Consider the following 109,373-nt stretch of genomic DNA (forward strand, 5'->3'; position numbering starts at 1 on the left):
GTGTCCTCTTTTATTTCACTGAGCAGTGGTTTGTAGTTCTCCTTGAAGAGGTCCTTTACATCCCTTGTCAGTTGGATTCCTAAGTATTTGATTCTCTTTGAAGCAATTGTGAATGGAAGTTCATTCATGATTTGGCTCTCTGTTTGTCTGTTACTGGTGTATAAGAATGCTTGTGATTTTTGCACATTTATTTTTGTATCCTGAGACTTTGCTGAAGTTGCTTATCAGCTTAAGGAGATTTTGGGCTGAGACTATGGGTTTTTCTAAATATACAATCATGTCATCTGCAAACAGGGACAATTTGACTTCCTGTTTTCCTAATTGAATACCCTTGATTTCTTTCTATTGTCTGATTGCCCTTGCCAGAACTTCCAACACTATGTTGAATAGGAGTGGTGAGGGAGGGCATCCTTGTCTTGTGCCAGTTTTAAAAGGGAATGCTTCCAGTTTTTGCCCATTTAGTATGATGTTGGCTATGGGTTTGTCATAAATAGCTCTTATTACTTTCAGATACATTCCATCAATACCTAGTTTATTGAGAGTTTTTAGCATGAAAGGCTGTTGGATTTTATCGAAGGCCTTTTCTGCATCTATTGAGATAATCATGTGGTTTGTGTCGTTGGTTCTGTTTATGTGATGTTTTATGTTTATTAATTTGTGTACATTGAACCAGTCTTGCATCCCAGGGATGAAGCCAACTTGATTGTGTTGGATAAGCTTTTTGATGTGCTGCTGTATTCAGTTTGCCAGTATTTTATCAAAGATTTTCGTATCAATGGTTCATCACGAATATTGGTCTAAAATTCTCTTTTTTTGTTCTGTCTCTGCCAGGCTTTGGTATCAGGATGATGCTGGCCTCATAAATGAGTTAGGAAGGATTCCCTCTTTATCTGTTAATTGGAATAGTTTCAGAAGGAATGGTACCAGCTCCTCTTTGCTCTTTGTACCTCTGGTAGAATTCAGCTGTGAATCCATCTGGTCCTGTACTTTTTTGGTTGGTAGGCTATTAATTATTGCCTCAGTTTCAGAACCTATTATTGGTCTGTTCAGAGATTCAACTTCTTCCTGGTTTATTCTAGGGAGGGTGTAGGTGTTCAGGAATTTATCCATTTCTTCTAGATTTTCTAGTTTATTTGCATAGAGGTGTTTATAGTATTCCCTGATGGTAGTTTGTATTTCTGTGGGATTGGTTGAGATATCCCCTTTATCTTTTTTTTAATTGCATCTATTTGATTCTTCTCTCTTCTTTATTAGTCTTGCTAGCAGTATATCTGTTTTGTTGATCTTTTCAAAAAAACAGCTCTTGGATTCATTGAATTTTTTTGAGGGGATTTTTATGTCTCTATCTCCTTCAGTTCTGCTCTCATCTTAGTTATTTCTTGCCTTCTGCTAGCTTTTGAATTTGTTTGCTCTTGCTTCTCTAGTTTTTTAATTGCAACATTAGGGTGTTGAGTTTTGATCTTTCCTGCTTTTTCTTGTGGACATTTAGTGCTATAAATTTCCCTCTACACTCTGCTTTAAATGTGTCCCAGAGATTCTGGTACGTTGTGTCTTTGTTCTCATTGGTTTCAAAGAACATCTTTACTTCTGCCTTCATTTCGTTATTTACCCAGTTGTCACTCAGGAGCAGGTTGTTCAGTTTCCATGTAGTTGTGCTGTTTTGAGTGAGTTTCTTAATCCTGAGTTCTAATTTGATTCCTATTTGGCCATCTTGGAAGTATACCAATAGGAGCGGGATGTTGATTGTATCAAATGCTTTTTCTGCATCTGTTGAGATGATTATGTGGTTTTGGTCCTTCATTCTGTTGATTTTCAGTGTATCATGTTTGCTAATTTGTGTATGTTGAACCATCCTTGCATTACTGGTAAAAATCCTGCTTGATCATAGTGTTTTATCTTTTCAATATGCTGTTGATTTAGGTTTGCTAGTATTTTGTTGAAGATTTTTGTGTCTATTTCATCAGGGATATTGGCTTGTAGTTTTCTTATTTTGTTGTTGTTGTATCATTGTCTGATTTTGGTATTAGGGTGACGCTTGCCTTATAGAATGATTTAGAGAGAATTCCCTTGATATGGTTTGGATGTATGTCCCCTCCAAATCTCATGTTGCAATGTGATCCCCATTGTTGGAGGTGGAGCCTGGTGGGAGGTGTTTGTGTCATGGGACGGGATCTGTCAGGAGTGGCTTGGTGCACTCTCTGAGGTAATGAATGAGTTCTTGCTCTGTTAGTTCACGTGAGCGCTGGCTGTTTAAAGAAGCCTGGCATTTCCTCTTTTCTCTCTTGCTCCCTCTGTCACCATGTAACACCCCTTCTTCCCCTTTATGTTCTTCCACGATTGTAAGCTTCCTGAGGCCTCACTAAGAGCAGATGCTGGTACCCTACTTCTCATATGGCCTGCAGAATCATAAGCCAAGATAAATTCTTTTAAAATTACGTATCCTCAGGTATTCCTTTACAGCAACACAAAACAGACTAACATATTCCTCCTCTTTGATTTTTTTGAATACTTTCAGGAGGATTGATGTTAGTTGTTATGTATGTTTGGTAGAATTTGCCTGGATTCTTATCTTGGGCTTTTCTTTATTGAGAACCTTATTATTACTGATTCAATCTTGCTTCTTGTTATTGAGCTATTCAGGTTTTCTATTTCTTCCTGATTCAATCTTGGTAGCTTATATGTTTCCAGGAATTTATCCATTTCCCCTAGGTTTTCCAGTTTGTCAGTGTATAGTTCTTCAGAGATTACTGTGGTAACCATTGTAATGGCTCCATTTTCAATTCTGATTTTGTTTATTTGATTCTTACGCCCTTTTACGTTGGTCTAGCTAGTGGTTTATCAATTTTGTTGATCTCTTCAAAGAACCAACTTTTTGCTTTGTTGATCATTTTGTATTTTTAGTCTCTGTTTCATGTAGTTATGTCTGATCTTTTTATTTTCTTCTGCTAATTTGAGGTTTGGTTTCTTCCTGCTTTTCTAGTTTCTTGAGGTACATTGATAAGATTATTTAATTTATAATCTTTCTACTTTTATAGATGTAGACATTAATTGCTATAAAATTTCCTCTTAGCACTGCTTTTCCTATTCCCAAGAGTTTTGGTATGTTGTTTCTCTTTTCATTTGTTTCAAGAAGTTTTTAAATTTCTATTTTTATTTGTTGACACAATGGTCATTCAGGAGCATGTTGTTTAATTTCTATGTGTTTGTATAGTTTCCAGAGTTGTTCTTGGTATTGATTTCTAGTTTTATTCCATTGTTGTCTGAGGAGATAGTTGATAAGATTTTTAAAAAATTGCTGAGATTTATTTTGTGATCCAACATATGGTCTGTCCTGTAGAATATTACATGTGCTGATGAAGAGGATGTATAGTCTGCAGTAGTTGGATAGAATGTTAGGTCTGTTTGTTGTAAAGTCTAGTTTAAATCCAGTGCTTTTGGTTGATTTTCTGCTAGATGACCTGTTTAGTGCTGACAATGGGGGTGTTGAAGTCCCCCACTATTGTTGTAGTCTATCTTTTTAGATCTAGTAATATTTGCTTTATGAATCTGGGTGCTCCAGTGTTTGATACATATATATTTAGATTTTATATTGTCTTGTTGAATTGATTCCCTAATATTATATAATGACCTTCTTTGACTTTTTTTTTTTTTTTAAACTGGTCTTGGCTTAAAATCTGTTTTTATCTGATATAAATACAGCTACATCTGCTCACATTTGGTTTCCATGTGAATGGAATATGTTTTTTTCATTTTTTTTTCATCCCTCAACTTTCAGTCTACATGTGTCTTTACTGGTAAAGTGAGTTTCTTCTAGGCAGTATAAAATTGGATCATTTTTTAAAAAGTCATTCAGCCATTATATGTCTTTTCTGGTTTTTCATATATTCTTGGCGTTTTTTCCTTTTTCTTATTGTTTATCACTGTAGTTTGATGGAGTCCTATAGTGGTACCATTTAAGTCTTTTCCTCCTTTGTGTGATTGCTTTACAAATGAGTTTTATACTTTCGTATTTCAAAGTTAATATTTTGAGCATTTTTGTTTTTGAGATGGAGTTTCAATCTTGTTGCCCAGGCTGGAGTGCAGTGGTGCAATCTCAGGTCACTGCAACCTCCGCCTCCCAGGTTCAAGTGATTCTTCTGCCTCAGCCTTCCCAGTAGCTGGGATTACAGACATGAGCCACCATGCCCAGCCAATTTTGTATTTTTAGTAGAGACGGGGTTTCTCCACGATTTGGTCAGGTTCATCTTGAGCACCCAACCTCAGGTGATTCGCCTGCCTCAGCCTCCAAAAGTGCTGGGATTACAAGCATGCGCCACCCCGCCCAGCCCTATTTTGAGCATTTCTTGTAGGGTCAGTCTAGTGGTAATGAATTCCTTCAGACTTTGCTTATCTGGGAATCAGTCTATTTTGCCTTCATTTGTGAAGGATAATTTTGCTAGAGATAGTATTCTGGGTTGCCAGTTCCTTTTTTTTTTTTTTTTTTTACCCCCCAGCACTTTGAATATACCATCTCATTCTCTTCTGACCTGTGAGGTTTCTTCTGAGAAATCTGCTGTTAGTTTGATGAGGTTTCCTTTGTAGGTGACTAGATGCTTTTCTGTTGCTGTTTTTAGGATTTCCTCTTTATCATTGACTTTAGACAGTCTGATTACAATATGCCATGCAGAAAACCTTTTCATATTGTATCTGCCTGAGAATCATTAAGCATCCTATATCTGAGTGTGTTAATCTGTTGCTAGACTTGGCAAGTTTTCCTCTTTGTTTCTTCTTTTTTGATAATACTGATAATTTGTAAATTTGGTTACTTTAAAATTGTCCCAAATGTCACAAAGGCTTTGATTATATTTTTTAAATTCTCTGTTCTTTATTTTGTTTTACTGGATTATTTCAAAAGACCCGTCTTGAGGATTTGAAATTCTTCATTTTGCCTGATTCCAAGATTTTAAATGCATTTTGTTCCCTTCAATGAATTATTCTGTTCCAGATTTCTATTTGGTTCTTTAAAAAAATTTATCTCTTCAGTAAATTTCTCATTTATTTCCTGAATTATTTTTCTGATTTTTTTATATTCAGAATTCACTTGTATCTCACTAAGATTCTTGAAAGTCAATATTTTGAATTCTTTATCTGGGATTTTGAAATGTTCTTAAGATATATTGATGGAGTATTGTGTTCCTTTGGAGATGTCATATTTCTTTGCTTTTTCAAAATGTTTTCTCTCTCCTTATGTTGGTATCTGCACATCTGGTATAACAGTTGGTTCTTCCTATTTTTGAATTTACTTTCATAAGGGAGGACTTTTTCCTAAAGGTGTATCTATGGTGTTGGTTGGATGGGGTACTTTGGCTTTGATTCTGGGTGGATGCAATGGTGTAGTCTCTATATGATTTTTTTTGGCAGTAAACAACATCAGTGATATCTGTGATTTCCTTGGTAAGTTAAGTTAGAGTGTTGTTATTAGCAGAGGCTGTGGTGAAGTGCTGAGGACTGGGATGCCAGGTAGGCCAGTCTTTAGACCCCAGTAGTTGCAGTGGTGAGTTGAGGGTGCCTGTCTTTGTGCCCCAGTGTGGAATACCCTGGCACCTGTGTTGGAGCAGGCTGATTCTTGGCTTCCAGGTAGCTTTCTCACCTGGAGGTAGTGGCAGCAGTGGACCACGTGGTTGGATGTTCTCGGGCTCCTAGGCAGCTTGTGTGGCGTGGCAAGAGCAGTAGCAGTGGTAGGATGATCCTCTGCATCCTGAGTAGTGTGCATGGATACTGTGAGTGGCTGTGATGGGCTGGACAGGCAAGTCTCCAGGCCTGAGGTAGCACTTGTAGGTAGATTTCAGCTTATGTGGTAGTGGCTAGTAAGTTAGGCCCAACCTCAGTACCCTGTGAGGAATGTTCAGGTACCCAAGGTGGTAGATTGGATTGGACAATCTCCAGGACTTCGATCTATGTGCTCTGTCTCAGGAATGGAGAACAAAGCGAGGCTGGGTAGGCTTTTGTTCAGCCTCCACAGTGGTGAGAGGAGGCACCAGCTGTGATGGGCAGGGGTAGGGCAATTGTTAGGCCCTAGGCAGAGTGCTTGAGTGAGGGGCAATAGCAGCTGCATTGAGGCCCTGCCACTGGAGAGGATGTGGCCATCATCAGTGGCCACAGCCTGGACTGGCAGGTGGGGAATGTGTGTCTCTTTCATGCCCCAGTTTTAGTGAGGCTTGATGCGCTGCCCTCGTGGTGGTAGCCTGCACCTAACTCTTCATCCTGCATCAGCTGCAGCAACCCCTGCCCAGCTCATCACCAATTCCAGCAGCAACTTGTGTCTCCATCTTAGATCTCAGCAACATATGCCTACCAGCACTGGGTGCTTCAGCTCGTGTCTCACTGACTTCTTAGCGTTGGCTTCAGGAGCACTCCCAGCTTGCCCCACTGTCCCAGCAGTAATAGCCTGAGTTTCCTTAATGCCTCAGTCCTGGCACTGCTGGGTCCCAGGACAGCAAGCAGTTTGTCAAAGGCTAGGTTTGGAAATAACGCCTTGCTGTAGCTGCTTAGGTCTCAGAAAGGATGTGGGGCCCAGTGTTGAGTTCTCTCTTAGGAGCAGTTCCATCTCATGGGCTCCTGGTAGCTCCCTGTGTTAGTTTCAGGGTCTGGGAGGGTTGAGGGCTTTTCAAGTGGCCAGGATTACACAATTCCATGGTGGGGATGTTGGCTGCTGGAAGTCTCACATCCATTTCCTACTTTGGGAAATCACTCCTGGCTCTCAGCTGATCCCAGTCAGGGAGGATGCAAGAGGCAACCTCTTTCCCTGTTTTTGGTGCTTCCTGTCCCTTCTTTGTTGAATTCCATTGTTCTCTTGGATAATATATTTGAAATGTGACTGTCTATATACTGTTCTGGTTTTCCTAAGTGGAGGAGTCAGGCATATAAAATGCTTCTAGTGAACCCTCCCCTACTCAAAAAGTTAATACAAATGTATTAAACTTGCTAGTTAAAATACACATTTTTGTATTAAATAAAATCTAACCATGTATCACAGAGACACATCAAAATAATAAAGACGTAGTTGAGAGCAAAAAGGAAAAGATAAATGAGAAATACTGGAGAAAGGCTTAGGTAGCTGTACTAATATTAAACAAAATAGGCTCTAAAATACAAAGCTTTATTAGTAATAAAGAGCTTCACTTCATATTGATAAATGGTTTACCAGAGAGATCTAATGGTTACAAACTTATATTCACTAATAAAATACCCTGAAAATTATAAAGGTAGAAATTTGGAGTTAAGGAGTATGTTGATAAATCCACCACCAAGGTGGGAAATTTCAGCATGGCTTTCTCAGTGATCACAGTACAAACATAAAATGTTAATAACAATCAAGATGACCTTAATGCATTTCACAAAATTGATACAATAGACACATACAGAAACGTGCCCCAAATAAATACTGCATTTGGGCAAGAAAAAGAAAGAAAATACCTAAGAATAAATAAATTAAAAATATAGGTTAGTGGTTACCTTTAGCGGCAGGGTGGGTCAAGCTGGAGGATGGGATTAGGAAGAAACACACAAGTAGCTTCAGTAATATTAATAATGGTCCAGTGCTTGAATGATGTGTTCATGGTATATTTTAATATGGTAGATCTTAACTTGCATTTATATTACATGTATTTTTACTGCATCTATTAAATATAACATAACAAAATTTTGTTCCTCAAATATTCTCCTCATTCTTCAGTGTGTTTCAGATTTGTTCTTGGTGTGGGAGGTACTGTATTCTGACCATATCAGGAAAGATGTCAGAAAGTGATTCATGTCGATACCATTTGACCTGGCAATGCCATTACTGGGTATACACCCAAAGGGATATAAATCATTCTATTATAAAGATACATGCACACATATGTTCATTGCAGCACTGTTCACAATAGCAAAGATGTGGAATCAACCCAAATACCCATCAATGATAGACTGGATAAAGAAAATGTGGTACATATACACCGTGGAATACTAGGCAGCCATACAAAGGAATGAGATCATATCCTTTGCAGGTACGTGGATGGAACTGGAAGCCATTATCCTCAGCAAACTAACACAGGAACAGAAAACCAAACACCACGTGTTCTCACTTATAAGTGGGAGCTGCACAATGAGAACACATGGATTAAAGGAAGGGAATAACACATGGTGGGGCCTGTCAGAGTGGGAAGGCGGAGGGAGAGCATCAGCATAAAAGAGCTAATGCATGTGGGGCCTAAACCTAGGTGATGTGATGAAGGTGCAGCGAACCACCATGGCACATGTTTACCTGTGTAACCTGCATGTCCTGCACATGTATCTCAGAACTTAAATAATATTTAAAAAATAATAAGAGGAAAGAAAGTGATTTATGTCCTCTCTCAGCAGACTTTCCATTCTAATTAATGTTAACTAAGTGCCCACCATTCTGTCTTTTTAATACCAACAACCTATAATATGTCAGTGGACAGTTAGTTCTTCACAATGACAATGGAAAGAAAGTTAGGTATATGAACTAATTAATCCCTCCAATCTCTGAGAAACCTGGAGTAGATAGGTGCCTTCTTTTATGGACCATCTATTCCTTTTACCTTCAGTTACAGCATCACAGAAGTACATGATTTTGGTAAGTCAGTATTTGTATAGTTTCCAAATGAAGAAACTGAGCAACAGTCAAGTAACTTAGGGTCAGATATATTTTCTACTTTCAAAGACCTCTATAGTAAAGCCCACATTTTTCCTGATACTAATTCCAAAATTCAGTAAACTACAAAGCAAAATTTTCTGGTTTCTTATACTGATATTAACGTGGCTTTGAGTTAAACTGATTTGGCATAATTGGGCCATGTTAAGGCAGCTTGAATGGCTTATTTTATTTTCCACAAAGTCACATTTAAAGAAACTTTTGTGAAGATAATGAATCCTCATTTAACAAATTTGTTTGGGGCATTTAAAATATGAAAGGTAGGCACCAAAAGATGACACTGACATTTAAACTTTTTTTTTTTAACTTTCCATTTTGAAATAATTTCAGAGTTACAAAAATAAAGTTCAAAAATAGTGCAAAAAATTTCTGTATACACTTCATGCAGATTCCCCAAATGATCTTACAATTATAAAAATGATAAAAATCAGGAAATTAACGTTGATATAATATTATCATCTAACCTAAAAATCTTATTCAGATTTCACCAGTTGTCCCAATAATATGTATTTTTTTCCTGGCTCAGCAGGGAATCCATGGTTACATGATGCATTTAATTTTTATGTCTTATTAGTGACCTTTTTTGAAACAGTTTTTTAGTTTTACTAGTCTCTTATGACCTTGGCACTTTAATAAAACATGGGACAATGATTTTGTAGGATATACTTTAGTTTGGATTTGCCTGTGTTGTATCCTCGTGATTGAATGTAGATTATGCCTTTTGAGACTACCACAGAACTGATCATGTGTCTTTCTCAGCATATCATATCAGCTGCACATGGTATCAATTTGTCCCATTGCTGGTGATGTCAGCCTTAATCATTTGATTAAGGTGGTGTCTGCCAAGTTTCTCCAACATAAAGTTACTATTTTTTTCTTTGTAATTAATAAGTATCTTGAGGGGAGATACTTTGAAACTACATGAACATCCATCATACATTTTTCATTGTATATTTGCCCACTAATTTTACTATCTAGTGATGATTTTTACCTGAAGCAGTTATTACTATGGTATTTTACAAATAATAATCATCTAACCCCATCATTTCTTTACATCTAGTAGTTGGAATTCTACTGTGAAGAAGAGCTCCTCCTTATCCCACATTTACTTATTTATTCATTAAAAAATGTTTATCATTATGAACTTTTGGATGTCTTTTTCATTCTATGGGTAATAATCTATTACCAGCATTATTTATTTTTTGTTTCAAGTATTCCAGTATTGTCCATTGGTAGCCTCTTCATGTTGACTTCTGTATCTTTTTATTATGTTCGTATCGATTTTTAAGTATTTACTTGATTTCAGGCACCACAACGTTTCAGGCTCATCTTGTACTTTTCCTGCTGCAGTTCTGAAATAAATCATTTCTCCAAGGAGCCCTGGTCAGGGAATAATGCTGAGGAACAGGATTCAAAGCTTTTGAAATTGCCCAGAGAGCTGCAAACGTTCAAGTATTGACCGTGGAGATATTTGTTATTCAATGTACCAACAAAGTTGTCTGTCTGATTTTTTAAGTGTCATTTTATAAGACTAGGTCTGCAAAAGCAATGATGTAGTAAAATTAAAATTTTAATTTTGGCACGCCAGGAAAAATAGCCATCACATTTACCATCTGGTTTCAATGTATTCATTTTATTTTTATTTTATGAACAATTTACAGGAGTAAGAATAAAGAGATAGTGAAAAAAACAGCAAAATAAGAATTTAAACATAGCAAACCAAATTTTTATTTCATGTTTTCCTGATTTTGGAGGTAACATAACTTGAAATTGGCAATGCCTTTGAATGCAAATAACTGCTCTTGAGCTGTCATATATGAACCTGGAACATAATCATCTCGTAAATACTGGCTCCAGATTTTAAACAGATCTCTAGAAGGTTATAGCTCATCATTACCTCGGGTTCTTCTTGCATATGTGTTATTATCACAGTGTAATGCTATGGAAAAATTTGAGGGTTCATGATTTTGTAGAAAAGGTGGTCATGTTTTTGTTTCACAATTACAAAAATATTTTCATTTTTACTTTTATAAATGTCAATCAGATTGATCAACCCAATGAACTTTTAAAATTTCTACATAATGTGTTTTTCCAGTCAACTTTACACATATACCTACCTTCAGCATTTGTCCGTTTATGAATATAAAGTAAATTTTTACCAACAAACATTATAAAAGGTAAAATAATTGTCATGTGTCCTTTTACCAAAGCAGGATGGTCCAGGTTCTTGTTGCACAATATTAATGATGAAGTCCTTCCCATTAAATAATTAGTGGGTTAGAATATCATGTTTCCTTTTTGTCTTTGTAAATATATTGTTTACTCTGATTCTCAAGTCTGACAGAACTGATCTGAAAGACTCATAGGCCGAGATTTTGCTTCTATGGTCAGTTTTACCTCATCATTATAATCTCAAGTGCTCTGTCTCTGCCTTCATTTTCTCACTCATCTAATTATTGTGAAATATCTTTCTCTTAATTTTATTCTTTATTCCATTTTGGGCAGAAAATTAAGAATTCTGAATTCTTAACTGTGTTCAATGGAAGCTGAAAAGAATATGGCAAAGATGGCATCTCTAGACTTCTTTTATAACTTTTTGAAAGATGATGTATTAGACAACACAATTAGAAAACTGAAGGATGATAGAGTGGTGACATTCATTTCTAGGCAATTTTGTAATTTCTTTTGTTTCCTTATTATTTTAGTTGTTTAGCATAGTTAAAAATAATTGATGAATGATGATGAAGTAATTCCTAGCATGATGAAATAGCAAAAGGTTTTAAAATACAGGAAATATGAGATCACTAAAATCTCATAATGTATCTTAGATCCTATAATGCATCTTAGGTTTATAAAATGATCGATAGAATAAGTGATTAAGAAAATGAGTTTAACTTACTAAGTATTTTTTCCTTTTGATTTTTGGAAAACCTGTGAGAAACAAAAATCATGAAATATCAGTCTTTACAAATAATTAAAACTGCTGCACAGAGAAACTTAAAAACTGAACTTAGGGCTGGGTGTGGTGGCTTACGCCTATAATCCCAGCACTTTGGGAGGCCAAGGCAGGCGGATCACTTGAGGTCAGGAGTTCATGACCAGCCTAGCCAACAAGGTGAAATGCCATCTCTCCTAAAAATACAAAAATTAGCTGGGCATAGTGGCGGGTGCCTGTAATCCCTGCTACTGGGGAAGCTGAGGCAGCAGAATCACCTGAATCCAGGCGGCGGCAGTTGCAGTGAGCCGAGATTGCGCGCCACTGCACTCTAGCCTGGGTGACAGAGCAAGTCTCCATCTTCAAAAAAAAAAAACAAAGCAACAACAACAAAAAACTCAAACAAACAAAGAACTAGGATCAGTGGACTCTGGTGGTATTGCAAAGGTTAAAAAGTTTGATTCAGTCACATGGTGAATAAAAGGATAGGGACATTGGTAAGACCACTTTTTCCCTAAACCCAGTAATACTCCAGAAGTGGATCCTTAATGAAACTAACTTTTAATTTTCTGCTTTTGTTACCTGGACATTATACTGTGTTCAAAGGAGCATGCAAATGTAATGAGCTATCAGCTGTGAGCAAGTTTATTAAATAGAGTGAATGAAAAGAGAACCAGACCAATAATTCCAGAATTCTAACTAGCTCAGGCTTGAACATTAACTAGTTCTGTTTCTTTGGGCTAATCCTGGAAATTACGTATATTGGAAAGAACAGTAGTAGCCTTTGAGTCAGCCACAAGAAGAACCTGCTTCTTTGGACTCAAGCTCCCTGCCTCTCAATTTTCTCATGTTTAATAGAGATAATAAAACCCTGCTTCACAGGGTTATTGTAAGTACTAAATAAACTACTAGAGACTGTCAGACTCTGGAGGGCTAGAACTCTCTTAGCCATCTTTGTCTTTCCTGTGACTAAAAGTTATATGAGTATTTATTGGGTAAATTATGTTACACATGTTTATGAACTGTATATTATAAACTGTAAAATGTACAATTACAAGGTCATTTTGTTTGTATCAGTACAGCTATATTAAGTGCTCTACAAATTTAAGGTCTTTTCCTTTATCTTAAAAATCCTTTGGGAAAAGAGAGTTCTAGTTTAATCAGTGCCTCCTTCTACATGGGCTCATTGTTTTTATCAAACCAAGGAAAAATGAAAAAGAAAACTTTGGGACATTTTCTAGAATTTGATATTTACCAAGTGTAGATTTATATTTATTAGGCCTCATCTCTTGATTATTTTTTAAATGGCAGGCAATAAATCAATCAGTTTATTATTGTGTTTGTCCTAAATTGGATGACTGACTGGTTCATAAGTTCAGAAATTTCACTGTGGTGCTGTAAATTTTGTAGAGTAAAACATCTTTGTATGTCCTCTAAGATTACATGGTCTAAAAATACTAGTTTAGGTTTGTCAATAACAATTTAAAATTTTTCTTGCCTTATCTTTTCCCTTGTCATTTAATTCATTTATTACAAATCTTAAGAGAAACTGACTTGAATAATTTCTCAAATCTTTGGTCTCTTTGCCATTTTAATATAATCTCAATTTCATATATAGGGAGATCAAGCCTTTTAAGAAATCCTGGGGTGATCATTTGAAAGTTATACCCCACCTGCCAACTCCCCATCCCCATCTTCTGTGGCTCTGCAATATAGCCTATTCAGCAAAGGGAAATAAACCTAACTTGGATTTACACATATAACTTTCTTAACTCACTAGTTAGTTTGGTTAGAGTCATTTTTCAGGAACTGACTATAAATTAGGTGAATGTTTATTGCAGCACCATTCAAGTTTCCTTGAGAAGTCACTTAGGCCTCTGGCAGAGAAAGTAGAATCTAAGGCTTGATGACTGTAAGTTTGATCTACTGTTTAACCCTCCTGGATCCTGGCCAGAGCTTGGGCTATCAATAACTGTTGCCTTAACATCAGTGTATGATTGTATGTATGTGAAACACTCTATCCTTATTTGTATCTTTTGTTAGTTGACAGGTTCACAAAAGGTAAGAACTATAGTTAGCCTTCGGATGATACTAAAGCAAAAAAAAATAGAGGAAATTCCTAAATTGGGGTTGAGTCTAGAAGGGTCTCCTACAACACTTCAAATTCTATACTTTTATTATGTAACAAGTGTTATTACCATAGTAGTTCCATAACACTTGGCCATTGACTGGCTGCTTATCACCTGTGTCACAGATCCCATTCTGTTATCTACTCCCTTAGATCTTTATAAACAACGAGTGGCAGAACTCAGAGAGTGGGAGAGTGTTCCCTGTCTATAATCCAGCCACAGGAGAACAGGTGTGCGAAGTTCAAGAAGCAGACAAGGTATGTCTTTTTCAGAAAAAGATTCCCTATGAAATAACTGCCTTCAAACAGCAGAGCAGTAAACATATGCTCTCAATACACAACTACATGCTCATGCTTCACTTTTTTCATGACAGCAGATAGTTCTTCCTTTATTTGGAGTGTTTTTCTTCAGTTGTGCCTCTTCCTCTCTAACAGGCAGATATAGACAAAGCAGTGCAGGCAGCCCGCCTGGCTTTCTCTCTTGGTTCAGTGTGGAGAAGGATGGATGCTTCAGAAAGAGGACGTCTGTTGGATAAGCTTGCAGACTTGGTGGAACGGGACAGGGCAGTTCTTGCAGTAAGTAACCTAAGAAAACGTTAAGTCTTTACCCTACATTTACCATTCTGCTGAAATTTACGTTCCTTGGTTTTATTTTTATTTTTATTTTATTTTATTTATTTATTTAGAGATGGAGTCTAGCTCTGTTGCCCAGGCTAGAGTGCAGTGGCACGATTTCAGCTCACTGCAACCTCTGCCTCCCAGGTTCAAGCGATTCTCCTGCCTCAGCCTGCTGAGTAGCTGGGATTACAAGTGTGTGCCACCATGCCCGGCTAATTTTTGTATTTTTAGTAGAGACGGGGTTTCACTATGTTGGTCAGGCTGGTCTCGAACTCCTAAAAGGATGCTTTGAAGCAGACCTGGGGAAAAAGCAAAGGAATACGTAATACATATAAAAAATTAGACATGTTTGGATTTGGGGATCAGATGGAGAAGTGGAGGATCAGCTGAATATCTTAATTTTGAAGAGAAAACTAGAGCTTTCCATGACTGATAAGGACCTTCCTTTCTACAACTCCCCCTTCCCATGACAAATTAAAAACAGTCAAGCAACAAGAGAGTCACCATGCTACTTGGAGAAAACCAATATCAAATGATTCTTTTGAGAATGAAATAGAACAAGTGTTTACCTCCCCAGAGTTAACCTCTCTTGACTAAAGAGAATCCTTCAGAAGCAGAGGGGATGGTACGGACCTCCCATACACTTCTGCTCCGTTTGCCCTGTCATTCTGTGAGCCAATAGAAAGGAGAGACAGCAGGAGACAGCAACTTACTTTCACTAAAACAATGATTTTCCTCACATAAGGAACTTCTCCTGCCCTAATGGGTTTTGTTGTTGTGGCTGTTTTTAAAATAAAATTCAATTTCTTAGAGAATATAAACTTTTTGGAAACCGGAACTATTTAGGAATGTATGCACTATATACTTGGGATCTCCACCTAGGATCAATGAGTATTTAGGGTTTCCTTGTTCAGTCAGGGCATTCAAGCCATTAGTACTATATCCTTCCCCCTACTTGGGAAAATAGGTCATTATTGGGCTTGCTTTCGGGGAAGAAAGCATTTTTTCCCTTTGTCAGTGTCCCTCCTACCATAGTTCTTCCCTTCTACCATCCCCCTCAGGAATCTGTTGATAGTATAGGAACAAAATGATTCTTTTATGGAAATGGTTTGGGATTCTAGCTATATATACCATTTATTTGTATATAAAAACATTTTCTAATCTGGCACTCTAGGGAATACTGTTCCAATGAGGTGTTTATACATACTGTGAAAAAGGTGTTTCATGATGATGAAACTCTTTGCAGATTCGCAAGACACTGGGCATATTAAAGGCTCAGGAAAAGCCTACTAAATGCTTCTCAAGCTTATTTGAGCCTCATCACCATTTTTCTGGCTAACATACCAATATCATGCAAAACCAAGTGTTTTGGGACACATTAGAGAATGCTATTTTTATACTTGTCTCTTCACTGGATTATCATTTTCTTGAGAATTGAACTTGTATTTTATCTTTTTTTTTGGTAATCCTAGCATGGTTCTTAGCACATAAATGGCAAATGAGGGCACATAGGTGGTCAATAAATGACTGTTTAATTGAGCTAAAGATATATGGTATCTATAGTATTGGATTAACACCATACTAGAAGATGATTAATTTCTGCAGTTACATTTTCATATAATAAAACTCAAATGCCTTTCTTTTTCTTCTCTGTGTCCCACTGATCAAGTCTTTTTTCCTACCACACCTAAATGAGATTCCTGCTTTTAAACACTCTCAAGCTATGAGAAAAGTGAGTTTTAGTAAAAGGTAGCCTGTGGAAGAAAGGGGAGCTCCTGACTGGAAAACTGAAGTTAATACTGCATCCAAAGTAAACACAGTTGAAAATAGACCTAGAGCTGGCAATTCTCAGTGGATTTGACTGTTGTCAGCCGCTCACAGGGACCATTTAGGCAACCCAAATTCTGGTTATTGACATTATTCACTCTATGCTCTGTAGATTTTGGTGCTGTGCTAGCTGTACAGAGAATGTAATGCCGATCTTGTAAACATATACATGTTCTAAAAAGTACTAGGAAATAGTTTGATTCTGTTTTTTTAAGGGTGAGCCAATATACAGTGATAAGTAACATGATATTTTTAAATAAGTTTCATTTTATACACATACTAAGTACATAAATTGTACTGGAAGTCATAGTATTTTCATCTCATTGATTGGATAATATTTTAATTTTAGCTTTGTCAGAGATGAAATAATTTTCACACCAGTATGTCCTACAAAATATACTTGTAGGAAAAAAAGAAAATTACAAACATGTTTTTGTTTATTTCATTTGTTGAACTTGTAACACCTTTAATATTTCTCAGGTCAAAATACTCTTCTCATTTCAGCGTATTCATTTTTCATTGTTTTTGTTACAGACTTAGCCAGTTCAGGAACATGTCGTTAAAATAATAATGTTTATAATGTAAAGCAGTTCAATATTGCTATTTTTATTAAATGGAGCAGATATTTCACTCTTAATAGGTAATGGTTGTTAACGTAAATGTTTACAAAAAACCAGCCTTTAAGTTGTTAACATCTGGGCTTCCCTAGAGGAGTTCTTGTTTATTTGGTAGTAATAAATAAACTTGCTGTGCACTGTGGATATTCCATTTCTCAGCAGGGGTCTTGGCAGCTGTGGAGAACACTTTCTATTCTCATCGGTTGCATAAAGAGCCCATGTTTCTGCTCCTCTTTATGGATTCATATTACTGGTATAGACGCCAAAAAATCCCCAATGAGCTCTGATCATTAATATAACGGAAGCTGTTTTGACAAGCAGAACATTTCTTTATCATTAAATAAATATTGTGTTAATATATTTGGATAGTGGTTACTGGAAGCACACAGGCACAGGAACATGCACATACATACTCATTGTGATTTGTACTAGGAACTAAACCAAACTGACAGTACTAGAAATTTTTTTATTTGAGAATAAATAAAAAGATTTATTTGACCAGGTATGCATCTCCATATTCATTTGTATTCTGTCTCTTCCTTTTTTCTTCTGCTCTAGAAATTAGTGTATCACTGGAAAGTTCTGGGGACTTAATATCTCTCCATTTCTTTTCCAACAGACCATGGAATCCCTAAATGGTGGCAAACCATTCCTGCAAGCTTTTTATGTGGATTTGCAGGGCGTCATCAAAACCCTTCGATATTACGCAGGCTGGGCTGATAAAATTCATGGGATGACCATTCCTGTAGGTATGTGAAATCAGAGTATGTTGAAAAGGAAAATGAGACCACCAGAAATGCACTTTGGCTATCAAACACAAACAGTAGTCACATAGAATACAGATATGAGCACTCTTACAGCATTTAGAACTGAGTGAAGAACCAACCAAATTATGTCACTGACTCTGACAGTGTCCCTTTTTCTATAGATAGTCCACATATAAGTATAGGGGCATGTCACTTCATTCATCTAAGGAACAGGTATGTATTTGTCAGCTGGTAAGTGGTCAGCATTGTGCTAGATGAGGTGCTGGTGTAGGTATGAAGGGGGCATTATTGGATGGAGGGAAGTCAAGGAAAATTCCAACAAGGTTAAGGCTTGCTCCTTGCCCTCCTGAAACTTAAGATCTACTCATTGGAAGGAAATACTCTTAAATGTTAACAGTTGTCTCTGGTGAGATTATGCCTGATTTTTGGTTTCTTTTTTATATTTTTCTCTACTTTCTATATTTCTCAAATGGCCATGAATTACTTTCATAATCTAAAAACAACAGTAATCCTAACCATTTTTATTATTAAGATTCACGTTAGATGACAGAACCAACAAAACAAAAAACTTAAAGGCCCCTTTAGGAATGTTACAATTGGGTGCTAAGTTGTGTGCTTCACCTGTCAGTGCTGTAGCCGTTTAAATGAGAGGAAAAGTATCCAAGACTAAAGCAACTAAAGCGGTCAGTGAAGAGATGTTGATCTGTGCTTGAATACTAGTGATAGCTAATACCATTTGAGTGCTTTCACAGCAACCCCAAGAGAAAGGCACTGTTATAAACATCTTCAGTTTACAAAAGTGTAAAGAGGTCTGGTAAAGTAAAATTAGTCTCCCTAATTCACAGAGTAAATAAGTTTTAGAGCTAAAACTTTGACGTTAGAACCTAGGCTTGTAACCGCTTCACTAGAGAATTCAAAATAGAGCCTAGGAGGAAGAGATATCCTTATAGGAAAGGGATGGACTGAAAGAGATAGGGCATGGTGAATAGACATAAGGAAAGGAAATACACATTTACTGAGTGGATACTAGATGCTACTTAGCACTGTGCCGGGTGCTCTACCTGTGTTCTCCAGAAGGCAGTCTGCTTTCCATGGAGAGTGCATAGTAACAGGAGTGGAAAGTAATGCTGAGGACTTTGAAGTGTCTTTTTTGGGCCTTCCTAGCCAGACTGAGCAGTATTGATTTACTAAAAAAGGGAGTGGTTTGGCCGATAGTGTGGATGGCTGGGAACAGTGCTTCCCAAATTTAATGTATGCATAAATCATCGAGGGTCTTCTTCAAGTGCAGTTTTTGACTGAATAGGTCTGGGATGGGGCCTGAGACTCTGCATGTCTAACCAGCTGCTTGTCTTCTGCATTGAGTAGCAAGGAGAGGACACAGCAGAACCAAGTTAGGTGGCTGTTGTGATGCCTCGTGTAGGTGTGGTATGACAAGGGAATAATAATATACAGTGAGAATGGAGGTTTAGAGACAAGACTTCCAAGGATTATTTTTTACATCGCCCCCACAAATGATGATGACATGTGGAATGTTAGTTTTAGAAAACGGGTTTCTGATCATAGGGGCTTTTCCTTTCCATCCAGAGGTTTTTCCCTTGTTCAGCTGACTGAAAAGGATGGAGAAGATTGCTCTTGGGGAAAGTCCAAATCTTAGTTCAGTTCTGACTCTAAGGATATTATAGAACAGTTGTTCTCCAGCACCACTTGCAGAATGTGGGGATGGCCTAAGTAAGGTAAAAAGTCACTATTCATTATGAGCATACCTAGTACAGGGCCTAAGAATTAAAACCTTTGTTAACAATGGGACACATGTCACTCTTTTTAGGTCGGCCTGTCCTATATCAGTACAGAAGGTAAATTAACAAGCTCAAAGTCCCTAGTTGTGTTTTTTTTCTTGGCCCCACCCCACCTGCCATTTCATTATTAAAACAACAGATATGTTTTATGCATTTAAATACCTTTTCAAACTATTTACAAAGCTCTGAAGAAGACTGTGAAGCAGAAGGCAATGCACATAGATCTCTATTTGGCCTAACAGTATCTTGGTTTTCTTTTACTTCCTCAGAAGGGAAGATCCTGATGAGATAAAGCTAAATATTGATTGGCATTCCTGATTATGTTTGAAGCTTTAATGTAACTTGATCTGGCAGTAGAGGTGGTTGGCCCATAAGCCTTACTGTTTTCATCTGATGCTTTTTGGAGATCCTGTGGATGCTCATCTACAAGTTAGAAATACAGGGCATAGGAAAGGCTCTCACAGTAGTCTTTCCCAGCTTTACTCATTAACTGTTGTTCAGCCAATGAAGGAAAAAAAATGTGGAATTCTCTTAAACTCTTAGTAACTTTTTGTTTCCCAAAACCAAAAAGTTTTTCTGAAAGTGCATTTAGAGGCATACTGGAATGAGGGACTCTACCTGTCATCAGGCCTGTAGGCAGAATTCCCAGGAGGCTGAAGTTTGGGTCATAAGAGCTCTCTCCATTTTATGTCAAATAGATGAGGGAAGGATGGAGGTAGAGGTTAACTTCGCAGCTTTCCTCTCTGTTCCAGTTTTAGATACATTTGGGTTTGCCTGGAGGTCACTTAGAATTCAGACAACAATATCTTTGGCTAGTCTAGTACTTAGTGAATGTAGCTGGACTAAGTCAGGGGAGTCACAGGAGAAGATCACAGAAAGGGGTATCATAATCATAATTATTCACTTATTCTCAGATTTGTTCAGTAAATTAATCCATTTGTATTTGTCTTTTGTAACTCCATAATTTAACATCAGCTTCATTTTCATTTTGTCCTGCATACTTGGCCTTTTTTTTTTTCTTCACAGTGAAGTCTGGAATATAGAAAGTCCATTAGTTTTTAACCATGAGATCTTTATTGTGCTACATACATTTTCCTGCAAACAACCTAATTTTATGTTTAGAATTATAAAGAAATAATGTACTTTATATTTACATAGAATTTAAAAGTATAAAACATTCTTGCATGTACAATATGTGTGTGATTCTGTGCGTGATCTGATGAGACAGTCTGGATTTTAAATGGTATTTTACCCATTTTACATCTGAGAAAATAAGACTCTAAGGGTTTAATGTCTTGAAGGTCACGTGGTTATTAAGTGGGAGACCTGAGATTCAAACCTAAGCGTTTTTCTGTCTAAGCCATGATAAGTTGTCTTCTTATGGAGATTGGTTCAGCAAGGCAGGAAGGTGGCCCTGGTGATATCTTTACCTCTGTGCAGATTTTTATAATAATATACAGTTTATTCTCATCATTCATGGTAGTTATGTTTTATAAAGTCGTGAACACTGAATTAGCAAATACTGAACTATTGCTCCTAGGGGAAATACAAGGTTAGGTTCCTGCAAGCTTCTTATCACAACATTCTTGTCCACTGATCAGAGCATGGCCTTGTTTTATGGTTTTCTGTTGAAAGATCCTTTGTTTAATATATATTGTTGATTTATGAATGCTTAACTCATGACCAGCCAGACAAAAGTACTATAACTGATGCCTGAATGAAGCTTGTGTGACACATGTATTTTGTCTGTAAGGCACATCACAGCCTTCTTGCACTTAGGAACACTAGACAGCACTCAACACTATGCTTAGGGGCCATTTTAAACAGCAAAATCATGAACAAAAGGCACAAAAATATGAAAAATGTGGCACTAAACAGACCACAAAAAGGACACTTTTTTTTTTAACAATAAAAGAGCTGAAGCAAGAAGGCAAAGTGTCACCTTGTTCAACCTCAGCTGAGAATATGTGCATCAGGTGACTCAAAATGTTCCCTGCTTTGGGGAAATGCAAATTAGAACCACAATTGAACCACCTCACTACTGCATTATATGAAAAAGACACATGCACATGCATGTCTGTAGCAGTACAAATTGAAACTGCAAAAATAATGGCTAACTGCACATCAGCCAACAAGTGGATAAAGAAGATGTGGTATGAATGCACCATGGACTACTACTCTGACATAAAACAGAATGAATTAATGGCCTTTGCAGCATCTGGAATGGAGCTGGAGGCCATTATTCTAAGTGAAGTAACTTAGGAATGGAAAACCAAGTATCATGTATTCTCACTTCTAAGTAAGTGGGTAAGCTATGAGGATGCAAAGGCATAAGAATGATACAGTGGACTTTAGGGAAGGATGGGAGTGGGGTGAGTGATAAAAGACTTCATATTGGGTACACTGGACACTACTCAGGTGACAGATGCACCAAAATCTTGGAAATCACCACTAAAGAACTTATCCATGTAACCAAACACCACCTGTACTCCCAAAACTATTGAAATTTAAAAAAAAAAAAAAAACCCTGCTTTGGATATACATGCCCATAAATGACTGAGAACACTCCATACTTATTGTTGGGTTACAAATAAATTTTAGAAAGTAGGCAAGTTCTTAAATATGGAATCCACAAATAATGAACATCAACTGTATCTAGAGCCTACTTTTTTCAAGATAGCATTTATGAGGCTTAAGTGTTCTGGAACACTTAAGGTGTGGATCTGCCTGCCTAGATCCTATTCATATGGGTAAAGGGGGCTTTCGTAGTGAGTGTCAGAGATAATCACACAGTTGTTTGGTCACCCATAAAAAAGAACCTGAAATGTGTTTTTTTGTTGTTACATTTTTAAATGTAAGACTGCTTTGCAACATTGAATTATACTCCATGGTTCATCCAGCATAACATCTCTAACACTAAACAACCAAAAAGAATGGGAAGAAATACACCATTATCTCTTTCACTCATTCCCATTTGGGAAGACTAGGGAAAGGTATCTTGTAACTGGAAGGGATTTTCCTTTACCTCCTTTCTGTGGCATCAACTTCGATCTCTTACTCATTCACCCATTTCTCCATTCAACAGATTTTTTTTTACCACCTGCTATATTTCAGCTCTTGTATCAGGCATTGGGGTTACAAAGGCAAATAACTAAGATGTTTATAGGACAGTAAGAAAAACAAGTAGACAAGCAACTGCAATATAGTGTGATATATTTAGATAAGAAAGCATGAAATTTGGTGGGACACCATAGGAGAGACATCTCCTAGTGTTAAAGCCTTCTGGAGAAGGTGGTGGGATGTCTAAGTGATAACCTTGAAGGACAAGTTAAGATGGAGACAGGGACATCACAGGCAGTGGGAATAGCTGGAACAAAGCATGAAGGGAGGAGAGTATCATGTGTTAGTGCATCTGAAAGTATAGGCAGATAAAAAAGACAGTGGGGCTCTGAGTCTGGGTCAGCCATACTACAAGTTTTATTCTGTGGGCAATAGTGAGTCACCAGATTATTTTAAATATGTGAGTGCCTTGATGAAAATTACATTTTAGGAATTGCATCAAATCTGTATATTGCTTTGGACAGTATGGTCTTTTTAACGATATTGAGTCTTCTAATCCTTGAACATGGGGTATTTTTTCCATTTGTGTCAACTGTGATTTTTTTCATCAGTGTTTTGTAGTTCTCCTTGTAGAGATCTTTCACCTCCTTAATTAAATATTCTTAGGTATTTTGGGGGGCTGTTGTAAATAAAATGAACCTAAGTGCATTCAATGGATGATTGGATAAAAAAGATACATACACATCATGGGATATTAAACAGCCATAAAAATTATGAAATCATGTCTTTTCAGCAACAGGAGTGGGGTTGGAGGCCATTATACTAAGTGAAATAACCCAGAAACAGAAAGCAAATACCACATACTCTCACCTATAAGGGAGAGCTAAGCAGTGGGTAAACATGGACATACAGAGAGACAGACATTGGGGCCTTCGAAAGGAGGGAGAGTGAGAGGGGACTGAGGGTTGAAGACTACCCGTTTGGTACCACATTGACTGTTCTGGTGACGGGCCCACTAGAGCCCAAACCTCATAGTTGTGCAATATATCCATGTAGCAAATCTACACATACACCCCTTGAATCTATTTGAGAAATTGCATTTTAGAGCACTTTTACTACAAATGGATAATCAGTTGGAGAGAGCAAGTACTTGCTTAATTTCTTCCCATAAAGGATAGCCTTCACTTTGACTACAAATGAATAATAGAGAGGGCAAATGCCTGCTTAATTTCTCCCCATAAAGGGTAGCCTTCAACTAGAATATTTGGGAAGGAGAGAAAAGGGTTATCTGATGACCACTTTTCAGCAATGAACTGGGTGGCTGCTTCTCTCTCTGAATTGGAAATTTCTTCCACCACTCTTCATTCTGTTCCACTCAAGGCCCACAGCTGGATGTTACTGCACAATGATGCCATACTAGTTTGATTCACAAGAGTCTTGATGTTGTTTCCTTTAGAACACTATCCATTATTTCCTGCCATGGTACCCAATGGAGCCATTGTCTGTGACCATAAATCCTATGCCTTGACCCTTTTACGATGGCAGTGCCTAATTATGATGATAAATAATAATCATTACTATGACTTATGGAACACTTTTTACCTGTTACATTATCGCTAATGTTATAGCAGCCCTAAAGAAAAGTACTGTTTTCCCCATTTTGAGTATTTTAACCAGTATTCAAATCCTCTTCTCCTCTCACATCTACAACCTCTTAGTGATGAGGGAAGGATCAAAGCTTGTTTTTCGTTTACTTAGGGAGAAATAGAAGTTAATTTGTATTGCCTTAGATTTTTCTCTGTAGCAAGTGTTGATTTTGATTTTATGTAAGCAGAAAAAAATGTCCATGTTTTAAGCTGAATTCTGACATTAAAATGGACTTATGATATATTAGCATATAGAAAAGGTTAAACACTACCCAGGTCATATATAATTATCCATTTCACTCTCTTCCAGTTTCACCTGTTAAACTAAAGAGTAGGATACAAATACACAAAGATATTGATTCAGATCCTAAGATTTTGCCTTGAATCAGCTTGATCTGGTTTATTGTCATTAACAACAAATGCATAGGGTGAAAGCTGAAATCTTCTTGTCCTATCAGAATAAGAGTGAGGGGCAATTTGCTCTGCCCACCTAAGAACAACCAGGGCTTGCTTGTTAATGGGACCTGAATTTGTTGTGACAGGAGGCCATGAACCTCTCTAAGAGGTTGAAGCTGAAAAGGACCTCAGGGATCCCTAAGGCTGGTCTCCTCATTTTACAGAGAAGGTCCAGAGAAGTAAACTAACTTTTGTTAAGATCATGTAGTAGAATAGTCATAGAGCTAAGCTATCTTCATAACAGACTCAGGAACATAATCTAACTTCTTAGAAACCACCAGCAGACTTCTGGGAAGAAAAGCATCAGTACACTTCATACTAACATACGGTTTCAGCGTTTGTTTAGGCATTTATAGAGTTTATCATCGTAGTTATAGAATGTTCGGTGAGGTCTGTTCAATGTCAACATGATGGGAATCTGCTACATTACATACATAATGGAATAGTTCAATGTAATCTCATTTTTTAATACTGTGCTCATCAAAGATTGTCAGCTCCTTGAAAGGTAATTCTGTACACAAATTAGAGATTGGAAGATGACCTTCATTCACTGAATTGTGTTACAGATTTTTATGCTATTGAATAAAATCATTTTCATTGTTACTAGGTATATAAAATTTGCTATGGTTCTTGTAGTGTTCTTAGTGTTATAATTGAAAGCTATTTCTTGAGGTCCATATTTGACAAATTTCTCAATTTCTGGCACATTTCAGATTCTTCTGATTTTATCACTATTTACAGATTGCTTAATCATACTCACTCTAGTTTATATTAATATATAGAATGTGCCAATGCTAGATATTTTTATGAGACTAAAAATTCTGTCAATTTTTTTTGGCAACTATAAAATCTGATTCAAGAAGTAATGTTTGCCTTGAATGAGTTATCCAAATAATTAAATTTTTCCAATTAACTAAATATTGCTGTCTCTTCTGTGTAGTTTGATAAACCCCCATCAAAAAACATAGAACAGTGGCTCAGTAGTTCACAAATATGGAAGAGGCTTATTGTACTGTTCATCTCTAGGGACAAAGGCTTTTCTTAATATAATTACAAAAATGGCTCAATGCACACATACTCAGTAAAATTTAATTCACTGCTCTGCCAAATTCATAGCATAATGAAGTATTTAATTGTGATATTTTTATATTTTTCATAAGTTGTAAACTACTCTTGGGCCATTAAAAGCACCCAGGTATCAAAACTCGTCAGAAAAGTTATCTCTGACTGGGTCTTAAAATAACCCCCCTTTAAGAGCAATATGTATTATTCTCTGTTTTACCTTCTGAGTGAAAGGGAAAAGAGACAGAGATCAAAAGTCCTACATATGTGATTTAATATTTGTTTTGATCTCTCATCTCCTCTTTAGCTTTCTGCATCATAGTTATGTTGTAACTTGTTGACCTAGAATGTGGTATCCAGAACATTTTCTGATGTCCTCATCAAATGCAATCCTTTTTATGCTGAGTCTGAGCGCTCTCTGTAATCTCTCAGGTTTGGTAAGAAGACCCAAAACCATTCATAGCCTACAATGGAGTATCTCAATTTGGGTGGAGACTGTTTTTATATCAGGCTGTTGAGCTTACAGCACAAAGCTAGTGAAATGAAAGAACCTTTTAAGTCATCCTGCTGTATTGAGAGAGCGTTGTTAGCATAAAAGATGGAAAAGTCGCTTTAATTTTTTTCTTTTTTAAATTATACTTCAAGTTCTAGGGTACATGTGCACAACATGCAGGTTTGTTACATATGTATACGTGTGCCATGTTGGTGTGCTGCACCCTTAACTCGTCATTTACATTAGGTATATCTCCTAATGCTATCCCTCCCCCCTCCCCCTACCCCACGACAGGCCCTGGTGTGTGATGTTCCCCTTCCTGTGTCCAAGTGTTCTCATTGTTCACTTCCCACCTATAAGTGAGAACATGTGGTGTTTGGTTTTCTGTCCTTGTGATAGTTTGCTCAGAATGATGGTTTCCAGCTGCATCCATATCCTACAAAGGACATGAACTCATCGTTTTTTATGGCTGCATAGTATTCCATGGTGTATATGTGCCACATTTTCTTAATCCAGTCTATCATTGATGGACATTTGGGTTGGTTCCAAGTCTTTGCTATTGTGAATAGTGCCGCAATAAACATACGTGTGCATGTGTCTTTATAGCAGCATGATTTATACTCCTTTGGGTATATACTCAGTAATGGGATGGCTGGGTCAAATGGTATTTCTAGTTCTAGATCCTTGAGGAATTGCCACACTGTCTTCCACAATGGTTGAACTAGTTGACACTCCCATGAACAGTATAAAAGTGTTCCTATGTCTCCACATCCTCTCCAGCACCTATTGTTTCCTGACTTTTTAATGATTACCATTCTAACTAGTGTGAGATGGTATCTCATTGTGGTTTTAATTTGTGTTTTTCTCATGGCCAGTTATACTGAGCAGTGATACTGAGCATTTTTTCATGTGTCTGTTGGCTGCATAAATGTCTTCTTTTGAGAAGTGTCTGTTCATATGCTTTGCCCACTTTTTGAAGAGGTTGTTTTTTTCTTGTAAATTTGTTTGAGTTCTTTGTAGATTCTGGATATTAGCCCTTTGTCAGAGGAGTAGATTGCAAAAATTTTCTCCCATTCTGTAGGTTGCCTGTTCACTCTGATGGTAGTTTCTTTTGCCGTGCAGAAGTTCTTTAGTAGATCCCATTTGTCAATTTTGGCTTTTGTTGCCATTGCTTTTGTTGTTTTAGACATGAAGTCCTTGCCCATGCCTTTGTCTTGAATGGTACTGCCTAGGTTTTCTTCTAGGGTTTTTATGGTTTTAGGTCTAACATTTAAGTCTTCAATCCATCTTGAATTAATTTTTGTATAAGGTGTAAGGAAGGGATCCAGTTTAAGCTTTCTCCATATGGCTAGCCAGTTTTCCCAGCACCATTTATTAAATAGGGAATCCTTTCCCCATTTCTTGTTTCTCTCAGGTTTGTCAAAGATCAGATGGTTGTAGATATGTGGTATTATTTCTAAGGGCTCTGTTCTGTTCCATTGGTCTATATCACTGTTTTTGCACCAGTACCATGCTGTTTTGGTTACTGTAGCCTTGTAGTATAGTTTGAAGTCAGGTAGCAAGATGCCTCTAGCTTTGCTCTTTTTGGTTAGGATTGTCTTGGCTATATGGGCTCTTTCAGTTCCATATGAAATTTAAAGTCATTTTTTAAAATTCTGTTAAGAATATCAGTGGTAGTTTAATGAGAATAGCATTGAATTTATAAATTACTTTGGGCATTATGGCAATTTTCATGATGTTGATTCTTCCTATCCATGAGCATGGAATGCTTTTCCATTTTGTATCCTCTCTGATTTCTCTGATTAGTGGTTTGTAGTTGTCCTTGAAGAAGTCCTCCACTTCCTTTATTAGCTGTATTCTTAGGTACTTTATTCTCTTTGTAGCAATTGTGAATGGGAGTTTGTTCATAATTTAGCTTTCTGCTTGTCTATTGTTGGTGTATAGGAATGGTTGTCATTTTTGCACATTGATTTTGTATCCTGAGACTTAGTTGAAGTTGCTTATCAGCTTGAGAAGATTTTGTGCTGAGACAATGGGGTTTTCTAGATATAGCACCATGTCATCTACAAACAGAGACAGTTTTATGTCCTCTCTTCCTATTTGAATACGCTTTCTTTCTTTCTCTTGCCTGAGAAAGAACTGGCCAGAACTTCCAATACTGTGTTTAATAGGAGTGGTTAGAGAGGGCATCCTTGTCTTGTGCTAGTTTTCAAGGGGAATGCTTCCAGCTTTTGCCTGTTCAGTATGATATTGGCTGTGAGTTTGTCATAAATGACTCATTATTTTGAGGTATGTTCCATCGATATCTGTAGTTTATTGAGAGTTTTTAACGTGAAGGAATGTTGGATTTTATTGAAAGCAGGCTCCTTTTTTTGTCCCTTCAACTCTTCCCAAAAGAGTTTTGGGAAGAGTTCAAGCACAAAAATAGCCTTTATTTTTAAATTTACTACTTAGACTAACTGTAGGGGCTAGAAGATTCTGTCTCTTTCCCTGTGGTAGCCTATAGCTGAATGTTTATAAAATATGTGAACAGTTTATCCAAGAGACTTTTAATTCCTCATAACTCAGTTTCTCTTGAGACACAGTTATGGAGTCAATTCCTCATGAGGTCAGATTTTTAAGATTTTTGTCTGCATTAACTTGTGACATTATATAAGTAAAACAACTAAATTTTAAAGCATCTAGAATGTGTAGGGGGAAATGGTTTATGAATTGCCATGCCGTGCTTGTGTAGTTGCCTTGTGAGTTTTTTTCTGAACCATTCCAGGTTCCTACACGTGCTGCTAAAGTAAACACCTGTGCTTTTCTGTTCATCTTCCCATTTTTTTCCTCAGTCCCATTTGCACTCTACCTTGACATTACTCTGATTCTGTGGTTTGTGACTATCCACCAGAACCCATCACCTTAACCAACTTAGAAAGTTCAGTTGCAGAAGATTTTCTTGCAAATGAAACTCTAGCTGATTGATCAGTGGTGTGGCTCCTCATGAAAAACCTTTTCAGAGACTTTACAAATTGAAAAAGCATGCAAACTTGTACTCTTGTAAAGAATGATATCCAGAAGATTCTTCAGTTGTCTACATACAAAGGTAAATAGTTAATTTGATGTTTAAAGTATTACTCAGACTTCATATTGTCATCCTATGGACAGTTGCAACATCTTCGCTATTTTTTGTTGTAATAGATATTTTAAAATAATTTCATACAGTTGCAGAATCCAGCCTACTTCTGAATTTCTTCCATTTAAAATAATATACATAAAACAAAGTCAAGAGATAAGTAGTAGATTGGGGAAAAATCTTCACAATATTATGACAGAGGCCTAATTTCCTTAATATCCATAGAGCTCTTCAAATGGCTAAGAATAACCCAATAGAAAAATAGCAAAGAATATAAGCATGAAAGGATGTTCACTTTCATATATCTTTAAACATAAATCAAAACAAGTTGCGGTTTTCCAGCTGTCAGATTAGGTGAAATGAAAATGTTGGAAAAACCTCAGTGTTAAAGAGTAGGAAGAATAGCATGTTGTTGCAATTATGAATTATTAAAATTTTCTGAAGGGTGATTTGGCAATATTTATGAAAATGTGAAATGTACTTACACTTTGATCAAGAAATTCCACAGATATGAAAAGATATATATGTAATGATAGTCTTTGCAGCATTATTTATAATATCCTAAACTGAAAGTGACTTCTGTGTCCCTTAGGAGGATTTACAGTAGTAATATCGTTTATTGAGCCCATGGAATAACATGCAGCCACTAAAAGATGTCCTAGCTTTACAGGAAAAAAAAGGGGGGAAAAACAAAATATAAAAGACTGACTAATATGATCCCATTTGTATATAAAAAACAGGAGGATAAGAGGATCCTATAAATACTTGTACGTGAATAAAAGTTCTTGAAAAGAGGAAACAGATAGTTAATTATGGAAAGAGGGGGTAGAGAGATCAGAGATCCAGAGGATAGAGAGTGACAGTGGGAGAGTGAGAGAGAGAGAGAGACCAAGACTTTAATTATTTAAAAAATAAATAATTTTGAATTTGTCAGAATAATTTTGTATGATAAATGTGATTTAGATGTGTTGAGAGACTGATAAACAATCTGATTCATATCAATTCTCTTTTCCCAACCCACACAGTCCTCCTGTCCCCACCTTCATTTCCACCCCTAGTAGTTATGCTTTCATGAATATTAGCTGAGTGTTTTTACTTCCCTTGGGGGACTGCTTTTGAGAGAGAAAACAAGTATCGGTGAAGTGGCCAAAGGGCTGGCAATGGAGGGAAAAATACTTTGCCCAGTACTGAAAATGAAAAGCTATCTACTAAAAATGAGCCATTCTTTGGTAATTTTAATTAACCATTTAAAATAATTCAGATAAAAGCAGTGACATTTTCCTAAAGAAGAATTTGGTTTGGACTTCCTATCTAATTATTTCAGTTGCCTATTACTCCTGTAAGGAAAATAAGGTTATTAAGCTTTTCTCAAGCTTTTTTTCTTTTAGCCCCTAGGACATTCTCATTTCTGTGTCTAGTTTGGGGGCAGATGCTTTGGATTATTGATGGAGGTCTTGTTAGAAATGGACTTTTACCTTCTTTAAATAGCCCTGGACATGCGTATATCTCACCACTACCCAGGAAGTACATTTTGACACCTGGATTGAGTTATGAAATTTATCTTTTACTCCTCACTTTTTCCAGTTGCCCTGCATTTTTAATTTGCCCAATAGCATTTTACTTAGTTATTTAAAGGTTTGTTGACTCAGTTTTTAAATCAAACAACTGTTCTACATGTTATTTTAATACTTAACATAAAATTCATGTTTTACATATTTTTCAGCTCTCCCCTCTGCCACCCTGAGGACTTCTAGTATCATAAATTTGTCTTTCATTTTGCCTTAGAGATCCTTTCCTTGGTACTGCGTTTGGGTGCCTGAGAGAGATATTCAGAGATACCCTGTGCCCAGTGTTAGGCTTCTACAAGCTTTCATGCACAGCTGAGTAGGACGTTTTTCAACTTCATTTCTGTTTTTGTTTTGTTTTGTTTTGTTTTTGCAGACACCGAACTTCTCCCTCTGCAATTTTTTTTTCCTGATCTAAACTTTCTGGGAGTGATCAAGCATTTTTCTTTCAGATGGAGACTATTTTACCTTTACAAGACATGAACCCATTGGAGTGTGTGGACAGATCATCCCAGTGAGTGTATCTCCTCGCACCTTGTATTTATTTTCATTTGACCCAGTTCTCTTAAAGACACATAAAACGTGGTCCTCAGCGATGTGTGTTTTCCATTACTGGGGGAAAAAAAAACTGAGCTCATGTTGTTGACATATCTTTAACAGCCTCCCTGCAAATGCTTATTTGAACAGGTTAATAGGGTTTCAGCTCTGTTACCAGGAGTTGAATTCTCAAGTCATGGAATTCTCATGATTAAAATAAGCAAAGCACAGTGTATTAATAACCTGCCCTTCATTATTATGTCCATTCTGCTTATGGAAAATTAATGCTTTGTTATATTTATTTTTTAGAACTGTGACTCACCATCCTTCCAAGCATATTATTTTATATGATCTTTTAATCCCATTCTTTCCCACTGTTTCTTTTCACAAGAATCTAGATAGAAGATGCTACGGAAGACACAGCAGTACAGTTAACGTCACAGACATAATTGAAACCATGCCGAGCTGCTGTGTGTCTTGTAAAGAGAAATAGATGTAGTGCTTAGTGTTTGGGTTGGAACATTAAACATTGTGCTTTTGTTCCTCTCTCTCATACACAACCTTTGTATAATACAAAACATGACCAAAGCTTCTAACAGTACTAGCTAATAGTTCTGGCAGGGATTTCAAGGGGATGCTCAGAGTTTAACTCTTATAGTATAGACAGGAAGTTTTCCGTTTCCAAAATATAGTAGTATAACTCAAGATAATCTTTGGCATTGGGAACCAAAGATGTGGGGAAGGTATAATATTTGTTTGAATAATTGATAAATCCCAGGTTACTGTGAAATTTATTAGAGAATGCAAAGGTAAAATGAGAGGTTTGGGTTAAATTCTTTCGCTCCTAAAGGCCCTAGGGAAATCCCACTTGGATCAGCTCTGGGACGAGGTCTGTCACCTTCCTTGTAGGATTCAAACTTCCCTTTCTTGCCCTTGCCCACACTCTCAACGCTGCAGCTTCACTGACAGGACAAGAGTTGCTTGTCAGCCAGCTCTGGCTCAATTACTGCACTTCAAGATTTATACACTGTAGATGGAATTAAAACATTACTGTGGACTCCCAAGTTTATAAACAACTAAGAGGAAAAGAAATTGGGTGTTTGGTGAAGGCAAGACACTTGTATATTTTTGCAAGCTTGCCAGAGCCAGTGAGAAGCCTTCAAGGATGGCAGCTGAGATGCTTCAGGCAGAAACACATTGTGGTCAAGGGCTGAAGCCAGGGGATGTGGATTTCTGTTTTCTTTCTTAATGAAATTATCAATGACACCTGATAGTACTGAGGTTCATGCCTGATCTTGTGACAATACAAGCTTAATATCCTTTTAAAATCAGTTTAAAACATTTTAGACCCCAGCCTCATCTACTCATGTAAATGTACTGTAGTCTCCAATAGCTTCTTTTACAGTGGAAAACAGACAAATGAAAATTTTTGCATACTCATAAGTATATGCACTTTATTTTTTGTAATCATGTATGTTCGTGACAATGTGTGTATCTAAAGAAAAAGTGCTACCTTGAAATACACAGTGACTTAACTATAACTCATAGTTAGAATTTTCTTTTCTAGTTCTTCCATGTTGAAGAACTTTTCATACCAGTGTGAAAATTCTGATGTAAAAATCTGAGATGCAGGAAAAAGTTTTCATACACGAGAACTTATTGGAACCAAAGCCTAATTTAAAAATACAACAGTGACTCCCTTTTCACCGTGGGATTTCTTTTGGTGGGTAGTTGAAATACACTAATTGGTTGGTCAGAGAGAGAAGGAGAGATTTCCAAGGTCAGTGCTATTCTATTCTTAATGAAGTAATTGAAAATCCAAACATCTATACTTTGTAGTGGTCAAGATTTATGTTGAGGACTAGTTTGAGAAGTATGAGAAGTCACAGCTTGAAAACAAAGTAGTGGAGGAATATTTTTCCATCTATCAACTTTGAGTTTTTTCCTTTTCAGTGGAACTTCCCCCTGCTGATGTTTGCCTGGAAAATTGCTCCAGCCTTGTGCTGTGGCAATACAGTAGTTATTAAGCCAGCAGAGCAAACACCACTCAGTGCACTCTACATGGGAGCCCTCATCAAGGAGGTAAGAGAAACGGACTTCAGGAGTGCTTCTGACTCCCCTTACAGCTGGAGCCTACTAGAGCATATCTCATTTAACATGAATGCATCAGCTTTCATCAGCCACATTTCCTCCTGTTCTGTTTCCTTAGGCTGGCTTTCCTCCTGGGGTCGTCAATATTTTGCCAGGATACGGGCCAACAGCTGGGGCAGCAATAGCTTCTCACATTGGCATAGACAAGATTGCGTTCACAGGGTCTACTGAGGTAGGTATCTGAAAAACCAGGGATTAAAGAACAGTCTTGCGCATGAGTTGAGGGGTTACAAAAACAATAAAATTAGTACCCATAGGCTAGACACCAAAAGGGCAGTGAGTACCGAAGCCCACAGAGGATAACATCGGTGTCATAGAACACTGGTGGAAGTGAAAGCAAAGGCACACAGGGACCATTTGACCCCACAGATCTCTTGAGCATTTTTGTGATATCGTCTGTTTAAGAACTATCCCAGAATCTGGGGTTCCAGCCACTTTGTTGAGTCAAGAACAGCAGTGGCAGAAGCAAGTTAAGAAGCTGGAAGTCTAAACTAGGCTCTGGTAAGGATAAGAATGGAGACACAAGCTTTCCCTTCTCATTGTTTGGACAGATCCTGTAAGTACAATTGGAATCTCTATGCCCCATGAACCATAAGAGATGATATAGAGCAGGGTTCAGCACATTTTTTCCTGTATAGGGCCAGAAAGTAAATGTAGATTTTGTAGGCAATGTGGTCTCTGCTACAACTACTCAGCTATACCATAGTATCACCAAATAGTCATAGATAATACTGAGTGTGGCTATGTGCCAATTAAAGTGTATTTATAGACATGGAAATTGGAATTTTTACATATTTTTTATGGATTACAAAATAGTAATCTTTTTATTAAACGTGCAAAAACTGCTTTTAGCTTGTAGGCCATACCAAAACAGCAGGATTAAATTTGACCCATGGACCATAGTTTACAGATCCCTGTTACAGAGTCACAAGTCAGCTTAGGAAGATTTATAAATGTTACTCAAATGTCTTTGGTTCAGGTAACATATGATAAAGTCTTATTCATTGTTTCAAGTAGAACCTCACAGATGACATCATCATTGAACAAAGGATGTCTGCAGGTCTAGAGCGGTGCTGTCTAGTAGAATGAGAGCAACATTTGTCATTTAAAATAGGCTAGTAGCCACATTAAAAAATAAGTGAAATTAATTGGAATAACTTTAATCCAGTACTTTCAAAATATTTCAACATATAATCACTATAAGCTATTAACACAATATTTTTCATTCTCTTTTTCATGTTCTTTCTTGGAAATGTATGTGTTTTACACGTACAGCATATCTCTTCAGACTAGCCACATTTCAAGTTCTCCATTGCCATGTGTGCTACCATATTGGGCAGCACAGATCTAGAAACGTTATATCAGTTGATACAGAGTTAATTATACTTGGTTAAACTGACTCACAGTAGTAAATTTAATAAAAGATTTATTAATAAAGTTGAATATCAATTCACAGATTACTGAGTTTTGTGTTTGTCAAGAGTTAACCTTGTTTGTTTCTAAACATTTTATTCTAGTTGTACTTGTTACTGTAATTTTGCAGTTTAATGAAATATTTGAATCAAACAGTTTAAGGCTTTGAAAATATTTACTAAAGGCTAGATACTAAGAAAAACTAAAGACGCAATCAGTTAGGAGTAAGCAAGACAACTGTAAAATACTTGGGAAAAATAGAATGGGCACCTGGAATTGCTTTGCAAATGTTTTTAAGTCCCTATTTCACTTTAAAGAAATTGAAACCAGAAATCATAAATAATAATTTAGGGGTGTGATTTAATCAGAAGAGACAGTTGGACCCATAATTAAAGAAAAGTTATTGGTTCTATATCAAAAGACTGGAGAATGAATATATGTATTTTTGAAACCAAAATGAAATATTTAAAGTATCTTTTACTGCTTTAACCTTTTTCTGCTGGCCAACCAATGGTCCTGATTGAGTCAGTCAAGAGGCTTCTATTGTGTAATTTTTTTTTTTTTTTTGAGACGGAGTTTCACTCTTTTGCCCAGTCTGGAGTGAAGTGGCACAATCTCGGCTCACTGCAACCTCCGCCCACCATGTTCAAGCGATTCTACTGCCTCAGCCTCCCAAGTAGCTGGGATTATAGGCACCCACCGCCATGCCTGGCTAATTTTTGTATTTTTAGTAGAGACGGGGTTTTGTCATGTTGGCCAAGCTGGTCTCGAACTCCTGACCTCAGGTGATGGTCTCCGAAAGTGCTAGGATTACAGGCATGAGCCACGGTGCCTGGCCTATTGTGTAATTTTTGTAAATAAAAATGACAGCATAATATATCAAACAAGAGATAACACCTTGCCGTGTCAGTACCTACATCTCTGCCATTTACTTTTAATAGCTGCATAGAATACTCTTACATCAGTGTATCATAATTTAATCCTGTATTTTTAATCCTGTATTAATGTACTCTTGAGGGTGTTTTTTCCACTTATTTTTCCTATTAAACAGACTACTGAAATAAAAACCATTGGAGACCCAAGAAAAATCTTACTTGTGTGTGTGTATATGTATTTATAAATCTTTAACTGTATACACGTATGTATGTATGTATACACACACGTGTATAAATGTACATATTAGACACTCAGTTGGATATGGTTCTAGAAGTGGAATTGCAAAATAAAAACATATTTATAACTTGCTTACCAAGAAGGCCTTAGAGTAATGGTTTCATTTATAAGAGGTCTTTTTATGTTAGGTATGTTAATCTTTTGTTTATTGTAGAATTTGAAAATATTCTTTATTCTTTGCTTTTTAATTTTTTATAAACAGTTGTTTGCCATGTGTAGATTTTAAATTTACATGTAGTCCTCTCCTTTAGTCTTTCTCTGACAGCTTCTGGATTTCCTGTCATTTTTGAATGACAGGAAATGTAGGTACTGACATGACAAGGTGTTATCTCGTTTGATATATTATGCTGTCATTTTTATTTACAAATCTTTAAGATTATACAAATGGCCCTAAATATTTTCTCTCAGTACTTTTATGGTTTTGTTCTTGTTTAAATCTTTAATCTGGTTGGATTTATTTTCATGTATAATGAAATGTGAGGGTTGTTTATAAATGAATGTTCAGTTACTTCAAAACAATTTATTAAACAGTCTACCCCTTTGTAACACATCTGAATATAACGTAACATTACATGATACATTTCTATATGTGATATATTTCCATATATACATGTTGGCGTAAACGTAATTTGATTAAAAGTAATGGCAAAAACAGGCCGGGCGCGGTGGCTCAAGCCTGTAATCCCAGCACTTTGGGAGGCCGAGGCGGGTGGATCACAAGGTCAGGAGATCGAGACTATCCTGGCTAACATGGTGAAACCCCGTCTCTACTAAAAAATACAAAAAACTAGCCGGGCGCGGTAGCGGGCGCCTTTAGTCCCAGCTACTTGGGAGGCTGAGGCGGGAGAATGGCGTGAACCCGGGGGGCGGAGCTTGCAGTGAGCCGAGATCGCGCCACTGCACTCTAGCCTGGGAGACACAGTGAGACTCCGTCTCAAAAAACAAACAAACAAACAAAAAAAAAGTAATGGCAAAAACTGCAATGACTTTTGCACCAAACTATACAGGAAATTTCTGTTTTAGAGCTCATAATTTTGTCTGTTCTTTCACTACTACTAGACTGCCTGAATTACTAGGTTTTATAAGATGGTTGTTACCATAATGTAGGCAAGATACCTTCTTATTTGGTTTTTCAAAGCCCATTTATTCTTTTAGAAGACATTTCAAATTAATTTTCTAAGCACCTTATGTTACTCTGAAAAAACTTTCATTGGAATTTTGATTGGCATGACATTACATGTCTATATTAAAATGAGGAGAAGTGTTGTCTTTAGCATATCTTGTAGTGCAGGTCTACTAGTGATGATTTCTCTCAGCTTTTGTCTAAAATTTTGTCTTCACTTTTTAATAACTTTTTTCTGGATATAAAATTCTAATGTGACAGTTTGTGTTTTGTTTTATTTTACTTTCAAGACTTTAAAGATAACATTCTAGCATGTTTCTGACTTTACTGTTTCTGATGAGATACAGCAATCATTCTTATCTTTATTTTACTGTAAGTAATGTTTCTTTTCCCCCAGACTGGTTTTGAGTTTCTTTTTGTCAGTTTTCAGCAATTTGATTGTGATGTGCTTTTGTGTATTTTGTTGGTTCGTTAAAATTTCTGCATCTGTGCGTTTATAGTTCTCGTCAAATTGGGAAACATTTTGACTATTATTTCTTCAAATCTTTTTTTTGCTTTCTACTTTCCCCTTCCATTTACAGATACGTTAGATCATTTGTCATTATCTCAAAGGTCACTGGGACTCTTTTATTCCTTTGTGCTTCCGGCTAGGTAACTTTCATTGTCATCTTTGGAGTTGATATATTCTTCTGTAATGCTTAATCTGCTTCAGAGATTTCATTTTTAAGTTCTAGAAATTCCATGATTTTTAAAATAGAAGATACTTTCTTCCTCACTACACCCCCTCATTCCTTTTTAAATTTATGTAGACATATCTGTTTTATAATCCTTGTCTGTGGCCGGGCTTGGTGGCCCACACCTGTAATCCTAGTACTCTGGGAGGCCGAGGCAGGTGGATCACCTTAGGTCAGGAGTCCGAGACCAGCCCGGCCAACATACTGAAACCTCAGCTCTAGCCAGGCATGGTGGTGCACACCTGTAGTCTCAGTTACTCGGGAGGCTGAGGCAGGATAGGAGGCAGGTTGCAGTGAGCCGAGATCACACCACTGCACTCCAGCCTGGGCGACTGGAGTGAGACTCCATCTAATAATAATGAAATCCTTGTCTATTTTAACTTCTCTGTCATTTCTGGATTTATTTCTTTTGACTGGCGTTTTTCCTGTTTTTGTTGTTTTTCTTTAAAGAATGCCAAGCTTTTTGAACATACAGATTTTGTTGTTTTTCTTTAAAGAATGCCAAGCTTTTTTTTTTCTAACAGGTAGTTAAGTTACTTGAGGTTCAGCTTGTCTCTTTTGGAACTTAATTTTAAGCTTTGTTAAGACTAGTTTATTCTTATTAATAAGTGGAAGTCCTGCTGAGGTTTCCATTGAATGTTCCCAGTGTTCCACAAGATCTTTCTTATCTGTCTGGTCAGAACTCAGTGAGACCATCATATTCTGCATTGGTCTCCTTATCTCCTATTGCAATCTAGAAAGTTTTGGCAAAAAAGGATTTCCTTTGTTTTCCTTTTCTCTAGATTCGTAGTCCCATACTGCCTGATGTCCAGTGGTTGAATAAAACAAGTTCATATACTTTTCCAGTTGTTTATAATGGTAAGACAAGTCCAGTGTTGGCTGCTCCATTACAATTAGAAGCAGAAGTCTCTCTGGCACCTTTTGATTAATTTTGATACTGTTCTTTGGTTTTCTTTAGGTTTTCTGCAGATCGCCTTTACAGTTAATGAGGTTACTATTTTATTTACTTCAGTTGGTCAAACCAAAGTGTTAGGAGTACAACCATAAGGACATACTGGATTTGAAAAAGCCCTAGATTTAATTAATAATTGAATATTTAAGAATCACTTTCATAAGTAACTCCTTTTTCATCTTTGAGTAAGCTGATTTGCTTATCAGTTTAGTCTTGATTTCATAAGTCTTACTTTCAGAAGATGGCAGTTTCTGGTCATATATGAAGATTTGTGGGGAGCACATTCTCTTTGGAGTCTATCCCTTAGGCCTTCTCAGTACCTCCAATAGTATCTTATGTATGGTAAACATACATTGTAAATATTGGTTGCTACATGAATGAGGAAAGACTGAATTTGGTAAATAAAAACTTTATCTCAGAGCTAGAAGGTGAGGTATCAGTAGAACCCTTCCCTTCTTTAAAATGCCACTGTAAGCATAGGGTTTACTGTTTTTCACTTCATAGCTATACAGTTATGGACCAGCCACTTGGTTTTGTACAAAATCGGTTTAATAATAGCATACATACCTGTTTCTCAGGGTCGTGAGAATGAAATGCAGTATGAGTTTGGGAATTTTTAAGCAGTAAGCAATTGTTAGTTTGTAATATGACATCAGCATCTCAAGAAGGGAGAGATCTCTAGGGGTTGGATGGTCTCTCAAGGTTTCAAGACAGAGGGATTTGGTGGGTCTGTAGGATATGGATAAGTAGAGTGAATTGGGAAGAAGGGGCAGTGTTAGTCAACAACTAGAAGAGGGGAACACAAAGTCTTAGTGGGACAGCATGGGGATTGGGAAGGGACTGAGGAGAAATGTTGGGAGTCAGATGAACTGGAAAATAATACGGTACAAATCAAGGCATTGGAAAGAATTCTGGGTCAAAAAATTGTAGCCAATATGTAGAAGATATCACAAGAAAACTATATACCAACATGTTATGAGTATAGATGCAAAAATCCTAAGCAAAATACTAGCAAACGAAATCCAGCAATATATAAAAATGATTATATACCACGACCAAGTGGGATTTATTCCAGGAATGCAAGGTTGGTTTTATATATGTAAAAAAATCAAAGTAAATATGCCATAGTAATGGAATAAAGGACAAAAAACAAGTGATCATCACAGAAGAAATATGTAGAAAAATGTTCACAGCAGCATCATTCCTAATTGCCAAAAAGTGGAAACAACTCAAATGTCCATCAAATAAGCTGATTAACAAAAAGTGGTCTATCCATACAGTGGAATATTATTCGCCCATAAAAAGGAATGAGGTATTTATACATGCTACAGCCTGAATGAACCTTGAAAGCACTATACTAAATGAAAGAATCCAGTTACCAAAGGCTATGTCATGTGACTATGTGAAATGTCCTGCATAGGCAAATCTATAAACAGACAGTTGATTAGTAGTTGCAAAGGACTGGGAGAATGGAAAGTGACTGCTAATGGAATATGAAGTATCTTTTGGGGTATTTATGTCCTCAGATAGAAGTAATGGTTGTGATGGATACATAACTCTTAATATACTAAAATCCACTGACCTGTACACATCAAAAAAGTGGATTTTATGGTATACAAGTTACATCTCAAGCTGTGAAAAATCAATTTTACAAAGTATTAAAGGCTTTGCATTTTGGATATTAATAGCCAACATTGATTTAGCACTTACTTTGTGTTAAGTACCTGCTAAATACTTTGAATCCATTATTACAACAACCCTACACCAAAGTGCAAAGTGTGGCTAAGAGGGGTTAAATTACCTGCCCAGGGTTACATGCTAGTAAGTTGTAGGGCTGAGAGTCACACATTCCATATTACAGTGGTACACTGCCTCTCAGGCTAAGGGACTGTACACCCTCCCATAGGAGGAGGGAGCCATTAAAATTCAGAGTGACATATTAATGGGGGTACTTAAGAAGGATAATTCCTCAGTGCAACATGCTTTGTTGAATGAATGGTCAAAAAAGAAAGGTCACAGACACACTGCAACTCCATTTTTCTTTTTTTTCTTTTTTTTTTTTTTCCTAAAATTCACTTCAAAATTGCATGGTTAGCTTCTTTAAATATCATTTGTTACAATATAAGGTTTCCGTTTCACACTGTCTGATATAGGACTTGAAAGTTTTAAACTTAGGTTGTTTCAAGTCAATTCCACAAACATTTATTGAGCACTTATGTGTCTAGCACTGTGCTAGATCTTGGAGAGGCAAAGGTGTTGTTTTGTGTGACTCAGTCTAGCCCAGGCAATAATCTGTGAATATGTAACTATTATAGTGTGGTGTGTTATGGGAGCATGGAAGAAGATGAGAATTCTCTGCATCATTACCTAAAAATGTTACGATTTTCAAGATGCTAAGATCAAGGATAGAACTGAAGTTCTGTCATTTAATATAATTTTCAAAAGTATCTGTATCTAGGAGAAAGGCATTAGTTGAAGATATTTACATTTGAATGAAAAGCTACTTTATTCAAAGATAAAAGTTATTTTAAGATAAAAGATAATTCTCCATCTTAATTCCACAGTTGTTAATATTCACAACCGGGAAGAAGAACTTAAGACTGTCTTCCTTTTCTCTTACCACTAATCTCTTTGGAAAAAAGGGAATTGTAGTTGTATGGGAACCAAAATACAAAAAGAACTTCGAGAAAAGGAATGCTAGCTGTGAGGACCCTTGTGAGTAATGTGTTGTTTGATATTGGCAGATAATCAACAAATACTGGTATCATTTATTCTCAAAATCATTTCCTATGCCAGATATTAAAGAACCAGTACTTTGTAAAAGCTCAATACATATTTTGCTGGAAGGTAGGATGGGATATTAGGTTTCACTGCTTCCTTTCAATAGCAAATGCAGTTTGGTTTTTTTTTTTTTGTGTGTGTGTGTGTGTGTGTGTCTTTCCTGCAGTTGTAGTTTTAACAGGCATTTAAACACCAGAGCTGCAGATTTTATGTGAATTCAGTGTCTATCCTTAGAAGTCTCTTTAATAATAGGATGTGAAAAACCTTATAGAGATGGGGAAATAAAAACAACACAGCCCTAAGAACCTAAATCATACCAGATGGGACATGTTGAGAAGGGTAGTTAGGGTCCTTAACTCTTGGTAGTTGAGCCAACACTGAACACCACATGCTCAGTGACTGCTAAACATGGAGCTTCAGTGCTCTGGTGGGAGTAGGTAGTAGTCAGGTGGTGCAAAAGTCTGTAAAAGCTGGAGAAAATAATAGGTTTTCTTCAACAGTGATTTCCCATGAATCGTCTTTGTACACTTCAGATTATATTCTTAACCACATTCAGGGCAAGTTAATGTCCATATACAAAACTATGCAGATTGCTTGTCATAAGCAAAGATAATCCCAAGCTGAACAGTAAATGATCAATCTGATTAAGCTAATGATCAACAAAGACCAACCCATACAATTTAACATTACTTTAGGATTTTTACAGCTTTAATGAAGTTCAGCCTGAGTTAATTTCTCTTCATCCTTTACTCTCTTAAAAGAAAATAAAGTACTCCTCAGTGCTTTCCTAAAATGAAAGTTTGACAGAATAGTATATCACAACTCTATACTTTCCCTCTCTGTAAACCAACTAAAGGAAATCATCACTTTTTCAATAAGAAGTTCTGAACACAGTCTTCAAATCATGCTAAAGGAATCAAGATGAAATATGTAAGAGTCATATCAGAAAACTAGACAATTTAAACATCTATTATACTTGAATGGATTCATTCACAGTACATGTTGTTATTCTCTCCAGACCTCAGATATCCCAGCTGTAGATTAGAGATGATTGTACCTACCTCATGGATTGTGAGGATGAAAGATGATTTGAACGTGTTCCCTGGAAAGTGTGTGTAGGTTATTTAATCTACAATACAATAGTGTTGAGAGAGGGTCACTAGTGAGAGGTGTTTAGATGGATACTAATCTGTTAACCCACATTAATAGATTGATGCCATTATAAAAGGGCTTGCGGTTACACATTCAGTCTTGTGCCCTCTTGCTCTTCCATCTTTCACCATGGGATGACACCACAAGAAGTCCTTCACCTCATGTGTGTATCTCAAACGTGGACTTCCCAGCCTCTGGAACTATAATTTCCTTTCTCTATTACGTATCCAGTCTGGGACATTATAGGTAAACTGAATGGACTAAGAAAAGCTAATATATCTAGTGTGTTTAGCACAGGATCTAATTCTTAGTAAAGTGTCAGCAAATATTAACTGTCATTGTTTTATATTTATTTTTAAAATGAAGTTTACGGGACAATTAATGCTTGGGGAAGTGTGGTATAATAGATGAGGCACTGGATTTGATCCACCAATCGTGGATCAAATCCCAGCTTTCCTGTGGTGTGAGTTTTGGTGAATTATTTAGTCTTTTCTTTCATGTCTTCTTCCATTAATAAGGCCTATGAATCACTCCCTACAGGCTCATTTGAAGATTAAAATAATGTATTTGAAAGTTTCAAGCATACTGCTTGGCATATTGTAAGAACTCAGTAAATATTAGTTGAATCTGAAACTTCCATTTGCATATAATATTTATATTATTATATGCAAACTTCCATTTGCATATATTTATTATTATATGTAGCAGTAACTACATTCTGCTGTCCTCTGGCAACTTTACTCTCCTTTTGTTTATTTTGTAGCTTTTGTAAATATTTTACAAATAATTTTGGCTACCAATAAGTGTTTTTTTGTGTATGTTTGCTCTTCTATTTCACTTCTTGGAAGACTGCCTGGGTGCTTGCTTGGATAAACTGACGATGAATCCTTTTTCTTTTTTGGTAACATAATGTACTGGATTTAGAATACAGTACAGGAACAGAGGAGCTGATTTTTTGAAAAGATTAACAAGATAGACCACTAGCCAGACTAATAAAGAAGAAAAAAGAAGAATCAAAAAGACACAATAAGAAATGATAAAGGGGATATTACCACAGATCCCACAGAAATACAAACTACTATCAGAGAATACTGTAAGACTAAACCAGGAAGAAGTTGACTTCACAAATAGACCAATAACAAGTTCTGAAATTGAGGCAGTAATTAATAGCCTGCCAACCAAAAAAGCCCAGGACCAGATGGATTCACAGCCGAATTCTACCAGAGGTACAAAGAGGAGCTGGTACCATTCCTTCTGGAACTATTCCAAACAACAGAAAAAGAGGGACTCCTCCCTAACTCATTTTATGAGGCCAGCATCATCCTGATACCAAAACCTGGCAGAGACACAACAAAAAGAAAATTTCAGGCCAATATCCCTGATGAACCATCCAGCAGCACATCAAAAAGCTTATCCACCCCTGTCCCGTGCAACCCCATCCCACAGCCCCCCAGCCATGAGTTACACACAGTTCAACAAGGGCCTCTTGTATGGGCTGTCAGCCAAGGTAAAGAACTGGCTCCTGTCCAAATATGACCCTCAGAAGGAGGCAGAGCTCTGAAGCTGGATCAAGGGACTCACCGGACCTCTCCATCGACCCCGACTCCCAGAAGAGCCTGAAGGATGGGATTATCTTATACACACATGAACAAGCTGCAGGCAGACTCAGTCCCCAAGGTAAATCACTCCATGCAGAATTGGCACCATCTAGAAAACCTCTCCAACTTCATCAAGGCCATGGTCAACTATGGCATGAACCCCGTGGACCTGTTCAAGGCCAACAGCCTGTTTGAGAGTGGGAACATGAGGCACGTGCAGGTGTCTCTTTTTGCTCTAGCAGGGAAGGCCAAGACTAAGGGGCCGCGGAGCGGGGTGGACATTGGCGTCAAGTACTCAGAGAAGCAGAAGCAGAACTTCAATGACGCCACCATGAAGGCCGGTCAGTGCATCATCAGGCTGCAGCTGGGCACCAACAAATGGGCCAACCAGTCAGCCTGACCGTGTATGGCATAAGGAGGCATCTCTATGACCCCAAGAACCACATTCTGCCCCCCCACGGACCCCTCGACCATTAGCCTCCAGATGGATACAAATAAGTGTGCCAGCCAGGTGAGCATGACGGCTCATGGGATGCTATGGCACATCTATGATACCAAGCTGGGAACTGCCAAGTGATAATTCCACCAAGTCCCTGCAGATGGGCTACACCCAGGGTGCCAACCAGAGTAGCCAGGTCTTTGGCCTGGGCCAGCATATATATGACCCCAAGTACTGCCGGCAAGGCACAGTGGCCAACAGGGCTCCCTTGGGTGCTGGCGACTGCCCTTACTACCAGGAGGAGTCCAGCTACACTACTGAGGTTGCCAGCACTCTCTCCCCCCATTGTCCCCCTGTCTGGGTTTTTTGGGTTTTTCTATGTTTTCATCTTTTTTTCTTTCTTAACCTGTTCAGTGCTGCCAGTCAACCAAGGGTCTCTGAGTGGCAAGATGGAATCAGGCAGCAGGGCTTTTTCCCCCCTTGCCTTGGTCCTTCACAGGACTGAGCCACCAGGCTGTGGGGGAAGGGGTCAAGGCCATATCCCAATATGTGTAGGGTGAGGGTCCCTGCTGGCACGTCCAGGCTGTCAGCAGAGCTGTGCTGGGGAGAAGAGCCATGGGCTTGGAGGGAACTAGTCCCCGAAGGTTTCCGGTTGCCTCGCCTCTTCCCACTTTTGTCAGCTGATCAGTTTATGGTTTCTCTACCCACAAAAGTTTCAGGAAGTATTAACAAAAGAAAAATACATTTTTTCCCCCAAGGAATGGGGTGAGGACAGTGGGGAGGGTGCTGGGAAATGAGTCCCCTGGGAAAGGGGGCCTGGCTATGATGCTGAGTTTCCCTAGGACCCTCAGACCAACAGACCTCAGACCTGCCTCAGGGCCCAGTGGGGAAACTGAGTTCCGTACAAGGAAGTGGAATGCTGAGTTGTTGTGGCTAATCCCAAATCCCCGCCCCACTGTGGCCTCAGTAGGTTTTATTTTTAGTTGTTGTGGCCCAGGCTGGAGTGCAGTGGCGTCATCTTGGCTCACTGCACCTCCACCTCCTGAGCTCAAGGGATTCTCCCGCCTCAGCCTCCCAAGTAGCTGGGATTACAGGCATACGCCACCATGCTCAGCTACTTTCGTATTTTTAGTAGAGATGAGGTTTCACCATGTTGGCCAGGCTGGTCTCGAATTCCTGGCCTCAGGTAATCCACCCGCCTTGGCTTCCCTAAGTGCTGAGACTACAGGCGTGAGCCATTGTGCCCGGCCCCTTAGTTCGCCCCAGCCCTTCTCCCCTTCTGGGCCTTGCCAGCTATATTGCTCCATCTCCCTTGGCCACGTGCCCCACCAAGTACTGCACAGGGACCCCCACCCAGGGGCCCTGCTCCATGAGATAATGTAAAATACGACTGTGGACCAAACACAATAAAACCTCTGTCTGTAAGGAAAAAAAAAAAAATCTTACCCACCACAATCAAGTCGGCTTCATACCTGGGATGCAAACAAAGCCAAACAGAACCAGTGACAAAAACCACATGATTATCTCAGCAGATACAGAAAAAGCCTTCAATAAAATTGTATACCTCTTCATGCTGAAAACTCTCAATAAACTAGGTATCGATGGAATATATCTCAAAATAATAAGAGCTATTTATGACACACCCACAGCCAATATACTGAATGGGCAGAAACTGGAAGCATTCCCTTTGAAAACCAGCACAAGGATGTGCTCCCTCACCACTCCTATTCAGCGTAGTATTGGAAGTTCTAGCCAGGGCAGTCAGGCGAGAGAAGGAAATAAAGGGTGTTCAGATAGAGAGGAAGTCAAATTGTCTCTGTTTGCAGATGACATGATTGTGTATTTAGAAAACCCCATCATCTCATCCCAAAATCTCCTTAAGCTGATAAACAACTTCAGCAAAGTCGTAGGAAACAAAATCAATCTGCAAAAATCACAAGCATTCCTATACACCAACACTAGACAGCCAACTCATGAGTGAACTCCCATTCACAATGGCTACAAAGAGAATAAAATAGGAGTAAAACTTACAAGGGATGCGAAGGACCTCTTCAAGAACTACAAACCACTGTTCAATGAAATAAGAGAGGACACAATAAATGGAAAAACATTCCATGCTCATGGTTAGGAAGAATCAATATCACAAAAATGGCCATACTGCCCAAAGTAGTTTATAAATTCAGTGCTATCCCTATCAAGCTACCATTGACTTTCTTCACAGAATTAGCACAAACTACTTTAAATTTCATAAGGAACCAAAAAAGACCCCATATAACCAAGACAATCCTAAGAAAAAAGAACAAAGCTGGAGGCATCATGCTACCTGACTTCAAACTTCAAACTTTTCTGCAAGGTTACAGTAACAAAAACGGCATGGTACTGGTACCAACAGAGAGACATGGACCAATAGAACAGAATAGAGACCTCAGAAATACCATCACACATCTACAACCATCTGTTCTTTGACAAACCTGACAAAAACAAGAAATGGGGAAAGGATTCCCTATTTAATAAATGGTGTTAGGAAAACTGGCTAGCCATATCCAGAAAACAGTAACTGGACCCGTTCATTACACCTTATACAGAAATTGACTCAAGATGGATTAAAGTCTTAAACGTAAGATCTAAAACCATAAAAATCCTAGAAGAAAACCTAGGCAATACGATTCAGGACACAAGCATGGGCAAACACTGAATGACTAAAAGACCAAAAGCAATGGCAACAAAAGCCAAAATTGACAAATGGGATCTAATTAAACTAAAGAGCTTGTGCACAGCAAAAGAAACTATCATCAGAGTGAACAGGCAACCTACAGAATGTGAGAACATTTTGTGCAATCTATCCATCTGACAAAGGCCTGATATCCAGAATCTACAAGCAATTTAAACAAGTTTACAAGAAAAAAAAACCCATCACAAAGTGGGCAGAGGATATGAACAGACACTTCTCAAAAGAAGACATTTATGTAGCCAACAAACATATGAAAAATGCTCACCATCACTAGTCACTAGAGAAATGCAAATTAAAACCACAATGAGATACCATCTCATGCCAGTTAGAATGGCAGTCATTAAAAAGTCAGGAAACAACAGATGCTGGAGAGGATTTGGAGAAATAAGAATGCTTTTACACTGTTGATGGGAGTGTAAATTAGTTCAACCACTGTGGAAGACAGTGTGGCGATTTCTCAAGGATCTAGAACTAGAAATACCATTTGACCCAGCAATCGCATTACTGGGTATATACCCAAAGGATTATAAGGCATTAAACTGTAAAGATACATGGACTCGTATGTTTATTACAGCACTATTCACAATAGCAAAGACTTGGAACCAACCCAGATGCCCATCAGTGATAGATTGGATAAAGAAATGTGGCACATATACACCAAGGAATGCCATGCAGCCATAAAAAAGGATGAGTTCCTGTCCTTTGCAGGGACCTGGATGAAGCTGAAGCTGGAAACGATCGTTCTCAGCAAACTGACACAGGAACAGAAAACCAAACACCATACGTTTTCACTCATAAGTGGGAGTTGAACAATGAGAACACATGGACACAGGAAGGGGAACATCAGACACTGGGGCCTGTCTGAGGTTGAGGGGCTAGGGGAGGGATAACATTAGGAGAAATACCTAATGTAGATGTGACAGGTTCATGGGTACAGCAAACTACCATGGCACATGTATACCTATGTAAAAAACCTGCACGTTCTGCACATGTATCCTAGAATTTAAAGTATAATTTTAAAAAAGAATACAGTGCTGGAAGAAGATGCCTGGTACCTATTAAGGAACTCACGTATGATTTCTTGTTGTGTCCTAGAGTGGTGGCTACTCCTTCAAACTGAGTTTGCCAGAATGGAATTCTGGTGTAGGGAGAAATTTCTTTGCAGAAAAATGTTACGTAGTTTCCTTTGTTTTTCAGTAGTTGTGTAAAGACCACCTCACCTGCAGTGGTGAGGTTGGAGGTGCTTATTAAAACAGACTTCTGGACTCCACTCAAGATTTTCTTAAGTTAGAATTTTGGAAATAGGTATTCCCATTATTACTAAGTTTACCCAGTGATTCTTACATTCATTGACATTTAAGAATCACTAGTTTACACATAATTTGAATAGTTGGGTCATACTCCAGAAGATGTTTCCAGGCCCATTTGAGAAAAAAACCACAGTTCTGAGTTTGTTAACCTGTGCTAGAATAAAGCAGTTGTGTAAACTGAAAGATACCACTCATATTGTTTACTATGTCTATAGTTGATCAGGAGAGAGATAATTGATGGAATCCACCTTAAGCAAAAAAAAATGAATTCACAGTCAGCTTAGCAAAGCAAGGACATGGTCCAGTGTATTCCCTGTAACCATAAATTAACCAAGAAACAAAAAACTGCCAGTATTAGAAGTTTGCAGACATTTCTAAAAGCTCACACATACTATAAAACAATACAGAACTGGCAATATAGTAAACATCTGACTGAAGACGTGTACATATGGGCATTTGAAGAAAATTCTACTTTGATTCTATTTCTCAGAAAGAAGCTCTGGCTCATACAGTGCAGCTGTAAAGTAAAAAGACATATCTATAAGCCACACTGCTTAAACAAGTAATACCATTGCTACTCCGCTGCCACTTTAATCTATTTGTAGTTACAGTTTCCCCTCACTCCTGTGTTCTTCTTATAGTGGAGCAGCCCTTGAACCCACAGAGCCACTAACAAACTGTCTAGCTGTAAAAGAGAGATGACTTTGAGAATCTTAGAACTGAGATTTCTCTTTCATTCCATAAGCATTTTTATTTTCCCATTGTGTACCAAGCATTGTGTGTATAAAGATGCCCTTAAGTCACTCCATGTTTTACCAATGAAGCCATCGAGGCTCACCTAGCATACAGCAAATAGGGCTGATTGTCGGTAAAATCACCTGAGTTTTTCTCTATTCCTTCTCCTCTTCTGTGCTCCAGTCCTAGTCCCTGATTTTGTAGGTTTAGCACAGCTAAACACCTCCAGTGCCCCCAGGACCATTATGTTCCCCTGCATAAGTTGTTCAGGGGAGCCTGGGGAATTAGCTGAGGAATTCATAGGAAATTTTGTCTTCCATACTTGGCTGATGAGATTTTCTTCTTAAGCAATTTTTGGTGATTTGGCTCTTACCTGCTTAAAGTGATATTCCTTAGGGAAGGCCCATGGTAATTTCAGTTATAACTATTATAAGTGTTGGTTTCTAAACATGGAAAGTAACCACCATTTCCAAGCTAATTGATTCAGTTATTTGTTTACCAGTATGGAAGTAATGAAATGGGTGAATCAACACTCTACGTCAAGAGATTTCCCTAAAATAGCTTGCTTTAAATTAACAACCTCTCTTTTGAGCACTACACTTCTAACTGTAGTGTGGACATCTCTACCTGCGTATCCATCATATACCCAAATCCAAACTTCTTAGGGTAACAGATTGATTCATGACCTGACCCCTGCCTTTCTCATCACCTTCATTTCCTACACCTGCCCATTGTATACTTGCCTTACTAAACTTTTTGCGAAACCCCAAATGAGACATGCCTTTCACAGTTCTGTGACTTGACACATGCCATTTCTTCTGCCTGAAATGAACTTTTTTCCCTTATCTAGCCAGGGAGGCCTTAGCTCAATATTTTTTTTTCTAACTTCTATGCATATAAATAAGAACTGATCAACTTTATAGTGACTATGATGCTTTATTCCTTGGATTTGTAATCTCAAATATTGCCTCCTTTTCACTCCAGGCCATTTTATTGGCCACTGATCTATTTTTCACCACCTTTTCCTTGGGAGTTTTTTTAATTCACTTTTTTCGCCTGTTGGACTCTAATTATTTCAAAATATAATAAATTTATTTCTAATGAATTTTACTTTGATTATAACCATTGTATCATGTGTTAAGTCATCAGGTAGATTGAATGTAATTTTCCTGCCAGTAGTCCGCAAAGGACAACAAAGAGATATATGGCATAATTTCTGTAATGAATTACCATTTTTGCTTAATGTACCTTTATTAACAGCTTTATTGAGGTGTAATTGATATACAGATTTCACATAAAGTTTGATATGTCTTGGCATGTGTATCCATCTACCTGTGAAACCATCAGTAGAGTTCACGGTGAATATGTCCCTCACCCTCACGTTTCCTAGTGCCCCTTTGTAATCTCTCTCTCTCCACCCCCACCCCCACATTCCCAGCCTTTCTGGCACTATACATTATTTGCATTTTCTAGAATTTTATATAAATGGCAACATATAGTATATACTCTTTTGGCCATTTTTACTCAGCACAGTTATTGAGATCTATGTTGTTGTATCAGTTCATTCCTTTTTATTGCCAAGTAGTATTCCATTTATGGGTATACAGTTTAAGCATTCTGAATTCAAAAAATCTGAAATCTGGAATGCTCCAAAACCTGAAAGGTTTTGAGCAACAACATCATGCTCAAAGGAAATGCTCATTGAAGCATTTTGGATGTTCGATTTCCAGATCAGGGATGCTCAACTGGTAAGTATAATGCAGATATTCCAAAATCTGAAAAAATATCCCAAATTCAAAATGCTTCTTGTTCCACACATTTTGATAAGGGATATTCAAACTGTATCAGGTTTAATATCCATTCAGCCATTGATGAACATTTGGATTGCTTTCAGTTTTGGGACTACTACAAATAAAAGCTTCTATGAACATTCATGTGCAAATATTTGTATGGACATGTATGTCCTTTTCTCTTAGGTAAATACCTAGGAATGGAATGGCTGGATTGTGTGATAGGGCAGGAAACTGCCAAACTGTTTTCCATATTGGTTGTACCATCTTACATTCCTCCCAGCAACGTGTAAGACTTTGAATTCCTTCACCTCCTCACCAACATTTGATGTGGTTAGTCTTTTACATTTCAGCCATTCAGATAGGTATATAATGTTGTCTCAATGTGGTTTTAATTTCCAATTCTCTACCATTGACTCTCCTTTAATTTGCGTATTTGCCACAGTGTATCTTCTCTGGTGAAGTATCTTTAAATCTGTGCACATTTTGGAGAGGAGGGTTGTTTGTTTTTCGTATTGTTGAAGTATGAACATTGTTTGTATATTCTGGATAAAAGTCCTTTGTGCTTTGCAAATATTTTCTCCCAGTCAGTGTCTCTTAAAGAGAAGTTTTTAATTTTGATGATGTCCAGTTTATTAATATTTTTTTATGGATCAGGCTTTTGGTACTGTGTCTAAGAAATCTTTGCCTAACGTAAGATCACAAAGACTGTCTCGTATGCTTTTTTCTAGAAATTTTATAGTTTTATGTTTTACATTTGGGCCTATGATCTACTTTAACTTTTGAGTATGTTAAGAGGTAAGGATCCAAGTGCTAGACAGATGGATAGGTAATGACAATAGTTCCTGCACCATTTCTTGAAAAGACTGCCCTGGATCGATTGAACTGCAAGCATAAGTTTTCCATATTTATATGGGTCTTATTTCTTTTTTTTTTTTTTTTTTTTTTTTGAGACGGAGTCTCGCTCTGTCACCGAGGCTGTAGTGCAGTGGTGCGATTTCAGCTCGCTACAAGCTCCGCCTCCCGGGTTCACGCCATTCTCCTGCCTCAGCCTCCTGAGTAGCTGGGACTACAGGCACCCGCCACCTCCCCCGGCTAATTTTTTGTATTTTTAGTAGAGACGGGGTTCCACCATGTTAGCCAGGATGGTCTCGATCTCCTGACCTCGTGATCCGCCCGCTGTGGCCTCCCACAGTGCTGGGATTACAGGCATGAGCCACTGCACCTGGCCCTATGTGGGTCTATTTCTATACTCTGTTCTGTTTCAGTAATCTGTGTAACTGTTACATCACAAGTACCACATTATTTTGACTATTGTAGCTTTATAGCAACAGGAAATTTTTATCTTCACAAATAAAACATTAACAACTACATATGCAATCTTCCAATACTGAGATATTCAATAGGAAACTGAGAGAGAGAAGGGAGAATTTGGGAAAGAGGATATGGTGGAAGGTGGCTCTTTGAATTGTTTTGCTTTTAGGAATACTTAAAATATTAAGTAGCCTATTGCAGTGTGAATAGAGCAAGTTTCAGCTAAATTTTCTGACAATCTACATTTGATTCTTCTCTCTCTCTAGAGAGGCTTACATTCATTTGGAGGGGAACTAATCCTGTGACTTCTAGGTTATCAGTTTCTTCTCTGGAATGGCACTATTGGCAGACACTAGAGGACTTAAGGGAGAACAGCATTGTTCTAGAATATAAAAGCCAACTTGTAATTTCCATATTAGTTGTGGATGGAGAATTTTCACAGGCAAATCAAATGATCACATAATCCCCAAACCCCTTTTCAGCTGTAGTTATTTACTTTATCCATTTATTCTTTTCTAACTTTGCAGGATACTTGAGAAGTTATATAGATTCTTCCAGAGTGAACATGTCCCTTAAATTTATGGATTTGAACATGGCTTCTGCTGTGATCATCTTAGGGAGATGGGACCTATTGGTACATTACAAAGTATCTGGAACAGTTAACAACAAGAATCTTATTTGAGGTGGCTGCTTTCCACTTTACTAACGCAAAAGTCCTATAGAAAGCCAACAACTTTACTCAGATTAAAGATGGGATTAATTTCTCCTTATACAGCTAAATACATAAGCAATGCATGTAAATATTTAATAAATATAGAAGAGCTCTTATAAACACAAGTCAATAAACAACCTCAATAAAGTGCGGGAAACAGTATGCATTTTGCTTGGGATAGTGTTTTCTTTACTCAGTGAGGTTAACAAACAATGATCTCATCATTAGTCAACAAGATAGTAGAGAGACCATCAAAGCAAACTACAGGAGAGTCCAGATTGATTCGTGCCAAACAAATGTTTGTAGCTAACAGCTGTATTATCACTCATTCTAATTTACGCAGCTGGGGTTCTCCTTTCATTTCCTAAGTGAGATAAATGTCATGCTGCATGATACAAGCACCATCTCTACTGCTTGAGTCATGAATCAGCTCAGCTCCCTCCTAGTTAGCTTCACCCCTCATTGTAGGTTGGGGGAAGTGGCTTGCTACAGTTATAGCTATAAATAGCTAATAAGCTTTTTTCTAAGGTTATTTGAGTCCATTTGTGAATCATTCGCTATTTTATTTAAAAAATACGGGTTTGATTGAATGTCATGAAGGTATTGAAAAAACCGCTTTCATCTGAAAAAATGTTTGGTTTTGTAGGTTTAAAACTATTAGCATAAAACTTCTCTTTTTAAAAAATTCTTAAATCAAAACTTGAAGACAGGAGAATAAGAAAAAGTCTGGTATAGTCTCTGCCTGCTGGATGAGATTCCATGATTTATTCTCTAAGTCAAAGATTCTGCAGTTAGCTTTCTCCTCAGTACTCAGGCTGAGTTTGGACAGGTCCTAAGGTGTTGATCCCTTTAGCTCATCTAGTTAATGGGACATAGAGTACTCTTGACTACTCCATGCTTTTTCCTATCAGAGCAGACCAAGACAATCAAAACCGTGATTTTTAAAGCTTATCTAAAATAGAAATGGGAAAGTATTATGTAAAAAAGGATGGCTAAATGTACAGGGCAGTTGATCCTAGAACATGTTAGTGGTAGGTGATGCGTTTAACTGTCAAAATGCTACTCACAGCAAAGGGGACCCAATCCCCAGGAGGAGGTCTGGAAAAGAGGAGGGAAAAGAACCTGAGGCTTGGTGTGCACATTCTGAGACCAGTCCTGGCTCTGCCACTCAGTGGGTGCCTGTTTGCAAGTCATTTCTTGATCTCTGTGAGTCTTTTTTCCAATTATAAAGTAGGATAATAATTCCTGCCTCCCAGGATTGTCATGAAGATTAAATAAAATAATGTTTGTGAAAACAAGTAAACAGAATAGGTGTTCAATCAACAATAACATTAGCTGGACACGATGGCTCACGCCCATAATTCTAGCACTTTGGGAGATCAAGACCAGAAGATTGTGTGAGCCCAGGAGTTCAAGACCATCCTGGGCAAGATGGCAAGCCCTGGTCTTTGCAAAACTAAAAATGAATAAAAGAAAGTAGCCGGGCTTGGTAGTGTGCACCTGTAGTCCCAGCTATTCGAGAGGCTGAAAGGCAGGATTGCTTGAGCCCAGGAGTCCAAGGATGCAGTGAGCCGTGATCACACCACTGCTCTCAAGCAATTTTTATATTCTGGCTTATTGACTTAACACATTATTTAAAGTTTGTCTGGGTCCTGGTGGCCCACGCCTGTAATCCCAGTGCTTTCAAGGTCTAGGCAGGAGGACCTCTTGAGGCCAAGAGTTTGAGACCAGCCTGGTTAACATAGTGAGACCCTGTCTGTACCAAAAAAAAATTTTTTAATTAGCCAGGCATGATGGCAAGTGCCTGTGGTCCCAGCTACTCAGGCTGAGTTGGGAGGATTGCTTGAACTCAGAATTTCAAGGATGCAGTGAGCCATAATCATACTACTACAGTTCAGCCTTGGCAAGAGAGCAAGACCCTGTCTTAAAAGAAAATCTTCTGTGTGTACATACACATATTTTTTAAAAAGTCAGTCATTGTAGTGGGGGAGACAGCTGTTAAGCACAATGTGAGAGTTATGTACATAGCGCTGTGAGATCAGAGAAGGAACACCAAACCCTGCAGGGAGGGGAGGGAGGAAAGCCACCTTCTCAGAGGAGGTGAAAGATGTATCTCTGTAAAAATGAGTTTATCATCAAGTAAGCAAGGCGTGAAAAGGCTTTGCAGGTAGATGGAGCAGCTTATACCAAGGCACACAGGCATGTTCCAGGAAGGGCAAGTGGTTTTGTGTGGTTAGAGTCGTGGGCGTGTGGTGGCGGGAATGGTGGGAAAGAAGGCTGGAAACATAGTGGTTATATTGGCCTTCATAATCTGAATTCCACAGATAAAGGTTTAAACTGCTGTTACCACATAAAGGAACTGCTTCAGTGCCTTGGTCTTGTTTGTTTCTGGTGGAAATCTGGACAGATTAATTTGGCCTGTTATTTCTGGGTACTTCAGAAAGACAAATACCCATTCCCCATATTTTTGGCATTTCTGTTCCCAACACAGTTGGAACCAGGAAGCATAGCAATGAGAATTAAGAAAGGAGAACAGAGAAGAAGCAGAGAGTAGATCTATTTGGGATTTATGAAGAGATATTACAAAAAGCAGGCATCTTTGACTAGTTTACTGGGATCTCTAGTAGAGATTTATTTTTCTGTTTTTAAAAAGGTACTATATCTCTGAGAATAAATATACCTTGATAAGTGTAATAAAATAGCTCTGACAAGGAACTCACCCTAATATGAGTAATTAATAAAAAGAAACATTTTACCCAACTTTAGAAACTGTTCAGGGAGCAACTGCCCTGAATAAAGAGGGCATGAAAAGCCTTTTGTGTTCCTTTTTGTCCTGTATAACAAATTATTTTTCTTGCAAAGCCCCAAATTGCTTTCCCCTACACTGCCGCATTGCTGTGAACATGATTCCAGTACACTGTGGCTCTTCCAGGGATACTCCTGGTATCAATCTTGAGGCCTATTCAAACGAGGATGGGAGTCAGAGTTGAACTGTGCCAACATTCCTGCTGAGAATTAGCCCAGTTTCATTATGTGCGGAGGAGCCCCCAGTTCACTGCCCTTACATGTTTGGGGTACCCAGAGCTGAGAGGCTCTGCAGGGAGTGCAAAGTTAAGAAACTGCATGATAGGAACACTATCACTTACTCTTTCATAATGAGCTCTGTGCAGGGAAACTAAAAAAAGATGAGGTTTTTCTGTCATTCAGTGCGGCTGTGGTGTTCTACTTGTAACAAGCTACTTCTGCTTCACAAGGCAAGAAAAACACAAGAATGGTGGACAGACTCTCAGAATGAGCAGAGTCCCCAGGAGTCCCATCTGTCTTTTTTAACTCCTTCAATTAACTGGAGTACTAAGGGAGAGGTTTGTTGCTTGGCCTGTGCCTTCATTCTACAGATGAAGAAACTGAGACCCAGGCAGAAGTGAAGTGGCTTTCCCGAACTGAAGATTCATTAGAAGCTAGAGTTTGTAGTACCAGGTCTTCTGACTCCTGTGGGTCAATTGGGGCAGGAGGTACAAGACTCAATGTGGGCTTATAAATATATAAGCCTAAATATGGTTATAATTAGCCAGGTTGTCAGCAGTGGGGCAGAAGGTATCACACGAGTGCATTGTAAAATCTTTTCTGCTTGGAAGAAAAGATGACAGCGAACTAAAACTTTGATCTCTGTGCCTTTATGTGCCTTTATCCTATTTAATCTGTATTACATCATATATAGGATTTGATTTCTCAAACTGTATATTTACCTGTTTTATTTTACAAATTGCCAATTTCATCAGAATAGGACTTGGTATCATCAGGACATCTCTATCAACTTGCCTTTTAACCACTTGGAAGACCTGTGCACCCTTGCAGCCTCCTTTATCTTGCCATGCACTCCCACCTTCTGGTCATGTCAGGAGGGGCAGTATCCCTCAGGAACCAAAGTGAAACTTTTCCGTTTTAGAAGATTGGTCAATCCTAGGCCTTTGTTTTATGTGTAATTCATTCTTTCTTAGACTTTCTAATGCCACAGACTTTGACTTTGGAAACCTTTGGGTTATAACAAAGTACTGAGGAACTATAACTTAATCTGTTCAGATCTAATATTAAATGAGACCCAGATTTTTTCCCTAGTGAACTGCAAAGCCACGTTTATTGAACACCTACTAGGTTTACATGGGAGTCCTTTTAGCTGTGCATTCCTTATTGGTAAGGGAGTATGCCCAACAGTGTACCTGGCACATAGGAGAACTATGAATATGTGTTGAATGACGGGCATTGGTGAAAGCCAGGGTTGTTTAGAAGTGTCCCGTCCTGTCCTGAGGCCATTCCAGATGGAAGTGGTTCTCCCACAGCCTAACACATCCCATTCTGTCTTGAACTACAACTCGACTTTCTTCCAAAGATGAAGGGGAAAGGTATTATTCGTCTGAGATTTGCCTTGTGGTGTTTAGCACAAATTTGGTTTCTGAGGAAAGGCTGGTAAAGCATTGATGCAGGGAAAATTATTCTTAGGTATTCTTCTCTGATGATCATAGACTGAGTGAAACTTTTACTGTTATATAGTTACTGTAGCCATGAATATAATCACTGGCCGACATTTCTAGTGGCAAAAAATAACCTCTAGAATGGTCTGATGAATATCAGGGAGTAGGGCTAACAGAAATGTAATGCCAGCTGGGCCAGCAGTGTCTGCCAACCCCAAATATTTATTCGGCATCTTACTATGTGTAAAACTCACGATTTTTCCTTGCTTTTGCTTGTTTCCTGAATGTAAACCTGAAGGCAGAATCTATGTTCTGTTTTGTAACTGATGATTTATGAACATTATTTGTGTCTTCAAGAGGTCATATTCCTACCTACTTTGAAATCAGCTTTGGGTGCAGGAATAAGATTTTGATGGTATGTGGTACACATTAGTGCTCAGTAAATGTAGAAAAGAGAACAGAAAAATGACAGAATGCTGGGAGGAAGGAAGGGAAGGAGAGGGAGTAATCCCAAGCCTGGTCCCTGGCGTCAGCCTGCAGATAGTCCAACAGGTTCTGTCATGAACCAGCTGGGGAGCCTGGTGACATTCACTAACTTCTAACTCAAGTTTACTCACCTCTAAAATGAGATAAAACCTGCTTTGTAGGGTTTTTGAGAGGCTTGTGACGTAATGCTTGTAAATATCTAACATCGACTACTCAATAAATATTAGTTTAATTTAATGAATAATATGTTTGTGAATTCCAGTAATTATCTTGCTGAGAAAGCAGTTACCTGTTTATCTTCCTGGAGTTTAAAATGAGTCCACATCAGTTAATTTGGATTCCCCAGAGCGGAGCGAGTAAGCACACTGACATTCTCGGAAGAGCAGACAGTCACAGACGACAGCATCCTCAGGGAACACCCCTCCCTGAGTGCTGGCATTAAGTCAGAGGATTGCTGTTTCCCCAACTGCCCTTCACTGTGAGTTCTCCCTCTCACCAGTCATAATTTTCACCATTCCCAGAACAGAGGGCCAGATTCTCCTTCCCTTTGTGTCTATTTTCTTCTCAGAGGAGCATCTCTGTGTGAGAACGGGGCCTTTACTGAGCCCAGGTCTTCCTGAGGCCTTTGCCTGGAAGTGGAAGAGACACAAACTGGCAAGGGAAAGGCAATCTGGCAGGTTGGCCACAGCTCACCCATCAAACTTCAGGGCCAGGTGTTAGCATTTTCCAACACCTTGATAAGTAATGTTTTCAGCAAATCAAGAAACTCTAGTTCTGCCTCTTTCAGAGACATCACTTTTTCCCTTTTCTCAGGATGGGGATACATTTTCAAAATCTTTTTTACAAGGAGGCAGAGTTACAGCTGATACTGGAGACTGAGGGGTAGTTGGAGTTTCCCCAGTGTTTTTCTGAAGGAGTTAACAGCATAGGCAGTTTGGGAGATCTAGGGGAGACCTGCTTTGGAAGGTCCAGCCATCTCCTTAACATCACCCCCATTTCTCTCCATTGAACATGGAAGAAAAGGGGAGGCCCTGGCTTCTCACACTTGCTCATGGTTAGCATGTCTGCACACTTACTGTGTGCCAGGCTGGGTTCTAAGTGCCATATATGGTACACTACTTAATCCTCAAAATAGAATTATAAAGTACATAGTATTTTTATCCCCCCCTACAGAGGAGGATCCAAGGCTCAGAGATAGTAATAAATTTCCGAGGCTCAAACAGTTATTAAGTGATAGAACTGGTTAAAAACAAACAAAAAAAGAATCCGGGCAGCCTGGCTCCAGAGCCTTTTCTCCTACCCAGGGTTCTCTGCTGTCTGCAAAGTCATTAGTCCCACTGGAGGATATCAACAAGGGACTGCAGGAATTGAAAGTAAATGTAGCGTTTCTCTTCCCCAGGCTTTTAAAATATTTAATTTTTAGGTAAATTTCAGGAACAAGTAGCAATTTTTCATCTCAACAAGACCAAATTGCCTCTATGGGCTATATGGTGGCTCTGCTCTCCTTTTTCCGTAAAGTGGCGTATGCTCTCCAGTAGAGTCGCACCCTGTTGCAGGTTAGATTCCCAGGGAGCATTCACGGAGTTGCACTTTAGCTTGCAGGATTTTACTAGGGATCCCTGCTGAAGGGGAGTGGCCATGGGGAAGTGGAACTGCAACACAGGCCTGACACAGCCTCTGCCAGTCACGTGGGTCATCATGGAGTATATACTGCCCCTCAGAGCCCAGTCCTGTGCTAGGCTGAAAGGGTAGGACCTTTATACAAACCCTGCCACCACCAGTGGGTGGATATGGGCCACTTGGAAGAGGGCATCTCCTTGGGCAAGGGAGCCCTTTTCAGCTGAGGTGGACCCAAAGGAGGTGACAGCACTCCCCATCACTGAGGTAGAGTTGTGCCTTGAGCAGGGGCTCTAAGTAGTGGATCTTTGTTTCCATAGTGAGACTTTCATTTGCATTGCCAATGTGAGTGTACTCATTGGCAAGTGCTTTCTCCTAACTCAGCCTCTTGTTTTGTTGGATTCAAGATAAACGGCATTTACAAGATTGCACAAAAAGAGACAGATTCTCAACTGTCTGGTATCCTTTTACTGTAGTGCTAGGCAGAGGCAGAGGTATAATATTGATAGTCTCTTTGGAGCATGTAATAAAAATCATGCCTGGCATTTTGGGAGATACATGAACAATTTGTTTTACCCTCATGATATCTTTAAAGTGGCACCAGTTGACATTTTTCTGGAGCCGGAGTCCAAAGCTAAAGGCCACAATACAGTGATGGAAATCTCCGGTTACATTTTGCTTGCCAGTTGTCTTTAGAGAAATCTTTCAGTGATGAAGATTCCAGATTTAACTCCCTTTTCCTTACTCCTTCCATCATGAAACTAAAGCTATCTTCCAGTTCACTCCAGCATGGACATTAAACTGTACCCCACTAACTTATGTCTTGTACACCCAAGTTGATGACAAGAGCTGGGTTGGTTTGCCTTTTAGCATTTGTTACTGTTGCATCCCAATGTTACCCTGAGCCGGCATTGACCAGTGACTGTCTCAGCTGCAGGGTGCGCAAAACCTGTCTCCATTTCCCTTCTTTCAGGTTGGAAAGCTTATCCAAGAAGCAGCTGGAAGAAGTAATTTGAAGAGAGTAACTCTGGAACTTGGAGGCAAAAGTCCTAATATTATTTTTGCTGATGCTGATTGTAAGTCAACGACAGGTCCCACACATGAACCAGCACACACCCTTTGGTACTCTCTTTTGTATCGCCACTTTTTATAGGACACTAGCAAAAGATCTTTGAAGCTAAGGGCAATTAAGAAGATCTCTAAAGAGAAAACAGTTTGATAATGGGGAAAAAGCACTTTTCAGTTGACGACTGAACCGTTTGTTTTCTAGACACTAATGAGCCATTTTGAATCTGTGATGTTGTAGAATGGGGGATGAGATGAAGGCTTGGTCAGTGACATATGGTTAAACAGCAACAGTCTCAGCTGCTGAGCACCCGAAGGATACTCTCTCTGCCTAGATACAATAAATCTGTAACTTTTCAACTGTGCCTGGTGGCTGGTAGACCATTATAAATAAATCCAACTTCATCAGCCCCGCCAGCATTTTCCAAATCCACAGTCCCTTTTCTGTTCAGTCAATTCCAACCCCTTTCTGCTACTCCTATGACTTTCAGTCAGGATGACAGCACACGTGGGTCAGTTCAGTATGTGTAGTCCTAAAGCTGGGATGATTCCACCTTGCCAGTAGGACCTTCCAGAGGCTTAGAGCAGTAACTGAGAAACCCCATGTCTCTAGGAAGGATGCCACCTAGGCCATTCTGCACAGGTGTGACCTTTCTGTTTTGAAAAGCTCTCCAGGTAAGGAAATCCCAACATCTCATTCAGTGATTCTTTTTTTTTTTTCTTCACATTTTGCCAGGCAGAGCTGCTTTCCCAGTTTCTCACCACCAGAGAGATCAGAAAACCGAAAGCAGATTGCTTGAATTTCAACCCAAGTTTGGAATTTGCACAGTTCAGCTTTAGCTCTATGTTAGTTGTCAAGAAAATCAGAATCCTTATGCCTGTTCCTCTTGAGGAGTAGGAACCCCATCGCCCTCACATTGACTGATTCATTTATTCAGTCAGTCGGTCATTTAGCAACTAATGCATGTCAGATTAAGCTATTTTGAAGTGTAAGATAGAAAGGATGAATATGGAAGAGTTATCATACGATTTTACACAAGTCCATGTCAATCTAGAGGCAATTTACTGTCTTCAAAGAAGATCCATTGGTGTTACGGTTTAATCCCCCAAATACCAAACATACCGCTACAAGGCCCTGTACATTAGGAGTTGTAAATTGGCCAGATACAAAATATAGACATGTTTACCTGTATAAACATTACACTATGTTCAAAACAAAAACTGCATATTAAAATATTGATTTCTGTGAAAATTGAGAAGATCTGACAACCTGGGGCTCATATTTATGCATGGCAATGATTAAATGTAGTGACTTTCCTTCTTAGCCTTTCCATTACATTGCTCCATTACCACCTGGCAACCTCATACCTTTACCTTGTCTGCCTAGCCCTGTGGTGTATTGGGGATTGAGACTCCTGTTATACCTGAGGTTCAGTCCCTCTATTTGCAGAATAAGAGACCCAAAGAAGTGAAGTCGTTCAAGTTCACATAGCATGTCAGGGTGTAGTTAGAACTGGAACTAAGTTGCATTCCCAATCCAGTACTATTCATGGTTATGTCCTGCAGTGAGCACACTATACCTGGGGCTTTGGAGAGGGGAGGGAGGTGGCTCCATAGATAAGCAGTGGCAACATGGCTGTTTCCTCTTGTAGTGGACTATGCTGTGGAGCAGGCCCACCAGGGTGTGTTCTTCAATCAAGGCCAGTGCTGCACTGCAGGCTCTCGCATCTTCGTGGAGGAGTCCATCTATGAGGAGTTTGTGAGAAGAAGCGTGGAGCGGGCCAAGAGGCGCATAGTGGGGAGTCCCTTTGACCCCACCACTGAGCAGGGTCCCCAGGTAGAAAAATCATAACCATTCCCTTGGTTTACTTAATTCTTGGCTGGCACAGAACTGTGTGCACTCTAGTAGGACCCAGCAAAGCAACATCTTTCTTTTCAGCTGCCGCCTTTATTACCCACCATGTCTTCATGGCTGGAAATGTAGCCAGAGAGGGATTGCTTATTTCTTATGCTTCTCTTTCCCTTTCTAAGTTGTATCTCTGAAAAACTATGGCATTACTGTTACTTTAAGAATATTCTGACCTTTGGGACTAAGCTGGAGTCTCTCAGTTCTAAAGAAAGCCCTGAGTTACGACAAGATGGGTCTCGACACTAGAACCCAGTCCCAGTCCTTCCAATCACTGAACTTTAGGACATCCCTACAGATGCCACAGTCAAGGTGGGTAGATATCTTTCTTTCCTAGAGCCATCTATCCTTTTATAAGCTGCCAAGGAGTCTGTCCAGCAGCCTGAACCAGTCTGGACATATCACTTGTAGCTTGTGAATGTGTAGGAAATGAAGGGCTGGCTCACTTCCCTTTTGCTGTATGGTTATTTCTTAATCTGAATGCCTCGTGTACTGCAGTGGGGTGGGGAGGGCCACAAAGTCTCTCCTGAGCAGCCAGACTACACTTTTCACCTCTGCAGGTTCGCCGTAATCATCAAGGCATATTTCTAAAGGGAATTCTGGTCTTAATCTGTAGACTGGTTCTGAGACTTTTTAGAAGGAACTCGGACCAGCTCCTATATGGGTCACTAAAGCATGGGTTTTCCTGTTAAAGGACAACATCTCCTCAGTTTAGGGACTATTCAAGAGAAGATTGATGTTCTGGCTGAGCCATTCAAACTTGGGTGAATGTAGGTTTTTGTATTATTTACCTCTGTCAGTTTTGGGGGGGAAGCCTGACCTTATTTTTTTTGGACTAGGAAACTAGTCCTTCACTCTTTACTGTTAATATTTTTCTCTAAAGTTCCTCTAAAAATTTAATAGGAATTCCTTTAAAAACAAACCACAATAAGATTGGGTGTGTAGCACTATCTAAAGAGGCTGTGTGCTAATTTTTGCCTCTTTTTTACTATCAATACAACTTGCTAACTTACTCAGTTATAAAGGTCAGTTTTCCCTCATATGAACAATGAATAGTAAATTAGCCAGTGTCTCCATCATTTGGAAACGTTTTTCTAAATGTTCAGCTGGTACTTCTGATTAGGCAATATCATCAGAGCAGTACATTTATTGGAATCATTGCTATATTAGGATTAACCATACAAAATTGCCAATTTTTTGTAGGTCAAAAATTGGTAAGTAACAGCAGGTTTAGATTTGACTGGGTGTAAACTTTGAAAAAATCATGTCTCCCACAGATTGATAAGAAACAGTACAACAAGATCTTGGAACTCATCCAGAGTGGTGTGGCTGAGGGCGCCAAACTGGAATGTGGAGGCAAAGGACTGGGCCGAAAGGGGTTTTTCATTGAGCCCACGGTGTTTTCAAATGTCACTGATGATATGCGGATTGCCAAGGAGGAGGTATCAAATATGCTGTTCTTACAAAAGCCACATCTTTCTTGGGATCGTTTCTAGAGCATTTCTAGTGGATGATATTAGAGTTTTAGCTCTTTATATTTTACATATATTCATTTTGCAATAGTAATGAACATGGCTATGAAAATTCCAGTTTCAAGAAGAAAAGTAAACCAAAAGACAAGCAAGCTAGGTGGAGGCCAGGTGACATGCTGTGTGCTTGTGATGATTACTAGCCAACGGAACAATCAGAATATCCTACCAAAGACCTCAACAACACACTGGCACCAGTTCAGTTCTCCTAAATATGAGTCACTAGGATGTTAACCAGGAGAGAGAATACACTGAAGCATCTTCAAATCTGTGCAAGAGAAGGACCAGGAGCAAGTCAGCCCACAGTCCAGAGCATGCAGTTCTGGAGCAGTGTTTGCAACATCATGGAGGATGCCACTTTCTCTTCTGTACCTAAAGAAGACACCCCTAGTATACAGAGTGGAATCAAGTGATGCCGGAGAGGTTGGGGAATTTGGGGATGTTAAACAAACACTAATGTTAGACTCTTCTTGGATAATCTTATCCTAGGAAAGGTTGGGAGATTTTACAGTTTTGTACTGCTAAACTTAAATGTTATTTAAGTAATCAAGGCAGAGTAAACGTGCATTGAAATGTGGAAAGCAGGTAAAAGAATGACAGAGCACCCATGTTGAGTCATACTATCTTTTTGCAGATCTTTGGCCCTGTTCAGGAAATTTTGAGATTTAAGACGATGGATGAAGTTATCGAAAGAGCCAATAACTCAGACTTCGGACTCGTAGCAGCCGTCTTTACTAATGACATCAACAAGGCCCTCACAGTATCTTCTGCAATGCAAGCTGGGACTGTTTGGTAAGATCAGAGTCAGTCTTGTAACAAATTCCACTGGTGGTATAGGGACCAGGGGGAAATAAACAAGTATCTTCTTGGAAGGATGGGGAATACCAAAAGCAATCAAACTTCACCAGAAAAGGTGTACACTCTGTACTGCTTAGATCCAGAAATCAAAGTAGATTTTAAATTACAAACTTTTCCTCTGGAGGAAAGGAATTTAAAAATCAAACTTGTAAAAGAAATGCCGTGCCACTCAGATTATTTCTGTGTGGTCAGACTTTACATGAACTCACAGTACTATGTTTTCTTCTTTCAGGATCAATTGCTACAATGCCTTAAATGCCCAGAGCCCCTTTGGGGGATTCAAGATGTCTGGAAATGGGAGAGAAATGTAAGTCTCACAGTTGCTGATGCCTGCAGAGAAATATATTGCAAATATCAGCACAGAGCAGTACTTTAAAAATAGTTAGTTTAATTGTCTTACACTGATCCATTCATTCAACAAACATTTCGTTGAGCACATGGTACTAAAAGCTAAGTACTACTACATGTTGCAGAGATGAATAAAACACAATTCCCTTTCCTAAAAATTACTGTACTATTAATTCCCTGTAATAAAGACTATGATAGAAGTATGTTAAACATTTTGTCAGTACAGAGAAAAATTTTTGACTGGTGAGGTCAGAGAAGACTTCACAAAGGAAGTGACATTTTTTTCCTGGAAGTAACATCCAGGAAAAAACCCACTTTCCCTCCTTTTGAAAGAAACTGATCTATATTTTCCAAATCCTGTGATTCACAGAGGAAACGTGTTTCATGCCCATTCCCTCAGCCATTACTGAATGCATATTCTTTTGAGCAAATGCCTAGTTCACAATTAACAAGTATTGAGCATAAACTATGTACAAAGCACTGCACTTGGTCTGTGGAGGAAGATGCAGGCCCTTAAGGCATTTAATATGTTTTGGGGTAAATAAAACTAATAACATTGAAAGAATCAGAGGAATCGCAGAGAAGACTGAAAAGCAATGGAGGAGCTCAGGGATAGGGAAGATCATTGTGAGCTGGAGAAATCTGGGAAACCTTTAGATGTGATCTGCTACAGGGGTTTGAATCAGCCTTTCAAGAAGAGGAATGTTTGGATCGAGAAGGGGGAATGTATTTTCAAGGTTGGTGGGCAAAGCAGGGTAGCAGTGGGCGAGAGTGAGTAAAGGTATTGTGGGAAAAACAACTGTAGTGTTGGTGGGAGAAATGCAGTGCACCAACAAGACGAGAGCGGAGGATTTACATACTGCAGATAGTTTCACTGGTAATCTCAAGCTCCCAAGCACTGAACTATAAAGTAGGTATAGCTTGGAGATTAGAGCAGTTTCTAGAATTACACTGCTCGGATTTGAATCCTGCCTATATTACTACCTGTACAAGCTTGGACAAATTCCTTAATCTAAGCCTCAGTTACCTCATCTATAAGATGGGAATAATTATAGTACCTACCTCAGGGTTGCTGTGAGGATTGAGTGTAAGGGTTAAGTATGCAAACATCCAACAGAATGTCTGGCAAGCCTTCAGAAAATGTTAGCTGCACTCATAACATTATTCATCAAGCAGATTCGTGTTATATAGGTGATCCCTCTTTTTCTTAACCTGTAACTTTGGCAGAAGTTTCCCTAAATCTCAGCTGGTGTCACCGACTTCTGTTCTGTATCTGGTAACGCCAGGGAGAAGCTGTTCTCACTTGAACCTTTTCTTCTGGCCTCCAGTACCCATCACTTGCTTTACAGCTAGAACCTATAGACAGTCTGGATCGGATTTGTTCAGTTCTTAGTATTCCTTCAGCTTTTACAGAGTCTTCTTGTACTGCAGGTATCTCTTCATTTGCTTTTGACCTTAACTGTCTGCTTCCACTTTTCAAGATGCATTCCGCTTCTTATTTCATTTCCTTCCTCTATGTCTGTGCTCTCCCAGTCTCTGAAATGCTGGGGGTAGTCGCTGGCTCTGGGAATGCTGCTTGCATTGACTGTTTTGTTACAGATCATTAACAGGGTGAATCATGAGCATAAACTATACTTTCAATAAATGATCGCTGGTTGATGGAGCCTAATCCCAGGTTAAGCCGTGGTCCCTCATCATGGGCAGGCTTGTGACATTAGCTGAGTCTAGTCTATTCCCATCAGAAATGTTCTCCTTGCCCAGAAAGATGGTCCAGGAGACAGTTTGGCTCTATCTGAACCTCACATAACAGTGCCCGAGAGACTGAAGAACCATTTCTCTCTACTTGTCTTGCAGGCACTGTGGTGATTGTACCTTCCCAGTGGAGTTAAAAAATAATTAGGAAATGCTGTTCTTTGATGAGACCCACTTCATCTTGTCTAGATTGCATGGTTTTTTGTTTTGTTTTGTTTGGGTTTTGGTCTCTACCTTCCCCCAAAACATGTTTTCTCTTTTTTAAATGACGCAGAGTGACAGAAAATGCTTTCTTGGTCCCCAGCTCTTCCACCTCATTTGATATAGCCTCAGAAACTCCACTTAACCCTCCATCTAGACAGAATTGTTCATCTCATGGCCTGCAAACTCCATGCAGCGTTGGTCCCTGACAGCTCCCTGTCTATCCCTAAGAGGAGCAGAGACGTGAAGTGGCACTTCCAGAAACATCTGGAAACTCCAGGGAGGGCTGACCTAGCCCATGAGGTCTCCCCACAGAGAGCTGTGGGGAGGGCTGCCCTCTGTAGGTTATCTGATGGGCTGCCCTCTTAATTCCCAGGCTCAGAGACAAGCTTTTCTCAGGTCCTCCTGCCCACTGATTTCCGCCTGTTTGACTTCTCCTGTCCTTTTACTTACTTCCTCATCAAACTCCCCTGAGATAAGGGGTGGCAAAGCACAAGCCATAAAATGTCACAAACTGAGGAGATGGAAAGAATGCTGTGAACCTCAGCATTTTAAAAACTCAGGACACTGGCTTTGAGAATGAGAAGCATTGTTAGATAATCTAAATCAGGGCTTGTCAAGTTTGTGTGTGTGTGCATGCATGTGCACGCATGCATACAGAGAAGTCACCTCCAGTCTGGGTGATGGTTTTGTTAAGCATGTGTATCTAGGGACCCACTCTCAGAGATTCTGAGTTAGGTGATCTGCGATAGGACCCAGGACCTGCGTTTTTAACAATCTTCCAGAATGACTCCAGTATAGATCACTGCCCAGGACCCACAGAGAAGCACCTCCATTCCAGCAGCGTTTGCCATTGCATCACGCACCCAAACACTGGGATCCACCAGTCATCCTTGGAAGCAGCCTGCCTTCTGGTGACCCGCTTCCACCCTCCCTCTCAGTCCCCACCACCTGCAAGCTCCTCTGATGCAGGTGGTCTGGAGATGTTACTCTGAGAAGTGCTGCTGCAAGTCAAGTTAAACAGCAGGAAAATATACACCCTAAACAGAAACTCTTACTTGTTTTATGAGTGAGTCTGAGTGATTCCTAAAATGGCTGGCCAAGAGCTACCAATACTGACAGGTTACCTTAAAGCCTCTAGGCATGCCAAGTTTGATTTTTCTTAGGGACTAGAACCTAGTCTGCTGAGGAGCAGGAGTATAGGCTTCTAAATGTGATTGTGCCTTGCTGTATCTTCCTGCTGTGAAAGTGACCATGCAGAGAGATTGGGCTGCATCAATAGTGATATGCATATCTTTTATGCATCAGTGGGCTTCTTCCCTGTTAACTGTATGTGCCACAAAATTTAACTAGAGTAAATAAATTTGAGACAGAAATTCTGGAACAAAATGGTGAAATTGCTTAAGAATCCAAACTTCAGGGCTTAGTGACCTTTAAGCATTGTTTCCCAAAGTGTGACCCAAATGACCATCTATCTCACAGTCTCCTGGTCCCTCCCTAGAGCTTCTGAAACTGAATCTTTGTGGGGTAGAGGTAGCATTCTAGAATCAACAGTTGAAGCAAGCTCTTTGGGTGATATGTATGCTGAGGTTCAGGAACTGACTGGAGAGATGACTGTGCACCAAGAGGATGGCAGTGACTCAGCTGGCATCTCTTAGCTGGTTCATGGCAGAGCTGAGTGGGCACTCCTGTCTCTGACCCCAGGTTCAGTGCTCTTTGTCTTCTCCATGCCTTCTCAGTTGTGCCACTAAGACCTCTTACTGGCTTTCCTTCATGTCCTGGGCCCAGAGCAGTTCTTTTCATAGCAGATTTGAGTCCACTTCCCCCGTGCACAGATTGCTGCTCCGGACCCAGAGAGGAGCACCTCTGCTCCAGCAGGGTTTTCCATTGCATCACACACCCAAACAGTAGGATCCAACAGTCACACTTGAAAGCAACCATAATCGCAAGGTTTCTGACTCTGTAGACTTCCTTACGTTTCTCACAACCTAGTTAGAGAGTCACATGGGAGTGAAGTGTGGCTTGGGACCTGCCCCAACAAGTGCGTGCAAAAGCCAGGAAACAAGGGAGTAAATTCACTTCAAATGGGATGCACATGGTGTCCGTGATGAAGAGACACATTCAGAATTGCCCAAGGACAGGAAAATGACCAGAGAGAGCCAGAGCTGAGCTGGTAATGAAGAGACTCCGGGCCTGGATGGAGTTAATGAGGGAAGCATGCAATGAGTGGGGCAATTTCAGTGGATTTCTCTCATTCCTCTAAGCAAAATGAACTATACCGACAAGAGAACAGCCTGCTTGCCCCAGTCCCTCCTTGGCTGCCCTCTGTTGTCCCTGTCAACTCAGGTGCCCATGGTGCTCAGAGGAGCTGCTGGCAAAGCCACTGGAGCCTTGTGTAGGCCATGGGGGCTCCTAAAAGGAACCCAAATGAATCACTTACAGCAGGTCTCTCTGGTAAAGCCCAGCCACAGTAACTCATACACTGACATTCAAAAGACAGCCTTTCTTAATCATTTAATCCTTTCATATTCAAATATATCTCCTAAGTGTTCTTTTATTTTTTCCTGATCTAGAAGATATGACGAAGATATGACAGCAGGGTAGAACTAGGGAAGGGGGAGTAGGAAGCCTGTCCTTCCTCCTTCCCTCTTCACTTCCCTCCCTTTGTCATCAGGTACCTTCTTTGTGCCTGCTGTTGTAGGCTATACCCTATGTTTGGTGGAAGGCAAAAAGAAAAATCAGTAGGATACAGCTCAGCAGGGAACACAGAGATATTCAAGCCCTTTGTCCTCCCAGTGTGTTAAGTGTGGTGGCTGGGGTGTAACAAGGGGCTCTGTGAACAGAGAGGACTAAAGAGGAGCTCCTCTTGAGGCTGTTGGGAAAAGCATCACCAAAGAGTGATTTTCAAAAGAATAGAAGAAAAAAAGTTGTTATTTTAAAGAAAAATAGTTAGGAGAACATGCTTGATTTATATAATGAAATGGAAAAAAAGACATTTAAACAAGGCGAAAAGAACAAGAGAATAGAGAAGATATGTGGAGATGGAGCATTGTAGTAAACACCCAGAGGGACAGGAACACTTAGACGTGTGACCCGCTCCCACCCTCCCTCTTAGGGGAGGAAAGCACACTAGTGTCCCAAAGAGCTAATACTGAACCAGTGCTGCCTTGTAGAGAGAAGCATGGCCAGGGCGTTCAGAGACCTGGGCCTGGTCCCACTGCTGCCCACAGCACTCAGCCTCTCAGCACAGCCTGGGGTCGTTTGTGTGCCCTCTGGCCAAGGCTGACAGTAGGTCTCTGAGTAGTTGAGAGTCATTGCCTTTCTGTGCAGTATTGTGAAAACAAATCACATTTTAACTTTAAAAACTACTCATGAGATGACAGTTTCTCTGACCCTCAGAGGAAGGCTGGGCTGCCCATACATGAGGAATTTTTACATGAACACCCCAGGACTTGCTGTTCGCAGGTGATAAACTGCGCCTCCTCGGGACTCCCGCTGCACTCACATGCAGCTCCCTGGACTTCTGGTATCTGACCCAGCCCATTTCTGTGTTTCAGGGGAGAATTCGGCTTGCGGGAGTACTCAGAAGTTAAGACTGTGACAGTAAAGATCCCCCAGAAGAACTCCTAAGAAGGCCAAGGAGGAAGATGAAGCCCAGCCTGCACGTCTCTCCCTCTCTGCTTTCTCTGTAGGGCCCAGCTCTCAGGAATACACAGTTGAGCCACGGTCCTTATTTAAAGATTGAAAAGATAACATGTAGGCCAGGCAGGTCACTGCACAACTAAAGCAAACCAGCTTTAGTTTTTGGCACTCTGTAAGGGGCCACCTTAATCATACCAAATATTGGGGAAAGTGGGATAAAAGGAAGAGGAGGAGCTAGCAGATACTTCCGGTATGTCTTTCTGGAGCACAGGATGAAATAAGGGAGCTGTATTATTTCATGCCTTTGTCACAAAGAACTTTCCTCTTAAGGAAAGGTGACCTTTCTACTGTCTTCATTTTCCTCCTTTCAGGCCCTCTTCACTCACCCACCCCCGCTCTCTTCCAAGGAGATCTCAGCTGAGCTCATTTTGGGGCAGATGTTTGGGCCGGGAACAATTTTCCAAGGTTTTAAAGCCAAATTACCATTTCATGTTATCCGTTTCTTCAAAGCAAAACATGAAATGGTTTTAGCTAGAGTCAGACCAGAATGAAAATGCCAGGAGCTGGTACACTACAGATGTAATAAGAACCTGGGATATTCCTGACCCAGTCTGGTTTTCTTTTACGCATAAATAACATGAATGAAATAAGATTGGGACAATAGAGATTGGAAGTCATCATGTGCAGTTCACAGCTTCTGAGTTTGCTGCACAGTTTTGGGGTGTCTGTGTGTGTGTGTGTGTGTATGTGTGCATGTATTAGAATCCTTCCTTCTCAGTTATTCTGGAATAAGGCAAGGGGTGCATTGTTTTTCATAGCTAGATAAGATCTTTTCCAAAGTTTTTCTTAGAACCAACCAAAAAACAATCCAAGTAGGCCCAAGAATTTGATAATGCTGGATGCCTTGCAGATATCATTCAGTTTCTAATATTGGGCAACAATTACTATTAAATGAATTATTTCTGTAGTTGGAATCTGTAGCTTCTTCTGAACCTCTACACCAATACCTGCTATTCCAGTGCTGCAGGTGTGATTTTAGTCTGTCATACTGTACCAATGTGCCCTACATCTATTGGCAGTGACCTTGGAAAATCTGGCCAAGCCTAGAAGTTTTCTTTTCCATTTGCCGAGTTCCATTGTGCTAGGACTGCTGTGCTCCACCGAGCTCCTCTGTCACACCCAGGGGCTCATCCACACACCATTCTTGCACCTCACTGAGCAGGCCGTGGCCTGCAGTGTGGGGGGAGCAAAGCAGGCTCACCTCCCTTTCTTCCCAACCACATACTCCTCTTCTGCTTTCCAGTGACTCCACCAGTTTGATGTGGGAAGTTAGCTTCCTTTCCTTCTATCTTTCCAGCTGTCAAATCCAATCCAGTCTCTAACCTAGATACAGATCATTTATTTAAAAGTACCAAACATAACCTAGAGTATGTGGAATATGGGCAACTATGTATAGCCTTCTGTATTTAACGATTTTCCGCTTCCTAACCGTACCAGTTTTCTATTTATAACTCTTATCTATCCATGATGTTTTAAAGTCTCCACTTGCTGTTATTTACAAATGACAGTGCATTCAGCAGCCCGATGCCGTGAGCCCTGACAGATGCCATATTTCTGAGTGCTTCCATGTGAATGCCACCCTCCTCCTGTAGCATGTGTCCAAGTGGACATAGCCACTAACCAACTAGTTACCTTTGGACTGCAATATAAAATGTGAAAATGAAGATTTATTTCTTTTAATTTACTTAAAAAGAAACCTCCATGCTAGCAATAAAGCATTTATATTGTGTACTCCTTGGGATTGTTTGGCTGTGTTTGTAAGTCTTTGTGTCATATACTGAGTCTGTTTGGGTCCTTCCCTCAGCTGCTGGGTTTTTCATCTGTGTTACTCTCTTGGGTAACTGAGCAGAAGCCCACAAGGGTATTTTTACACAATTCATTAAGGTAAACAGTATTCAGGTAAACAAAAACCTTATTTTCCAATACTGTTTAAAATCTGTGTGCACGTGTAGTTTGGCTGGCATGTAAGTATAACCATGTATGAAATGTATGAAATAACAAGTTTCCTTTAGAATAGTCTCCATGAAAACAAATGCAGAGGAGTCTGTAGGGTCTGTTTTCACAAATGTGGACTTCATACTGCGAGCTCACATTGCTGATGGCATTTCACAGTAGCTTTATTTTTATTTACCAAAGTGAAATGAAGTCAAAGGCTGATAACCTGATAAAGTATTTTTGCAGCTGTAAAAAGAAATCTGTAAGTGGTGACTGTACTACTACCAAGATTGAGCTTGTTTTCTCTCAGTGTGTTCTCAGAGTTGAGCTTTTGAGGAGAGGTTCCAACCCTTTAGAACCGCACATCTCCCCACCTTTCCTTCCAACCTTTGGAATCTCCACCCAAGTTCCGATCAAGTGAGACAAAAGGTAAACCTAATGTCTTAGCCCCAGAGCAGATCTCGCTTGGGTGATGAGAAGCATTGCTGTGGACTGGGGTTCACTGCTCTGTTTGCCAGTAGCTTACCTTTCAGAGAAACAGATGGAGCATGGGAAAATGCAGCCCCTGCGACACTAGATGGAACTCTGAAATACAAGATGCGGGACTCCCTGAGACTCCACCTCATGTCCTGTCCATTGAGCCATGAGGAAGAAAATGAGAAAGGCCTGGACATGAAGTAATCATTTGAAAGTCTTTTAGAAAGGTGCCATTGTTGCATGTATAGATAGCAGGAATCTGGAGTCAGATAGACATGCGAAAACATTTCTGATAAAAAGAATAACCTACAAAGGCAGAGAGGAGAGGCCAAGCTCAGCATACTTAATGTGACAGTGAAGAGATGGGCTGGCAAGAGCAGGCACTGCATACTGGCAACTGGTCGGACTAGAGGGTCTTAGGTCAGCCAGAGCTGTTCTCTAGTAATGTAATAGAAAACACAGACACTTGTAGGCTTTGAGTTGGAGTGTAATGGAAGCAGTGGTTGGAGTATCCTGGTCTGGAGCAAAGTGGATGAAGAGACTGATGACAGAGTTTGTTTGCCATAAAACTGTGGATGCCATAATGCTATGGGGGAGGGAGAGGAAGGAAACAAATCAGTGGAAAAGTCACTGGAACTTAAGGAATGAATATGAAAGAATGAACAAAATTTATTAACGAAGGCAAATAGGAAAATGGTAATGCCACTGCCACAGAAGCTATAACATGAAATGCAGTTTTGGGGAGAGATCTTGACTTCAGGCTTTTGACATATAAATTGTGGAGTGATAAAGGGACATTCAGATAGAAATCTCAAGCAGGCAATTGGAGATAGGAGATTCAGACTTGGCTCAGGTGGACCAGATTCTCGCATGAACATAAAAGTGATGGCTGCAGATCTAGAGAGGGTGAGAATAAAATCAAAACCAGGGCCAGGGAGAAAAAGTCCAGCAAAAGAAATGGAGGCTGTAGTCTGAGAAATAGGAGGCAAGCTCTGCAGGTGGTAACACCCCAGAAACAAGGGAGAGAAGTGAAGGAGCATAGGCAGCAAAGGGTTGAGAAGTAGAGGGTGGTGTGTGGAGCCCGTGCATTAGAGGCTTTTGACCTCTGTCTTCATGCAGTAGAAGTTGATGGTGTGCATTAGCTGGGAGGGGTGATGGCAGGGCCCTGCTCTAAGCTGTGAGCCATGTAGCCTCCCCGATGCTCGGGGACAGCCCCGTGCACTGTCAGGCCCTCGTCCTGAGCCTTCCCACAGACACCCCTGCCACGAGCCAGGACGTATGGAATGCCTGCTCTCTTTTGCTCTCCAACTGATGCCCTTGCCCACCCAGAACTCCAATAAAGAGGGAGGGCAGGAGCTCATGGTTGATAACGGCCTCATGAGTTACAAGAAATGAGAGCTTACAGTAGCTGGGGCAGGAGGAAACTGGTCTCAGAATACATGTTAAAGAGTGAATAGATTTAGGAAGGTGTGAAAAGGAGGAATACAAGACGGCTAGGGAAAAGAGTCTCAATGCAGACTTTGCTCGTTCCGTATTGGCAACATTCTTGGCAGGGAAGGAGGGAAGGTGCAGCCTAAACAGAAATGCCCATTGCCACTTATATGTATTTATACAGTCATTTATTTTAGTTTTTCTTTTGGTTGACTAATAATTCAGAAATACTAAAATCGTTCACAAAAATGCTTAAAAGGTAAGAACAATGATAAAAACAAAGTCCCATGAATTAAAAGTTAAGAGTTTAAAAAAATGAAGATGGAAAACTAATGAAATCAGAATGGGGCTAGAAAAATACATGTGACCCGGTATTACCACACTGCTTCTATGGCACTGCTGCCTCATGAGGGAATCCTGACACTGCATACCCGGTGGTCCTAAGAAATGAACCTCCCTTCCACACTCCCTCTCCCCGTTCCCTTCACAAATGTTTATTCTGCTAGTCACTGGCACAGGTGCTGGGAATACAAAGCAAGCCACACATGGCTACTACCCTTGTAAATCGCATAGTCTAAGGTCACTCATAACCAATAGTCAGCAGGTTCCCTTGCCATCCCACTGTACCTCCTTCCCACACACACCGGAGGTATGGAAGAGTAACATGGTACCTTTCCCAGGTCTGCTTAGTGAGTTATCCAGAGTGACAACTTTGCCTGTGGCATCAGCTGACTAGCAGTATGGCAGAGTGAAATTTCAGCATGTTGTATCAGAGGGTGAGAAGTGTAGTCAGAAGTCCTCACTCATTGTCCCTTAGCAATCATTTACAAGATATATGTCTTAACTTCCACGGGCCTCCACTTCCTCCTCTGTAGGATCAAGATGATCATTCCTGTGCTACCTGCTTCACAGAGGTGTGTGGGGATTAAGCAACATGGTGGATGATATTTCTTCAGTTAGTCTGAGACATGATATACACACACAAACTCCAAACAACTACAGAAAGCAAAAGCAGGATGCTCTTTGATGTTTACTAATCAGTCTACAAGACATCAGAATTCACTTCTCACCCAGCGTTGAGGCCTTCATGTAGACCTTAACTCTAGTATAGTTTCCTGCGGGTATCCAGTGGGGCTTCCTTGCCTGGAGGCCAGACCTCATCTGAATACCTCAAGCCAGCTAGAGGTCAGAGGGATGCATGCAGCTGTGACTTTCTTCCCAGTTTCAGTCTCCTGCATATTCAACACATTGTTCAGACCCTCTGTAGAGCGATAATCTGGCCCATAGCCCTGGCCACGCTGTCTGTGCCACCCAGAATGTCTTATACAGCAACTGCTCTGTGGGACCAGCTGGGAGTGAGAGCATGGGAAAGTCCACTCCGGAACGGCATGAAGCCCTCTTCCTAAACATGTACACTGTCTAATTTTCACTTGGTTATTGGCCAGCTTAAAAGGATGACCAGCTTGCCATTTAGCCTTTGATGTGAAACGGCTGGGATAATGTTTCCTTTGGCCATTTATCTATGTAGCAAGGAGGAACCTGAAACCAGCACAGCCTGCCCCCGTTCCTGCTGCAGTATGCACACCTCTTAATGGTTTCACGGTCTTTTGGGCTTGCTTTTTTGTTGCTGTTGTTTCTCTAGAGCAGTCCCTGTCCTTCTCCTCAAGAAATAGATGTTATCAAGTCTATTGAGTTGAGTTGCCCAATTTCTTCTACAACATGGTTTCCCCAGTGTATTTTCAGAAAGGCGCCTCTGGTTTCCTGCTTTAGTGTCTAGACAGGAGAAAATCACACCAGCTCAAGCAATCCTAAGGTGGAAAGAGAAAGACCCCTCCTACCCCTCTGCAGTCATATGTGGGGATTCTAGGACCCTGTGAAGACCTCTTTCTCTAATCCCAGGCAGTTACATCCAATGTATGGACCAATAATGTAGTAGCTTTCTCCAATTTCTCTTGGTTGGAAATTTAAAGTGACAGCTTTCAAGATTGCCATTGGGGGTAGCTGAGTAGCAAGGAACAAGAACCTATAGTGCTCTCTGGCTGGCCAGAGCTTGGCATACCCAAGGGGAAGGTCTGTTTGTTAAACAGTGGAGGCCCCAGTCTCGATTTCCCGAGTTAGGTTCATTCATAAACAACACAGGATTCATGTAAAATGGAATAAAATCCAGATGCCACTTGTTAATACAATTAGTTAATGCTCCCTGGTGGCCCTGGGGGAGGTTTGATGCCCACAAACATTCTCAGAGCCTGCAACAACGTCTGCTCCCAGCCCTGAGCTATGTGTGCCAAGGCGGGTGGGGACAGGGGCTTTTAAGGCCAACGCTGGGGAACGGGTGTATGTGTGTGAAGGGAGTGTCTACCCCTCACATGTCTAGTCTTTGAAGCTTCGATCTGACGTACTCTAATTCCAGAAAGGGAGGCCTGTCGGTAACATCAAGACCTCCTCAAACGGGCAAAGGTACAGAATTCCAAAGTGCTCCATCACTTACCAGCTGTATGCCCTTGGAAAATAGCCTTCCAAATTCTCTATTTTCTCACCTGTAAAATGGGGCAATAAAATTACCTGTGCCTACACTGTTGTCATGAGGGTAGAACAAGAACGCGTATAAAGTACGTAGCCCCCATTGTAAGAGCTTAAACAAATGACAGCAATTAATGAAAAGGAATAAATAAATCGGTATTTACTGGAGGCTGTAGTCCCAAAGAGGTTATAAATCTCACATTCCTTTGGGGTCAATTTCTATATGGAAGCCAGGCAGGTGGACACCCACATTAAGGTAGACTCAGATGGTGGGACCAGAGCCAGTAATTAGGATAATGCTAGGAGGTTAGAAGGATAACAACCATTTAAAAATTACATGTCTGTGCCCCGTCAGCTCTGGTCCACCTGCTGAATCACTGAGAGCCAGAGAGTTTTTTTGACACAAAATGTTGGGCTGGCTCTCGTTTGTTTAAATGAACAGATAGCAAGAATAGGCGAGGGATAAATTGGTGCAGCTAGCAAATAAATACTAACTTAGAGGAGGCTTTGCCAATTCATGCTAAATAAATGTTAGCTGTATTAAGATTTTTATTATTATCATGGTCACCAAGCTTGAGGAACATGGTGGCATTTGGCCTGGGAGAGAAATGACTTGCCTGCTTTGCATATTTAAATGGAACCACAGCAGTCGTCAGGGGGTGATGAGAATGCCTCTGGAAGAACAACATTCTGCAAAGGCCTCTCCCCTCCCCAAACCTGCAAGAGGAGCAGGGCTGCCCTGGCCAGATGCTGAAAGCAGGAGCCCTCTCCCAAGCAGGGGCTGAACTCAAGTCAGCTCCGCCTAAAGGACAGCAGAGAGAAAACTGGAAAATGCTCAGAACAATTCTTCTGTTGCTTGTTTGTTCTGTTTCATTCCCACAAGAAACTGTTATTCTTGCAAACTAGATACAAGAATTGCCCACAAGACCAACTGATAACCTTTTAAAAATCTAGGAAAATAAACCCACGCTGGAAACCCACCCAATCCTGAGGTCTCAGCTTGGGGTTTGATGACCCAGGATTCTGACTTAGCTTTTTTTTTCCTCCCTTTTCTTCCTCTCAAAGATAACAAGTAATGCAAAACGCCACATACATATTGGAAACACTTGTCATTTTTTTCCACTTACCCTCAGCGATATCAAGGACTATAATAAATAAGCCTGTCAGGAATTCTTGTCAGGAAACTAAACCACAGTTTTTAGTCTTGCCTATTCAACACATTGTTCAGAAATGTTTTGGTAACCTTTAAAGCCCTACTCCAGGAGAGAGCTTCCCATACCCTCCAATTCAATTCTTTCCTATTTTGAAGGTCATGGACACTTTGGGAGACGTGCTTATTTACATGGGTTTGAGTCATGCATCCAGGTCCTCCGTTGAGGAGGCAGGAAGGCACAATGCTTGTGAGGAAAAAGTGTTCCACAGAGCCACTAAACTGTGTGGTTCCAGCCCTCCTGAGAGGAAAGGAAAGCCTGAGGGGTGTTGCTGCCCACTAGGGACGGTTCACCAGTGTGTGGGGCTCAGCTCACAGCGCATGGGGGGGCGAGATGATCTCAAGTGATGGGCACAGGGGCCCAGCTCCATGGGAAGGCTGTGTACAACCATGAAGGAGGCAAGTTTGTCCCCAGTGCCCAAACCTGCCAGATATGGTCCTCTCATCTCATCCCTGTCTAAACCTGCTCATAGCTGGGACTCGAACATGTATTTGTATCATGTTCACGATAGCCAAAAGTGTCCCTCAATGGATGAAGGAATAAACAAAATGTGGCATGCATATATATGTATAATTGCATATATGCATAATTTCTGGTATACTCATTTTCTTTTAGTGAGTCTCAAGCTACCCTTCTTTCTTCTGATCAAAACTGAAATTTCACTGAATGGTCCCCTTGGCCACCTACCTAATGCTGACATGGCTAAAACCATGCTTTTGGTGCTCAGAGCTACACACACACAAACCACACACACACCATGCACACACACACCAGACACACACACAGCCCCATATATCCCCCACACCCCCACACACACACCACACATATCCCCACACACACACCCCACACATTCACCACACACACAATTGTTTTTATATATGTATATATACACAATTGCATATTATATATATTATTATATACTATGTAACATATTAACATATAAATTTTTTCAGCCTTAAAAATGAAGGAAATCCTGTCACATGCTACAACATGAAAGAACCTTTAAGACATGCTACATGAAACAAGCCTGTCACAAAAAGACAAATATTACAGAATTTCACTTATATATATGAGGCTCCACTTACATAAGATGCCGCTTGTATGAGGTGCCTAGAGTAGTCAAATTCACAGAGACAGAAAATAGAATGGTGGCAGCCAGGGGTGAGTGGGAGGGGGAATAAGTGTTAGTGTTACAAATGAATATGGAGTTTCACATGGGGAAGATGAAAAAGTTCTAGAGATAGATGATGCTGACAACAGTGTGAACGTGCTAAACGCCACAGAACTACGCACTTAAAAATTGTTAAAATGGTAAATTTTATGTTATGTATATTGTACCACCATAAATTTTTTTAAACCTGCTCATAAAAAGATTTGAAAAATTCATATACACTCAGGATATACGGCTGATAAGACTTAATATCTCTCTCATGCATTTTAGTAGGAGAGAAACCTTAAATCAAGGCTCCTTGTCCCAGTTTGTATAGTAGGGACTGCAAGGAAATGAAAAATAGAGAATCTCTTAATGACCATCCCTTTCTTTGATACGTATCTTGCTTTCCTCCCTCTACAGGAACAGAAATCATGAGAGATCAGGTATGTTCGTGCTAAAATACAGCGTTCCTTGCTTGGTTCTAACAGGCTATTTTCTCTTCCTTAACTTATGTTTGGTCACTGCTACTCTTCTTTCTTCTGATCAAAACTGAAATTGCCCTGAATAGTTCTTTTTGTTGCCCACCCAATTGTGAAATGGCTAAAACCATACTGCCAGTGCTCAGAGCTACAAAATTTTCAGTGTTACTGGGAACTGTTTTCCAAAAGGACAATTATATCTTCCTATTATTTAAAAAATATAGATTCAAACAGATAAGAAATATTTATGTAGGGATTATAGATAGAATTTTGAGAGGTAAAGGTGGTCTTTGAGGTTTTGTCTTAGTCCATTTTGTGTTGCTATAGCAGAATACCAAAGACTGGTGAGTTACAAACAATAGAAGTTTATTTGGCTCACTATTCTCAAGGCTGGGAAGTCCAAGAGCATGGCACCGACATCTCTTGAGGGCCTTCATGCCACATCATCGCATGGCAGAAGGCAGAAGGGCAAGAGAGGCCAAGAGCAAGCCAGCAAGGGAGGGCTAAACTTGCTTTCATAACAAACCCACTCCCATGATAACATTAATGCATTCATGAGGGCAGAGCCCTCAAGACTTAATTGCCTCTTAAATATCTCACTTCTCAACATTGTTGCTTTGGGGATTCCATTTTCAACACATGAGCTTTGAGGGGCACATTCAAACCATACCTGGGGGCCTTTCAGATTATTCCATCTAATATCCTCATTTTACAGATGTACAAAGTGAGCCAAAATGACTTCCACAGGATCAACCTTTAAATCCAGGCCTTGGGACTTAAGTCCAATGCCTTTTCTCCTCTGCCTCCTGGAGTAGAATTTTGGGAAAACTGCTATCCTACTGAATCCCCTGTATTACTTTACAGAAGTAAAACACAGTTGTTAATTGCACATGGCTCCAGAAAGCTTCATGAAGCGTCTTTTAATAGAGTACATTAGCCCATTAGTACCCACTAAACACATCATCACTCCGTTTACCAGATTAGCTTGAAGAAAGCAGGGTTTGAAGGGCAGGGGACCTGGGGCAAGAAGTAGATTTGAAATAAAAAGATGCTCGGGGCTGCAGTGAGGTTAGGGTGACGGTTTTCATAGTTTGGAAATCTGGCATTGAAAACCTGAATTTTACTTACTATTCTGTTTCTCAGCAACTCTATAACTTGGCTTAGTCAGTGCTCCTCTCACAGCTCAGTTTTCTTATCTGTAAAATACAGGGGTCCTGAGTAAGGAGGGAATAGTTGTCCTTGAGGGTAGTGGTTCTTGAACCTGGCATCAGAACCACTTTGGAGAACAGATTAAAAATGGCTGCCCCATTTCCTCTCTGAATATTCTGATTCAATTTGACTGCAGTAGGCCCAGAAATCTATATTTGTTGTTTGTCTTATTTTAAATGTAAATTATTTTAACTATTTTAAAATTGTTAACTGCATGCATTAGGTTAAAAATTCTAAAATAAATAAGTAAATAAAAGTATATGTATATTGGAAGATTTCCTTCCAATGCCTTATCCCTGTGTCTCAGTCCTCAGAAACAAATGTGATTATTGTTTCTTGGTATCTTTCCAAACATGTCACATACATGTTTAACATAAAGCACCAGTAGTTGTGCTACAGCTGGTCTCAAGACAGGCATTGGGGGGCCCTCTAGGGTCTCCTTATCTCAGAGATGGAGAGCTGAGGCTTTGGGTTTTGCGAAATGACAGCACATCATGTATGCAGTGTTCATAGTTCTGTGCTTGGCGTGTCCTAGAGGCCCAGCTTATGTTGCCTGTTGTCATCTTACTGAAGACTTGTGCCATTCTGGGACTGGAGGGCTCTGGCTCCATTCTTCCCCAGACCCTGTCTCTCTCCTCCTGCAGGGGGAAAGCAGAATTCTTTTTCTGGCATGGAACTGTGCCAGGAAGGGCTTCTGCCAAGCCCAGAGCCTGCCCGCAGAGGCTCAGGGTTGCTGGATGAATGGCTCTGGGGACCCCTAGGGTGTTGCCTCAGAAGGGGAACCTGTCAAGGTAAATGTGCCTCTCCGCTGGCCCCTCTGGGAAGATGCAAGCCCTGCTGTGTGTGTTGCCTCTTTCCTTACTCCCTCTGTCATTTGCACATCAAAAATTCAAACAAAAAGACAGTTTTCCAAAGTTGACTGATTTCATACCAGAAAGACTGCCCCATAAAAGGAGCTGGGGTTTCTAGAGAGTAAAGGCCCTTCATTCCTCACATTTGAGTCAGTAATGGCCATAAAGATCTTCTATTAATGGTCCCAACAACCCTTCATTTCCACATACTCCTAACCCTTAACTAATAAATAGCACAGTGAAGCTTCACCAGGGGTCTGGTTTTGGACAAATTATCTTTTCAACACTTGGATCAGTTTTCTTCATAGCTTGGTTGTTTCCTGTTTCTTAGCATCCAGTTGGCTTGCCTTGGAGCTGGACATGAGTACGGGCTTTGTGTGCAAGCATATGAAGAATTCCTGTGCATTTCTTAAAATTCAATGTTCTTCACTCTGGCGCTCCCACAGGGACAGCTCGATGTGGTGGGAGGGCTCTTGACTAGGAGTCCAGGCACCTGGGTTCTGGTCCCAGCTGTGTGCTGACTCCACGCCCTTGAACAAGAGATTTAAGCTTCGGAATTAGCTTCCTCTTCTCAACATCCTTTGCATTTGTGAAATTTCTTTGTTACATGGTTCCACTGAAAGTCCACCACTGCCCTGGTGAAAGATATGATTAATCCCTGTTTTGCTGATGGAAGCTGAGATTTGAGAGGCTATCAGAAGTGGCAGTACAGAAACTAGAATCTAGTCTTCTTCCAGACCTTGGGGTAGGGCATCCGTAGAGGTGACGAAGCCCCCAGTCTCCAGCCCCTGCCAAACCAGTTCTCACTGTCCACTCCTCTCCTCTTTCAACTCCAGCTTACCCATTTGGAATTATTCCCACTCTGCTCACTGGTGTCTGCATCCACACTTCCCCAGATCCCTTTTGTCATTCCTTCATTCATACTTTCAGCAAGGATAAATTGTCCTATGCTCAGTGTTGGGCATTGCACTACGTCGCAAGACTACCTAATGAACAGGAAGTACTGGTCCTTGGGAGCTCCCAGTATATGTGGGAGACATAGAAATAAATCGCTATAACATCATCCATAATATAATATCACCATAATATCATATGAAAAGTATAGGAAGAAGAAAACCTGCAATGGGAAGGGAGAAGAAGAAAGTGATACATTTTGATGGGGAGAAGGAGCTAGGGGGAATTTTAGAGGAACTTTTATAGAAACTCTGATATTTAAGTTTTTATAATGCCTCTCTGCTTCCAAAAAGTACATTTGAAGGATGAATGGAGGGGAAGTGGTCAGAAAATGAGAGCTTATTTATTATGTAGCCTACAATATATCAGGAACTTTTTATTTGCTCAGTGGCACACAGCTAGGTGCTTCAAATGCATGTTCAAAGCTCAGAATCTTACTTAACCCTGTACTGACTCCCTCTATGATGGTAGCTTCTAGAAAACAGTGTAGACAGAAGTAACAAAAGACAACAGAAAGTACATGGAATCCACTTCAAGGGGAAGATACCTATCCATCAACCAAGGTCGATCTGTGAGTGTGGATAAGAAAAGTAGTGAGGTACTTGCAAGGCCTTGAAGACTGATTCAGAAAGGGAGGGAAGGCGACTAGGAGTCTTTTCTGACAACAAATGGAAATGATGACTGTACTGCTCTCCTCTGAACCTCTGAATGGAATTTACAAGGAGGTGGCTGAGGCATAATATGGAAGAGAGGCTCTTGAAGATAATACCAGGATTTGCTTATTTGCTCTATGACCTTTAGACTGATTTCTAAAGTGACTTCTCTAATGTCGCAGGCGGGCCGGTGGACTGAAAGCTGCTCTGCTGGAATCCACAAGAAGCAGTCATGGAAAGGAAGAGGGAACCCATTACAGGGCAGGGTAGGTTTGCAGGATCTAGCCGCACAGCTCTGAACCCAGGATCAGGGTGGGGGAAGTACAGTGCTGGAAAGACATTGCCAAGGACCCTGAAGAAAACGGATCCTTCCACAGCTACTGCCATCAGGCAAGTAGAACTCCGCCTGCTAGAGACTGGACCTTTCATCTCATCAATTCCTAGCACCTCCATGTGCCTGGCTGTGATACAGCACTGTGAACAAGACTTGGCTCCTGTCTCCAAGCAGCTTGTGGCTTCATTTGTACTGACTGGGTTTGCTTGCATATTGCCACACCAAATGGCATTGATGGACTGTAGATGAGAACTTCCTGGTTGAATTAAAGAGTTTATATTCTTAGTCTATTATAACATGATCTGAGGTTTAAAACATAATCCTTACATTTGGTCAAGCGGGACATTTAGACTAGATAAAGGTCAAGAGTGGTAGTAAGACTGGGTCTGAAGTCAGACAGGCAGGCTTCAGATTCTGGCTCTGCCATTTATGTGGGACTTGGGGTAAGGTGCTTATTTTTTGCAACTCATTTTCGTCTGCTATAAAACTGAGAGGGAGAGTAATATGTGCTATGTTGACAATGTATTCTGACACCAAGAATATAGTATTCAGTTAATCAGTGGTATTTTTAAAAGTATGCACACAACAGATATGAGAAAATATTTGCAATGCATTAACAAATTATCAGGATCCAGAGTGTATAAAGAGCTTCTAGGAATTAAGAAGAAAAAGACAAGCCAAAAGAAAACTGGGCAAAGAATATGAAAAGGCAATTCAAAGAAAAATGAATATAAACAGCCAGTTAACATGAAAAAAGTTTCTTATCCTTGCTAGTAATCACAGCAGTGCAGATTCACAATTGTGAGATGCCACTAATACTTTTTAAATATACTTTCATAAAGCTCTATCATAGAATAAACTACATTTATTGACTCTTTTCCATGTACCAGGAAGAGGGAGAATGATTAGTTTCAAACATAACTGTTAAGTGAATAAGGCCTGTTGCAGAAAAATATATAAAGCATGATACCACGTAGGTTAAAAATGCATAGAAGGCCTGGCGTGGTGGCTCATGCCCGTAATCCCAGCACGTTGGGAGGCCGAGGCGGGCGGATCATGAGGTCAGGAGATCGAGACCATCCTGGCTAACACAGTGAAACCCCGTCTCTACTGAAAATACAAAAAATTAGCCGGGCATGGTGGCGGGCACCTGTAGTCCCAGCTACTCAGGAGGCTGAGGCAGGAGAATGCCGTGAACCCGGGAGGTGGAGCTTGCAGTGAGCTGAGATTGCGCTACTGCACTGCACTCTAGCCTGGGCGACAGAGTGAGACTCCCTCTCCAAAAAAAAAAAAAAAAAAAAGCATAGAAAGAGGGGGTGGCCAACATGGCTGACTAGCGTGCACAGCTCTCAGGAAGAGGAACAAAAGAGGGGAGTAAGTACAGCACCTTCAACCGAAACATCCAGGTGCACACATTGAGACTAATCAAGGAAAAAACTCGACCCATGGAGAATGGACAAAAGCAAGGCAGGATGACGGCCTACCCAGCAGCAACACAGAGCCAGGGGAATTTTCCCAGCCCAGGGAAGCAGTAAGTTAATGTGTGACCCCGGGAACCCTTGATTTTCCCATGGATCTTTGCAACCCTCAGGTCAGATCCCCCTCGTGAACCCACTCCCCCAGGGCCTTCAGTCTGACACACAGAGCTATGTGGAGTCTTGGGAGACCATCCACTCAGGCATGAACAGAGACCGAGGAGCCTTAGATACCTGAGCTTTCCCGGCTTCCCACCAAAAGTAGCTAGCTGCATCTCTGGCAATGTGGGAGGTTAGACCCGGGCATGTATCCCTAGGAAAGGGGCTGAGCAGCAGTAGTCTACAGGTCTCACTTCCACAGCACCTCACAGGGTAAGACCCACTGCCTTGGAATTCTAGCCTGCCATTTTGTACCTCCCTGAGACAGAGCTCTCAGGGGGAGAGATGGGCTACTACCTTTGCTCTTTGGGCAACTTAGCCATCTAGCCTTCAGGCTTTGGAGAATCCAAGCCAACTGAGGGCGGAAGCAGGCTACCAACACAGCACAGCTGCTCTATGAAAACAGGGCCAGACTGCTTTTATAAGCAGGTCCCCAATACCATTCCTCCTCACGGGACAAGACCTTCCAACCAGATCTCCAGCCACCTCCTATGGGTATGTTCAGGCCAGCAACATGTTCATACCTCCCTAGAATGGAGCCCCCAGAGGGAGGGGCAGGCCACCAACCCAAGGAAACTAAGAACCACAATAAAACAATACAGGAGCTGAAAGATGAAATAGCCGGTATAAAAAAGAACCTAACAGATCCGACAGAGCTGAATAACACAATATAATAATTCACAATGCAGTCACAAGTATTAACAACAGAATAAACCAAGCGGAAGAAACAATCTCAGAACTTGAAGACTGGCTCTCTGAAATAAGACATTCAGACAAAACTGAAAAAAAAGGATACAAAATGAACAAAATCTATGAGAAGTATGTGATTATGTAAAGAGGTCAAATCTATAAATCATTGGCATTACTGAAAGGGACGGGGAGAAAGCAAACAATTCAGAAAACACATTTCAGAATATTGTTCATGAAAACTTCCCTAACCTTGTGAGAGAGGCCAACAATCAAATTCAGGAAATACAGAGAACCCCTGCAAGATTCTACACAAGATCATCCCTAAGACACATAATCATCAGATTTTCCAAAGTCAAAAAGAAAAAATGTAAAAGGCAGCTAGAGAGAAAGGGCAGGTCACCTACAAAGGGAAGCCTATCAGGCTAACAGCGGACATCTAAGCAGAAATTCTACAAGGCAGAAGAGATTAGGGGCCTATATTCAACATTCTTAAAGAAAAACAATCTTCACCCAAGAATTTCATATCCAGCCAAACTAAGCTTCCTAAACAAAGGAGAAATAAGATCCTTTCAGATAAGTAAATGTTGAGGGAGTTTATTACCACCAGACCTGACTTACAAAAGATATTGAAAGGAGCACAAAGCATAGAAAGGAAAGAGTGCTGACAGCTAATACAAAAACACACTTAAGTACACAGACCAGTGACACTATAAAGCAACTACATAAAAAAGCCAGCAGAATACCAACTAACAACACAATGACAGGGCCAAACCCACACATACTAATATTAACCTTGAATATAAACAGACTAAATACCCCACCTAAAAGGCACAGAGTGGCAAACTGGATAAAAAAGCAGCACCCGATGGTATGCTGTCTTCAAGAAATCCATCTTACATGTAATGACACCCAGAGGCTCAAAATAAAGGACGGAAGAAAATCTACTAAGGAAATGGAAAACAGAAAAAGCACTGGTTGCAATCCCAATTGCAGACAAAACTGACTTTAAACCAAAAAGATCAAAAATGACAAAGAAGGGCATTACATAATAGTAAAGATTCAACAAGATGACCCAACTATCATAAATATACATGCACCTAACACAGGAACACCCAGATTTATAAAGCAAGTTCTTAGAGACCTACAAAGAGACATAGACTCTCACAAAATAATAGTGGGAGACTTCAGTACTCCTTTGACAGATAAGTGACAGGTCATTCAGGAGATCATTAGACAGATCATCAAGGCATGAAATTAACAAAGATATTCAATACCTGAACTCAACATTGGACCAAATGGATCTGACAGACATCTACAGAACTCTCCACCCCAAAACAACAGAGTATACATTCTTCTCATTGCCATATGGCACATACTCTAAAATTGACCACATAGTTGGACATGAAACAACTCTCAGCAAATGCAAAAAACCTGAAATTATACCAAACACACTCCTGGACGATGGTGCAATAGAAAACAGAAGTCAAGATTTAGAAAATCACTCAAAATCATGCAATTACATGGAAATTAAACAACATGTTCTTGAATGACTTTTAGATAAATAACGAAATTCAGGCAGAAATCTAGAAGTTCTTTGAAACTAATGAGAACAAAGATACAACATATCAGAATCTTTGGGAAACTACTAAGTCAGTGTTAAAAGGGAAATTCATCATACTAAATGCCCACATCAAAAAGTTAGAAAGATCACAGATTAACAACTTAACATTACAACTGAAAGAATTTGAGAAGCAAGAGCAATCAACTCCAAAGCTAGCAGAAGACAAGAAATAACCAAAACCAGAGCTGAATTAAAGGAAACCAGGACACGAAAAAAAAAAAAAAAAAAAAAAAATTCAAGTGACCAATAAATCCGAGAGTCAGTTCTTTGAAAAAATTAATAAGATAGATACACCATGATATAGTTTGGATTTATGTCCCCGGTCAAATCTCACACAGAATAGTAATCCCCAGTGTTGGAGGAGAGGTCTGGTGGGAGGTTATTGGATCATGGGGGCAGATTTCCCCCTTGTTGTTTTCATGATAATTAGTGAGTTCTCACATAATCTGGTTGTTTAAAAGTGTATTGCACCTCCCTCTTCACTCCCTTCCTCCTGCTCTGGCCATGTAGGACGTGCCTGCTTCCCCTTTAACATCTGCCATGACTGTAAGTTACCTGAATCTCCCCAGCAATGCTTCCTGTACAGCCTGCAAAACCATGAGCCAATGAAACCTCTTTTTTAAATAAATTACCCAGTCTCAGGTATTTCTTTATAACAGTGTGAGAACAGACGAATACAGACTGCTAGCTAGATTAATAAAGAAGAAAAGAGAGAGCAAAATAAACACAATTAGAAATGATGAAGGAAATGGTACAACTAACCCCACAGAAATAAAAATAACCATCAGAAACTATTATGACCACCTCTGTGCACAAACTAGAAAACCTAGAAGAGATGGACAAATTCCTGGACACATAGAAAACCTAGAAGAGATGGACAAATTCCTGGACACATATGCCCTCCCAAGACTGAAGGAGAACCAGGAAGAAATTGATTCCCTGAACAGACCAATAATGAGCTCTGAAATTGAATCAGTAATACATAGCCTATGAACCAAAAAAAGCCCAGGACGTGATGGATTCAGAAATGAATTCTACCAGATGTACAAAGAAGAACTTGTGTCATTCCTACTGAAACTATTCCAAAATGTTGAGGAGGAGGGACTCTTCCATAACTCATTCTATGAGAGCAGCATCATGCTAATACCAAAACCCGGCAAAGACACAACAGAAACAAACAAATAAAGGAAACTTCAGGCCAATATCCTTGATGACCATCTACATAAAAATCCTCAACAAAATACCTACAACCCGGATCCAGCAGCACATCAAAAAGCTAAGCAACCATGATCAAGTAGGCTTTGTCTCTGGGATGCAAGGTTGTTTTAACATATGCAAATCACTAAATGTAATTCATCACATAAACAGAACTAAAGGCAAAAACCACATGATTATCTCAATAGATGCAGAAAAAGCTTTTGATAAAATTCAACACCTCTTTGTATTAAAAACTCTCAATAAACTAGACATTGAAGGAACATATGTTAAAATATTAAGAACCATCTATGACAAACTCACAGCCATTATCATACTGAATGGGCAAAACCTGGAAGCATTTCCCTTGAACACTGGCACAAGACAGGGATGCCCTCTCTCAATCTACTCCTATTCAACATCGTATTGGAAGTCCTAGCCAGAGCAAGCAGGCAAGAGAAAGAAATAAAGGTATCCTAATAGGAAGACAGGAGATCAAACTATCTCTGTTTGCAGACAACATGATTCTATATCTAGAAGACCCCATAGTCTTGGCCTTTGCCTGATAAACAGTTTTGGCTGATAAATAAGATCCTTCAGCTGATAAACAACTTCAGCAAAGTTTCAGGATACAAAATCAGTGTACAAAAATCACTAACATTCCTATACACTAATAACAGCCAAGCCAAGAGCCAAATCAGGAAGGCAATCCCATTCACAACTGCCACAAAAAATAATAAAATACCTAGGCATACAGCTAACCAGGGATGTGAAAGATCTCTACAATAAGAATTGAAAAATCCTGCTCAAAGAAATCAGAGAAGACACAAACAAATGGAAAACATCTCATGCTCATGGATAGGAATAATCAATATTATTAAAATGGCCATATTGCCCAAAGCAATCCACAAATTCAATGTTATTCCTATTAAACTACCATTGACATTCTTCACAGAACTAGAAAAAGCTATTTTAAAATTCATATGGAACCAAAAAAGAGCCCAAATAGCCAAGGCAATGCTAGGCAAAAAGAACAAAGGTGGAGGTATCACATTACCCAGCTTAAAACTATAATACAGGGCTATAGTAACCAAACCAGCATGGTACTGGTAAAGAAAAAGGAAAAAAAAAAAAAAAAGGCAAGCAAACAGACCAATGGAACAGAATAAGAGAGCCCAAAAATAAGGCCACATACCTACAACCATCTGATCTTTGACAAAGCTGACAAAAACTAGCAATGGGGAAAAGACTCCCTAATTCAATAAATGGTGCTGGGATAACTGGCTAGCCATATGCAGAAGATTGAAGTTTCCTTATATCATATATAAAAATCAATTCAAGATAGATTAAAGACTTAAGTGTAAAACCCAAAACTATAAAAACCCTGGCAACAACCTAGAGAATACCATCTTGGACCCAGGAATGGGCAAAGATTTCATGACAAAGACACTAAAAGCAATCACAACAAAAGCAAAAATTGACAAAGTATCTTTATTTAAGAGCTTCTGTATAGAAAAATAAACTATCAACAGAGCAAACAGACAACCTACAAAATGGAAGAAGATATTTACAAACTATGCCTCTGACAAAGGTCTAATATCCAGCATCTATAAGGAACTTAAACAAATTTACAAGTAAAAAGCAAACAACTTCATAAAAGGAAGCAAAAAGCATGAACACTTTTCAAAGGAAGACATGCATGCAGCCAACACATAGGAAAAAAGCTCAGTATCACTGATCATTAGAGAAATGCAAATCAATTATAGCTTTAAGTCAGATAATGTGATGCCTCCAGCTTTATTCTGGAGATACCGCAATGAAATATCATTTCACACCAGTCAGAATGACTATTATTAAAAAGTCAAAAAATAACAGATGCTAGCAAGGTTGCAGAGAAAAGGAACACTTACACACTGTTGGTGGGAATGTAAATTAGTTCAAGCATTGTGGAAAGCAGTGTGGTGATTCCTCAAAGAGTTAAAAGCATTCAACCCTGAGTTAAATGCTCAAAGAGTTAAAACCATGTTAAATTCCTCAAAGAGTTAAAACCATTCAACCCTGCCATCCTATTACTGGGTTTATACTCAGAAAAATATAAATTATTCTACCATAAAGACACATGCATGTGCATGTTCACTGTGGCGCTATTCACAATAGCAAAGACACAGGATCAAATGCCCATCAATGACAGATTAGATAAAGAAACACCGTGGAATGCCATACAGGCACAAAAAAGAATGAGATAATGTCTTTTGTGGGAACATGGATGGAGCTCGAGGTTATTATCCTCTGCAAACTAATACAGGAACAGAAAATCAAATACCAAATGTTCTCACTTATAAGTGGGAGTTAAATGATGAGAACTTAGGAACACAAAGAAGGAAACAACAGACACTGGGGTCCACTAGAGGGTGGAGGATGGGAGGAGGAAGAGGAGCAGAAGAGATAACCATTGGGTACTAGGCTTAATACATGGGTGATGAAATAATCTGTGCAACAACCCCCCATGACATGCATTCACACCTCTGGAACAAACCGCCACATGTACTCCTGAACCAAAAATAAAACTTTAAAAAACAATGCCGCAAACATATGAGATATGTTTATGAAGTTCATGTGTTAGTGCAACTATATAAAGACTTGGAAGGATTCATACCAAATAGGTATCATATTAGCTTTATCCAGAAAACTTCAATTTCTTATAAGAATGTATTCCCAGATTAGTTTAAATGGGTAAGTGATAAAGAATATATTATAATTTATCTGAACATGGGGTGTGGTTAAAGGTTTCAGCTGTAAACTCAGACACCCTGGGTGTGAATACCATGGCTCCACCACTTATTCGCTGCATGAGCTTGCCCAAGTCATCTAACCTCTCTTTACCTTAGTTTCCTCGTCCTTAAAATGAACGTAATAGTAGTACTAACCAAGGGGAGTAGTTGTGAGGAGTCAATAGAAGTACACAACTTAGTGCCTCAGTAATGTAGGTTTTACTATCATTACCCTCCTTCCTCCCATAGATCAGCAAAAACCATCCCATACTGGAGTTGGAAAGGTTCACACTAAACCCATTGTCATTCTACTGATAAGGAAACTAAGGTCAGAGATTCAATGACTTGTCCAAGGGACACAGTTAGTAAGCTTTAGACTCCAAGTCCCGATTCTGTTTCCCAAGTCTTAATGCTGTAGTAGTAAAAAAATCAAGCTTTCCAATACATGAAAACATCCAGACGAGGCTTCCTTTCTGTAAAAACGTTAACAGTTCTTTCCTTACACACATCTCACCAGACTTCCTTAGGAGAAGTGCAACTGCTATAAAAGCCTTACTCATGGCCTGAATATTTCGCTTGAGGGCAGAGGGAAAAATCAGTTCTGGTCATGGTGACTGTCTTATTTCCAATCAATGCTCCAAGGAAATACATCACTAACAACTAACATTTGTATTTCAAAGCATTTTCACATATTATCTCATTCGGTCCCTAAAACTTGGTGAGGCAGGACTCATCATTATTCCCAAGCTACAGAGAAATAAACTGAGAATAAAAGAGTTTAAGTAGTTTGCCCAAAAGTTTTAGAGAAGATTTAGCTTTCTACTAATTTTTAAGTAGCAACTCTAAAATTTAAAAAATAAGCAACTTTTAAAAGTCTGAACTATTGTTTTTGTTGTTTTTTTTTTTTTTTGCAGAACTGGGATATAAGCAGGTTCAAACATGCTTTATGAGCATATATATATATGTATGGAAACCACACACATCTCAGATATTCTGTAATAGAACAATTTTCAGTCACTTTACCTTATTGACTTAACATGAATCCTGATGTTTGTTTCAGAAAAAACAGTTACTCTTCCCATGTAAAAATGTTTTCATTCAAAATATACTAAAAATGAAAAGTATCATGATGAAACTGATTATAATTTCCAACTTTTATAATTTTATACTAGTTTTGGGTGGCAAATAAATATAACTTGATAAACATAGCTACGTTTCATTTTAAGAAGAGTTTCATAAACTCATCCAAACAGAGAGCGAGCTATGTGAGGGGCCCCCTTCATGGGGTGCCCATCTGTAGATAGGTCCAGAAGTAGTTGGAGATGACATAGAAATATTAAAGAAAAATATTCCTCTCCATGGGAGTCGGTGCTCATTCCCTCTAGAAAGAGGTCTTTGGAAACAAAAATGCTCAGCTCTCAAACACTGAGTGTGTATCTGTATAAATGTGGTGGTTTATCACACTCCCTCCCATCAGACCCATGCCCATCTGCAAGTTTATGTGAATTAGAGGCAAGCCCTTAACTCTCTCTACCCAACAAAGGCAAATCAAAGGGGGTTGGCTAGAGTTGATAGGAGTGCCCAACCAGGCATAAGCTACTAGATATAAATGAGAAGAAGGGGCTCCAAAAACAAAGGAGAAGATTCCAAGTGGAAAGTCCCATGTCTTGAAGACAAAGTTCCTCCTTGAGCTTCCCCTGAAAAAATACCTTGGCCTGGGAAGTGGGTCATGTGGGAAAAGGGAACCTGAGGAGGAGGACTGTCCTGGCTGGAGAATATTTTAATCAACTTCTACTTTTGGCTACAGGTACAAGTGGTAAAGTGCAAAACGCAAACAAAACAAAGACATGCAAATGGCCTGTGTGCTTTGCTAGTGCAGCCCACCCAGAAGCGCCCTGCTCAGGAAGTTGCCAGGAAGGTGATGGGTGGAGCCTGGTCTCCCCAGCTCAGCCATCTTTCAGACTCCCCAGTGCCTCCTGGCAGAGTTTGGGTAATCAAATTTTCACAACAGTATCTGAGCATTTTTGCTATTGTGGTACAGGCCTATCATCTTTTAAATGCAGCTGGGAGAGTGCTCGTGGCCTATCTTCCTTTCACAACATCTGAGGATCCGTAGCAATGGTAAGCACACTCACCAGTATACAGGACTAACGTTCCACATCTCTCCTCTAACTTTGAAACTCTTTATTGATGAGGCCAGATGTCAGGAATACATTTTTGTATGCTAAAAAACATTTTTTTAAATCTCTACCATAAGAAATAACCTGGATAAATTTGTCCTCATAAGCAGCAAATGCCACCAACAAGAAAATTCATGCGTGTTCATGAAATGAATGTTTTGTGGGGCTGTTGGAGAACCCACATATTGTTGTCATGGCCCTCTCTCACCACTCCTATTCAACATAGTACTGGACGTTCTGGTCAGAGCAATCAGGCAAGAGAAATAAATAAATAGTATTCAAATAGAAAGAGAGGAAGTCAAATTGTCTCTGTTTGCAGATGACATGATTGTATATTTAAAAAACCCCATCATCTCAGCCCAAAATCTCCTTAAGCCAATAAGCAAATTCAGCAAAGTCTCAGGATACAAAAATCATTGTGCAAAAATCACAAGCATTCCTATACACCAATAATAGACAGAGAGCCAAGTCATGAGTGAACTCCCATTCACAACTGCTACAAAAAAAAAAAAAAAAACACCTTGGATTCCAACTTACAAGGGATGCGAAGGACCTCTTCAAGGGGAACTATGAACCACAGCTCAAGGAAATAAGAGAGGACACAAACCAATGGAAAAACATTCTATGCTCACGGAGAGGAAGAATAAATATTGTGAAAATGGCCATACTGCCCACAGTAATTTACAAATTTAATGCTATCCCCATCAAGCTACCATTGATTTTCTTCACATAATTAGAAAAAACTATTTTAAATTTCATATGGAACCAAAAAAGGGTCTGCATAGCCAAGACAACCCTAAGCAAAAAGAACAAAGCTGGAGGCATCACACTACCTGACTTCAAACTATACTACAAGGCTACAGTAACAAAAACGGCATGGTACTGCTACCAAAACAGATATATAGACCAACGGAACAGAACAGAGGCTCAGAAATAACACCACACTTCTACAATCATCTGATCTTTGACGAACCTGACAAAAACAAGAGATGGGGAAAGGATTCCCTATTTAATACATGATGTTGGGAAAACTGGCTAGCCATATCCAGAAAACTGAAATTAGACCCCTTCCTTACACCTTATACAAAAATTAACTCAAGATGGATTAAAGACTTAAATGTAAGACCTAAAACCATAAAAACCCTAGAACAAAACCTAGACAATACCATTCAGGACATAGACATGGGCAAAGACTTCATGACTAAAACACCAAAAGCAATGGCAACAAAAGCCAAAATTGACAAATGTGATCTAATTAAACTAAAGCACTTCTGCACAGCAAAAGAAACTATCATCAGAGTTAATAGGCAACCTCCAGAATGGGAGAAAATTTTTGCAATCTATCCATCTGACAAAGGGCTGATATCCAATATCTACAAAGAACTTAAACAAATTTGTAAGTAAAAAACAACGCCATCAAAAAGTGGGTGAAGGATATGAACAGACAGTTCTCAAAAAAAGACATTTTTGCAGCCAATAAACATATGAATAAAAGGGTTCATCATCACTGGTCATTAGTGAAATGCAAATCAAAACCACAGTGAGATACCATTAATGCCAGTCAGAATGGTGATCATTAAAAAGTCAGGAAGCAACAGATGCTGGAGAAGATGTGGAGAAATAGGAATGCTTTTACAGTGTTGGTGGGAGTGTAAATTAGTTCAACCATTGTGAAAGACAGTGTGGTGATTTCTCAAGGATCTAGAACCAGAAATAACATTTGATCCAGTAATCCTATTACTGGATATATACCCAAAGAATAATAAATCATTCCACTACAAAGACACATACACACGTATGTTTATTGCAGCACTTTTCACAATATCAAAGACTTTGAACCAACCCAAATGCCCATCAATGATAGACTGGATAAAGAAAATGTGGCACATATACACCATGGAATACTATGCAGCCATAAAAAGGGATGAGTTCATGTCCTTTGCAGGCACATGGATGAAGCTGGAAACCCTTATTCTCAGCAAACTAACACAAGAACAGAAAACTAAAGGCCTCATGTTCTCACTCCTAAGTGGGAGTTGAACAATGATAACACATGGACACAGGGAGGGGAACATCACACACCAGGGCCTGTTGGGAGGTTGGGGGATAGGGAAGGGATAGCATTAGGAGAAATACCTAATATAGATGACGGGTTGATTGGTGCAGCAAACCACCATGGCACGTGTATACCTATGTAACAAACCTGCACGTTCTGCACATGTATCCCAGAAGTTAAAGTATAATAATAATAACCCTTTTCCCCATTTTTGAGGATGCAAGAATTTAATTATTTCAAATATTTCTTACAATTTAGTATATAACTGATGACAATGAAGTCCAAAATGCTTAATGATTCATATTAAAGAAAGCAATTTGCTGTCCAGTGGTCACCTGCTGCCTTGGACAGGAGCCATCTCCCCATAACTTGATACATTTCTGCTGGATCCAGCTTTCAAAATAAAAGAGTACAGCCATCACTGGATGTCCTAAGGTAACTGTACCACATTCACCTCAAGGAGCTTTCTCCCTTGGGAGTGACTTTATCCATCAGCCAGGCCTCCAACCTACAGCTCAGAGAACAGGCTGAGGTATCCAGTTTCTGCTGACCTTATGGAAAGGGGCCTTCAATTGAGATGCATCGGGCCAGTTCTGCACCAGATGAAGAGGACACTCTAGCTTGAAAGTCTCGGTACTCCCCACCCTAATCTGAGGAAAGCTTCAGGATTCGTGAGAGCAGAGCTTGATGAGGAGTGGTTTCACTTAGGCCATTCCACTTCTCTTGCCTGAGATAATAACTCCAGAGTAATCTGTGACAAATCACTTACATGTGAAGAGGCTGTTGAGTGCCCACAAAAGCCAAACTCTGGCTCTCTGATGGGTAAACACATTTTCATGTAGCCTGTGGCTTTCACCATAGAACACCAGCAGGCAAGGCATTGCCACACACATTCTGGGTCCCTGGACAGAGGTGCCACTTAAGGAATTACGAATGTGCTACCCTAAGTTATACCAGTGCAAGGTGATGGATAAGATGGAGGTGGGCCTCAAATCCATCTGTATATCAGAACCACTTGGGACTTTGCAAAAGTGCAGATTTCCAGTCTCTTCCCAGAGACACTAAATCAGAGTATGTATCTGGGCTGGGGTCTGCTAGCATTTTTTGAAAATCTATAAGCTGATTGCCCTACACTGTTCCTTGGGTTTGTATTTGGGAACCACCGACCAGCTAACTGTTTTAGGTATAGTAACTTCCCAGAAAATATATTGTTTTCATCTAGAACTCTAGATAAGCCTAATAAATATTTCTAAGAAGAGACTTTCTGTGGAAGTTATTAATTTTAACTTGGCTGAAGTTATTGCTGTCACTTTTAACCACATACGATTTAATCTTCATTTGTAATCAGACTAGTAAAAAACTAAGTTAAATATGTTTATATTTTTTAGTTATTGTATATGTTGGGTAACAGGGAAAATCAGAATAGAAAAATATATATATCTCAATGAATATTGGTCAACTGGAACAATTAACATATCTACAACATTTGTGGTCTCTACACCTAATACAGTGTATCTCCAGAATAGCTGTGGTTAACCCACTGAACTGGAGTAGGTTTTCTTGAAAAAACAATGGAAACATGCCTGTGCACACAATTTATATTGTTTCTTTTTGATGGAAAGAATAACTCCAAGTCTTGCTCCTTTGCGTAACAGGGTGTCGTCAACAATGTTCCAATTCTTTTTGTTCAGCCAATGAGAAGGACAGAGTAAGGGGGGTGTGGCGGCCCATTCCCCTGGATTAATGTGCTGGCAGAGATTTTGTTCGACCCTTGTGCTGAACCAAAATCTTTTCCAAGGTTCTTAAGGGTTCAGTCAAAGTGTTTGTTTGAATAAAAACTTCAACTAAAAAAATTAAAATAAAAACATTGTTTGCTTGTTTTAAGAGATTTTACATGCCACGCAGTTCCTCAGCTCAGGAAGAATGAGAAATAGCCACATCACATCATGAGGTGAAGAATATGGTTTCTGTGGTTGTTGGAAAATGCATGAAAAATTGTAGGAGGACACAGCCAGTGAACAGAACAAAGAAAAGAAGAGCCATCTTGTATAAAGCCCAATTCCAAATTTAGAGATTCACTCTTTCTTTCAGACAACCCCCATCAAGTGACTTCTATGCACTAGACACTAATACTAGAGATTTATAGATGACTAACACACATCTAAGAACCCTGAGGGAAAATGACAGATAATAAATAATTATAAGAGTACTGGAGAATTCAAATACAGTACACTCCTACAGTACAGAATATATGAGGATGGATGATTTGTGAGTTGGACTATTGTGGCACGCATAGGAGTTCACTAGGAAATAAAGGGAAAGACATCCTCTCGACCTCCCAAATATGAAAAGCACAGAGATGAGAGAGAAAATGTCCTGAGTGGAGAATGGCCAGTGGTTCAGTGTGGCTGAAATACAGAAATGTGAGAAGTAATTCACCTACAGTTGTAAATCTTAGCAGAGTCCAGGCCATGAAAGGTAGTTACACATGCTCAGAAATTAAATGTTCCTCTTCAAGGGGTAGGGTAGTCTTTGGGGAATAAGATTTCTGATGACAGGATGGAGGATGAGCTGGAAAATGATGAGACTGGAGGCCTCTTTGACAAAGACATCTATGACAAAGCCCAAGTGAATGGTGATGTGCAGCTGAACCAAGACAGCAGCAGAGGGGAAAGAGAGAAGTCAGATATGAGAACTACTTGCAGAATGCATTTGAAAGAATGAATTTGAGTGGATAAAGGTATCCAAACATCAAGCTAGGAGGTTAATAGGAAAAATTCTGACCCAAGAATTGCTATTTCAGCATCCTGTTTCTCCTTCTCTCTCCTTGCCACCATATGCCCTGATTTCCTCAGATCCTTTCCCTGTTCTCTTGTTGCTACTTCTTTTTACGTTTTATCCATTGAGACTTGAAATGTCACCACTGCCATTTAGGTGAGCCCCCATCACCATTACCCCATGAACTGCAAGAGCTGAGGCCATAAACAGAAGCTCGGGAGGCAGGAGGTGGGTCCCTGTTGTACAGCATTTCTCAGTCATAAGAATAACAGAAACACTTGCATATTGCTTTACAGTGTACACATTTTTTGTTTGTTTGTTTTTTACATCTGTGCTTCACTTTCCAACTTGTCTGTAGGAAAGACAAATTTTATTATTCCCATTTTCAGAGAAGAAGGAACTGAGGCTGGGTTCATAGCACACTCTCAGGCAAGCAGTGTCGAGTAGCCCATATACTTGCTGTCCCAATAATCCCTCCTTCTTCTTCTAGGACCTTAGGCTGTTACCCAGACACCTGAAGAGTCAATTTCCTTCTCTGAAAATGAGGACAATAAAAGTATCTGCCTCCTGGGATCATTGCACATGCTGAAAGAAATCATGCATATAAAGTGCTTAGCATAGACTTGATGAAGTCTCTATAAATGTTAGCCATTGCTTTTATAGGTCTTCTAGCTCCAGAGTCCCAGCTCATTCTACTGTATCACAGTGTTCCCTGCTCCTGGGAGCAGAGATACTTTTTTCAGAAAGCTGTAGTTTGCCTTACAGGCCACTGAATGGATTTCTGCCTGCTGACAAAAGAAAAAAAAATGCCACAAATGAAGCAGGAATATTTCACTAGCCTGGTGTGTCATTCAATAGCCACAACTTAGGCCCTGAAGTTATTTAAAATACAAAGTAGCCCGGGCACAGTGGCTCACGCCTGTAATCCCAGCACATTGAGAGGCCGAAGTGGGCAGATCACAATGTCAGGAGATCGAGACCATCCTTGGCTAACACGGTGAAACCTGTCTCGACTAAAAATACAAAAAATGAGCCAGGTGTGGTAGCACACACCTGTAGTCCCAGCTACTTGGGAGGCTAAGGCAGGAGAATTGCTTGAACCCGGGAGGCAGAGGTTGCAGTGAGCCAAGACCATGCCACTGCACTCCAGCCTGGGCAACTAAGCGAGACTCCATCTCAAAAAAAAAAAAAAAAAAATACAAAGATAGGTAGACAGTGTCAATGGAGAGATATGCTAATTTTTAAAGATCCACTCCCAGCCCCAATGGAACCTCCTATACTTGGACCAAGTGTAAGTCTGATAGGGTGAAATGTTGACATGGCCATGTGTCTTACAAGGACACCCACTACTGGGCTTGGGTGGAGTTTTTGGCTTGCATTTCCTGGCAGTTTCAAGTAGAAATTACAATCGGAAGTATCAGGATGTTTTTGAGATCCTGGCAATGCTGGGTATCTGCATTGGTAACAAAGGCAAGGAGCCAAGCAGTGTGTCCTCCAAGCAGCTACTCACTGGCTGGAAGACTTTCTCAAGAAAAACATATTTCCAGTTCCCACATCAGGATCTACTTCTACCTCCTGAGACTTTTCTACACACTTCTCTCCAGTGCTGATGCTCTATAATGAACAGTGTGAAGGTGGTGGGGAACGGGGAGGAGGGCAAGAGGATGGGCACGGTATTTGGGGGCATGATGGGGATAGATATCTTAGGGAAAACAAGTAAAGAAGAAAGGAAGAGGGCTTCCACTCTGCCTGGCTGGATGGAATAAATGTTTGAACAGCATTCTGTCCAGCTGGGGAAAGGCCAAGACTAATTTAACCTTTGGTCAAATGGTTGGGAGTTAGCTAGTTTCCTTTTTCCTCTTACATCACTCCCAGAGATTCAGACAAAAATAACACGGTCCCGATTACATGACATTATGGGCTCTGAAAATACACCAGGGAGGATAGTGTTGAAACCCCTCAGAGGCAAATTAATCCTAGCAAAGCAACAGCTGTAAGACTGATACAAACGGGAGAAACAACAGCATATTGGTTCCAGGTTTGCTTAAAAGTTTATTTTAATCCAAGCAATTTTTTAAAAAGGGTTAAAATCACTAATTGGGAGTGTTTCTGTTACTTGAAAAAGGAGCTTTATGAAATACTTATCAATCCTCTATATGCTGTTGTCCACTGGCATACTTTTGGATTTAATTTCCAAATTCTCTTTTATATCCTCATTGTTTAAAGCAGAAATAAACGCAATGTTGAGGAAGAGCTTGCCTCTGCTGAATCACAGCTTCCACACCAGGCCTGCATCGGGGAAGTGAAGGTGTGGGAGTTGCCTCTGTCCTGGGCTGCTTGCCCAAATCTGGCAGGCAGGAGCTGGGCACCTGCCCCTCCTCCCTGAGCTGATCCTGTCCAGAGTGGACACTTGAGTGTTTCCTGAAAGCACAGCCTGCAGCCCCTGGAGGACAATCTGCAGAACATCTATGCACCATTTACACTCAAAAGTCAAAATATTTCCTCTCCCCGGGACACAGCAGCCCCCTCCACACCCGCCCACTTTGCAATTGGGCATTACTTGGAGACCCAATATGAACCCTAGAATAGAAATCTCACAGCTGGAGCAGAACTTCACCAAAAGGAAGACACTTTTAGGACAAGAAGAAATTGATCATAATGGTTATAGGCATGGTCTCTGTACTTAGGCTGCCTGAATCCAAAGCCAGCTCAGCCCACTGCTGTTTGTGTGACCTTGGGCAACTGCCCCTCTGTGCCTCAGTACCCTCGCATGGGAAATAGAGATAAGAACAGCATCTACCCCGCAGGGTAGTTGGGAGGATGAATGATACTGTTTGGAAGGTACACAGCCTAACAAATAACAAGAACGAAACAATCAAGCTGCTCTCATTGTCAGAACCACAGTGGTATTGGAGGTCTTAGCAAACTTACTCGAGAAATTCAGTGGTGGCTAATGGCCTCAAGTAATCTTCGGGACTGGGCTAATTTCTAACTCTTCTATCATAAAGGTAGACTGTCAGGACAGCAGCTATGTAATCCATGAAGAGTCCCAATGCCCAGTCAGACGAGCAAATAGAAAAGATCCATGTTTTTCTCTTGGGAACAGAGAAAGTGGTTTGGGCTCTGCTTGGATAGGGGCTAGGGGTTAGTTGCTGGGAAAGAGGGAGCAAGGTCATTAACACATAGAAGGCAGATGAGCCATTTGAAGGGGATGTTGAAGCTTGGGAACCATGGCCTCCACGCATCCATCTATGCATTAAGTCATTCAACAGATCTCCATTTAATCTGTGCCTGGTGAGCACTGTGCTAAGGTCTATTTGCAGAATGAGTATTTGATAAAACTTATAGAATAGTAGCAGAGATACATTAAAATTTAATTACATGAATATTTAACTTAAAATTGTGTGGTTTTTATGGATTATTTTTAAAAATAGAGCATTATGATAGGAAATAATGGGGGGGGGGTCCACAGAAATGATCCCAGGGGACTGAGCAGCTGGAGGTTTGAACCTGTTCCTCATAGGGCCTCCTGGACAGATCAACAGCCTCATTTCACCGGCTCTGGTCCTTCTTGACTTTGGTCTTGTAAACTATCACCCCTTCTGCCTCGGCAACAACTACCCTCAACCCCACTTTCACCTTGGAAATAGGCATTAGATTAGCACACCACTTTTATTAACATCCTCTCCATGCAGAAACCCAGGCATGGGTAGGAGGTGGTTGTTTGTCCATTGCCACATGGCAGGTTGGGACTAGAACCAGGACTCCTGAGTCTGGGTTAGTTGTTTCTCCCCTACACCCTGTAACTCAGAGCTCATATGCTGACCCCTCTGGCTCTGACTTCTTTCCCAAGAAATAATGATGAGAGGCAAATGTCTCCTACACAAACATCTCCTAGAGAAAGTCATCTTGGGGCAGCTCTACTGTTAGGGGGAAACTTGGTCCTTTTTTGGAGACCCCTGATGTGTTCTGAGGTCCCTCCAGGATCCCATCACATAAAAATAACAACAACAGAATGAAATAAAATTAAACAAAGTGAAATAAGCCATTGCAGGGCATGCTGGAGATAACACCTTCAGAAGGATGACTGCTTGGCTCAGTTTGCTGTGGCTTGTATTCTGACTGGCCTGGCTTTCAGGTCACTCTATCAACGAAGGAACATATTTCTGGGTATTTCTGACTCATCTGTAGACCTTTTGCTAGCACAGCACATAACTAGTGGGACTTCAACACAGGTCTTTTGACTCCAAGCCCAGTGCTTTTCAAATCCAGCATGTTCAGTTAGTAACAAATTCTGTTTGGGATGCATTGAGGTTGCAGAAATTGTGAATGTTTCAAATGGTGATTTCCCATGGGTAGAAGCAGCAAGGCAGATGGTCACTAATTTATTCAACAAAGATACGCTGAATGCCAACAAATCAGGCCTTGTGGATTTCCTGGTGAACAAGAGAAATTCAAGCCCCACCCTCATGGACCTAATAATCATTCAGGAAATTCACATAATACATGCAGAACTACTCAGATAATGATTAATTACAAACAGTGCTGTATGCTGTGAGGGTTTATACAGGGAGTTCTGGCCTAGATAAGAGGGAAGGCATCATAGAACTCAGGATCTGTCCTTCCAAATCAGGGCTTATTTCAGTCCTACCCATCTCAGAGAACAGCACTGCCCCCTCCCCCTCATCCAAAGTAGAAGCCAATGACCAGAGAATCCTCACATCTGCTCATTCCTTTTTGCCAGCCTTCATCAGATCCCCTTAGCTTTGCTCCCAGGTATCTTTGGAATTTTGCACCTCTCTTCATGTTCACTGCCACTATCTCCACTAGCACGTCTTGAATGCACCACTGTAGTACCCGCTACGAGGTTGGCTGCCACCCACTTTGCACTCCACCATACACAATGCAGTGCAGTGATATTCTGAAAAGAAAACCTGGCTATGTCGTCCTTTACCCCTCACCCTCTACTCCCCTGCCCTTTGACATCCTCATCCTCATCCCATACTTAAAACCTCCATGTCTTCTCTTTACTTTCAGAATCAAAGCAAAAGTCTAGAGGATATCTACAAAATCCTGGGTATCCTGCCCTTTCCTCTCTCTGCAACTCATTCTGAACACAGCCGGCACTCGCTCTGCTCCAGCCACCCCAGCCCTCTTTCCAGCTGGAATACATGTTTTGTGACCCTTCCATGGGCTGTTCCTGTGCTTGGGATGCTCATGTGTGTCCCTGGTTGCCTAAAGCAGCTTTCCCAGACCTCCCTGACTAGGTCCAGTTCCTCCAGTTATGGTTCTTTATAGCACATGTACCTTGCATATTTGGAGCTTATCACAGCTGCATTCTTATATTTACCAACTTTATTGTCTGCTTCCCCTACCCCAGATGTAAGCTCCATAAGGACAGGGACATGTTTGTTTTGACTCATCTTTAATCCCCAACATCTGGCTCAGGGCCTGGTACACAGTAAGTAAGGAAACAAAGAGAAAGAAGGGAGAACTCCCTGATGAAGTTTGAGCTGAGAGGTGAAAGACAAGAGGCATTCAGTTAGACAGAGTCTGGGGAAGAAGGAATGTTCCAGTCTAAAGGAAAAGCATGCCCATGGAGAGAAGAATTGACATGAACATGAACCCTCTCTCACTTTATAGGGAGAAACAAGAGGCATCAGAGAAGAACTATATGGAGGGGCAGCGCCTTCCATCCTGAACAGGTCAGACAGATGGAGCTTCAGTGAATGTGGGGATGGGAGTCATGGGGATGGAAGTCAAGGTGAGGGGCTGTTTATAATGAACATGGTCAGAAAGTAGGAAAATACATATACATGGTATGCCATATATACAGCATATTTTATATAGCATTGAAAGGCCAGAGTTACTTCATAAGGTCAGGGTCATGTAAATTTTTTAAAGGCTTTCTTCATGAACTAGACTATGGTGTTCTCAGAAAAAGATTAAATTTTCACAGTGGCACGTTCCCCTAGGTAACCCAAGAGGAAACTAGTAACAGGTGACCCCCAGAGAACAGAGACAAAATTGCAGATGAAGCAACCATAGTTACTGGCTGTGAGACAGAGCTGCCCACTGCCCCTCTGAGAGGGAAGAAGCAGAGGAATAGACCATTAACATCTTTGAATGTCCAGGGAGGCACAGTGGGCAGAACCAGGGCTCTGGTTTGTGGTTAAGCAAGTGAGGGTCCTGAGGAGCGGGGGCTGGGCTTTGGATGTTGGGAGTTGAAAGAGGGGCCTCAAAGTGGTCACAAAGAAGCTTGGGGAGGGAGTAAGGGTTGGGGGGGTGGGGACCATCCACTCAAAGACCAATGTGAAACCTTACAGCCCGACCCTCACTTCAGCCCAAGGGGCAAGTTAGCCTGGTAAGTTAGAACTCCTTATTCTTCCATTGGGTACAGTTTGGGGATGTTCCCTTGAACCTTCAGGAAAACAACTGCTTACAACTAATTTGCACGCAGCATGTGAACTGTGTGTGGGAAGCAGACATGGTGGTCAGGAGGTATTGGAGCTACTAGATTTCCGAGGACCCCCGATTCCCCAGTATAATCACCTTGGGTTACATCCCGCAATTATTATGGAGGGTGAAGACTGCAGACCAGCAGAGGACCCCGGAAGCTGAGCAGACTATATGGCCCCTTCCTTTGATATTTCCCTTTCCTCAGCAGGTTCTAAGGGAGAATCGTTGTGCCACAGAAAGGAGGGACCTGTTACAGGTTACAGGTGCTAAGGCCATGTAGCAGAAGGGAATTTTGTGTTCGTAAGATAGAAAGAGATGATCAGATGGCTCAGACAGAGTAAGTGGGGGAATTGCAGGGTGGGGCTCCAGAGGCTGTGGAGATCAATCAGGTGGCTGTTTTCATCCTTGCTCAATCCACTGGACTCCATTCAAGGGTAATGAGAAGCCATCAGCAGGCTCTAAGCAGTCAAAGCCACAATCTCATCTGCATTTTCAGAGCATCTAAGCTCTGAGTGAAGAATGGATTGTAGGAAGCACAGAGAGGCCAACAGCAAGTTGCTGCTATACCCAGGAGAGAAGAGATGATGCCTGAGCTGGGAGATGGCAGAGGACGTGGAGAGAGAAAGTGGCTTCCTCTTCCATCGCTCAGCAGTGATAAATCGTCGTGGCAGCTGGGAGGAGTAGGTTTCTGACTTGCACAAACTGGATAGTGGGTGGCGCCATTGTCTGGGCTCTGGGATACTGGAGGAGGATCAGATACAAGGTGAAGGGGAGCTGTCAGGTCCCATATTCTTTGGTGGAAACTATTTATGTGGCTATTCCTCACCACAAGCACCTTCCTGGTGGCAGCAGTCCCCATTGATCTTAGTGACTCCCCTCCTCTGCACAGCCTGGTGTGGAATTGGGTGCCCATGGGACTCACGGCTGCTCCTTTGCTTGTGAAAGGTTTGGTCTCATTTTCTCCTCGGCAGGCTCTCTGAACTGGTATGTTTGGGAATGTGGCATAACGGCCCTTCCTCGTCCCTCTTGTGTTTATCTTTGCCTATGGATCACCCTCCCCAACAGGATGGTGACCACATCGGTTTCAGCAAAATAAATTTGCCAAGTACCTGGCTTGGGGTTCAGGGCTGGGCTTAGTTCTCTACCATTGCTCAAAAGCCAATAGAAGACTGAGTCTTCCCCTTCCTTAAAAGGTTTAGATCTCTGTGACCTCAGGTACATTCTGGGGATGGGCCTTCTGGTTAGTATGATAAAGAATAGGATGAATAGTTAAGGACACTATATTAAAATTATCTAACGAATGCCAAACAAGAACCAGCTTACTTTGTTGTGGTTTTTTGTTGTTTTGTTGTTGTTTTGAGATGGAGACTTGCTCTGTCACCAGGCTGGAGTGCAGTAGCGCGATCTTGGCTCACTGTCAGCTCCGCCTCCTGGGTTTAAGCGATTTTCCTGCCTGAGCTTCCCGAGTAGCTGGGACTACAGGCCTGTGCCACCATGCCCAGCTACTTTTTGTACTTTTAGTAGAGATGGGGTTTCACCACATTAGCCAGGATGGTCTCGATCTCTTGACCTAGTGATCTGCCCGCCTCAGTCTCCCAAAGTGCTGGGATTACAGGTGTGAGCCACCGCGCCCGACCTGTTGTACTTTTTTGACCCAGAGACTGAGCACTTTGTCTTTTGCTGTTTCACATTTCCACACACAGGTTGCACCTTCTCTCCGAGGCCTCCCCATTCTACTTTAGCAGCTTCATCTATATGCCTGTCCTTCATCTTTCCTTGGCATCTTTTGGGTTTCAGGTCTCAGTGGCCGCCTCCCTGACTTCCAGATCCATCCTCCCCTCCTCCAGCCCTCCCCTCCCAGCCCCCTCCCCTCCCCTCCACACTTTCCTTCTCTCCTGTCACCATTTGTTCTCTATCACCCTCCTTTCTGGCTGGCTGATGCTGGAAACATTTCAGGAATTTTTAATTGAAAATACCATGAGAACTGTTATCACCTCAGTTTCACCAGGGAGAGAACCCGCAGCTCAGGGATGATGACGGGTCACTCCCAGGGCTGGGGGAGTTTAATATCTCACCCAGGTTAACCGGGCAGCTGGGCTGCACGAACCTGGGCCCTCAGTGGAATGTGAGAATGAGGTACAGTGTGACGGGAAAGAGGGTGTGTTGAACAACCAAAAATTCCTATACAGGCTGAGTGAGTGGGAGAGAAGTCCAGGAAGAGGAATCCATTAAAAAGAATAAACAAAGAATTCTACCACCACCCCCCCTCTAACTGCCCACCACAGAAATGACTATGAGGGGAAACAGGTGCCACGTGAAACTGGAACAAGGCTCTGGGGGCTCTGTCCTCCCTGCCTGGAGTCGTCGCTGCCCTCCCTCTGTTCTCGCAGCTGTCCCAGCCCCTGACTCTGTGCAGCCTGGGTCAGATGAGCTCACCCTCCTTTGATCTCCTCCCCTGTGAGGTCACCAGCTCCCCCGCCACCACCCCAGGTCCCAGATCAACCTTCACATCTGCCAGGATCACAAAAACAAGGAGGCCAAGGCTGAGGAAGGCAACAGTGGCCACGGCAGGGAATGGGCTGGCCCAGTTCTTATATAACTCTATGCCAGAATCAAAGAACCCTGTTGCAACCCCTGTGGAACAGGGCAGGCCAGCAGGGATGCTGGGACAGCAGGGAGAGCTGGTGATGCTGTGGTTCTTCCCTCCTCACTGGCATCCTCAATTAGAGCCGAGGGCTATGGCTCGAGAATCCTAGATTACCAGAACTGGAAGGAGCTTTGGCGCGAACTCTCCTTTTCCTGCGGTCTAAGCAGGGAGCAGTTGGGACAGGGGCAGGCAGCCCTCCAGCCCCTTCAGCCAGGGTAGCTCCATCGTGCTGACACTTTGAGGCGGAAGGTTGGCAAGATGTTGAGACAGGATTCCACTACAGAAAGAACAGGACTGAGGTTTTGACTCAAGGATCCAGGACCGGGGTGGCTATCTATGCACTTGGGCAGAGGGTTTGCAGAGTGAGCAGGCATAATACAACAGTAACTGTGTAGCCAGCCTTGAGGACAACAACCTCAGCCTGGGGAGTCTCTGCTGTGACTGAAGATCCTAGAGGGAGAACAAGGCCACAGCCTGGGCAAGGCCCAGTGGGAGGGAATTGCCCACCTCCAGCCTCCCACCACGGACTCTGAGTTGCAGTGACTTGAGGTAGGAATGAAGACCCAGGGGCAGTGCTTGCAGGTTTGAAGCTGGGACAGGTCTAGAGCTGTCAGTATCACTTCTGATGAAGCGTTGGTGAGCTTTCCTCTGGGCAGGGATCAGGAGCTTGCCTATCAGATCATGGATAAAATCTTTTTTTTTTTTTTTTGGGATCAAAGGCGGGATGGTGCCAGTACCGGAGATCAGGAGATCCGCCTTGGACGGAACCGCG

General features: G+C 40.3%; 1 protein-coding gene and 1 pseudogene across 1 annotated transcript; both read left to right on the plus strand.

Annotated features, from left to right (window-relative positions):
• Nucleotides 1-13,705: 13,705 nt before the first annotated feature.
• Nucleotides 13,706-73,095, plus strand: LOC101022100 (retinal dehydrogenase 2). Its single transcript, XM_031661566.1, has 12 exons — nucleotides 13,706-14,019; nucleotides 14,197-14,337; nucleotides 17,443-17,572; nucleotides 31,239-31,300; nucleotides 33,277-33,405; nucleotides 33,533-33,646; nucleotides 60,977-61,079; nucleotides 62,721-62,905; nucleotides 64,252-64,416; nucleotides 65,138-65,295; nucleotides 65,594-65,668; nucleotides 71,220-73,095. The coding sequence occupies exons 2-12, from the start codon at nucleotides 14,263-14,265 to the stop codon at nucleotides 71,290-71,292; spliced, it is 1,269 nt and encodes a 422-aa protein (XP_031517426.1). The 5' UTR covers nucleotides 13,706-14,019; nucleotides 14,197-14,262; the 3' UTR covers nucleotides 71,293-73,095.
• Nucleotides 44,153-45,884, plus strand: LOC103885847 (annotated as a pseudogene).
• Nucleotides 73,096-109,373: the final 36,278 nt, after the last annotated feature.

This window comes from Papio anubis, unplaced genomic scaffold (genome assembly GCF_008728515.1).
Source record: "Papio anubis isolate 15944 unplaced genomic scaffold, Panubis1.0 scaffold191, whole genome shotgun sequence".
Lineage (NCBI taxonomy): Eukaryota > Metazoa > Chordata > Mammalia > Primates > Cercopithecidae > Papio > Papio anubis.

Excerpts from the sequence above, each read along its gene's own strand:
- LOC101022100 (XM_031661566.1), top strand. The coding sequence starts at position 14,263 with ATGGATGCTTCAGAAAGAGGACGTCTGTTGGATAAGCTTGCAGACTTG. Across the intron at positions 33,406-33,532 it reads TGGGAGCCCTCATCAAGGAG|GCTGGCTTTCCTCCTGGGGT; the intron begins GTAAGAGAAACG and ends CTGTTTCCTTAG. Across the intron at positions 62,906-64,251 it reads CCACTGAGCAGGGTCCCCAG|ATTGATAAGAAACAGTACAA; the intron begins GTAGAAAAATCA and ends TGTCTCCCACAG.